Source organism: Oppia nitens, unplaced genomic scaffold (genome assembly GCF_028296485.1).
Source record: "Oppia nitens isolate AA-2021 unplaced genomic scaffold, nextdenovo-longstitch-racon4-pilon3 scaffold15_pilon_pilon_pilon, whole genome shotgun sequence".
NCBI classification, from domain to species: Eukaryota; Metazoa; Arthropoda; class Arachnida; order Sarcoptiformes; family Oppiidae; genus Oppia; species Oppia nitens.
This window is the reverse complement of record NW_026533194.1, coordinates 646,192-790,370: the sequence shown is the minus strand read 5'-3', so window position 1 is coordinate 790,370 and position 144,179 is coordinate 646,192. Positions and strand designations below refer to the sequence as shown.

General features: G+C 24.5%; 19 protein-coding genes and 2 pseudogenes across 19 annotated transcripts; 7 read left to right on the top strand and 14 right to left on the bottom strand.

Moving 5' to 3' along the window:
- Positions 1 to 34,017: 34,017 nt before the first annotated feature.
- Positions 34,018 to 35,751, bottom strand: LOC128964035 (zinc finger protein 208-like). Its single transcript, XM_054310597.1, has one exon. It carries the CDS (start codon positions 35,732 to 35,734, stop codon positions 34,058 to 34,060), a length of 1,677 nt encoding a protein of 558 aa, XP_054166572.1. The 5' UTR covers positions 35,735 to 35,751; the 3' UTR covers positions 34,018 to 34,057.
- A 1,611-nt stretch (positions 35,752 to 37,362) lies between these two features.
- Positions 37,363 to 40,492, bottom strand: LOC128964889 (cytochrome P450 3A21-like; annotated as a pseudogene).
- Positions 40,493 to 41,401: 909 nt separating this feature from the next.
- LOC128964879 (probable cytochrome P450 6a13) lies at positions 41,402 to 43,109 on the bottom strand. The gene is made up of 2 exons (XM_054311536.1): positions 42,998 to 43,109; positions 41,402 to 42,797 (listed from the first exon to the last, which is right to left on the bottom strand). Exons 1-2 carry the CDS (start codon positions 43,054 to 43,056, stop codon positions 41,402 to 41,404), a joined length of 1,455 nt encoding a protein of 484 aa, XP_054167511.1. The 5' UTR covers positions 43,057 to 43,109.
- Positions 43,110 to 56,951: 13,842 nt separating this feature from the next.
- Positions 56,952 to 61,830, top strand: LOC128964870 (glutamine synthetase-like; annotated as a pseudogene).
- Positions 61,831 to 62,947: 1,117 nt separating this feature from the next.
- LOC128964860 (oxygen-dependent choline dehydrogenase-like) lies at positions 62,948 to 65,044 on the bottom strand. Its single transcript, XM_054311514.1, has 3 exons — positions 64,114 to 65,044; positions 63,663 to 63,876; positions 62,948 to 63,512 (listed from the first exon to the last, which is right to left on the bottom strand). Exons 1-3 carry the CDS (start codon positions 65,042 to 65,044, stop codon positions 62,948 to 62,950), a joined length of 1,710 nt encoding a protein of 569 aa, XP_054167489.1.
- Positions 65,045 to 65,428: 384 nt separating this feature from the next.
- LOC128964850 (3-oxoacyl-[acyl-carrier-protein] reductase FabG-like) lies at positions 65,429 to 66,499 on the top strand. Its single transcript, XM_054311503.1, has 4 exons — positions 65,429 to 65,462; positions 65,594 to 66,015; positions 66,102 to 66,208; positions 66,301 to 66,499. The coding sequence occupies exons 1-4, from the start codon at positions 65,429 to 65,431 to the stop codon at positions 66,497 to 66,499; spliced, it is 762 nt and encodes a 253-aa protein (XP_054167478.1).
- A 6,875-nt stretch (positions 66,500 to 73,374) lies between these two features.
- On the bottom strand, positions 73,375 to 74,307 carry LOC128964842 (glucose 1-dehydrogenase 2-like). Its single transcript, XM_054311491.1, has 4 exons — positions 74,290 to 74,307; positions 73,859 to 74,248; positions 73,666 to 73,772; positions 73,375 to 73,573 (listed from the first exon to the last, which is right to left on the bottom strand). Exons 1-4 carry the CDS (start codon positions 74,305 to 74,307, stop codon positions 73,375 to 73,377), a joined length of 714 nt encoding a protein of 237 aa, XP_054167466.1.
- An 826-nt stretch (positions 74,308 to 75,133) lies between these two features.
- On the bottom strand, positions 75,134 to 78,071 carry LOC128964833 (TBC domain-containing protein kinase-like protein; the record flags this gene model as incomplete). Its single annotated transcript, XM_054311479.1, has 6 exons — positions 75,134 to 75,654; positions 75,740 to 75,949; positions 76,034 to 76,426; positions 76,498 to 77,256; positions 77,354 to 77,599; positions 77,846 to 78,071. Coding segments are annotated over 6 exons (2,355 nt in total), but the record flags the coding sequence as incomplete, so codon positions are not given.
- A 903-nt stretch (positions 78,072 to 78,974) lies between these two features.
- LOC128964248 (protein FAM32A-like) lies at positions 78,975 to 79,681 on the top strand. The gene has a single exon (XM_054310823.1). It carries the CDS (start codon positions 79,097 to 79,099, stop codon positions 79,514 to 79,516), a length of 420 nt encoding a protein of 139 aa, XP_054166798.1. The 5' UTR covers positions 78,975 to 79,096; the 3' UTR covers positions 79,517 to 79,681.
- A 4-nt stretch (positions 79,682 to 79,685) lies between these two features.
- On the bottom strand, positions 79,686 to 81,369 carry LOC128964067 (histone-lysine N-methyltransferase PRDM9-like). The gene has a single exon (XM_054310629.1). The coding sequence runs from the start codon at positions 81,367 to 81,369 to the stop codon at positions 79,783 to 79,785; it is 1,587 nt and encodes a 528-aa protein (XP_054166604.1). The 3' UTR covers positions 79,686 to 79,782.
- A 9,021-nt stretch (positions 81,370 to 90,390) lies between these two features.
- LOC128964823 (zinc finger protein 845-like) lies at positions 90,391 to 93,068 on the bottom strand. Its single transcript, XM_054311466.1, has 2 exons — positions 91,873 to 93,068; positions 90,391 to 91,596 (listed from the first exon to the last, which is right to left on the bottom strand). Exons 1-2 carry the CDS (start codon positions 93,055 to 93,057, stop codon positions 90,391 to 90,393), a joined length of 2,391 nt encoding a protein of 796 aa, XP_054167441.1. The 5' UTR covers positions 93,058 to 93,068.
- Positions 93,069 to 94,443: 1,375 nt separating this feature from the next.
- On the bottom strand, positions 94,444 to 96,373 carry LOC128964812 (zinc finger protein 26-like; the record flags this gene model as incomplete). The annotated part of the gene is made up of 2 exons (XM_054311454.1): positions 95,189 to 96,373; positions 94,444 to 94,497 (listed from the first exon to the last, which is right to left on the bottom strand). Coding segments are annotated over exons 1-2 (1,239 nt in total), but the record flags the coding sequence as incomplete, so codon positions are not given.
- A 235-nt stretch (positions 96,374 to 96,608) lies between these two features.
- On the bottom strand, positions 96,609 to 97,995 carry LOC128964802 (zinc finger protein 425-like). The gene has a single exon (XM_054311443.1). The coding sequence runs from the start codon at positions 97,956 to 97,958 to the stop codon at positions 96,609 to 96,611; it is 1,350 nt and encodes a 449-aa protein (XP_054167418.1). The 5' UTR covers positions 97,959 to 97,995.
- Positions 97,996 to 98,332: 337 nt separating this feature from the next.
- LOC128964791 (zinc finger protein 729-like) lies at positions 98,333 to 102,587 on the bottom strand. Its single transcript, XM_054311432.1, has 2 exons — positions 100,806 to 102,587; positions 98,333 to 100,160 (listed from the first exon to the last, which is right to left on the bottom strand). Exons 1-2 carry the CDS (start codon positions 102,535 to 102,537, stop codon positions 98,335 to 98,337), a joined length of 3,558 nt encoding a protein of 1,185 aa, XP_054167407.1. The 5' UTR covers positions 102,538 to 102,587; the 3' UTR covers positions 98,333 to 98,334.
- A 646-nt stretch (positions 102,588 to 103,233) lies between these two features.
- Positions 103,234 to 107,711, top strand: LOC128964780 (cytochrome P450 3A13-like). The gene is made up of 6 exons (XM_054311420.1): positions 103,234 to 103,259; positions 103,465 to 103,548; positions 103,678 to 103,833; positions 103,967 to 105,327; positions 107,365 to 107,538; positions 107,611 to 107,711. The coding sequence occupies exons 2-6, from the start codon at positions 103,481 to 103,483 to the stop codon at positions 107,709 to 107,711; spliced, it is 1,860 nt and encodes a 619-aa protein (XP_054167395.1). The 5' UTR covers positions 103,234 to 103,259; positions 103,465 to 103,480.
- A 615-nt stretch (positions 107,712 to 108,326) lies between these two features.
- On the top strand, positions 108,327 to 109,288 carry LOC128964769 (steroid 17-alpha-hydroxylase/17,20 lyase-like). Its single transcript, XM_054311409.1, has 2 exons — positions 108,327 to 108,837; positions 108,930 to 109,288. The coding sequence occupies exons 1-2, from the start codon at positions 108,327 to 108,329 to the stop codon at positions 109,286 to 109,288; spliced, it is 870 nt and encodes a 289-aa protein (XP_054167384.1).
- Positions 109,289 to 111,282: 1,994 nt separating this feature from the next.
- LOC128964758 (cytochrome P450 3A7-like) lies at positions 111,283 to 112,842 on the top strand. Its single transcript, XM_054311398.1, has 2 exons — positions 111,283 to 111,389; positions 111,555 to 112,842. The coding sequence occupies exon 2, from the start codon at positions 111,646 to 111,648 to the stop codon at positions 112,840 to 112,842; it is 1,197 nt and encodes a 398-aa protein (XP_054167373.1). The 5' UTR covers positions 111,283 to 111,389; positions 111,555 to 111,645.
- A 743-nt stretch (positions 112,843 to 113,585) lies between these two features.
- On the bottom strand, positions 113,586 to 115,418 carry LOC128964162 (cholesterol 7-desaturase nvd-like). The gene is made up of 5 exons (XM_054310725.1): positions 115,224 to 115,418; positions 114,922 to 115,132; positions 114,629 to 114,813; positions 113,921 to 114,367; positions 113,586 to 113,719 (listed from the first exon to the last, which is right to left on the bottom strand). The coding sequence occupies exons 1-5, from the start codon at positions 115,356 to 115,358 to the stop codon at positions 113,588 to 113,590; spliced, it is 1,110 nt and encodes a 369-aa protein (XP_054166700.1). The 5' UTR covers positions 115,359 to 115,418; the 3' UTR covers positions 113,586 to 113,587.
- Positions 115,419 to 117,266: 1,848 nt separating this feature from the next.
- On the bottom strand, positions 117,267 to 119,590 carry LOC128964112 (putative cytochrome P450 cyp-13B1). The gene is made up of 3 exons (XM_054310673.1): positions 119,449 to 119,590; positions 118,255 to 118,961; positions 117,267 to 118,035 (listed from the first exon to the last, which is right to left on the bottom strand). Exons 2-3 carry the CDS (start codon positions 118,844 to 118,846, stop codon positions 117,314 to 117,316), a joined length of 1,314 nt encoding a protein of 437 aa, XP_054166648.1. The 5' UTR covers positions 118,847 to 118,961; positions 119,449 to 119,590; the 3' UTR covers positions 117,267 to 117,313.
- A 3,112-nt stretch (positions 119,591 to 122,702) lies between these two features.
- LOC128964747 (cytochrome P450 2A9-like) lies at positions 122,703 to 125,088 on the bottom strand. Its single transcript, XM_054311387.1, has 7 exons — positions 125,064 to 125,088; positions 124,542 to 124,616; positions 124,257 to 124,430; positions 124,073 to 124,169; positions 123,783 to 123,947; positions 123,131 to 123,705; positions 122,703 to 123,070 (listed from the first exon to the last, which is right to left on the bottom strand). The coding sequence occupies exons 1-7, from the start codon at positions 125,086 to 125,088 to the stop codon at positions 122,703 to 122,705; spliced, it is 1,479 nt and encodes a 492-aa protein (XP_054167362.1).
- Positions 125,089 to 128,934: 3,846 nt separating this feature from the next.
- Positions 128,935 to 130,906, top strand: LOC128964736 (cytochrome P450 2C31-like). The gene is made up of 6 exons (XM_054311376.1): positions 128,935 to 129,064; positions 129,175 to 129,348; positions 129,439 to 129,535; positions 129,663 to 129,827; positions 129,905 to 130,479; positions 130,545 to 130,906. The coding sequence occupies exons 1-6, from the start codon at positions 128,935 to 128,937 to the stop codon at positions 130,904 to 130,906; spliced, it is 1,503 nt and encodes a 500-aa protein (XP_054167351.1).
- The last annotated feature ends 13,273 nt before the right edge of the window (positions 130,907 to 144,179 follow it).

The window sequence follows — 144,179 nt, the reverse complement described above, 5'->3', positions numbered from 1 at the left end:
TTATTATTATGTATTATTATGTGAATAATAAAATTTAGATATTTTTAAATGAAATGAAATATTTGTTTCAAATTATTATTAAATTAGTAGAATAATTCATTAATAATTTATGACATAAATTAATTTTTATTTATCTATTATTTAATTTAAGTAGGCTAAACATAATTCCCCAGTGTAAAACTTTAATAAATTATTTTTAACTGACATTTTACTATTTACATTTTGTCAATAAAGTTACCTACAAACAATTATTTGGGTTTTTTTTGTAAAAAATAATACAAAATTTAATTCAACAGTTATTCAAATTGTTATTCAATTGAAAAAAAGTAAATAAATTTATTATCAAACTTAGCAATTATAAATTGTATTAAAATTTATTGAATACACATTATAGTTGATTCTATAATGATAGAAAATTATATACATATATAAAATAATTAAATTAATTTAAAAAATTAATTTATTCAACAAAAGTTAACACATTAACACCTTGTATTTAATAATGCTATTTATTTATGTTAAATTTGTTTGTATATGTGTGGACTCAAAAATTTTATTTATCAATGAATGTATTACTGTATAGAAGTGTTGTATAGTATTATCATTTTTTATGTTTTGTTTGTTTAAAAAATACTGTATTTGTAAAATTAACAGAAATTGTTAAAATAAATATATATATATATATATATAAAACACTACATATACATAGTATTACATATACAAATTAAATATTTATATGAATAATGTACAATAATAATTATTATTTGTTTAGCCATCCTACAACTACTATTACTATAAAATATTTTAATATTTACATAATTATAATTTTTATTCAACAATAGTGATGAATATAATAATAATAATAATAATACTATATTATAATATAGATTTCTAGTTCAAGATTTTAGTATATTTATACAATACAATACTCACTAATACTGTATAGTATATAAAGTATTTACGTTATTAATTAACAAAATATTTTATTTTTTTGTGGTAATATTATAATATGTCTTGTAATTGCAATTAATGTTAATCAATATACAGATAACAAAAAATTGTTTGAGATTTTAATTATTATAATTATTTTTAACATATCATATCATAGTTATATATATCGTATACAATTAACTGTATATTTATAATTGCATATATATATAGTAGTATAAAATGTTGACAAAAATACTAATTATATGCAAATATATTGYTGTGTATATCACGTATAGTGAAATAATTATTAAGTTAATAATACTGTATATTCAGTATATATCTAACTTTTATAATATCTGGAATTAACATACAAATTACATTTATAATAATAATAATAAAAAAATATAATATATATATATATATATATATATATATATTAATCTTGTATGTGATATTAATTATTATGTTATTATGAATTTTAATAATTGTAATTATATCATTTAAGTTTTATTTAAAAATATGTGTATATAATTATAATAATAGTAAAAATAAATTTGATAAAAATAAATTCAATGTTATCTAATAAATGACAATTTATTTTTGTAAAAATCAATCATATTTTATCAAAACATAACTATTGATTGATTGTTAGAAAAATAAATCTTATATTTTTCTAATTAAATGGGTTTTTTTTATAAAAAACAAACAAAATTAGTCTAAAAATATTTTTTCATTAATAGTAATACTAATATAGTAAACAGTTTTTTTTATCAATAAAAATTTTGTTATAAAAATATTTTGTATTAATAAATAATTTAAATGACAAACTGTTTATTTGCTTACTGTCTAAATAATATATAAATTTGTTTATAAATGTTTTTACAGATCAAATCTTTTTGACATTTAGTGTAGACATAAAATCGGAAAATAATATTAACATAAATATCTTTTAAAAATAGTTTACAATTTATTTACAAAAAGTTTGTATTTCTAAATAGTTTTTTCAATTTTTAAAAATATTATATAAAAAAGTAAATTATGCTATTGAGTAGTTTAATTTATATTTTAATTGTGACACATACATACACATACATACACATACATACACATACACATACACATACACATACACATACAACATACACATACACATATATTACACATTAATTACATACAACAACAAGTGTCAGTTAAATTATTAACACACACACACACACACACACACACACAYACACAYACATACACATACATACACATACATACACATACATACACATACATACACATACATACACATACATACACATACATACACATACATACACATACACATACACATACACATACACATACATACACATACATACACATACATACACATACATACACATACATACACAMACATACACATACATACACATACACATACATACACATACATACACATACATACACATACACATACACATACACATACACATACACATACATACACATACACATACATACACATACATACACATACATACACATACATACACATACACATACACATACATACACATACATACACATACACATACACACTCACAACACGTGTCAATAATTATAGTTTTAGTTATAGTTATAAATATATGTTTAAACTCAAATGAAAATATTATTATTATTATAACTTAATTTTTTTCTTGTTATAAATTATACGATAAAATATAGTTTTAAAAAAAATATATACTAGACATTTATTTAAATAAAATTTTAAAAATATATTATTATTAATGTTTATTTTCGTATTTTTGTGTTTAAACTATGCACATTGAAAAAATATATTATTAGCTATTAATATTAATATTTTATTAATTGAAATATTTTTATAAAAATTTTGTTATCTAATATATATATATATATATATATTATATGTACAAATAATTCAAATAATCTTAATATTTTTATTAAATTAAAATTCCTAATTTTTTATATTATTTATATACTTGAATTTGTAATAGAAAATGATAAAAACATATTACTATTATTATTATTATTATTATTTAGTAGTCAAATATTTTTTCCTATTCAACTATACATGTGTTCTCATTAATAATAATACAAACATTTAGTCGAGAATTTTATTTTCGAAACTAACAAATAATAAAAAAAATTTCCGAAAATTTTAATGACACCAAATATAATGCGTGTATATATATATATATATATATATATATATACACACACAGAATATTCTGTTATTCATTTTATGTCTACATTTTCAATGACTAACAAGCATTTAAATTACAGTTTTTATGTGTATACTAAATGTCTTGTGACAGTCGTATTTAATTTATCAATCTATGTATAAAATTTTATTTTTTTAATGATTACCTTATTTGGTTAGCGACGACTGAATTGCATAATATATTAAATTGTATTATATATATATACTGTATATGACGTTGTATATATATATATATATATATAAATATAAATCTTTATATTCATTAAATGCTTGATGTCTATTTAAATGTCTGAATTTAGTACCAAATTATATGTAGGCTTAATATATATATATATATATATTATTTAAATCTTTAGTATTTACTAAATTTAAACTCGATAATTACAACTAATATTATTAAAACAAACACATTTTGATGTCGCTATAAATATTGATTACTTTTCCACTGATATACAGAGAGACAGAGAGAGAGAGAGAGASAGAGAGAGAGAGAGAGAGAGAGAGAGAGAGAGAGAGAGAGAGAGAGAGAGAGATTGTATACATTTGTCATTTATTTATGGTTACTGATAGATATACAGTATCTAAATAGTACAGCAAAAAAACATATCATATAATACTGTACTGTATATGATGTCAATTGCAAAAGTTATAATGCATTTGGTTTATAGTGTAACACTGTTTATATAATAAGTTTGTCGGTTACCCCTAAAGGCATATCAATCACTAAGCAATCATTCCTTAATATTATATGTTTTTCAATATTTGATTAATACTGTACTTTACTTTTATATATTGTATGGTATATACAGTATATTTTTATATATTATAAACTATACAATATTTTTTTAAATTTATAATTAAATCTGTATTAGTATACTACTTAACAATATCTATTTAATATAATCTCTCTCTCTCTCTCTCTCTCTCTCTCTCTCTCTCTCTCTCTCTCTCTCTCTCTCTCTCTCTCTCTCTCTCTCTCTCTCTCTCTCTCTCTCTCTCTCTCTCTCTCTCTCTCTCTCTCTCTCTCTCTCTYTCTSTCTAATGTTTCAATTAATTATTTTTTAAAAATTTAAAATACATTAATTAATGATATAGTATATTATTATACTATCTATCGTTTTACACTATATTTAGACAAATTTTTGATTAATTTAAAAATAAAAAAATAAAATATTTATCTAGAAATGTAATGATAAAATTTATATTATATTATAATTAATTAAATCTAATTGACTTATTTTTAATACAAAAATGTTTTACTAGTTTAAACAAAACTAACACTAAAATTTATTTTTAGATATATTTATTAATTTAAATGTAAACTTCAAAAGTTGTATAGATTTAACTATATTATTAATATTTTTTTTAAAAATACTATTCAAATTTTAATAATAAGTTAGTTGTATTTTATGTTAATATTAGCTTTTATTTAATACTATATTTTTATTCATAAATATATATATATATATATTCTTAATAATTATTTTTTAAAAGATTTATTATATAATTATCAATAAAGTTATCAATTATTATAATTTATACATACGTATGTTTGCTAATATGTGGGATTATTTATTTAGGCAATAATATAAAAATTGTTTGAATATATTAATCTATTAATAATATTAGACAAATATATATATATTTTTATTAAAAATAGATTTTTAAAAATATTAATAATAGAATAATTTATTTTTAATTTGCTTATTTCAATAATAATTTATATTCATTTTTTAAAATATAAATATGTAAATAAAATTTTTTTTATTTATTCTCAATTTTATTAAAATTTAAATTATAAATAATTGAAACTATATTTGATTTGTAGTTCATTATATCAAACAAATTTATTAAAAAATATTTCATATAAATTGATTTAAATAGATTTTTTCAAGGTTATATTTTTAAAAAAGTCAAACAAAAGTTTTAAAAATAATTTTTTTTGAAAAAAAACTTTTTCAAAACCACGTTATTGTAATCAAAAAAATCTATAATTTATTTAATGAATAATTTATTAAATAAATTATTGTTTTTCTCTAAATCAAAAAAAAACAAATAAAAAAATCTAAATATTTTTGATTTATAAATCATATAATATATTTTAAATCTAGATAACAATATTCATAACAATTTGTATCATGGTTATTGGAGCAAAAACATCAATACAATTTCCCCCCTCAACTTCCCCACAAATCTACTATTAATAATATTTATAGTATATTGATATAAATTACAAGTTTATCAAACTTACAGCAACAACAACAACAAAAATAAAATAAAAATTATTATTGTATTTTATAAAGTGTAAAATTATAAACAATATATATATATATATATATATATATCATATGTTTAATAAATATAACATGAAGGAAAACAATTAATTTTATTGACCGATAAACTGTTTTCCCCCCTATTATATACAGTTAGTATTAGAGTATCACTATTAGTAGTAGTAGTGATGATAGTATTGATGGCAATGTCTATGATATAAGTTATGGCTGACAGAGCACTGATCACTACTACCACCACTACTACTACTACTACTTCAGATTCAACCGCTTAGTGATTATATACTGTATATATATATATGTCGACACTAATGGACTGTCAATTTTTTTGTCATAGTTGTCATTGTTGTTGTTGATGTTGTCTCTCAGATTAATAGTTGTCAATATATATTTTTTATTATATTTACAAAAATAGACATGCTACTATATATATATATATATATATATATTTTTGGATAATTAAAGCATGGTTGATTTTTTTAAAATTTTTTTAAAAATAATTATTTGTATATCAGTTTGTTTACCGTATATATGTTAAGATTACAATATAAGCACACGTGCATTGATGTTAAGGACGACTACATAGAAAAAAAACAATATATCTAATCATAACATTATCATTCATATGATATTTATTACAGTCTAAATTAATTAGCAATTAGTTTTGATTAAAAAAAATCTGTATAATTCATATATTGAGTAATTTGACATTTGTATGGTTACCCCGGGTAAGTGGGGGGGGTGAACGGATAAGTAAAAACTAAATTGATAATATAAGTTTGGTCGTCCTTTTGTGATTATAACCAGATGGTAATAGTGATAGTACTGTAGATTAGAAATGTTTTAGAAAAAAGGACATTTGATTTTGGCATCCAATTACTGGTCATAAGTTGATAGAAAGTGAGTGAGTGAGTGAGTGAGTGAGTGAGTGAGTGAGTGAGTGAGAGAGAGAGAGAGAAAGAGAGAGTGAGATAGAGAGAGAAAAAGAGAGAATTTAGGGAATGACTTAAAAAAGATAAATGTGTTTATATTTATTTAAGTTGTTTGTGTGTGAGTGTGTGTGAGTGTGTGAGTGTGTGAGTGTGTGAGTGTGTGTTATATTTGTGTGTGTGAGTGAGTGTTGTGTGTGTGTGTGTTTGTAGTCCATTAAACTAAATACATGAAAATCGTCTCTAAAAAAATTTTATAAATATACTGTATATACTGTATTGATAGATAACTTTTATATAAAGACTTTTATTTTAGTCATTTCAACATATATTTCATTTATTTATTGATTAATTTTTTTTTTGATAAAATCAAAACAAAAATAGTTATTCTCAAACATTTAGATCACTATCTAATTGATTGATAAATAGTTAATCTATTGATATATAATAAATATGTCATTTACTGATTTGTTATTCATAAATATAGTTAAACAATAAAAAGAAATATAAGTATACTATTAATTGTATTGTAATAAATTGTATTGTTTTTATGATTGTATCTAAAAATTAGTTTTTTTTATTAGTATCCATAAATTTGATTTATGAATGTCTATACTATAGACTCTATAGTATTGTAAAGAAAATAATAATATTATTTTTTTGTGATAAATTATTACAACTTATTAATTAACTTAAGTTTGTAAAATAATATTTAATTAATTATTTTTTTACAAAATCAAAAATCTTAATTAATCAAAGTTTTAAACTTAAATTTTTATAAAAATTTATACAGTATATATACCGGTATATAATTTCTATAGTGAGAATAAAAAATATAATTATAATCTAATTTTATTAATTTAATTAGTTTAGCTATTGCTATAAATATTTTAACAACATTAAAAAATGATTGTTTTAAATATTTTACTAATTAAACTAATTAACTTTTTTTAAAAAATTTGTTTGTTTGTTTTATAATATTTTTTGATAAAAACAAAAAACCAAATTTACTTGAAAACAAATATTTATTGTTATACTGTATATATTTTACTGTTTATTTTACGACAAATAAATAATATTAGTAGCAATAAATAAGTGATTATTAGAGATTTAATTTAAAAGCTATTTATTATATTATTTATAAAGCAAATAAATACTAAATTATATACAATATATATATATATATATATAAAGATATTTGTTGAAAACAAGTTGTTTATTTTTAAAATTAATAATATATATTATAAAATAAATTATATAATTAAAGTGTTTGAATTTTTATTGATGCTATCTATTTTTTTGTTTAAAAATAAATTTATTTATATTAAATATTAATTTATAACAAATGTTTCTATAGTAAACATATAGAAAGACAATAAGTATTTTTTTGTAGAAAATATAAATATTATAWATATTATAATTATATGTTTTTTTTGTAATATATTTGTTGTATAAAATATTAAGCATATATACTAGAAACACCCCGAAATTAAATTTTAATACTTTTATAAATTATTAATATAAATTATTACATCATAAATTATGCACAATATTTAATAATATTACAAATTTATTTTATGTATAAAATAAAATATAAAGCATTAATATTTATGATGACTATTATATTACAATTGAATTACATTATCATAATATATTGCAGTGATTTTATATTTCTGATATATTAAACAACAAAAACATTTAAATATGTAGTAAAATAAAAATATATTATATAACTTATATAATATAAGAAATAAAATTCAATAAAATTAATAAAAATTATATACATATAGAAACAAAAAAAAATATATAATATTTTTTATCATTAAAAATAACAATAATGTTTCTCGTAATTTTATTATTATTATTATTATATTAATACATATACATTACAATAATTTATATACAATATTATATTTGTATTATTGCTTATTACAGGCAGAAAAAAGTTTTATTTTATATAATATATATGATATATTTATAGCAATATAACTACATTTTTTATAGTAAAATAGACGAAATATTTCATTTATAATATTGTAAAAAATCAATTATTTTTTACAATCTATCATTATTATTATTATCAAAAAAAAATCTATAATTTTAGTTTGTTGTTACTGTTATTTTATTTTGTTATAAAAATGTTAGCAAACTATAAAAACAATAAAAATATTATATATATATATAAAATGATTTTTGTGTGGTTTAATGTAGCCTTTAGGGAGTATGATATATAAATTTGGTTTTATGTATATTAAATAAAACATATTTAGCACTCAATCACTAACACACACACACACACACACACACACACACACACACACACACACACACACACACACACACACACACACACACACACACACACACACACACACACAGACACACACACACACACACACACACACACACACACACACACACACACACACACAGACACACACACACACACACACACACACACAATAAGTACTGGATATTTACAGACATAATATGGTATCACAAAAAAATTATATAAAAACATTTTTTTGGCTTATGTGTGGCCAAACACAATGTTAACTGTTATGATAGAGAGAGAGAGAGARAAAAAACTAATAAAATAAMAAACATTAAGTACCGCAAAATTGTTGCTAAATTAACTTTCACTTTTGCATTACTTAAAAAAAATCCAACATAATCCATGTAATAAAATAAATAACAAAACATATGTATATTATATATACATGTATAAATACTGCAGATATATACAGTATATGCTGTATATAAATTATCTATAAAAAATTGTTTATGTAAGTTATTTTTTTGCAAATAGTTTGTTGATATATATTTTTACTGAATTTATCATTTATATCTATTTAATAGTAAAAGAAWTTTTTTTATATATCATTATTTGTCTAAATTATAGATAAATCAATTTGAATATATTATATTTATTATTTATGATATAACTGTTTTAGTTTGTTTTGTATTTTATTATTGTTGAAAAATTATTAGTATAATTTATATATGTTATTATTAAAAATAATCTGTAAAACAACTGTTACTAATTTAATATTACAGTATAATGACTATTTTAGTTATATATATATATATATATATATATATATATTCCAGCCTATATAAAGGCCAATTGTTCCCATCTCTGGTCTCTCGCTCTCTGACTCTCTCAGTATTTTGTATTAGTTTTTAGTTGAGTCTCAGACTCTATATTCACTAATGTATTATTAGACTAGTTTTAGATAACCACTTGAATAAAACTTATAAATAGTTAATTCACTTTAAATTGTGTCAACTTAATCAACTACAACCGTACGCGTGCTAGCGGTAAAGCCCCGAAGGGCTCAACACAAAGGTGTCCGAAAACCAACTGGTCATCGGCGGTCGTTCCGCGAGTTGCTCTACGTTAATGATTGGTTGGAATCATGTATTCACGCGCGCGTATTATATTGTAATATGTATGCCATATATACTATATATATATTATTTGTACAGTACTTTAATTTATGCTAATGTGTATTAAATTTTGTTGTTTTTGTTGTTGTTAACATGATTTTAGTTAAATTATAATAAATTATAATTAATAATGTGTTTTTAATACGATAACACATTTGTGTGCATAATTTTGATATTTAAAAAAATAAATCAATATATTAATTTTTATATTTAAATATTCAATATGTAAATAATATAAATTACTATTTTATATTTAGTATAAATCACTTTTTAAAAAATATTTTTATATAAAACATATAAAATATGATTGTTATCTTTAATTATATTTTTTCAATTGAATAAGCATTTTATAAAATATTAATAGTTTATATATATAATTTAGTAAATCTATTTAATAAAATTTAAGTAAATTAATAATAAAATAAATGTTTAATTGTAAACATTCACATTTATAAATAAACTGAAACATAAATATTATTATATTATAAGATAAAACAAAGTGATTTTACTTTAAATTTTTCAGATATTAATAACAAATTACTATTGTAACCAAATATTACAGAAAAATATTTTTTTAATTATAGTTATAGTATTTTTTCAATCTTTCTTTTAAAAATTTTACAATAAATCATATTTTTATTTTTTTGTATATAACTCTTGTACAAGTGTACAAGTAATACAATATAATTTTTATTATATCATATAAATTGTTTTGTTTTATTGTTACATATAGGAGAGAGTGAGAGAGAGAGAGKTTTTTTTTAAAGTGTCATAATATTTTCTGTTCACAAATAAAAACATAAATTCAATTACATTTAATACACAGATAGATAAATAGATAGATAGATAAGTATGTAAAAAAGTAAGATAGAKAAAGAGAGAGAGAGAGAGTTAGAGAGAGAGAGAGAGAGAGAGAGAGAGAGAGAGAGAGAGAGAGAGAGAGAGAGAGATTTCAATCTTTTATCTTTTTTTAAAAAAATATAAATGTTATGTCAGACCTCTCAAGATTGATGTTATTTTGTTAACAACAATATATTTAAAAAAAAATATTATATATATATATATATATTTCAAATAATATATGTGAACGAAAAATAAGAGAGTGACATAAAATAAAACTTATTTATCTTATAAATAAAATATGTAAACAAACAACAAAAATAAATTTTTGAATATTTTTTTCATTGCTGTTGACAAATTATGATAGAAAACTATTTATAAAATGCAAATTATTTTTATAAAAATATATATAAAAAATTATTTTATAGATATTAGTTTTCTATTAGTTTTTTAAGTTTATGTGTCTAACATAACTAAATAATTAATAACTAATATGTTAACAATAAAATATATATCTTATTTTTCTACTAAATAAAATTTTTAAAAATAAATTAATATTTATATGTATATCATTAAAAAAATACTTAAATTGTAATTAATTAATAAACTTTCTAATTATTTTGTGTGAAAGTAATAAATTAGCATTGTTGTTGTTGCTTAAACTATTTATAATATGTATACTAATATTGAATAAATTTTACGGTAATATTATATTTATAATTTTTTTCAAGCATTGATTAATAGTTTTGTGGAAACATATACAGATATACAAAACAAAAAATTTATAAAATAACTTTTTTCTGACATTTAAATACATTTATATTTATATGTCTTTTCACTAAAAAAGATGTCTAATTCGTGACCAAATGTTTAAAGACTTGGATTTTAAAAATTATTGCATTGCTGTATATATATACACACAYACATACATAYACACACACACATACACACACACACATACACACACACACACAAATATGTAAATATACACACATACAAATACACACACAATACATATACATATCACTTATACACACACACATTATATATATATACACACACACACATACACACACAATATATATTATATATTACACACACACACACATACATACACAAATACATACAAATTTTATGTAAATATATGAAAATAAAAATAAGTTTTTTAAAATAAATATTACTATATYCTTATTTTMCAGAAATATCTATTATATATATATATTTATRCAAACAATATTTTATTACAAATATATATTATATATTACAATACTGTGTCCAAGTTTTTTTTAAAACCATTTTTATTAAACTAAAACAATTTTTTGTAAATAAATTTCCATAAATTTATTTTGCTACTGATTGTGGACATATTGTAAAAATATTATTATCTAAACGATTATATTTTATTGCTATGATATTCATATGAATATAAAATAAAATTTTTAGYATAATAATTTTTTTTATGTTATTTTTGCAAAAACTATAAATTATTATTATCATATTATGTTTATCTATCTATCTCTCTATTACAACAATACATTARTTTACACATTTTCACTTATATATACAGTATATATAATTGCTTGATTTTTTTTGTATCTCAATATAATTAATCAAATGATTAATTTGTAGTATTTTTATTATTATTATTATTTGTTGTTGATGTTATCGCATCATAACTGGTAATCATAACACATTTACAACTATCTTTGTGTGTGTATATATATATATATATATATATATATATATTATATACAGTGTTTTATAGTCATATTAATATATTATTATTATTATTAGATATGAACCATGAAAACATAGGTTACACACACTGTGTGTATATTAGATAGTAAAAGTGTATAGCATTTATTAATTCTATGTATTTCTATGTATGGAAAGGAACGGTATGTGAATGATATGTTAGGAATAAGAAATTAGTGACACAATTCCCAAATCTAATAAAAACATTTGTATTACTATTACTACTACTACTACTACTACTACTACTACTACTACTACTACTACTACTACTACTACTACTACTACTACTACTACTACTACTACTACTACTACTACTACTACTACTACTACTACTACTACTACTACTACTACTACTACTACTACTACTACTACTACTACTACTACTACTACTACTGCTGCTACTACTAATAACTACTACTAACTATACACTATTATACTACTACTATATAACTAGAAAATAATAAAAATAATAATAATAATACAAATCATATGACAYACACACACACACATACCGTGTGCGTGATATTGCCTACCGGTGCTTTATCAAGTTATATACAGATAGATGGACATAATAAATTTTTTTGGGGTACATTTTATATATATATATATAGACATACCAGTGCTTCAATTAATCAAATATAAAGTGATATTAATTCAAAATTTTTTTATTAATGCAATTTTATTAAATTTAAAAAAATAATAAAATACTAACAAGTGATCTATTGAGGTCGCAGTAATGTAATTATTTAATTGGATATAATATACTATAATATATATATATACTGTATATTATATAATTTTTCTAATTTATCAAATTGATAATAATCTATTATATTTATTGAATTACCTAGAACAGTATATTTATTAACAATAAATAATTGTTTAGTAAATAAAATTTTTTTATATACTAATAAAATTTCATGAATATACGTTATTTGATTATTTGCATTTTTATCGGAAAAATATTTCAATAGAAATATTTATCAATTGATAATAAACATGTTTACCATTATTTGCTAAATTAAAACCAATATAAATAATATTTATTATATAGTTATATATATATATATAAATATATATACAAGTTATATACCTTATTATATTTATACGATATTATTGTACCTTTTTATGTAATAAATTGTCACAAATGTGTGGGCAGTTATGTCAAGTGTTGATCAAATAACTTATATCTAAATAAATACAAATAGTGTATACAAATAGTGGTCTCACAATAAAATTAGTATATATATATAATGATAAATGTATACAAAGTTTTATCACTTAAATTTATTAGTTTTAGTATACACTTGAAGGTCTAGACACAATTTATATATATATATATATATATTATATATAAGCTATTTTATATAATAGAAATTTTATGTTATTGTCATACAGTACTATACAGTATTATTTGTATTAGATATGTGTTATAAATTTTAATGTAAATTATAATTATAATAATAATAATATTTTTTAATAACTAGAGGAAAAAAGCTTATTGACAACAAAAAATTATCATGAATTTATTTAGAGTACAATGAAATTTCATAATAATTTTTTTCAGCTAAAATCTTTTGTATACAAAATATAATTCATTGTAAATTATTATTGAATGATAAGAAAACTTAACATAAAATTTAGCGATAAATAGTTTATAATGTAATACTACTATACATTATATCTGATATACAGTATATATACTATATATATATATATATATATATATATATATTTAGACATAAGTAWCTAAACATATTTAAAGTGAATGTCATTAACCATTGTTGTTGTTGTTATGTTTATCTTTAAACTAATATAACATTTACTTAATTAATACTAACAGTATAGTTAGTATTGAGAAAAAAAAATTTGCTAAATATTATGCACAGGTTTCTTAGGGCACACATACACATACATACATGTGCTCTGATACGTGTGTATGCATGTGTTTGTCGGGTGTATACATAAATTTATATCAGTATATATATATATATATATATATATATAAACTTATATCTCATACATAAGCAAAGCAAACAATACTTGTGACATAAAAAAATTAATTAAAGACTAGTATTTTAACAAAAATATTAAATTAAATATTAATAAACTTTGTATATATATATATATTGACTGACATTTTTCTTTCAGAAAATTTATTTCATGTCAAAAATACTTTATATTTACAATATATTAAGTTTAATATACTGTATAAATAGTACAGCTATTGTTTTACTATAATAAAAACTATTAACATATTGTCGTATAAAATAATAAAGAGAGAGAGAGAGTGTAAAAAATGTCAATTTTTACATTTTGTCAAATTATTGATTTTTGCAACTAATTAAAAACGGTTTTTCTCTGATTTTTTAAAATAAAAATTTTACACCTAATGTATATATTTTTGTGTGATTTAAAATATTTTTGGTGAACAAAACATTATATATATATATATATAAATTATATTAATTTTTAGATTTTTATAATACATACGTTATATGTGTTTTGAATAATTAATTTGTATACAAAAAAATATTATTATTGTTACTGGAAATTATATAATTTTATRTAATATTCATTATATATATATATATAAATTAAGAGCAATTATTTGAGACAAATTTATTTAGTAATTTGTTTTTACATTCAATTCTCTTGATATGCGATTAAAATCATAAAAATAAATTAGTTTTAACGATAAGTAATTAAATAATAAAAAACAAATAAAAAATAAATTTTATTAGTATTATCATTAATGATTTAAATTAACTAAATATAGCAATATAGATAATTGACTATTACATAAAAAAAATTGTAAATTACAATATAATTTCATATATTTTATTAATTTATTTGTAACAAAATAAATGCAAAAATCAATAACAAATTTATTATTTAATAACAATATTATACAACTATTAATTATTTATAATATGATACTATGATATTTGATTTGTGTATAATAATAGTAATAGCATTAATAGAAATTTATTAAAGTTATATAATATTATATATTCAATACATTGTTATATCATTAATAAAACATGAAATAAAATAAAATAAAAATATTATTTTTATTATTTTCTATATAATTTAGAAAATTCTGATATTAAAATGCACTTATAAATTGGTTATGATGTAATATTTTGCTACAAAAATAATAAGTATTACAATATTTTAACATTTTATTGCTAGAAAATTAATGATTATTAAAATAAAAAATAAATATTAGTAATCTATTTTTAATATATTAAATAAAACATTTAAACAATTACTGTATTTATTGTAACGCATACAGTAGTACAGTATTATTGATATATTAATTCAAATTAAATAAATGCTATCAATGCTATAGATAATAATTATATATAAATAATATATATATATATATATATATAAAAAACGCATATAAAATTTTTTAAATATATATATATATATATATATATATTAAAATAATTTAAAAGTCATATATAACATTATATATATATATAATATAATAAAAGAGTATATATATAAATATATATATATATATATATATATATAATCAAATATAATTTATATATATATATATATATATATATACTATAATAGTAAGTTTTGTTTTTAATTGTTTTTACTTTTGTCATTTAATTAGTGTTTTATGTTAATTGATATCTTGCCAATGAAACAATATATTTCCTGTTATTATTATTATTTTACTTCAATTGAATTATTTAATTACATATTTTTTGTCATTTATTACTATTGTCTAACGTTTTTTTATAGAAAATTAATCTAATTTTTATTGTTGATATTATATTTCAGTGTAATTTAATATTGTAAAAATAATTCACAGAATATTCTGTATTTACTATATATATATATATATATATATATATATATATAAATAATTTAATATTATAATTTACAAATTATTTTTACGGTATTTTTAGTTGACTTTTGCAAAATAATAAATTTGTTTATACTAATGTATACAAAATAATAATACAATAATATAAAATATTTTATTTATATTTGTTAAAATATTATTTAAAATTTTTTTCGTTGCTATTATTGCATTAGTAATAAAGTTTTTATCATAAAAACAATAYAATTTTAAGTTTTAAGTATTTCACAACAATTGTAAGATATATTATATACTGTATTACTTTATATTATATATTTATTTTATACACTATGTWTTGTACTGTAAATATTAGTAAATATTTAAGTGAAAATCTTTTTGAACTTTTCARTTGAATATTTATGTGTCTATTTTTATAAGGGCTTTGTGTGTGATATGATATATACATATATACAGTAATTTTGTTTATAATAAATGTAATATACATTACTCAGGAATTCATTGTTCATATTATTATATATAAAACAATACTCTACAGTATATATATATATATATATATACACAGTATATAACTGTATATTAAATAATTTATTTGACATTTAACTTTAACATATCATATGATTCATATGATATTTATATATACAGTATATATATATACAGATAAAAATAATATTTACTACATTATAAACACTTAAAGGTTTTTATTATGTTTATTATTCATAATGTTTCTATCTATTTAAATATAAACTAAAATATATTGTAATTTTTGTAAAATTTTCAAACAAATGTAGACACAAACACACAAAAACAAACTATTAAAAACATGTGATTTAATTATAGTTAAAAAAATTAACAACAAAATAAAACTGTTTTTTAATTAGTAAAAAGTAAAAGTAGTTAAAAGTATTTTAATTTTAGTTTTATTATAATAAATTGAGATTTAATTGCTTTAAGTAACTTTTAATTAGTTTAAAAACATAATTTATCTTTGTGTGTGTGTTTTCATTATTTTAGCAAAAAAACATTAAATGTTTTATAACTTTTTTTATATATAAATTATATATAAAATTGTTACGATTTTTCTAAACATCTAACATTTCGTGTATACTTGTATTTAAGYTAAAAAAAATTGTTGTTAATTATACTATAAGAAAACGACATAATAAACATTTTTTGTTTGTTTATTACTACTAGTAGTAAATCTGTATATATTTACTATTAATAAATGTTTTAGTTTCTCTCTCTCTCTCTCTCTCTCTCTCTCTCTCTCTCTCTCTCTCTCTCTCTCTCTCTCTCTCTCTCTCTCTCTCTCTCTCTCTCTCTCTCTCTCTSTCTCTAAGTCTGAGATATGACCAATAATTACTGTAAACTTATTGCTAATATCGAGAGAGAGAGAGAGAGAGAGAGAGAGAGAGAGAGAGAGAGAGAGAGAGAGAGAGAGAGAGAGAGAGAGAGAGAGAAACTTAATATCGACAGTAAAAAAGACATTTGTTTTATATATATATATAGTTATATAATAAACAAATACAATATATTACAATAAAAAAAGTATAAACTGTATAATATTACTGTGAATATTGTATGCAACTGTCACTTATCAGTCAATAATGTATATTAAAAAAAACGTAATCTTTTATTTGTCTTTTATTTTATTTTACTATCTATTATTAAAATGTCTTACAAAACTCAATATATAATATTGTATAATAAATAAATGTATAGAAAAAATACTCTATTTTTGTGGCGTAAAAGTATAAGATTTTTTTTATTTCACTGACACTTTATATACCAAATAATAATAATAATAATAATAAAGAAAAAAAATCTCATAGTTTTTCACATAAAATATATAAATCAATCTTTTATWTTTTGTCAATTCAAGCATTGAGTACAAGGTTTTCAACTAATTTTTTGTTTCTTTTATCTATCTATATATATATATTATACCTTACATTTGGATAAACATTAAATATTATCGGATTTATATTATTATTATATGTATTAAAAAACTTATATATACTGTGTGTGTGTGTGTGTATATATATATATATATATATATAGACTGGTAATATAATAATAATAATAATACTAAAATAATATATATATATATATTATTAAGTTAAGTGAACACACCTTTATTTATTTATTTGTATGACTGACCCCAAAGTTAAGCGATGATTATGTTTAACATAGTTTTCTGAGTAAACACTTATGATAGTTGTTATTATTATTATTTGTTGTTGTTTTTTTAAAAAAATATATTAATTATAAAATTTTTATAAAATATTTTTACGCACTTTAAATCAAACATTAATTTATAAATTTCAAGTGTACTTATAAATTTTTTAAATTGATGTTATTATTTTTAAAAAAAATATATAATATAATAATGAATTTTATATTATACTTATACCTAAATTTATTCAAGTATTTTATTTTATTTTTTTGTAAAATTGTAAAATACAAGTAGTTTATTTTCTAAAATATTCATTATAAATATTTAGGGTATTACTATTTTAAAAAAAATAAAAATTGGTAAATATATTCAATATTTAAATTGAAAGTTTATTATTTATTCAAGTTATTAAAAATAAGAGTAATAATATTTAATAACATTATTAATAATTAATTGATTTAAAGATTTAAAATGTAAAAGTATAATAAAATAATAGATATATAGATATAAAATATTTATAAATTATRTGTATATTTTCAATTCAGAAATAAATTGATGTATTTATTTAATGTTAAATATTTTATAAGTTTTATATTATAAGATATACATTATTAAACAAAAAAATACTATATACAGTATTATACTATAAATAAATAAATAAAAACTAAAGTTTTTAAATTTGTTTCAGTTAAAGTTTAATTTATTAATTTTTTATTATATTTATAAATATAATTATAATATAATGATAATAATTTAAAGTATTATATTCAATATATAATATATTTTTAATAATGTTATACAATATTAAATAATTTAACATAAAATTTTAATTATTAATAAATACTAGTTTATGTTGACATTTATGCCAAGATATAGATTTGTGATTAATTATAAGTTAAAATATTATTTATATRTATAATGTTTTAATCTATATTTTTGTGTATTGTATCTAATGTATTATGTTTGTAATTATCTAACTAATTATGTAACATTAAAATTAAACCTCTATTTAATAAAAAAAACTGTTAGCATATATATATATATATATATATACTGTATATACTGTAAATTATAATAATAATAAATGTGTGACAAGGACAGGCAGATTTTATTTTTGTTGGTCTAACTGTGTATTTGTGAGTTAGTATGCAATGATTGCGTGTGTGTGTTTGGCTATGAAAATACAGTACATTTATAATATAATATWATAATATATATATGTGTGTGTTTGTATTGGATTGTCGGGCCTGTAATATATTTAAATGACAAGTAAATTGAGAGACTATTTATAAAGAAAAAACTTTATACTAAAATATAGTATAATATAACAGAATATTCTGTATGAGAGAGAGAGAGAGAGATACTAAGTGACTATAAATACATTTGTGTGTTTGTGTGATATGTTTTTAGCCGACAAATAATTTGTGTAATGTTTTCCAAACCATAGATACATTATATATATAAAAAAACAATATATAATATGTAAAAAAAATTATTAGATAAAAACCAAGTTGATTGATTGCATCTTTTAAGATATAACAAATTTAACATAATTTTTACATTACAGTATTTACTGTATATATTTAAATACGAGATGATAATATATAGCTTTTAAATATATTAGATAATAATAAATTCTAGTCTACAATATATATATGTTATTAGAAAAATGTATTTTTACAACAACAACAACAAAATAATAAAAATATTTTTTTTAAATAATATTTTTTGTTTGATTGAGCTATACTGTAAAATATGTATATATATATATATATATGTTTATGCGTGACATATTACTATTGTATGTAAACTATCATATTTATTAATTTATCACAAGTAGATTATAATATATTATTTTTTAAATGTAAATTTATTCAATATAATTTTATCCAAAATTAATTATTATGTTAGATATAGTATTTTAAATATCAAAAGTGCAATACAGTATTTATTGTTTTTTTGTTGGTATAAAATACTAATGTATTTTCAAGTATTATATCATAAAAATTTCATGTTTTTTCTTTATTTAATTAATAATACATACAAATAAAATGTAAATTAGAAATAAACATATTTTTAGAAAAAATAATCTTATATTTTAAAAAAATACTTATTAAAATATTGTTTAATAATAAAATAATAATAAGATAAAATAAAATTGCTAATAATTTTTTTTATTGCACTCTTATTTTTATATTATAATTATTATCTTATTTTATATATTGTTTGTCAAACCAGTATTGTTAGCCCACATATAATAAACACAATGAGATGAATACTTATTGTAATTTTAATATCTAAAAAAATATTTGAATCTTTATCTAAGTAATAGTATTAAAATCTTTATCTTATAAGTGTATACTATCCATAAATAACGTCATTTTATTTTTGACTATTTTATATAATGTTATGTCATAGGGTTTGGTTATAATTGGCGGTTATCTCTCTCTCTCTCTCTTTCTTTCTCTCTCTCTYTCTCTCTCTCTCTCTCTCTCTTTCTCTCTCTCTCTCTCTCTCTCTCTCTCTCTCTCTCTCTCTCTCTTTCTCTCTCCTATTCATAATCCAAACAAATAACTGGTAAATACCATAACACACACACAAACAACATATTGAGGAAATTATGTATTTATTAATAATATATATTAGTGATAAAACTTAACGCTTATATGTATATAAAGATTATTATCATTTTGTCATTCAGATTATTATTATTATTATTATTATTGTTTGTCATTACTTTTATATATATATATAATTTATATGATAAGTAATATTCCGTGAAATTATAATGAGTTAACTCATTATAATTAGATACCGGTTGTATTAATATCTAAATTTTATATATATTATATTATTTTATTGTGTGAAACTTATTATTATTATTATTATTACTAAATATAAATGTATTTATTGTAAATAACATTCACAGCAAGTGAAAGTTAACATAATTTTTTTGTTTATGTCAAAAAAACAATAAAATAAAAATTGACATATTAAAACACTGTAAACATATGTCAAATATTACATATTAAATAATATTTTATTTATCATAAATTATTATTTATATTATTAGAAAAATTTAATATATATATATTTCTGAATTAAATATTAGTTATTAATAATTTATTTCAATTACAATTTATTTATTCGATATACAATATCTCTCTATCTATAATATATTGGCATTAATTCAATGTTAATTATAATTTATTTTTTTTTATTATTATTTAGATAATGTATTTATTAATTAATTACATTTACAACAACAACAAATTATGTATTGTATAAATAAATAAATAAATAATAACCACAATGAGAGAGAGAGAGAAGTGAAATACAAGTTATTGATATATATATATATATATATATATATAAAATAAAACTAAAAGCAATAATAAAAATAGCAAAACTATTAATAAAGAATAAATGAAACGATTTCTACATATTTTATGTTATTTTATTTTATTTTACTGACCGTTAGGCTGTTATATATATTTATCAGTCATTTTAATGGATCCCTCGTTGATGTACTGTATGTGTACTGTATTTTCACACAAATATATATACATATATATGAAATCACTGATGAAATCGTTGTTTATTTAGAATATACAGTTAAACTGATGATGGTTTTCATATAAGGATGATAGTTGTCTATGTTTAGTCAATATAACGAATCGATGGTTACTGACTGACTGACTAACTGGGCTGAACTGACCTCCAGTTCCTCATACAGTAAACAAAACACTAAGCATATGGTAAACAACTGTAATAAATAGATAAATGAATGAATTAGTAATATATTCTATTATTTTTAAAAAACATTAATTTTAGAGAATATTCTRTATATATATATATWTATATATATATTTATTTATATACTGTAAATTGAAAATATATTTATTTATTTATTTATTATTATAAAATTATAGATAACATAGTTTGTATGTACAGTACTAAATTAAAAAATGCAATCTAAATTAACTGGTTAATTACTTTCAATTAATTATTAATAAATTAATTAATTGTTTTTATTTAGTTAATTATTTAGAAGTATGATAAATATGATTCTGTTAATATATATATAAATAGTTAACTACTTTTATAAACATTTGTTTACTAAATATTAAATGTATTTAATTTGAATTATTTATTATTTATTTGTTATTTAAGATAAGAGAATCAGACTAATCACATAATCTAATAATTTAATACTAAAAACAAACAAACAAAACAAAATAACATTTGTTTACTATTAAATTATAAACAAATTTTTTTTTAGTTTATTTGTGAGATATTTTAGGTGACATTTACACAAATTTTTTGTTATTATCTATGTTTAGTTGAAAACATACAGTATTTATTTTTTTATATTTATTTTATATTATCTGAAAATAAATTACTATATCTTAGTTTTATATTAACTATTTTAAGAATATATTAAAATATTTGTATTTTATTTTTGTTTGTATAAGTAATGAAAAAAACTAAAGAAAATTTTCGGAATATTCCTTTACTTATAAAAAAAATAAAATTACTAAACATATTGAGTTCATTCATGAGATATTTTTTCATATTATATATTGAAATATTTTTTTTTAGTTTACAAAAATTATTTATAAAATATACAGTATTGAATAAATCAATGATAACTTATTGTTGATGTATATACAATATATATATATATATTTATTATAAAAAAATGTCATATACAGTACATTAMATAATACTATATACAGTTTATTTGGCATACAGTGAACAAAATATAAGTATAAYTATTAGATCAAATCATAAGTTTATTACAATATTATATAAATATATTTATAATTATGTTTTTTTTGAAAAATAAAAAAATTGAATATGTTTTAAATTAGTTGATATAAAACAAAATTATACCAATTATTATTTATTATTATTATTATAAATATTAATCACAAAAAACGAGCACTGGTAGCTTATTAATATCACTGAATAACACACATTTTTAAGTTATTTATCGATAACATATTTATATATTTATATACCACGTATGATAATAATAATAATAATGCATTCAACTTAAACACAGTGACAGTCAAACAAAAAATACGGTAAAGGACATACCGTTTTTTTCAAGTGTATAATCAATGAATGGTTGAGACAGCATACAGAAAGTGTGTGTGAGTGTGTGTGTGTGTGTGTGAGAGAGAGAGAGAGAGATAAAATACATATTTACTATGTGCCAATGGCACCGGTAGATATAAAATAGCACATGCGTTTCCCCCTTTATATATTTATACTGTATATATATATATATATAGTTACCATATCTTACTGAATGGTATATAAAGTATATATATATATATATTTAATGTATATATTGTACAGTATATACAGTTTTTTATTGAGTGACATTAAACTACAGTATATAAACTACATAGTGATGTGCATATGATAGGTAACGGTTTGGTATTTTTTTTGTTACTAACTATATACAGTATATACTGTACTATACTTTATATACTGTATATAAATATCAAAATATTTGACAATAAATTGCTAATAAATAATATAAGTRAAATAAAATAAAATTAAAAAAAAAATAAACACATTTTCGTGTTWTCAATATTAKATTTTATATTGTATTATATATATATATATATATTATAAAATTTTTGAAAAAATATGTCATTGTGGAAATACACTTTTAAAAAATTATATATATATATATATATATTGATATACTGAGCATTTTTTAAATTTTTTATATATATTAATACATTATTTATTTGATTYACTATTAATAATAATTTTTTATATACCAATCAAAAGTAATTTTTTGTTGTTGAAAATAACTATTAAAAATTACAAGAATATTACATTAACTATGATTTATTTTAGAATAATAATAATAATAATAATAATAATCACATATTTTTACTATAAAATCTTTATTTGTTATAATATAATAATATTTTATAAATACAGTACATTACAATTATAATACAATATATAATTTATTATTATTATTATTACTCTCTATAATAATATGTATATTTTTTATTTATTTAAAAATCTAATCATAAACATAAAATAAAAATTTAAACTGCAATTTATTATTATTATTATTTGTTATAATTTATATTCAATACAATTCTTTAATAAAAGTATACAGTAATAGACTATCAAAACAAATAATATTTTTTAATTATAGTATGTCATAATATTATTGTGTTGTTGTTGTCATTACTTTATTTGTTTTTAGTTTTGTTTTTTAATTTATTATATATTTATTAATTTGTAAATATATATTGTGATTATTATGATTGCTATAACTGGTAAAACTTTGTAAATGTTTTGAWCTATGTATTRCAACTTATCTTGTTAATGTTATCTAATGTTTTATATATTTTATATATATAAATATATATATATAAACTATAATATTATTTTATATAAACAGTACATACGTATATTTATCAAATTAATATTTTTCATTACTATATATTACTTGACCAGTGATTTATATATCTAATATATTTTTTGTTTCACATAACAAATTAGGCATAATAATTTATACAGTATATTATTATTATTAATACTACTACTATTACTACTACTACTACTACTACTACTACTACTACTACTACTACTACTACTACTACTAATAATAATAATAATAATAATAATAATAATAATAATAATAATAATATGTCTTATCCAGGGTTGCTAAAGGTTTTCGATTTCAGGGGGGTATAGGGGGAGGTAAAATGGCAAAATTTTCGAAAAAGCTTGGGGGGGGGGGGGGGGGGGGGGGGGTGAACATTTTTTATTGCATTTTTAAACGACAATTTTTGCCAATTTTGAGTAAATTCCCATTAATTTCCCACTAAATTCCCACTAAATTCCCACTAAATTCCCACTAAATTCCCACTAAATTCCCACTAAATTCCCACTAAATTCCCATTAAATTCCCAATAAATTTCCACTAAATTTCCACTAAATTCCCAATAAATTCTCAATAAATTCTCAATAAATTCCCAATAAATTCTCAATAAATTCTCAATAAATTCCCAATAAATTCTCAATAAATTCCCAATAAATTAACTAATAAAAATATTCTCAGCTTAATTTCTCAATACTCAAAATGTTTTCTAAATATTAAGAATTGCATAAATATATATATAACTATTATAATTATAATTATTAAATAAAAATATTATTGTTTTTAAAAAATAGTTATTAATTAAAAAATTAATGATATAGTACTGTATTTATTATAACGTTTTAATAATAATAATAAAAATAAAATTGGCAGAAATAATTATTAATTAGTTCTAAATAATTAATTTAATTTAAGTATATATCTTTTTATAGTATTTAAATTGAACCATAACTAACAAATTTTAATATAAAGATTCTAAATTCCCACTAATTTCATATAAATTCCCACTACATTCTCATTAATTCCTTAAAAATTCTTAATAAATTTCCACTAAATTATCTATAAATTAACTAATAAAAATATTCCTAACTTAATTCTCAATACTCAAAATGTTATCTAAAATATTCATTTTTAAAAAAATATAAAAAATAAAGAAATGCATAATTATATAACTATAATTATGATAATTAATTAAAAATACAATTATTTAGTTATAAAATTGATTAAAAAATTAATGATATAGTACTTTATCTTAGTATTATAGTATTATAGTACTTAGTGATATAGTGTTTATTATAACGTCTTAATAATAATGTGAAAAATAATTATTAAATAACTAAATAATTAATTTAAGAATATTTTTTTAGATAGTACTTCATATTGAACCATAACTAACACACTTTAATAAAAAGTTTAAAAATATTAAAATATAATTATTTTAAAATTTATGCTAAAAATTTGTTTTCGACTTTTAATATGAAATAATATATATATATATATTCATTTATAAAGAGCTAAAAAATAAAATATATTTAATTATTTTTTTTGAAAATTGGTGGGAATTTATTAGGGAACTTTTTCCCTTGTGGAGTGCCCCTACTTTATTTATGTAATATTTATTTAATATCATAATWATTATTTTTAAAGCACATAACTAACACATTTTAATATAATGTTTAAAATATTAACATTAATTTTCTTGAAAATTGGTGGGAATTTATTTTTTCCCTTGTGGAGTGCCCCAACTAGTGTAAATAATGTTAAATTGCCAGGGCTTCATGCCAGGGGGGGGTAAAAGCCAAAATTTCTCCATCTCATAATCTTACCCCCCTACCCCCCCCTTTAGCAACCCTGGTCTTATCAAACATATAATTAAGGATATTAGGTATAATATTATTAGTAGTCTAAGTATAACATCCATGACATTAGTAGTCTATGACATAGATTTGCTTACTTACATAATATTTTTATAATATATATATATTATATTTAATTAATTTGATAATATTTATATATATATATATTTAAATCTATTCAAACTAAATAATTGATTATTTATAATAATAGAAAATTATGTTATACATATATTGTAGTATGTATGGTATTTATAATTTACATTTCAATTAGTACCCAGTTACTATTGATTAAATAAACAATTGTTATCTATAAACAATATCTAATATGTCATGGTTACAATTTTATTTGAATGTCAATCTTTTTAAATATAAATTTTATATATATATATATATATAGATAAAAGGTTATCTAATATCAATAAACTTACATAATTATACCTTTACATTGATTATCAAACTGTRTTTATCATATAATWATTATATACAATAGTTTTTATTATTAATTTCTTCAAAATAAAATATTAAACACAATTGTAATATTTATTGTATTTTATATAGTAGTAGATTGTTGTGTGTAAACTGTATAGTTTTATATACATAATTTGCTAAACTTAATTAAACTTAATTAATTTAAATAATTTGCAAATTATTAAGCAAAAAAAACAACAATATTTTTTAAAAAATTGTACCATATTAAATTGATCTAGTTAATTGTATAATAATTGTTTGATTTGACGTCACTGTATGTGGGGACACAAAAATAGATTATAATTTGATATCAAATAATATCATCATAAATATGTATATAAATTATTATACAATTTTTTTTATTATTATAGTTAGTTAAAATTAATTAAATAAAACAGTAACTAAGCTCTAGTAGAATTTATTTTTGTTGTTATTTTTTATAGTATTTTGTATATAATAATAATATATTGCAAATTGACCAAGGAGATTTTATAGAGATTATATCTACTATGATTACAAATATTAATTTAGATTTAATTTATTTAAAGATTATTTAATATAACTAATACTATGTATATAGTATTGTCATAAATGATAGTATTATAAAAATAAAATACTATATCAATAAATTATTTATAATATTAGATTTATATCTTTTTTTTTTGTTTTTTTCAAAATTAAAATCAAAATTAAAATAATTTGATTAATATTAAATAATAATAATTTTATTTAGAGACCAATAATATAGTTAATAATTAAATATAAGAATTTTTTTAAATAAAAAAATTAAGTAATAATTTTGTTTATATTCAATTTGTTTTACTTGAAACAAAATTTATAAGAAAATGCAATAATAAATCATATATTATCAAATAATAAATAAACTAGCTAATTTATATAAATTTTAAAATAATATGAAAGAAAATAAATTAAATTTAGAAATTAAAGATTATGTTTTTTAAAAATATTTAAATAAATCCTATTTCACAATAATTATTGTAATCTCATTTTTTTGACATAAACTTTTATTTTTCAACAACAAAAACTGTTATTAATGACATTTTTAATACATATATATATATACTTTAATGTGATTTTTTTAATATAAAAAACTATATTATTAACTACTTGAACAACAAAACAATGTATTTATATATTTTTCAATATGAATTAAGTACTAAAACACAATATCCTATTATAAAAGTTTTCGCAAAGTTTTTTTTATAAAAAAAAATTTAACACAAAAAATACCTAAAATAATAAAATAAATAACAATTTTCTTAGAAGTAGTAGTAGTAGTAGTAGTAGTCTTAACAGTTTAAAGTCTAATATAATAAGTAAATACAAAATCCTTTTTTAGTTTTTTGTTTGATAAAACTGTAATAATAATAATAAACTTAAATCTTTAAATTAAAGTCTTGAGATTAAATGCAATCTATAAAAAATAACTTAATGTAAAAAACAAATTATATTTATTTTTGAAAGAGTTAATAATTCAATGTTAAATATTTTTGTTGTTGTTRTATTTATCATAAAAAACATAAAACATTATAAATATACATGTTAATAATTAATTAATAATTGTTTTTTATATAAATGTTTCTTAAAAGATAACAAAATAAGTAAATTTTATTGTAATTTATATATTAATTAAATGTTAGTAATTTTTGTTTTAATTTATTAAATTTTGTTTCAAATAAAATTTTGATCAATTTAAATGTTTGACAAATTATAAAAATTATTAAATGTTACAAAAATTTTATTTAAATGTATATATATATATATATATATGTGTAATTAGTTATATTAATAATTTATAGTAAATTGTGTATATGTAATGTTTTACACACTWAAAATTTAATTTAGTATTTATAAAATTCATAAAATTTAATAAATGTTTTTTTTCATAAAAGTAGTAAAGTTTWTAAAAATAAATGAAAACACAATTTAATATTATTCAATACAATACAAATATATACAATACAGTAATGCAATAACAAATTTAATAATGTAATATTTTATATCATTTAAATAAAGTAATTGCAAATAAAAACTAATTTTTTTGGCTAAAACAATAACCATTAAAACAAAATTGTACTTAATTTAAAATGTTTAATTTAATTAAAAATATAATATTAGTAATAATAAATGTACAATATTTAATTATGTTTTACATATATTTTATACATATAAAATTATTACAAGTATTATATACACTATTATATTTATAAAAATCACAGCAAAAGCAATATATTTAGTTTGWAATCTTAATTAAAATAATGATTTATATGTAATCATTAGATGACATGGATTTATATATATATATATATAAATTATATAAATACTATATTTTTCTGTTAAAAAACGAGTCATAAAAAAAGTCAATTTATTTAATGCCAAACTATTATATCCTATGCTTAAAAATGTTATACAATTTTAGTTTTTAAAAAATAAAATAATAGACACAAAAAAARAGTTATAATTTATATGTAGTCTTAGCAACAATTCAACAACAATAAGAAAAAATAAATAAATAAGTGTTGAAAAACTAGTAAATAAATTAAATTTTTTTTCATAAAACAAAATATAGACTCAAAATATATATTATATATGAGCTCTCATATCATATTAAATGCCAGAATATTTTCTTTTTTAAATATTTTTATATTTAATCTTAAGCTTTATTTTTATATTATACTAATACTAGTAAGTTATATAATACACACATATATATATAGACATAGATTTCCGATAAATAATAGGTCTATCTTATATACCGTATATAAAGTTATGTGTGTGTAAAGACCTAAATATTATATAATATAATGCCATATCTAAGATGTTATCAATGAGACATAATACACACACACACTCATTTTATTATATCATAGTTTAATATAATTAAATAAATAAATTTTTTACACACACACACACACACACACACACACACACACTACACACACACACACACTCACTCACACATACACACACACATACACACACTCACTCACTCACACATACACACACAAACTGACTAAAGACACAATAAATTATATCTTTCATTCAATAGATTTTTTATTATATATGCGCTTATTTTTCATTCATGAGTTGCCTATTCAAATGGATATTATAATTTTGAGACTCATATCTAAATACATTTATTATTAATATTCAGGCTTTCGGAGAAAGAGAGAGAAATGTGTTTATATCCTAAATAAAATCATATATAAAAATGTACAGAATATCAGAATATTCCTATATATTTAATATATACGTCTAATGGATGGGCAGATACTGTACAGGAATTTGAGTGATCGATGAAATTCATTCATTTAGCAGTAACTCTCTCTCTCTCTCTCTCTCTCTCTCTCTCTCTCTCTCTCTCTCTCTCTCTCTCTCTCTCTCTCTCTTGTTATAAAAAAAGATTTGACATTCAATTTTTAGGTCAGTAATTATCATTATTTTAATATTATTATGAATACACAAATATTATACTATTATATAATGTATATATTCTGTAAATATACAATATATACACTAAACCCTAATATATCATGTGTTGTTGTTGTTGTATAATATATATCAGAATATATTACTATAATATAATATTGTTCAGTCAAAAACATCATTTTAATAAATATAATGTTTATATTATATTTAATAGATATACTTTTTATTTATATAGAAAATTTTCAATTAATAAACATTATATTGTTATCTTTGTTGTTGTTGTTGTTGTTGTTGTTGTTGCAGTTATTGTTATTTTTAAAAGACATTAAATGGATTTTTAAGTTATTAATAATTGCGAGTCATTTAACWTTATGAATATATATATATATATATRTWTTTAATATATYATAATTGTTATACATTATTCATACTTAAAAGTTACGTTCAATTGAAATATAAATGTATGAAAATAATAATTTATATATTATTATTATWATTATTTGATATTATGATATCTAAAAATTTATTCATTAAATCAAATAAAAAAATTGTATAATATAATGTACAGTAAATATACAATTTGATGTATTGTAAACAATTTGATTGCATATTAATGTATTTCTTTGATAAATTGCTGCATTTATTAAGTATATTGAATACAAAATAATTTATTTTAATTTGTCACAATTGCCGATATATATATATATACTCTATATATAAATAGATTATATGTATAAATAAATATTAATTTATGCTTCATGTAGTATAATTTTAATAATAATAATAATATGATAACTTATAAATATATAATTATCTATAGTTGTATAGAAATAATGATAAATATTAGAAAATTTTCAACATCAACAACAACAATATTTTATTTAAATTTAATTAAAAATTATTTGAATAAATTTCAATGGCTAAACAATATTTTATATTATTTAATAGTATTTTTTAATTAGTATTTTTCATTTAAATAGATTAATAAATTTTATAATTATATATTTTTAAATAAGTAATTATTATTGAAGTATAAATAAGTGTTAATTTAGATTTACAATCAATCAAAATAATATTTATAACTAATTTTCACTTACTTTAAATAATAAGTTAATCCAATTTATTGTTTAACAATATAATAATGTAGTAATATTTTTAACAACAACAAAAACAAACAAACATTAATGTATTTAAATATTTTACATTTAAATTAAACAAATAAAATATTTTTTAAAAAATTGATAAAATAATATTTGATAATTTTAAAAATTCATTGTAACAAAACAATGCGATTAAAATATAAGATACTAWTGWTATTTTATTATTATTATTATTACTATTATTAGAAAATACAAAACTCTTTTGAAAATAATCATATATTTTTAATGTAGTTAAACATATAAAAATAATAGTAAAAAAATTGTTATATATATACAATAACATTATTTTCAGGTATTGGAATTAGCTCCGGGATATAATTTTTTGTTTGTTGAGGAAATTGTTGATACAATTTTTTAATATATTTATTACTGCCTCTAACTAYTGTAGTAGTTTGTATTATAAATTATAAACTATGTGTAGGAATTGATAAATATACAATTAATATTTATTAAATTTTGTTTAAATATTTATATTGATAACCTTAACATTAATAGTATATTTAATAACWACATAAATAAAACTAAAGTAAGTTAGTAATTAATATATATATATATATATAGTTTATTATTTAAAAATTTATTTCTACAGTATTTAATTTTAGACAAGGACAACTTTTTTTATTGTATAAAAAATCCAAAAATTTATTATTATAAAAAAATTGTAATATAAATTAATTTTACTAATAATTAAAATTAATTTTTGTTGTTATTTATTTCATAGACTATAACTTAGATTTTAATTTATAATAATATACAATAATTAAAAGTAAATATTAAATAAAAATAATAATTTTTTTTATATATAAATTATCATTTTTTATTTTAAAAAAATTAAAGTTTTGTGGCTATAATTAGCCGCCAAACGGATTGATTGTTTTGATTTGCAGTTCAGATAGTTTTGGCCTTATTAGTAGTTATGGATTAAATAAAATAATAAMAATAAAAATACTTTTATTATTATTATAAATAAAAAATTATTTTAATTAAATTATCTGACACACACACACACATACATACACACACATACATGCACACACACACACATACATACTCACACATACATGCACACACACACACATACATACCTTATAATTTGTTTGCACACAAATCGGTTATAAATTAAACCAATAGCATAGATAAGGGCTATAATGTTGATGATTATGATAATGGGTCGGAAAAGTGACATTAAATCAGTTGTCTTATTGACCATTGATTTCATGGTATCGCCTGAAGAGGAATCGGCAGGTAATTCGCGCGGCAATAGTAATAGTATTACTGTTAGCACTGTTAGCAGTACTAGTGATGTAAAGCCAAATGTCCTAATAATTGTAACAAAAAATATTTATTTATTTTAATAAATTAATATATATATATAATTAGTATAGAAATTTTAGATTTTAATAATTTTTTAGCATAGTTATATTTGTTTGTTTGTTGATTATTACGTTATGGGTGGTCTAGCCTTGCGGCTGATTATGTAGAATATCAATGTGGTTGGCCAGAGGACGGCCATTAGGAATAGGCCGATACCGATGCCAAACACCCTGACCATAGTTTTTTTGTTGTTATAAAAAATATTATTAAATACAGTTTATCAATTTTATGTGTTATTTTTTTGAGAGTGTTTTATGTTTATTAGAAAAACTTATTGGTTTCTATGGCAAACATTTTTTTTTATTGGAATTGTTTTGAATTTTTTTTTGATGATAACAAAAATTATAATTATAAAAAAAAATTTAGCAATTATTTATTTTTTAGATAATTTTAATGTATAGTAATAATAATAATAATACAAAATTTAAGTACATTCTAAAAATCAGTACAGTTTATAATAAATTATTTTTAAAGCTTTTTATAAACAAAAAAAATAATTTTAAATTAGGTTGAATAACTTATTATCAAATTTATTATATAACATCATTTATGTATAGGAAAAATTTGTGTTAATTTACTTTATACATATATTTATATATATATATTACCGGGGTACGATATACAATTAAATAATTTAACAATTATTATAAGTTGATTACAAATTAAATTATAGTAACTAATTATTTAATAAATTAATGTTTGTTTTTATTTTTTGTTAAAAATAAATATTAATAATTATTTGTTGTCTATATATTATATTATATATATATATATATATATTTCGCACAATTTTTTGTTTGTTTGAAGGAAAGTTATGACACCACTGCCGTTAACCCCCCCCCCATGCATATTGTAATAGATATGAGAGGTCATATTAAGGTCAATGAGCATTTTGAAACAGTTGAGACAAATGAGCTATAGTTGCAGCTGTTGTTGTCGTTGTTGATCCCTCTTGTGGTAGATCACCACCGATAATACCGCCGCCACCACCACCACCACTATCAGCACCTGTACTGTCAGTTCCTGTAACAATCACATGGCTTTTCACCAGTTTTTTCGGCGACAATTTTTTCGCCGACGACAACAACTGTGACTTATTAGCGGTCTTCGCCCGCGACGGCCTTATACGCGGTTTTGTCGGATATTTATCCTTTTCGTGTGTCCTCTTATGGGTGTATAGATTGCCTTTACTGTTGCTCCGGTAGTCACAACCGGGCCAATCGCAGACAAACGGCTTATGATTTCTATGTATATCGTAATGAGTGCGATAGATCTTATAGGTACGAAATCGTTTGCCACAATCTGGCCACTGGCACTCGTACGGTCGTTCGCCAGTATGGCGGCGCATATGCTCTTTGACCAGTGTATCCGATGTAGTAGTAAACTCGCATCCCGGCCACTGGCAGGCCACACGTTCACCGGTATGTTTACGCATATGTGTCTTCAATTTGGTACAATGATCGGTACGATACTCGCATCCCGGCCACTGACATTCGCGTACAATACGCTTATCCGGTGCGTACTTAACGTTATGGACTTTCTTTCGGTGACGGGTTCGCTGATAGGGAAAGTGAAACATTTCTTCGCAGTCATCGATACCGCATTTGATTGTTTTCTCACCCGAATGCTTATAAATCATATGTTTGTTCAAATATTTTTCACTCAAACAAACCATTTCGCAATCGGGGCACTGATAGGTCTGACGATTTTCTTGGTGTACCTTCTGATGGGATTTCCATTCGGCTTTTGTTCGGTAGGCGTTCGTACACTCCGGATGTTGACAGACATACGGTTTGACATCCGAATGGATCTTCTGGTGAACGTCGAGCAAGACTTTTGTTTTGTATACTTTTGAACAGTCAGGATAATCGCACCGCCACTCACCCCGTATGTAATGTTGGCTATAGAAATGGGCGTACAGTTGTCGGGATGACGGAAATCCTAGTTCGCAGTCCGGATTCGGACACATATATTGGCCACTAGTTTCGTCAAAGTTGTTACGTTTCATTAGCAACAATGAATTCGGATCTGATTCCGGTTCGGGCAGACGTATCTGTGGCCTAACGTGCGCTTCGAGATGTCTGTCCAGATACTGGCGATTGGCGTACGTTTTGTCGCAGTCCGGGTAGAAGCAAATACACGGTCGCTCTACTTTGTGTACAATATGCAGGTGTCGGTAGATTTGTTTTTCACGATCCAATCGCCGATCACACTGTGGACACACATATTTGTTTAAGTCTTTATCAAAATATTTACATTGTTTCGGATCCATCGGATTTTCAGTAGTAGTAACAGTGGTGGCGGTTGTGTCCGCGTTATCCGTATAGCTATTACTATCGGAGTAGTAGTTGTTGTTGTCGTTGTTAACATAGTCGTCGTCGTCGTCATCCGACATCTCCTTATATTTAGGTCTAACCCATCGTTTCTGGCGTTTAATTGGTTTGTGTTGTTTGGATACTGTTTGTCGGTTGTCGTCGTTGTCGACAACATCTGTAGACAACGACAACACATCCGTAGGTTTATTATTAGTGATAGTAGTAGTAGTAGTTATGGACATCACTTCTTGATGCTTGTTATTGTTGATGGCATTACCAGACAGACGAGACAGACTACCGCACAGACTGCCGTTCGGTCGTCTTTTGCGGGGTTTTTTGGCACATTTGTCTCTTCAGTCTTCTTCTTCTCCTTCTTCGTGTTGTTGTTGTCAGCGGTGGCGGTAGTAGTAGTAGTAGTAATGGGTGTCTTAATAACCGTTAGTTTCTGTTTCAATGATTGCCATTCATCGCGATGTCGACTATCAATGAATGTCCAATAGGTGTCGTGCAATAGCGACAAATGTGTCTTCAGTTGACCAATCAATTGGCAAACATAGGCCAACTCATCCGTCAAGCGTTTGTTTTCAGCGACCACTTCGCCAAAKATATCGTTGATATGAATAGCAACAGCAGATCCAGTGGTAGTGTTTGYTGTTGTTGTTGTTGTTGTCTTCAACTTCATCAGCAATAATGACGGATCAGCTGTTGTTGTTGTYTTCACACTCTTCCTAACCATTGTTGTTGTTGTTGTGGTTAAAGTCAGTCATCGATCAATTGATTGTCAATGTCTTCAATGGCAGCAAAAAAAATGTTTAATAATAATAATAATAATAATATGTGATAAATGTTTTCAATTGTATTTTTGTTTTGTTTTTATACAAACATTTCATTGCTTTTTACTGTATATACACTGTATTGCTGTGTATATAATAAATGGCAATATTTTTTGTGGGGGACTTTTGSTATATTGCAATCAAACATWAATGTGAATTTTATTTATAAAAAAAATAATAATATTACTTATACATAATTTTAAATATACTAGATAATAAATTTTTTTAAATATATCAATAAACAATAATAATATAATAATAAAAAGTTATTAAAAAAATTTTTTTAAATAAATGTTTTACTTTTTATATATCTTAAAATAAATCTTAAAAGTTATTTAAAATATGAGTAAAATACTTATAAATTTTTATATCATAATTATTATTGTTTGACATATTTATTTTGATTGTCCGATTTTTTTTTAGTTTTATTAGTTAATTATTTTGAAATAAAAAATGTAGTTACTAACTATTAAAGAAAATAGTTATATATATATATATTTAAATAATATATTTTTCATTATAACTATTGAAAACTATGTGTTTTTTTAAAATAAATCTATAAATGCCATAAAATACAAAAACTAAATTATTAATTTTAGTGAAACATTTAATAGGTTACTATAATATGTATTTTGAGTTTTATTAGATTAAAAATTTTTGAAATAATATTATAATTTAAGTTTAAACTTTTTAAAATAAAACAATTAATTAAAATAGTTACATAATTTAAATATTTCTATTCTAATTAGTTTTTAATTTATTGAATATATTATAAAACCAGTTGAGAATATTTCAAAAGCATTTCCAGTACGAACTCCTTATCTAAATTAAATATTAAATTATAATTTACTTAAATAACTTTATAAGATCAAAATAAACTCAACATTAATCATGTAGGGTATCAAATGATTCAGTACAACAAAATAAACTAAACTTTTTTTTCTATATATTTTTTTAATATTGTATATWAACAAGTTTTTGTGTCCATTAATTTTGTAATAATTGCAAAATTAAAATTTATACTGTATTTAAAAAAATCAATTTATATTTGAAACTTTAATAATWATRGGTTCAGTAGTTATGGCTTCGGGATGCGGTCGAAACACTAGCGGTACAGTTGTGCTCTGGACACGTGTCAATTGAAATCGTTGCAACAGTCGTGCAATAACCAGTTTTGACTGTAACTGTGCAAACCTTAGACCAATACAATGTCTGGGGCCGACACCAAACGGCAGGTATGTATAGGCATTGATTTTTGACCTGTTTTCCGGCATAAACCGATCGGGTATATACTCATACGGTTGCGGATAATATTTCTCATCATAATGTATACCATGAGCCGGTATTTCGACTATTGTACCCTTTTTGATGATCAGATTCTGATTGTCGATACCGTAGTCGAGCCGTATGTCGGCCATTGCTTGCCGTGCAATACCTGTTGGCGGATATTTACGCAAAGTTTCCGACACACARGCRTCGAGATAGGGCTGTCTGATTAGATTTTCGTAGTCAACCGAACCGGTAGTTTCATCAAACACTTGWCTCTGTCGACATTCTTGTCTCAAGCGATCTTGAATTGACGGYTTCAGTGCCAACTCATASAAAACAAAAGCCAAATGTGAACCAACTTCTTCGATATTTGTGGAAAAAAACAGAAAACATTGCGAAAGTATTTCATCGTCGGTAATGATACTAACGTTATCGTTGGTATCGATTGWCTCATTATTATCATCCATGAAATTGGTGTCTAATTTTAAATCCAATAAAATCTGTAACAAATCATTTCGTCGCCTATTATTATCACCATAATCTTTGTTTGATAACTCTTTTCAAAAAGTTATAAAAGTATTGATCGGGTGATTCATCYGTAGTAKTAGTAGTAGTAGTCGTCGTGTTAGTAGAGAAACGGCTCATCAATTTGTATACAACTGATGACARTTTGGGCGCAACTGTCATCAAAAACATCTGTAACCGCGAAAACTCTGTAAAACGTTTGCTTTGATTGAGAAACTGTWGKGAATCGCCGGCCSCTGATTGGCCATAGATATCAACTTGTGTACCAAACACTGTATTGGTAACCATATCGATGGCCAACGATTTCATCAAATCCTTGATGTCTACTTCGGGTGTCTTATTGATGATCATCTGGAGATGTTCGGCAAATCGCTGACAACAACTGTCCAATAGTTCGACCATTTGTTTTAGTTTACTAGTAGTGAACACTGGATTCAGTAGACTTCTCATACGTTTCCATTCGTCGTCTCTCATATTGACCAGCATTTTGCCGAATCGGCTGTTTATGCGRCGYTTGACTGGCCGTCGATTGCGAAATACGTGAAACTTGGTCACCAATACCTGTTTGATGAGCTCCGGGTCCGYAATATGGAGTTCCGGTGTYTTCAGCCGATAGATACTAAATTGAAACAAAGTTAACAAAAATATTAATTAATTAAAMATTAGTTTTAGTTTTATTTATGYTTTACTAACCCATATATTGGACCATATTTGCGATACCAGTCAATAATTAGATTAACATTGGGTTTTATAAAAAAATTCAATAGATTACCATAAATGGGTAACGGTTTGGGTCCGGGTATGCCACAGCTAGTCCAATATTGATAATCWTTTAGCCAAATACTATTCAAAAATACAAAACAAAAATAAATTATTTTAATTAAAATAACCATAAAATCAGCAATTTATTATACTTACTAAACTAAGTAGAATAAAAGTAATAATAAAATTGTTATAATTACTATAGATATCATTACTACAGTTTTATATCATAAAAGTATATTACATACAAAAAATAAATAATAATTAATAAAACAATATTGTATTGTATATTAATAATATTAATTTAATATCATTATTTTAAATAATGTAGTTGTTTAAAGTACTAATATTATTTTTTTTTAAATTATTAACAAATTTACAAAGTCATTGTCTAACATTTTCTAATAGTTAATATTATTGAATTTCATACAAAATAATAATATAACGTGTGTTTAGGGCTAAACGCTACCTTAAATTTATGAAAGTCAATATACAGTATAATACACATAAATAATGTCGAAACTAACATAATAATGTAGTACCCTTTTAATAAAAATATATATATATACTACTATATAATTTGGAAATGTTTGTCATATTTATATCACGCAAACAATTACTTTTAATGTTTCGGCGAATAAAAAATTAATAAATAAAATATAATGTTTAAATAAAATTTATTTGATAACTTTAGGTACAGCAGTGCCTTTATGCTTCAAACAATAATGTACTCTAGGCATAAAGTCGTATATAACATTTTTAATTAAATTAATATCATTTTTTAAGATATCAAAAGCATAAATTATTCGCTGTTTTAATTGTGATAAATTAGTTGGTTTGTTATTAGTATTCCAAACAATTGTCTTAAGATGATTCCATAGAAAATAATCACATGGATTCAAGTCACTTGAATTACTGGGCCAAACAAATGAAGTTTTCAAACTTATGATTTTTTCTCCAAAAGTGTTTTTTAAAAACTCTAACGTATCTTTAGCTATAAGATAAAAAATAAAGTTTTATTATATGTTTCAATGAATATATTATTAAAATCTATGATTTGTTATGCATTTTGTTTTTGTTTAACTGGTTTTCTATTCATTATAATGACGGCCGCATCGGTTAACTCCTGTACTAATAAATACTATAAACTATTATATAATTACCCGTATGACTTGATGCCCCATCCTGTTGGAAAATTTGATTTTTGAAATTATTTCCAGTTAATAATTTCAGATCATCAACAAATTTGTTTATTACAGTTTGGTAATTGTCTTGATTAACTGTAACTCTTTTTCCTTGAATATCTTCAAAAAAATAGGGTCCAATTAGGCCTTTACTGGATATTGCGGTCCAAACAGAAATATATCCAGGATGTGATACTTTTTCAATAAAAGTAGACTTGGGTTTTCCTTTTTCTTTATTACTCCATTTTCTGTCATTTTGTTTATTAATAAATTGTTCCAATAAAAAATGACTTTCATCCGAAAACCTATAAATATAATAAACTTTTTTATTTAAAACTTACAATTGAAGACAGTTTTCCATGATAATATGTCATACTTACCAAATATCATCTAATACTTGAGGGTTATTTTTAATAAAATTAATCATTTTTTTACAAAATTCAATTCTCATTTTTTTAGATTTAATAGTTAGTCGTTGAATAAATGTATATTTATACGGATGCATATTTAATTGTTTTTTTATTATTTTATGTACTGATGTTATACTAATTAAATTATTATTATTATTACTTTTACTTTTACTATTTATTATTATCACTATTATTACTATTATTATTATTACTATTATTATTATTTAATTTATTAGTTATTTTTCTCACTGATTTATTTTTTAGTAGTTTTCTAACTTTTTCAATATTTTCTTTATTTATTACAATTTTTGGATTTCCACGTTTTAAATTTTTTACAGTATTATATTTATTAAACTTTTTAACTAATCTTAATATAGTAGTTTTATGTGGAGCACTTTTGTTAAAAACACTATTAAATTGATTTTGAATGTAATTAATTTTATTTTTACATTCATTATTTGGTTTAAATTTATAATAACAATTTATTATATAATTTCTTTCAATTTCACTATAACTTTCTTTTTTATTAGACATTTTATTAATTAATTATAACTACAATTAAAAATATTTTTTAAAAGTAAATAAAAACTAAATATATTTAACTAAAAGTTAATTATAAACAAAACACGTGTTTTGTAGTTTTACAAACTTATACTAACTTAAATATTTTTCATACTCTACTCCCCTATATTTCTTATCAAACATTATTAATGTTGTTTATTACTGATAATATTAAGCCTTAGACCGAGGTAGCGTTTAGCCCTAAACACACGTTATTACAATAAATAACAAAATACAAAAAAAACATTTTTAGAAAATATGAAATTATAATAAAATAAATCAGATATATCTCAGTAAACTTAAAATACCTAAATATTAAACGAAAAATCTAATAATTAGTAAAAAAAATTACATAAATATTGGGCTTAATTTCTAACTTTAAAACTAATAGTAATATCGTCGGGTAGCGCCAGTTCAGGTACTCGGAGATAGTTAGGCGGACAGGGAGTCAACCGATGTCTGGACAATTCAAATGCCTGAACAATATAAAACATGGCTATTTTGAGGGCTAATTTGCCGAATACCGGTGCCGCACACTGTCTATTGCCGCGACCAAACGGTAGATATGTATACGGCTTAATGGCAGTAGTAGTAGTAGTAGTAGTAGTAGTAGTAGTAGTAGTAGTAGTAGTAGTAGTAGTAGTAGTAGTAGAGGACGGCATAAATCGGTCCGGATTGAAGCGATGCGGTTCGGCAAAGTTGTCCGGATCGTGATGCAGAGCATGGAGTCCAATTTCGGCRCACATACCGGCCGGCACACTGATATCGGTGCCATTGGCCGACAATAACTTGGTATCGCTGACTGTYTTACGGCTGATAATAATATCGCTGTGTTTGCGCAATGTTTCCGAGATTACAGCGTTCAGAAACGGCATCTTTTTGTTGAACGTATCGTAACTTATAGGCCGGTGCTGTCCATTATCAATAGTAGTAGGTGTTGTTGTTTTTGTTGTCATTGTCGCAGCGCTTATCTCTTTGTACAGTCTGTCCTGTATATCACGATTGGTGGCCAACTCGTGGCAACACATCATCAGTTTGAGTGTCAGCGCCTCATACGATGCAAAATACATGACATAAAACTGGTTAATAATCTGATTGTCCGTCAATTGTTGAATGTCTGGCCTATTGTTGTCGGTATAATCCATAAAATATTGTAGAAAATCGTTGTGTTGTCGGTCCGGATAATGTTGTCTACACGACCGTCTTTCGTCAATCAAACGCCGTATAGTGTCCACAAAATACTGGCCCTTTTGCTGGCGAAACAGTTTAACACAAGCTATCAGTACGGGATCTAATACGGGAAACAATAGCGATGTCAATAATATAGCTCTGTTGGCACCGATTTGCGGTGTGTTTGCTCGAAACCGGTCGCAATCGATGGCCAACTTGTCGAGATCGGCGCCAAACGAGCACCTGACCAATATCTCGCTGGCCAATCGGCTCATTGATCGGTTCAACTCGACAGCATCGCAACCGCCAGTTTTGGCTAACTGTGCACTCAATTTGCCGACAAATTTGTGGCAAACATTGTCCAGTTGGTCGGCAACAACCGCTATGTTTAACGACTTGAACAGTTGCGGCAACAAATAGATCCATGTCTTGACCGATGTATCGGTAATACTGGTCCGGACTTCGCGAAAGCAGATGTGATCGAATAGACGGGAATCGCGAACACCGCTGAATGCCTGGTCTTTGACCAAAATCTGACGGATAAGCGTCGGCTCTGTGATCAACAGTTCGGGTGTTCCGAATCGGTGTGTCCTATAAAAAAATAATTACATATAAATAAATTGTTATTTTAACTAAACAATAATTAAATATTATGTAAAAACTACTAAATACTTAACAATAATAAAATGAAAATATTTTTAATTATTTAAATACAAAGTTTTTTCTATTCAAAAAAAATCATTTAAATTAAATACAATAAATAGTTGTATTTTTTGCATAATTTTAATTACCCGACAATTTTTCCGTACGCTTTGCACCAATTTTCAACACATTTACGATTATTGAGCATGATAATATGTAGAAAATTACCAAATATGGGTATTGGAAATGGTCCTGGTACATTTTGTTGGATCCAATAACTATTTTGCTTATAGAGTTTACATAAGCTAAATGATTTTTTAAAAAAACAATTAAATAATAATAATTTATTTATTTAATTTGATACTTTATTTCATACCAATAAATTAAATATGTACCCAAACTTATGATAACAATGTCAATATTATATAAAATTAATTTTAATATTGTCATTTTATAATAATAATATAATAATTTTTCTATAAAATGTAATTAAAATCTAGCTAGTTTTAAAGTAAATATAAAATATTTAAAAAAATAATATTTTTATTTCAATACTTTAACAAATTTTAATTATAACAGTACATTTGTATAGTAAAGATAAAGTTAAATATTATTATATTTGAATGATTTGAAATAATAAAAATGTTTCAATGAATAAATATTAAAAATCACTTTAAGTATTGTTACTAGTTACATTACTTTCTAATGTTTAAAAGTACAATAAAATACTAGTAACCAGTTGAGAATGCTAGAAAGCATTTTCATACGAACTCCTTATCCAGATTAAATAGTAAATTATAGTTTACTTGCAGTTTCAAAATATGTGGTATTACAAAATAAACTCAAAATTAGTCATGTAGGGTATTTATATGCTTCAGTTTGACAAAATAATCAACTAGTCATGTTTCATTATTTAAGTTATTTGAATGTAATATTACAAAATAAACAATTGCCATTTTTACATACAGTATACATATAAAAATTAAAACATTTTTCTTCATTTAAACTCTGTGTAAAAAATGTAAAAATGTAACATGTTTATGTAGTATTATAATTATATGAATTTATAAAAATTGTATGTATATTTATATCAATATTAAGCACAGTTTTCGATTCTAGGGGGGGGGGAATAATGATTTTTTTTAATTTGGACGTACAAAATGGGGTATGAACTTTCTCTGCATTTTTTAAATAAAAATTAAATAATGTCTAAATCTATAAATACTGTATGTCGCTAGCTAATTTAATGATAATAAATGTTCAAAATTTATATAACTGAAAATATGTATTATAAATTATAATTATTTTAAAATTATATTAGTCCTCTGTATTGATAATTTATATATGAATTGTGATATTTTATATTAATTTAAAACTCTGATGTCTTCTAGGGCTAGGCATTAGTCCGCGGCCAACCATACTCGACAAACAGTCAAATCACACACACATTTCAAAACTTTTAATAAAAAATATTTACTATTTTATATATATATGCTAACTCATTACATAAATATATTTTTTTATATTAATTAAATATAAGACAGTTTATAAACATGTATAAACTATATACTGTACATGAATATGCTATTTTTTATAAAACTTATAAATAGTAGTAATATTTTAAGTTGAAGTTAAAGTTATAAAATAGTTAATAATTTTTTATTTTAAAAATTATGTCTCTAACTAATACCATCATTAATGAGTTATACAATAATATTGTTAAAATTATATTTGTAATTATTTGTGCAACTCTAACTTACATAGCTATGTTTGTATATTTACATATAATATTTAATTAAATTTTTGTGAAAATATAATTACAATTAAAAAAATATACTAACTAATTTTTATAATCTTTATTTTTTTATATATATAAAAGTCAATATATAGTTTATTTTAATTATTGGAAATTGCGTGGAATCTCTGGTCCCAAACCCATACCAATATATGGCAACTATTTGCACACTGTTTTGGGACATCATTCACAACAATTGCTATTATGGTTCAACAAATTTGGCAATGTTATCGGGTACAATTTTTATAACGTGTGTTTAGGGCTAAACGCTACCTCGGTCTAAGGCTTAATATTATCAGTAATAAACAACATTAATAATGTTTGATAAGAAATATAGGGGAGTAGAGTATGAAAAATATTTAAGTTAGTATAAGTTTGTAAAACTACAAAACACGTGTTTTGTTTATAATTAACTTTTAGTTAAATATATTTAGTTTTTATTTACTTTTAAAAAATATTTTTAATTGTAGTTATAATTAATTAATAAAATGTCTAATAAAAAAGAAAGTTATAGTGAAATTGAAAGAAATTATATAATAAATTGTTATTATAAATTTAAACCAAATAATGAATGTAAAAATAAAATTAATTACATTCAAAATCAATTTAATAGTGTTTTTAACAAAAGTGCTCCACATAAAACTACTATATTAAGATTAGTTAAAAAGTTTAATAAATATAATACTGTAAAAAATTTAAAACGTGGAAATCCAAAAATTGTAATAAATAAAGAAAATATTGAAAAAGTTAGAAAACTACTAAAAAAATTTAAATCAGTGAGAAAAATAACTAATAAATTAAATAATAATAATAGTAATAATAATAATAGTAATAATAGTGATAATAATAATAGTAAAAGTAAAAGTAATAATAATAATAATTTAATTAGTATAACATCAGTACATAAAATAATAAAAAAACAATTAAATATGCATCCGTATAAATATACATTTATTCAACGACTAACTATTAAATCTAAAAAAATGAGAATTGAATTTTGTAAAAAAATGATTAATTTTATTAAAAATAACCCTCAAGTATTAGATGATATTTGGTAAGTATGACATATTATCATGGAAAACTGTCTTCAATTGTAAGTTTTAAATAAAAAAGTTTATTATATTTATAGGTTTTCGGATGAAAGTCATTTTTTATTGGAACAATTTATTAATAAACAAAATGACAGAAAATGGAGTAATAAAGAAAAAGGAAAACCCAAGTCTACTTTTATTGAAAAAGTATCACATCCTGGATATATTTCTGTTTGGACCGCAATATCCAGTAAAGGCCTAATTGGACCCTATTTTTTTGAAGATATTCAAGGAAAAAGAGTTACAGTTAATCAAGACAATTACCAAACTGTAATAAACAAATTTGTTGATGATCTGAAATTATTAACTGGAAATAATTTCAAAAATCAAATTTTCCAACAGGATGGGGCATCAAGTCATACGGGTAATTATATAATAGTTTATAGTATTTATTAGTACAGGAGTTAACCGATGCGGCCGTCATTATAATGAATAGAAAACCAGTTAAACAAAAACAAAATGCATAACAAATCATAGATTTTAATAATATATTCATTGAAACATATAATAAAACTTTATTTTTTATCTTATAGCTAAAGATACGTTAGAGTTTTTAAAAAACACTTTTGGAGAAAAAATCATAAGTTTGAAAACTTCATTTGTTTGGCCCAGTAATTCAAGTGACTTGAATCCATGTGATTATTTTCTATGGAATCATCTTAAGACAATTGTTTGGAATACTAATAACAAACCAACTAATTTATCACAATTAAAACAGCGAATAATTTATGCTTTTGATATCTTAAAAAATGATATTAATTTAATTAAAAATGTTATATACGACTTTATGCCTAGAGTACATTATTGTTTGAAGCATAAAGGCACTGCTGTACCTAAAGTTATCAAATAAATTTTATTTAAACATTATATTTTATTTATTAATTTTTTATTCGCCGAAACATTAAAAGTAATTGTTTGCGTGATATAAATATGACAAACATTTCCAAATTATATAGTAGTATATATATATATTTTTATTAAAAGGGTACTACATTATTATGTTAGTTTCGACATTATTTATGTGTATTATACTGTATATTGACTTTCATAAATTTAAGGTAGCGTTTAGCCCTAAACACACGTTAGAAATAAAAAAATTATATTAATAATTATTAACATTTTAAACATTATATTATAAATTAAAAATAATATATTTATAAAATTAGTTTAAATTTATTTTATAATTATTTTATACTTATATATATAGCACATACCGTTTCTCGCGGCCCGAACTGATCATATCGGAGCCAAACAGTATTTACCAGATATTGAGTACCGATGCCAACAAATTTCCGCGAATGAGAGACTCGTATGTTATCAAACATATGACCGATTATCGGCTCTATATGTCTGTACACAACAAGTATAGTATGGTTGTGTTGGCCCAACTGTTTAAACCGGAAAACATGAAACTCATTGAAAAGAAAACCGAAACTGTTTGCCAACAATATATAGACTATTTTATTGACCGAAAGTTGCCGCCATTCGGTAAAGTAGACGCACGACACGTTATGCAAGAGTTGGTTATGGAAATAATGATTTACTGCTCGTTTCCGACCAGTTTTACCGAACTTAAGCTATCGATTGACCAGTTTATCGAAAGCGCGCCACAAATTGACAAAAATCGACGGCTATTGTTGACCTCAATGTTAATCCCTCGGCTAACCGAATACATGATCGCTGCGTACGGGAAATTGTTTGGCGAAAAACAACAATATTTTGTCGACAGTGTCACCAAAATAGTCGGTCATAGACGCCGACAAATGATGGCCGCCGGCAATAGTGGTGAGGATAAACCAAACGACTTTTTACAACTTTTTCTTGACTACCGACACAACAAAACAGCCGATAAAGAGCTAACCGACTATGAGATCGTAAGCTTGTTTTATGTGTGCTATTTGTCCAGTTATGAGCCCATGTGTCTGATGCTAATGATGGCAGTCTATGAGTTATCAATGAATCAGTCGATTCAATGCAGACTGTATGACGAATTATTTGCCGCCAATTTGTCGAACAACCTAAACATTTTGGAGCTACCGTTTCTCAATGCAGTACTGATGGAGATATTACGCAAATATCCGCTACCGTTGACCAATAGACGGGCCAAAGAGGATGTCTATTTGCCTGATGTCGACGTAACAGTGCCCAAAGGTACTGATGTCGAGCTATCGTTTATATCGCTTTATCACAACTCCCGTTACTTTGCTGATCCGTATGCCTTCAATCCGGATCGCTTTATGGCGCCGGCGGTCGACAATCAAACACAACACTCGTTCATACCATTTGGTTGCGGACAAGTGGTCTACTGTGTCGGCGAACGGTTTGCTAAAGTGGTGCTCAAACATGCTTTGGCTAAACTGGTCGCAAAGTTTCGGTTTACATTCACCGACTGTACGGAAGCTCCGTTTACATTCAACCGGTGTCCCGACATTTTGCTACCAAAATCACTGAATTTAGGATTTCATTTAAGAGAGAATAATTTGCTTTGAAAAATAACTAACAGTTATTTTATTCAGATTATAGTATATTATTAGTTATATGTATGTTATAAACAAATACTGTAAAATCATTTTATATAACAGATTATATATATTTTTTAAAAAATCAATAAATTCATAGATTATTAAGACTATAGTAATTATAATGAATATTAAATAAATAAGTTTTATGTTTTTATTTTTAAATGATTAATAATAAATGTTTACTATTACTACAGTATATACTGTAATGTAAATTTTAAAATTAAAATCTTAATAATAATTTTTAATATTTATATTTGTTATCTATTTTTATATTTAATATTATTTATAATATTATGATTTAGAAATTCTGAATTCTTTCTCAAATAATCTTTATAACTTTGTAATAATTTTGAAAAAAATAAATAAAAATATAATTTCTAATACTAATAGTATAGATATAATTTTTTACATGTTTAATATTATTTTTAATTTTGTAAATGTGCAAAGAAATTCTGATAAGAATTTTTTTATAGGCCTCGATTTTGACAAAACATAAATTTAACATAAATTAACTTTTTTTATGATAAAACAAAAAATTTAGAAAATCTACAAATCATGATAAAAGAAAATATAAATTAATTAAATATAAAGATTTAATAAAAATTTTAAACTTAATTCAATTTAAGACACATTTTTAAATATCTTATTTTTTACACACTTACAAATTTTTAAAAAATTATTAAGATCAATAGTTAATTGATATTATATTGTTAATTTTTTAAAATACATTTTAAAAATTATATTGAAAAATATTTAACATATTTTTAATTAATTATCATAAATTCGATATTATTAATCTTGCTTATCATTGCAATTGTGTTGAAAGTTATTTAATTATTTATATACTAAATCTGTTAACAAATATAAAAAATATAAAATATTTCTATTATATTTTTAATATCTTATATTAATATTCTAATATAAAGATTAGTAAATGTGTTAAAAAGTTTTTCATTATTTAATAAAAATATTTTTTTTAAATAATTATTTTTAGAATTTTAATATATAGTCAATCTATAAAATTAAATATTTAGAAAACTATATTTTAAAGTTAATTATGTTTAGTCCATCGAATTTTGAGCGAGATAATATTGACAATACTACTACTACTACTAATAATAATAATAATAATACCTGGAACAATTTTATTGATAATGTATACAATCTATTAGATGATGGTAACTATTTGGGTGATATTTTGGACATTAATAATGAACGACAACTATTTAATTCATTGGAGGATTCATCTTTAGAGACGTCTGGCAACTCAATTACAACACAGTCAGACACCTCTACTATAGAGACATCTGGCAATTCAATTACAACACATTCAGACACCTCTACTATAGAGACATCTGGCAATTCAATTACAACACATTCAGACACCTCTACTATAGAGACATCTGGCAATTCAATTACAACACATTCAGACACCTCTACTATAGAGACATCTGGCAACTCAATTACAACACAGTCAGACACCTCTACTATAGAGACATCTGGCAATTCAATTACAACACATTCAGACACCTCTACTATAGAGACATCTGGCAACTCAATTACAACACAGTCAGACACCTCTACTATAGAGACATCTGGCAACTCAATTACAACACAATCAGACACCTCTACTATAGAGACATCTGGCAACTCAATTACAACACAATCAGACGCCTCTACTATACACTTCTCTACTGTCACCACATGTGTGCACTCAAACATTCTTAATATGGAAATATCTGTCAACACTGATGGCAACGATATAATGAAATTATCGACTAAAAGAATAAGTAATAATTTTTTTAATTAAATATATTATTGTTTTTTAAAGAAATATAAAATATAAAAATTCAGATAGATTTTAACAATTTTTTATAAAATATGATGGTAAAAAAATATGAATTAGTTCTTAAATTTTCTATAGAAATTTCAAAATAGTTTTCCTAAATAAAATATTTAAATTTTAGTTATATATTAGTTATTCATTTGAAATAATAATAAAAAATAGTTTTGCAAAAATCTTTTAATGTTTTACTAATGTAATATTAAAAATATTAAAATTAAAAAATAATTTAACATTAAATAGTATATCATATAATAATATTTGTTTCTTAAAAGAAAATTATATACTGTTTTAATATATTATAATTAATTGAAAAACGCTTAATAACGTATAAAATTTATGTCAATAATATTTTATTTAGTACAAATAATATTAAAATATAAAATAAAGATATTATATATTGTATATAAATAATTATATGCAAAATAGTTAATATTTTTATACTTATTAGTAATTTAATAAAATACCTATTTTTTGTCCTAATTATAATTGACATATAATTTTGACATCAATTCAATGCATAATAAATTACTTTTACACTTGAAATATATTATAATATTTTAAAACAAATAATATTTAATATAATAACTTCAAAAACTTAAAATATATAAACTTATATATAACTTATATATAAACTTAAAATAAATAATTTTTCAGAAATATACTGCTTTATGATTAATTAATAATGAAAAATTTAAAGAATTTCAGATAAGAATATTTATTGTCCTCTATTTTAATCAAATTTAAACCATAAATTAAGAATAAATAATAATTATTAAAAAAAAGATTTATTTAAAAATTCTGATTACATTGTGAAGGAAGTTATTTTAATTAATGTTAACTTATTTGAATTAATGATAACTTTTTAATTACAAATAATAATAAAAATATTTTTTTAAAACTATAAATAACTGCGAAAACCAAGAGTTATTACACTGAAATCTAAGATTAAACAAAATAAACTTTTGAGAATAAATATTAAATGAGCTATTTTAAACATTATTTAAATTGTTTTATGTAATTAAAAATTTATATTTAACTATAGTCATTATTATTTTTTAAATAAAAAAAATGTAACTTCAGCTAACTTTATTTATATGCAAAAGTTAAATTATAAGAATAAATTTTTTTATTACATAAAATGCTTAAAATAATTTTTTCTATTTATTTTTAATTAAAAAAAAATGTTAATAGAAAATTGGAAAGATTATAATATTTCTAAAAAGCTATCATCAAAATCAATACCCAAATGGAACTACGCTTATCTATTTGAAACAAAAATCAATAAACAATTGTACATTGATTATAATAGTAAACAATTTGTTGAAGAATCAATGTCAACCACTTTGACGACTAGACAACAATTGTTGGAACAAATTAAAAGACATAATCGAGACATTAGTTCATTGCCGAAGCCTAAGGTTATTGACAGAAAAAAATATTATTTTGTCGATTCTATTGTATCGAAACTATGGATTTTGGATAATAAAATTGATAACATAGACGACCCAAACAATTGTTATTATGAGGTCAGATGGTTGGGATACCCGGATAGGTTTGTTTTAATAGTATATAATATATTTATTAATATTTATTATATATTTAAAATCTATAAATATATTATAAAATAATTTATACAACTAATGATATTTTTGTTTATTTTTTTATAATATTAAAATAAATAATAAAATATTTATATATTAAATTAAAGTGAAAATACAGTCGAACCTATTGACAATATGAAACACACGAGAGCTTACATAATGTTTATTAATCCGTCAAAATGTTACTCGACATGTGGTGGCAATGATTATTCATTAAGAAGTAGATATCAACAAATACAACAACAATCAATACAACAACAAAAACATGAAAATTTTAATATAATAACTAATAATGAACTTGAACAAATTTTAGCAGCAAACAATTTGCTAACACCATATCATGGGTTAGTTATTAAATCATATTATTATTATAGATACTATATAATTTGGAAATGTTTATATCAAGTATCTGTAACGCAAACTATTACTTTTAATGTGTCGCGCGATTATTAATAATTTTAATTTATTAAATAAAATATACTTTTTATAATACACTGTATATTATATAGCGCGTGAAAGTATTGTTTTGTAAAGAGAAAGATTGAGAGAGAGAGAGAGAGAGAGAGAGAGAGAGAGAGAGAGAGAGAGAGAGAGAGAGAGAGAGAGAGAGAGAGAGAGAGAGAGAGTATTGTTACACGTTTTAACTATTGATAGACATTTTATTACGTGGAGCTAACTAGTTATTATAGATATACTAATTAATTATTTAAAATAAGATAACAATATGTATAATATTAAACTAATAACTTGTTTATATATTTTTTTTTATTTATAAAAATAATATATATATTTAATTTTAGTGACAACTATTTTGATACACATTTACAAGAAATCCATGCAATAGATACAGTAGTAGAGTATCTAAACAAACAGTGTGCACAACAACAACAACAACAACGTATAAAAATATTTAACAATTTTATAGGATCGCCATTTGCCACTAATCATAGATCATATATCAACCAACACTATCATATGCGTCAACGATATATAATGAATAGTGAAATATTGCGTAAACTAATTAGCGCTGAACTAAACACTACATGCGATGTCTTAATATTTTTGGTTTACAATAATCTTGATTTTGCCTTAAAATCAATGGAATCGAAAACACTACGAATGCATTTAACATTGTTTGCTATAACTGGCCATGATCAATTAGATAGAATTTGTAATTATTTATTATTTTTTAATTATTCATATTATTATTTTTTAATTATTCATATTATTATTTTTTAATTATTCATATTATTATTTTTTAATTATTCAGTTTATTATTTTTTAATTATTCAGTTTATTATTTTTTAATTATTCAGTTTATTATTTTTTAATTATTCATATTATTATTTTTTAATTATTCATATTATTATTTTTTAATTATTCATATTATTATTTTTTAATTATTCAGATTATTATTTTTTAATTATTCATATTATTATTTTTTAATTATTCATATTATTATTTTTTAATTATTCATATTATTATTTTTTAATTATTCATATTATTATTTTTTAATTATTCATATTATTATTTTTTAATTATTCATATTATTATTTTTTAATTATTCATATTATTATTTTTTAATTATTCATATTATTATTTTTTAATTATTCATATTATTATTTTTTAATTATTCATATTATTATTTTTTAATTATTCAGTTTATTATTTTTTAATTATTCATATTATTATTTTTTAATTATTCATATTATTATTTTTTAATTATTCATATTATTATTTTTTAATTATTCATATTATTATTTTTTAATTATTCATATTATTATTTTTTAATTATTCATATTATTATTTTTTAATTATTCATATTATTATTTTTTAATTATTCAGTTTATTATTTTTTAATTATTCAGTTTATTATTTTTTAATTATTCATATTATTATTTTTTAATTATTCATATTATTATTTTTTAATTATTCATATTATTATTTTTTAATTATTCATATTATTATTTTTTAATTATTCATATTATTATTTTTTAATTATTCATATTATTATTTTTTAATTATTCATATTATTATTTTTTAATTATTCATATTATTATTTTTTAATTATTCATATTATTATTTTTTAATTATTCATATTATTATTTTTTAATTATTCATATTATTATTTTTTAATTATTCATTTATTATTTTTTAATTATTCATATTATTATTTTTTAATTATTCATATTATTATTTTTTAATTATTCATTTATTATTTTTTAATTATTCAGTTTATTATTTTTTAATTATTCATATTATTATTTTTTAATTATTCATATTATTATTTTTTAATTATTCATATTATTATTTTTTAATTATTCATATTATTATTTTTTAATTATTCATATTATTATTTTTTAATTATTCATATTATTATTTTTTAATTATTCATATTATTATTTTTTAATTATTCTTATTATTATTTTTTAATTATTCATATTATTATTTTTTAATTATTCATATTATTATTTTTTAATTATTCATATTATTATTTTTTAATTATTCATATTATTATTTTTTAATTATTCATATTATTATTTTTTAATTATTCATATTATTATTTTTTAATTATTCATATTATTATTTTTTAATTATTCATATTATTATTTTTTAATTATTCATATTATTATTTTTTAATTATTCATATTATTATTTTTTAATTATTCAGTTTATTATTTTTTAATTATTCATATTATTATTTTTTAATTATTCATATTATTATTTTTTAATTATTCATATTATTATTTTTTAATTATTCATATTATTATTTTTTAATTATTCATATTATTATTTTTTAATTATTCATATTATTATTTTTTAATTATTCATATTATTATTTTTTAATTATTCATATTATTATTTTTTAATTATTCATATTATTATTTTTTAATTATTCATATTATTATTTTTTAATTATTCATATTATTATTTTTTAATTATTCTTATTATTATTTTTTAATTATTCATATTATTATTTTTTAATTATTCATATTATTATTTTTTAATTATTCATATTATTATTTTTTAATTATTCATATTATTATTTTTTAATTATTCATATTATTATTTTTTAATTATTCATATTATTATTTTTTAATTATTCATATTATTATTTTTTAATTATTCATATTATTATTTTTTAATTATTCATATTATTATTTTTTAATTATTCAGTTTATTATTTTTTAATTATTCATATTATTATTTTTTAATTATTCATATTATTATTTTTTAATTATTCATATTATTATTTTTTAATTATTCATATTATTATTTTTTAATTATTCATATTATTATTTTTTAATTATTCATATTATTATTTTTTAATTATTCATATTATTATTTTTTAATTATTCATATTATTATTTTTTAATTATTCATATTATTATTTTTTAATTATTCATATTATTATTTTTTAATTATTCAGTTTATTATTTTTTAATTATTCAGTTTATTATTTTTTAATTATTCAGTTTATTATTTTTTAATTATTCATATTATTATTTTTTAATTATTCATATTATTATTTTTTAATTATTCATATTATTATTTTTTAATTATTCATATAATAATTTTTTAATTATTCATATTAATATTTTTACATTAAATAAATTGATTATCTAGATTATTACCATGATCCATTTGTTCAAGAGTTTGCATCAAAAACTCCTAATAAAATTCTAATACAAACACAACTTGCGTTCACTAATGATATTCGTATGTCTTTTGGCCAACAAATCAATTCAGCCGATTGTGTGTCACGTGTTTTCAGACATTTGTCTGCAATTATTAGAGACACAACTATTTTGAAAACCAATTATTCGATTATTTATAATAATAAACATAGAAAAAGTAAAAAACAAAGATATTAATAAATATATAATACAGTATATTAGATAAATGTCTAAAAAGTAAATTATAGTTTAATATTTTAAGTTTTTTTATTAAATATAATAATTATAAAAACTGTTAAAAGCACTATTTGTGCTAAACATTTGAAATAATTTGTAATTAATGAGAAAATACTGTAATTTTAATATTAGATTTCAAATTTAATTAAGTCTATCATGATGAATAATGAAATTACAATTGTTTCCGATTCTTTAAATTTTTTAAACTAATAAAAATAATTTATTTATATAATATTTATTTTTGTTTAATTATCTATGTTTTAAATTAATTAATTAATTTTTATTTTCTTACTTAGTTTAATGATACTATAATAAACAAAGAATTCAATCTGGTTTTTATTTATTGATTTTGATTAACATTTACATTATTTTGTGTCCATGGATTGCCATAGATTTCCAGTTCTAAGTAATACAAGGTATTTATCGGATCGATTGGCGCTAATTGTCTCCAACGATGGTCTACTTTGTGTGACACAAGTGTACAAAATGAAAAATAATCCAAAAACGTTTAGTACATCACTTCTTAAAGAAGACACATTTTATTGTTGCGAAGGTATTATGAGATGTCGGTCCACTTATAGCAATATTAAAACATCTGTCGGCAAATGGACTGTTGGTCTGCCATACAAACAACTAATTATTATCGTTGGCGAAGGATTACATACACTGTCTATCAATAGTAGTGATTGTCCGGAATTACTTGAATTATGGAAATATTTTTATGTAATTTACTGTATAAGAAACACTTTAGAAGAACTGATAGAAATTGATTGGATTCAATTGGCCAAAGATTTAACCCAAACCCAAACTACTCAACGGTATTCAATTGAACCGGTAATGCGTTTGTATGACATCTCGGACGCCTATATCTATGAATATCGACACAACAACTCAACGATAGGTTACTTAGTATTCTGTAGTATGTAGTATGTTATAGGGACTGCTATCAGTCCCTATTGTGATATTTTCCGGTTATTTTTTTTTGTTAAATATTTCCCTCTCTTCTCTTTTGTTAACTCCCTGTGAACCACTCTATTGTTATTTTCTCTTTATAGTTTATATATGTTATATATTTTGTTATTTTATATATATTATATTTTGTTGTATTTTATATGTATATATATATATTAAAAAAAATATTAATATAATTTTATTCTATTATAATATTATCATAAACTGTATGAAAGTTAGATTATATTTATTAATTGGATTTATATTTTATTTAAAAAAAAATGTTTATTGAATTCAATTGATAATAATATCATTTGGTTGACACACACACATGACATATGGTTAGGACAGTAGTAATGGACAGATCAGCTGATCCGACAAAAATGTTTGCCGTCATTGTCGACGACAATGTCATCGGCATTGAAATCAATGATTGTTTTGATGAAATGTTGGCCGAAAACTGCAGACTTGTCGACGAGTTGTTGTCAGCAAAGAATTGTTTATCACAAATGACTGAACACATGGCATGGATTCACAATATTATTACAGTAATAAAATTAATTAAATACATAATAAATATTTATATAATAGAGTCATACAAAACATTAATTCACAATTTATTTAATTTATATATAATTAAATTTATTTTTATATTTATGCATAAGTAATTAAAATTAATGAGATTTATTACTAAGTTCACGATTGAGTCAATACACTGAATGTTTAGATTTGAGTTCAAAAATTAATAATCAATTGTATAGTAAATTTAATAGTAAAAATTGTTCAAACATAAACACATACATTTACTATATATAATAAACTCCAGAAAATGTTTGTCAAAAATGGTCAATTATGTCTATATTGAAACGTATGATATACAGTATAGTGTATAGAATTTATATAATTTATAGAAATTATAGAATTTATATAATTTATAGAATTTATAGAATTTATAGAATTTATAGAATTTATAGAATTTATAGAATTTATAGAATTTATAGAATTTATAGAATTTATAGAATTATTATATTAATATAAATATATAATATATAGTAAAATAGTAATTGTATACACTTTATATCATTAATATTGAAATGATCAATTTATGGCAAAATTATCAATATTTTATTAATAATTAATAAGTTATAAAATACATACATATTATTTTTAATGTATTTTAATATATTATAGGATGTTTTCTACATATATGGTTATCCCATATATATTTACTAAACTAACTTATTTTATTATATATATATCAGAATTATTTATTATAAAAATTATTCAGGTTTTGGGTCAATAACAATTAACTGATAGTAATAGCTATTAATAGCTATTACATATTATATATTTATGAATTGTATTAATCATATAACTACTAATTAATACTAATAAATAATTATTATGAATAAATAAATAATTATATCCAATGTGCTATGATAGTACTATATCAATTTAGATATAAAAATATAATAATTGTGTCTAAATTAATATAGTACTAGTATAGCACATTGGATATAATTGTAATAATAATAGTAAGTTAACTTTATAATGTGACGGATCTTAAGTTGATCGATCCGTTTAGAAGCCAATATGTAGAGTTGACTCCGAGTGAATAGTGATGTTAGGCCGTCTAACAATACGATGAAATAATAACACACAATGTATAGTAATAAATATTTTATTATTCTTATATGGGAATATGACACGTCAACAGTAAATAGGATAGACTGTCTAGTGATACAGTATATTGTGTACTATTGCTACCTCTGTGAACATTACATATTAATAATATACTATGTGTTTCTCGTGAGGGGCAGTACTACATACTATATTGGCATACTGAGCCTATGGGGAGCTAAAGGGTGGAGTGACTTCAGCCGGTAGCAGACTCACTACCTAACTAGGTTCTTAATTCCTAGCTGAAGCCCGAAACTCATCTGAAGATTACCACTGACGGTATGCTACTTATATAATAATAAAGGAGTCAACTATTTAGATAGGTTTTCGGGTATAATTTTTCTGATGGGCTATTTCGGTGGGGGTCGGAATCAATCGCGGTGTCAAATAAAATATATACTGTTTTATACTATAATTTTTGAAAGATAATTAACTTTTTCCCTATTTTCTATGTTATGAGCCAATAGAAAAGTAATAGTATGAGAATTGGAAAGTGATTACTCTATAAACTTTAGACCATTAAGAGAAGAAATAGTCAATAAATGTAAAAAGTTATGAAACACTAATAGCTTCTTAATTAGTTGAGCTATTTAGCTAAGCTACAAAAGTATTAAAGATGACATTTTAAAAGACTAAAAATAATTTGTTTCATATTTACTAATTTATTTAAAATTCTAAACTAGTGATACGCGAACTCGGGTATTACTCTTCACTATGTGAAACGCAAACCACTACGCCAGTGAAGTAATGTTAATAGATAGTTGAATAAATACTGTTTTGCTTTTTTTTGTATTTACTATGTGATACTCTGGATGAGTTGCTATGAGTAACGGGAAGACTAGTGCTTTGCTATATAGTTATAAGCAATGCTATATAGAGAGTCATCATTTACATTGAATATTGATTATATATAAATACATTGAATATAATATTTAAAGAGATAAATATGTTATATTATAAATAAATATTAATTAATGGTATTAATTAGTGATTCATCACAATAATATTGTTGTAAAATGTAACAAGAGTCCGGTGACACATCACCGGCCCGGCATATTTGTGATGCCCGGCGCTTCTGAATCGTCCACACACATCGATTAGAATTGATAACTATGCTATAGGTCAGCTATAGGTCAAGATACAACTGATAAATTTATTATGACAGGCGTATTTTGTAGTCAAGAAATAATAGTTTAATGTAAAAAAAGAATCATCAAATTCGGATTGTTAATTTTATTTTTATGACTTGTTAAGTTTGTCATAAATCATACTATATAATATCATTTGACATTGTTTGTCCTGTAGCATAGTGTCTTTCGTTGGTCCCAATATTTTGTATATCTGGTCATCCTAGTTTTGCGAGTTGGTGTATATTAAGTGTGGTCGATATGATATTCTTAAATGTATTTTACAGAATTAAATTATCTCTAACCGTTTAAAGGTTATTCAAAAATTACGTGGCGCAAGATCATTTGACTGGCTCTTTAGTTTAAAATAAAAATGATGTTATTTATGAATATTATATACTTATTAGATGAACATTTCAATTATATTATTAATTCTAAAAACGAAATTTTAATATGTACTAGTTTTCGAAATATATAAACCACACTATTGTAATTTTTATATTATAATTTATAGTGATATTCGATTATTTTGAAAACTTGTCAACATATTAAAAAAAGTTTATTTAATAAGTTTATAGAATCGGTGAATTCAATGAACACAGTAGAAAATCTTTTTATTATATTTTTGTTATTCAATATACAGTATTTTGTTAATTGAAAATATTTTTATACATATACTTTTACTTTTATCACACAAATTATACTTAAATTCAATATTTTAATAACTATATAAACTATTTTGCAAAATCATATTTTTATAAATTAACATTTTTTTGAAATCATTGATGACGAAGGTCGATTACAAAAAATATTCATGACGATAACTGAAATGACCATGTTTAGTTAATTGTTAATAAATTTTTAATTAAAATTAATTAATTAAAAATTTAATAAATATAGAAGTAAATTAATTATAAATATCTTAATATTTATAATAATTAGTTTAGTAACAAATAATAATTTTATTACAGAAATAATTAATGGTATGATTAATATTTTTTAAATAGTTAATAAATTTTATTAACGTAAATTATTACTGATCACATTCTACTAAATTAATATTTATTCTCAATATAAATATAAATTATAAGTGATATATAAATCACTGTTTAAAAAGACATATGTTTTTAAAAGTATATAAATTCGTAAAAAACTAAACACAACATTTTATCGATTAGTTTAATATTTATTTTCCTGAAAAATAAAATCTAATTTTATTAAAATTCATTAATTAGTTTAATAGTATGAGTATAAGTGTTTCGACATCATTGAAGTCAAATCAGGCATATTTGGCAAAATACCTGTCCCTCGAACAGCCCAAAGATGCCGTTCAGATAACATACGTCTACCAACATCCGGGTGTTCCCGATAGCAATGGTAACTATCAAAGCCATTTGTGCGGCAAAATAAAAAGTAGTAGACTTTGTGCCCCGGGATGCGTCTGAACTGCCCATTTGGAACTGTGGTGTATCCGATATGTCTACCTCTGAAATCTATTTAAAACCCGTACAACTGTATAACTACCCGTTCAGACGTGGAAACAATAAACTTGTTTTATGCGAAACATATACGGATGAAATGAAACAATTAATAATTAATTTTAGGTATAGTTGTAAGGAAGCCATGGATGAAGCCATGGATGAGCATCCGTGGTTTGGAATCGAACAAGAATTTTATCTATTGGACGGTACAGATGGTCGACTATTGGGTTGGCCTAAAACCGGTTATCCAAAAGATATAGAAAACCACAAAGCATTTTATAATTCAGCAATCGGTGCAAACAATGTTTACGGTCGCGATGTCATTGAGGCTCACTTCAGGGCTTGTCTTTACGCGGGTATTAAAATCAGCGGTGAAAATGCCGAATCAATGCCCTCTCAATGGGAATATCAGGTTTACAAATGAAATTTTCATTTGATTTTACAATTAATAGCACTATTTATAACTATAGATCGGTCCGTGTGAAGGCATACGTATCGGTGATGACTTAATGATGTCTCGATTCATACTCTATAGAGTGGCTGAAGATCTTCACATTGGCGTAACATTTGATCCAAAACCAGTGCCCAGTTGGTTAGGTGCCGGCGCTCATACCAACTTCAGTACGGCCGCTATGCGGGCCGAAGGTGGCATCAAAGAGATCGAGCGGGCGTTAGAAAAACTGAGTAAAACTCACGCCAAACATATGACTAAGTATGACCCGCACGGAGGCGCTGATAATAAGCGACGATTTATCGGTGACTTTATGCCAAAGTTAGATGAGTTCCGATACGGTGTGGCCGATCGGTCAGCCAGTGCTCGAATACCTAAACAAGTGGCTCAAGACGGGTGCGGCTATTTCGAGGATCGGCGACCCGCATCTAACTGCGATCCCTATCAAGTGACCGAAGCATTGGTCCGAACTGTTTGTCTCAACGGCAAAGAATGGGAGGGAAAACTTTATCGATATGTTTAGTATTTTATTATTTTAATATATAGTTATTATTATAATATTACTATAAATAATATAAAATTTATGATAAAATTTTTAATAATTGTTAATCTTAAATAGAGAAATTGTAGATAAATAAAAATATACTCAAAAATATAATTATCAACAAATAAGTTATTAGTATATTAAGTATAAATATATAATACAATCATTATATTGTCTTTTAAATCATAACCACTAAATATTTGGGAAACTATTGTTGTTTTAGAGATTGAAAACATGGATTTGTGTCAATGGCACACAATTTTACAAAATTAATTTATAACTATAATTATATCATACATTATCACATTGAGATCAATATTTAATAGTGAGACCAATGAGTATTAAACTAAAAAATATCGATTTTACGATTATAATGACTGTCCTGAAATAGTTCCGGTGACTGATATTCTAGTATATCCGGTCAACTATTTCAACCGATTTAGCTAGTTTTAATTTTTTAAAATTACGTCCTAACAATTCTATTTTTTTCAGCTATCTAGTGCATGAATATAATAAAATTTGCTCAACTACAAAACTAAAATTTTAACAATATTCTTAAGAGATTTAAATTTTATGTTTGGGTGTCTTTAAAACCGTCTTTATTATTGAATACTCTTATATTCTATAATGAAATTTGTTAGTGTAAATAATAGACTGATAATTAAGCTAGTAAAAATTGTGTAGTTTGAATTTTTAATAATTTGATAGAATAATAAAAAATAATGTTAAACTTGGATTTTCTAATACGAAAAAACCATTTTAACTTTGCCAATATATATCACACATTTATTTTACTAATGTTGCAAACAATGCTTAGGACTATTGTTTTTCTACCATAAAGATCTGAATATCAGTCACATCCAATAATTATTGTCTTTAGTAGTCGATAGTCAATATAAAGTCAATATATTATTTAAATTGATATTAATTTTAATACTTAGTTTAATGATATAAAATAAACAAATAATGTAATCTTGTTTTTTTAATGAATTTAACTAACATTTTTGATTAACTAAAACATAGACTTTACAATATTTTATGTTATTTTTTTTAAAAAAATCCATATATAAATATTAAAGTTATACATTTTTTGTAATTATAAATCATCATGGTAATATAATGATTGATTATGTTGTTCATTGTTTGTGGTGTTGTTGTTGATGTTGTTGTTGTCATTAATAATCATTTGTGCGCCCATTTCGCCCACCAATATAGCGGTCGCCATTGTGTTGGCGTCGATAACATTAGGAAATACGGACGCATCGACTACACGAAGTCTGGACACGCCTTTCACTTTTAATCTGTTGTCTACTACAGTGTCCGACCGATTGATTGAACCCATACGACTAGTACCGATCGGATGTCCCGCATAGGCCGACACAGTTAGCAAACATTTGTGATACTCGGAACAGTCTGCCAGAGGGCGACCGTCTGAACACTGTTGGCAATTGTCGTCCATTTCCAGTGGTATTGGATCGATATAGTTGTCAATACTGGTAGTCTCTAAAAATCTAAACATATAGGCCGTGGCCCACATAAGTGGACTGTTATCACGTATAATATAGGGATAATAGGCAACCGGCGGTTCCCATATATCAGTCGATACAATAGTTATGTTACCCTTAGTTTCCTCCATAATGTCGGACAATGTTATGTATAAACTTTTATTTAGTCCAATATAATTAGATAATATAAATTCAATTTGTATAATATTTTCAATTTTATTATTATTATTATTAGTGAAATTTGACGGCACTTTTAATCGCAATATCAGTGCATCTGATTGTGTCAATGGACCGATACGTTCATACAGAGCCCGATATAAATCGGCGACACTTATTGTATCGATTAATGACTGTGTTTTCAATCTGAACTCAAATGATGCGGACACGTGACACAATAGGTTATGGCCTACGGGTATGTCCGACCAAATTTTAGTCGGTTTGACGCCATCTACAACTGTCGACAATTTGCTGGCCTCACCGATACCCGATAATTGTAACAACTTTGGTGTGTTCAGAGTACCTGGATGAATAAAACAATATAATTTAAATAAGTTAATACTATATATATTATATAATTATAATTAAATATATACTATTTAAAAAAATATTAAAATATATTAATGAGTGTATCTATCATATAAATCTATAATTAATTAAGTATATGATGTAATGTATTTTATTAAATACTTTAATTTAACATAATGTTAATATTATATTAATATTTATTTGAAATTTTTTTAATAAAAACATTTCATACCCGACGATAATATTATTTCGTTGTTAGAATAGACACTATATGTAAAATTATTTGTTAAATGAATAAACTCAATGCCATACGCTTGTGGCTGTCCATTGTCTTCCGATTGTTGTTTGATTAACACCTTACTGGCCATCGTATCGGTAATTATCGATAGTTGAGGACACAGACCGTTGTTGTTGTTGTTGTCGTTCAAAATATAAGCCATAGCTGTTGATAGCCGATGACCGTTGCGTATAGTTCTGTATAGTCTGGCTATACCTACATCACTGTCAACAGTATAGTCGACCACTTTGTTGCCCCAGTTTTTAAGTTGGCTTTCGATGGCCACAAACATTTCGGTGGCGTAGGTCTGTATGGATACGCCTAATGGCGAACTCGTAGTTTGATTATTGTTTCGATCAGATTTACTATCATTTTCTGTACGTATAAAATATGGCCTAACATCTGAATAAGACCATCCACGGGCACCGGTATTTTCATAGATACTATCAAACGATTTAGGACTACCTTTTATATAGAACATACCGTTTATGGCATGACTGCCGCCAAATAATTTGCCACTTTTGATATACTGATTACCGTTTGATCTATTAGTTGTGTAATCGTTTCGTACCGTCCAATACAGTGTCGGTCGCATCATATTTAGTTGCATTAGACCCGGTAAACGGGTCGACAACAAGTGTTGAGCATTGCCCGCTTCGACCAATAAAACACGATGTTTTGTGGCCGCCAGACGACAGGCCACTATTGAACCGGCAGTACCGGCGCCCACAACAATATAATCGTATTGAGTGTTATTTAATTGGTTGACACCGACTGAAGCCGTATTCAGTTTTAAACTGATTTGACGATTGTGTCTATCGATTAGCGCTAATGTTGTCAATAGCATCCAAACGCCGTATAATTTTGATTGTGGTATTAAAAACATTGTTTATTTATTTATTAAATATCTTTATTATATAGTTATTTACACTTATTAAAAAATTAATATTTTTTTATTATTATTATCAAAGTTAACATGGTAAAATTATTAGAAATAAGTATTACCTGTATTTACATTTACATTTGTTACAAGGCTTAAACTAGAAAATGTTTTTAAAAATATTTTACAAAATCATTATGAAAATGATAATTATTATTTATTAAATTTTGTATAGTATTGTATTGAAACAGATTTTATTAAAAAATTAAATTAATATTTTATTTTTTTTGTTAAAAAATCTAGTTTATTAAAAATATTTTTATATTTAAAATCAGTAAAAATTTTTAGGTATTCAATAATTATTGTCATTATTCAATAGTCAAAATAATTATGTCCTTAAAAGATAAAGTTGCCCTAATAACTGGTATTTATAAACTGCTATTAAAATTCACTATTATTAAAAAATTAATTTATCATAATTTTGGTTAATAACCTAATATAAACATATTTTTTGTTTGTTTTATTTTTTGAAAATTAATTGATTAATCAAATTAGGCTCCACTTCTGGCATTGGAAAAGCCATAGCATTGAAACTGTCATCAATGGGAGCATCGGTTGTCATCACTGGTAGAGATGAACAGCGAATCGACGAAGTGGTCGACGAATGCAGACAACTGACAGCTGGCGGTGACGGACAACAAACAACAGCTATCGGTGTTTGTGCCGACATATTGCTCGACGAAGATATCAATAAACTGTCGGACACTGTGCTGTCAGTGTACGGCAAATGCGATATATTGGTCAACAACGCCGGTGTCTATCGGTTAGCTGGCTTTGGTTCGGCCAACTATATGGACACCTATGACGAGGAGATGAAATTTTTACGATCCGCTCAACTGTTGACAAAATTGTTGACCCAATCGCTTATCGACAGTAAGGGTAGTATTGTTAACATATCGTCATATTATGATAATCCGGTTCGTTGTTGATGTTGTTGTTGTGTTTATACAATAGATAATAATTTTTATTAAAACTAAAATATTTTTATATTTAAAAATATCAGTTTCCGCTTGCATTGGCTAATAATATTAACAAAGTTTGTACAGATATGCTAACTAAATGTCTGGCACTGGAGTTAAAACCTAACGGTGTTTGCGTTAATAGTATCAGGTGTTTATAGTTAGCTAATAATAATAATAATAATATTATTAATTATTTTATTAATATTAATAGATTATCATTAATATTGTCATTACTATTAGTCCCGGTCTTATATCGACGCCATTAGTAACTAATAACCCAATGCTAAGCAAATGGGTTTTATCGCCAGATTTTATTGAGAAAATTGCTTTAAGACGAGTCGGTAGACCCGATGATGTGGCCAATGCCGTGGCTTTTCTAGTCGACGACAAGTCGGCTATAATTACAGGATTAAAACTTGCTGTAGACGGCGGTCATTAATTATAACTTATAATTTATAAGTAATATTTTATAAATAAGTAAATAAATAAGTAATGATATATATATACAGTATATATATTGTATGTAATACTAGTACAGTACTATGTATAGTGAAATAAAATTATATTTAATAATTTTATAATAAAAACTAATTTAAAATTAAACAAATTCCATTACTATAATCAATATGTTTTTTAAAAAAGTTAATTATCTGTTTTGTGTTGTTAAATAATAAACTACTAATAAATAATACTATAAATTAATATTTAAAAAAATAAATTGAATTATTGTTAACTACTGTAATTAATATTTAATAATTTTCAAAACTATATTGAATTTATTAATTTTGTATCTCAAAAAATTACACAACTATAATGTATAATTAGTTGAATAGGTTAGAAATGTTTTTATTTAATTAATTAATTAATTAATTAAAATTCCATTTGAATCTTGTATGGTTTGGGTCCATACATTTTTAAATTGTTAGGATCGCCATCAATACCATTGTTATCGGCCAATACTAAACGTTTGGTCGATTGTACTAATCGTACGATCATCAGGAATAAGCATGAAATGGCCAACTTTTCGCCCATACATTGACGCAAACCGATGCCAAACGGTATGTATTGTGGAAAACGGTTGGTCATAAAACAACCGGTTTCCGAATCAATAAAACGTTCCGGTTTAAATTCATCGCTATTTTCACAATCGTTATGGTTACGCAAAATATAGCCATTATATAAAATTACTATTGTGTCTTTAGGTATGTGTATTATATATTTGTCTAATAATAAATATATATATATATACTGTTAGATATTAATATATATATATTTATTTATTTATAATAATATTATTTAAAAACATTTAATAATTTAATTATTATAAATATTATACTAAACTTATTAAATTATTATTATTTATTGATAGATTCAAAATACCTATAGTACTTGTTTCCATTGATTTGTGAAACTAAAAATTCCGGGATTCCTGAATCGTAACGATTCGGCAATGAATGCCATCACATAATGACAACGATTGATGTCATCGGGTCGGAGCAATCGGCGGCCAATATTTTTGTCGATATCCGTACGAAACAATTGCTGTACACTGGGATAGTTGGTAATTAGCAGTATTAGCCATTGCATTGTACCCTCTAAAGTATCGGTACCCGTATCAAATAGATTTGATATAATTAGCGATAAATTTTTAACAGTCATATACTGGGATACATCGGCGCCGCTACGGTTGTCCATATGCTTAACATTGGCTAACAGAGTGTCACACAAGTCGTCTTCATCCATGCCCTCGTCCTCGTCATTATCATCATATTCAGTGCCAAATTTATTAACACTCTTATTATTATAATCTTTATTACTATTATAGTGTAACATAAACCATATCAGTGAATCCATTGACAGTTGACTGTATTTTTCGGGCCATAGCCGGGAATATCCAACTGAAAACAGGTGAGACGTTTAGTAGTATACGTCGGACACCCGATTCTTGCGGCAAATCGCGTAAATGTAATTTAGTTAACAAAAATTCGTCATCAGTTAACGCATTTCTATTATTTTAATTTTTTTTCATCAAAAAAAATTAATTATTTATTAGAAATATCAATACAAATATCAGAGAGAATCTTAAACAGCGGCGGCGGCGATGATAGCGGCGATGCTATTAATTACAATTATCTGGTCAACAATACGTTGAATTAAAATGTGTCCAAGGGCAATGTTGTAGATAATTTTATACTAGCTAAAATTGTAATTTGTCATTTTTTAATTAATTGTATGATTTGCCAGATAATTGTAGTCGACTATCATTTATAAATTTCAAAATTTAAAAATCAGGCATATAATACAATTAATTAAAAAATGACCAATTACAATTTTATCTATAGTTAAATTATCTACAACATTGCCCTTGGTCACTTTTTAATTCAACGTATTGTTGACCAGATAATTGTAATTAATAGCATCGCCGCTATCATCGCCGCCGCCGCTGTTTAAGACTCTCTGCTAATATCAGAGTCGATAGATAAAAGTTTAGTTAATAAAAATATAACACAAATATACATACGATTTACCAAACAGACTATTGTTCATAATATTCATTGATATTTTGAATAAATATTTTTTAAAATAAAACGGAATTTTCGATTCTGTTTTGCTAATTGTTTGTAGTGTTGAGTCCACACAATCGCATATTATTTTAGCTAATCGTTTGCTTGAAGAATAATTTCTATATAACAGTATATATAAGATTATATATATATATATTAGAAATATTATTATTTAAATAATAAAAAACAATAAATATATATTTATTCTAAATAAATTTATAATTTAATTATTTTACAATAATAATAAAAAATTATAATCATTCTAATTAAAAATATATATTGTATATCAATATACTCCTATATATCAGGGTTGCGAAATGGTAGGGTAGGCTAATTATGATTAGGTATTATCAACCCTTGGCCTAAAGCTAAAGTTAAGGGGCCCCGTAAAAAATTTTCCAACTTACCAATTTATTTAAAATTTACTGGGAATATTGGGAAAATTTGGAAAAATTTGTCGTTTAAAAATGCAATAAAAATTGTTAATCCCACCCTATACCACCAAGCTTTTTTTGAGATTTTTGCCATTTTACCCCACCCTATACCCCCCTCTAAAATCGAAAACATTTCGCAATTCTGATATAAATTCAATATATATTTTTAAAAATATTGTTTAATAATTTTTTTAATAGAGAATATTTAAGTAATACATAAAACTTGTTTTATTTGTTTGTTTAAACAATTAAATTTTATATTTAAAAAAATAATATTATTTTAATATTTACACAGTAGTCTTGTGTCCGATACTTTTTAAAGCTACAAATCGTTTATCATAATCTGATAGTGATATATCGGTAAATTGTTTATTTGATAAGAATTGAGCTAGATTGTTTTAAATTTTGTTTAAATAAATAAAAGAAAACAAACAAATCATTATTTTCAATAAATTAAAAAATCTTTAAAACGCATTATTATACGCATATAAACAATAAACGCATATTAATTTGTTTTTTAAAAAGTATATATCACTGATAATAAAAATTAAATGTTAGCAAATGATAATACAGTACATAAATAATTTAATAATAATTTTCAAAATTTATATCAAACAATGAGTAAGATAAAAAACAATATGTACTAGATTATTTATACAATATAGTTTTATAAAGTTTAATATTGATTAATTATACTATTAGAATAATAAGTAATTAAATTTGAGTTTAACATTATATTATAAATATTAAATTAAATTATTGTTTTGTTTTCAAAATATAATTCTAATATGTTTTTCATATTACAAGTCATAACTAAGAATGAAATCAATGTAAAAGTACTTTTGAGACAACATTTTATTAAATAAAACTTTAGTTACTTTTAATTAAGTATTTCGAAAAAGCTGCAAAAATTTACAAATTAAGATATTTTATAATACAATCAAAATATTTATATATCAGTCAATTGATATTTGCATTAAAATTTTACTTTCATTTGTATAGTCAAAAATTAATGAGATTAACTGAATTGAATTGTAATTATTATAACTAATAATAAAAAATAGATAACTAAAATAAAAATAATATTTACACTTGGATTGAATGAATGATAAATTAAGTTTAATATATAAATATTTAGTTAGTATAAGACCGTGAATGTTGTCACTGAGGCCTGAATTGGCAAATAAGTTATAATAATAACTAAATTATTGTTTTGACTTAATGAGCTTTTAATTTTCATTTATACTTTAAAATATTTAAAAAAAATCATATTACAGTACAATCAACAACAACAACAAAAATATTAATTTAAACTTATAGTATACTTGTGTACAAAACGGGTCGTCCACTAAAATTTCGTACTCACTCACTCACTAAAAATAACTCAAACTTTACTTTTCAATCAATCAATAAATTATTATTAATTTCCGCTCCTCTCGGTGTCCTCTCATTACCATCGCTGGCTATCATCGGTACACTCACGCTAAGCACATAGCGACCACTACCTTCAACCGCTATAATATTATGTTAGCAAATTAATATTTAGTTGGTTTAGTCAAATGACCTAGTATGACAAAATAAACTGAACTATAGTCATGTAGGGTATCAAATGATTCAGTATGACAAAATACAAAACTACTCATGTGTGGTATTAAATAATTTAGTATAACAAAATAAACAGCTAAAATCATACTTTTGCCGCCATTTTTTGAAAAAATAAAATAATTTTGATCTATTATATCTTATTTTTGATGCTTTATACAATTCTTAACGTTAAAATTTTTACCTAAATTTTTTTACTTTGGTCGCCATTATCTCTATGTTCCCGAAGATATCAAAATTTTCAATACATTATTAGTAGTCCTCTAACCGAATCTGAAGTCAGAATTTCAAAATTCGCAAAAAAATATGCTACAGACACACAGACAGACAGACTGAAAAAGGCATTATAGATTTCAGTAAAAAAAACTTTTCAATTTTTTTTGAATATATTTTATTACTTTAATAAATATTTTATTCTTTTAAAAAATATAAATATAATATAAAAAATTATAACTAAATACAAGCTAAATTTATGGCCAGCGATTTGCTTGCTGTAAATATTTTTAATAAACTAGATTTTTTTTAACAAAAAAAAATATTAATTAATTTTTTTAATAAAGTCTGTTTCAATACTATACTATACAGAATTTAAGGAATAATAATTATTATTTTCATAATGATTTTGTAAATTTTTTAAAAAAGATTTTCTATTTTATGTAAATTTAAAAGCAATGGTGAATGAATTGCCCACTGACAACTTTAACATAACTTTAATGAAATATAAAATATTTTTTTAATAGAATATAAAATACTTTTTTAATTAATTAATTTAATTAAAAATTATATTATAAGTTATATTTTATAAATATTTAGTAAATAGAAAATATTTTATATTTTATTGAATTTTTGTTAAAGTTATTGAATTTTACAAATGTTGTCAACCATACATTTTGTTACGGGAGTAAAAAACCAAGTCATGATTTTAAAGTATAAATGATAATTAAAAGCTCATTAAATCAAGACAATAATTTAATTATCATTTATTATAGTTATTATTATAACTTATTTGAAAATTAAGGCCTCAGTGACAACATTCACGGTCTTATACTAACTAAATATTTATATATTAAACTTAATTTATCATTCATTCAATCCAAGTGTAAATATTATTTTTATTTTAGTTATCTATTTTTTATTATTAGTTATAATAATTACAATTCAATTCAGTTAATCTCATTAATTTTTGACTATACAAATGAAAGTAAAATTTTAATGCAAATATCAATTGACTGATATATTTTTATCGTATTATAAAATATCTTAATTTGTAAATTTTTGCAGCTTTTTCGAAATACTTAATTAAAAGTAACTAAAGTTATATTTAATAAAATGTTGTCTCAAAAGTACTTTTAAATTGATTTCATTCCTAGTTATGACTTGTAATATGAAAAACATATTAGAATTATATTTAAAAAACAAAACAATAATTTAATTTAATATTTATAAAATAATGTTAAACTCAAATTTAATTACTTATTATTCTAATAGTATAATTAATCAATATTAAACGTTATAAAACTATATTGTATAAATAATCTAGTACATATTGTTATTTTATATTACTCATTGTTTGATATAAATTTTGAAAATTATTATTAAATAATTTATGTTATATTTGTTATGTTATGTGTTTTATCATTTGCTAACATTTAATTTTTATTAAGTAACGGTAAACAAATTTTACTTATTATAAATTACATGATTTTAGTTTTATTTATTTATTTAAACTTATTTTATTGAAAACTTTTATAGAAAAAAATAAGATAAATAATTTTTAAAAACATTTTGCTTATAGTAATGAAATTTGTTTAATTGTGTTGTGGGCGGTTTGGTTTAACCTATGGATCAGTTGTCTAGCGTGGGTCGGTATGAGACCAACAACCGATAGTTTCCCTCAATTCCCACAACGGTATCAATTGTTCGGTCAAAGACTTCACAATTGATTTAGTGATCACTTGAAAGGCACTTTATGTGTCCATCAAAATGATGTACAGATCTGCAGTAGTGGTGACCGGAGTGTAGGCCAAGGATCGATCCGTTAGTACTATTGATAACTTCGATAACTTGTATGGATGGCCAGCGAAATGGTAGACTTGAAGTGGTAATCGATCAGACAATGTTTGAGATGGATGATAGTGTGGATGTGATGATCGATCCAGTGATTAGGTGAAGACAATAACTTAGACACAGTTTAGTTACAATACTTTATTATACTTAAGACAGTTAAAATAGTAGTTAAAACAATGGTATAAAAATGGTATAATTTAAGAGCACGCGAATGAATGCAATGGTGTATACACTATAGTAACTGATAGTAATGGTGTTTAGGATTGCACTGACTGTCTGGTGTGTCAGTACTGGTATTTATAAGAGAATAATGTTTAGGTATTTGGTGTACGGCTATTGGTTTGTTTGAATATAAGGACAGTTGCATTGATCGATCACTTGGCGCCAGTTATTGGTGTCATTGATCGATCATTCATAGGAAAAGGTAGGTATAGAGCGATCAAAATAATTAATGGATTCAAAATAAGGGATTAAATGCACAAAAATAGGTATCAATAAAATAATACAAAAATTAAACATTAAAATTAAGGCTAAATAATATATGAAATATGAGTTTCTCAACAATTGTATATTAGTTTTTATAAAATTATTAAATATAATTTTATTTCACTATAAATACATTATATAACTAATAATAGTACATATAATCAATGACCGCCGTCTACAGCAAGTTTTAATGCTGTAATTATAGCCGACTTGTCGTCGACTAGAAAAGCCACGGCATTGGCCACATCATCGGGTCTACCGACTCGTCTTAAAGCAATTTTCTCAATAAAATCTGGCGATAAAACCCATTTGCTTAGCATTGGGTTATTAGTTACTAATGGCGTCGATATAAGACCGGGACTAATAGTAATGACAATATTAATGATAATCTATTAATATTAATAAAATAATTAATAATATTATTATTATTATTATTAGCTAACTATAAACACCTGATACTATTAACGCAAACACCGTTAGGTTTTAACTCCAGTGCCAGACATTTAGTTAGCATATCTGTACAAACTTTGTTAATATTATTAGCCAATGCAAGCGGAAACTGATATTTTTAAATATAAAAATATTTTAGTTTTAATAAAAATTATTATCTATTGTATAAACACAACAACAACATCAACAACGAACCGGATTATCATAATATGACGATATGTTAACAATACTACCCTTACTGTCGATAAGCGATTGGGTCAACAATTTTGTCAACAGTTGAGCGGATCGTAAAAATTTCATCTCCTCGTCATAGGTGTCCATATAGTTGGCCGAACCAAAGCCAGCTAACCGATAGACACCGGCGTTGTTGACCAATATATCGCATTTGCCGTACACTGACAGCACAGTGTCCGACAGTTTATTGATATCTTCGTCGAGCAATATGTCGGCACAAACACCGATAGCTGTTGTTTGTTGTCCGTCACCGATTGGGTCAACAATTTTGTCAACATTTGGGCGTATCGTAAAAATTTCATTTCCACATAAGTGGATATATAGTTGTTCATATAGTGTTTTAAATATAATCTACATGGTCATTATTAATACAGTTTATTAATACCGGTAACTTTATCTTTTAAGGACATAATTATTTTGAGTATTGAATAATGAAAATAATTATTGATTCAATAGCATTGCTAACTAAATGTCTGGCACTGGAGTTAAAATCTAACGGTATTGGCGTTAATAGTATCAGGTGTTTATAGTTAGCTAATAATAATAATATTATAAAATATTTAATATATTATCATTATTATTGTCATTACTATTAGTCCCGGTCTTATATCGACGCCATTGGTAACTAATAACCCAATGCTAAGCAAATGGGTTTTATCGCCAGATTTTATTGAGAAAATTACATTAAGACGAGTCGGTAGACCCGATGATGTGGCCAATGCCGTGGCTTTTCTAGTCGACGACAAGACTTCTTTTCCCCCTGAAATCGAGAATTTTTGGATCTAACCCCCCCCTCCTGACCTGAAGCCAAAATGTTAGCGGGGGGGCCTACCATTTTTAGCCGTCTATGAAGTCTATATATTAACTTATTAATTTTTAATATAATAATATCTTTTTTTTTTGTAAATACATTGCACTTTTTAATAATTTTAATACAATACATTTAATCGTAAGTCATCATTATCAATAATTAAAAATATATTATTATTTTATTTTACAAAATAAATTTTATAATTGTAAATTCTAGTTTTATTATTTTTAATTTATAAATATACTAAATAATAATTAACATTAACAAAATATACGGTATATGAGTATATTATATAATTTATAATAAATAAATATATAAATATAAAGATTATAAATAAAATATCAATAGTTTTATAATATTGTAAATATCTATAATTTTAGATATTCTTAATATAAATTTAGATTTAAAAAAATATATATTTATATTTATTGGTCTAATAGTTCATTGGGAATATCACCAGTCAATTGCATGAGACACACCCTAACAGTATTGTTGGCAATTAATTGCACACATTTGTCGACATCGTTGACCACAACAGTGATGTGATAACTATTGTTACGATTGGACGAAACAGATTCAGTATTATAATCGGCGGCCATAACTGCGTCCCGGATTCGGCCGAATAGTTGAATGTCTTCATCAGATCTACAATCAATTATTAGAACTTTTACCGATTTATCGCTTTTGACAAACGATATGACATCTGTAACGTCAATAAGCGGACAGTTGTCTTGTTTGAGCTGTTCCAGTGGCCACAGTCCCCGTTGGACAGTGCTCTTGGGTGTGGCGCAAAACTGTCGGACCGCGTGTTTAACACATTTATTGATATCGATTTGCGGCAAATCGGAGAACACAAGTATACAGTCGTTGAATGTAAAGGTCAACAATTGGTCTCTCAATTGATTCAGTATTGATAAGCCTATGAACAGTGGAAACGATTCGTTACCTAAAAAAAAGTTTAAGATAATAGACAAAGATTGTCAATATAGAAATAAATCTTAATTATTATTATTATTATTTTCAGGTAATACCTAATAACAGTGTATCCCATAAGTGCATAATTTGATGCAACGGTAGTACGTGTGTAAACATTGTGAGAAACCAGGGAATGGCATAGAGATCGGCCATAAACTGTAGGCCATTCAAGTGATTGGCCAGCACTGGGTCCTGAAATTTGATTAATATTGAAAACAGTGCCAAATATTCTTGTATTACGCGACTGTTATCTCTCTGAAAGAAACCTATAAAGTATTTTTATAAAATAAAAATTTATAGATAAATGAAAACAGTTAGCTAACAGTCAGTAGTAGTAGTACTCTACTGACCCTTCAAATACTTGTGCGTAAAGGCATTAAAACAGGCAAACGCTTGCGGCTCGTTGTTAAAGTTCAATATAACAAACGGTGCGGCCAACGAGTCCAACCCTTGCCAATAGACATCGCCTTTGGCTTCGTTATGCCGAAGCCAGGCCTTCAGCACACGGGTCAGCTTTCGGTGACCTTGCGGTGAGGCCAACAGATCGTTGTACTGATGACATCGGGGAATGTCGACACTAATCTGCCGATCGGTTTGTGTTGCCGTCAATTTGTCAATCTGTTCGTATAGTAGTAGGTCTGACCATTTGACGTTAAGAATATGGGCCCAAGTGTGGCACCTGTACAGAGGCGGTATGTCTACTTTGGCCGACGATATCAGTTGGGTTCGGGTGAATGGCGAGCCTAACAAACATAAGTTTCAAACAAACAAACAAATTAATTAATCAAATTTATTGGCCAAACATCGGACTTACCATCGATGAGTCGCTTGAATATCATAATACGCTCGCACTGGTAGCTGAAGTCGTTCTCACGAATCCCGATCGGCAAACTCTGTAGACTCCAAACGGCATTGAATCCGGGCGTCAGTATTAGAGGACAGAAAGTTTCCGGCGGTAACTGATTAAGTCGTTCGACAAGACTGTCGATTGGTAGCAGTTTTAGCTGTCGATTGGCCGATATTTTAACGAAATTCTTTCGGTGAACAGTTTTGCCTGATTGACACTTGTCCTCCCGGAGCACAAGTGTCGGTAGTGTAAGAATCGGTGGCTTTTTCTGATTATTTTTCTCTTGTGATGACTGATCTCTGTTCGATGGAAACGCCAGACAATACAAATGATAAAACTCGTAAATAGAGATCGACTCGTTGGCCGTAAACTTGTTGTCCAATTTCGGATAGCGAACCAACTCGTCCAGTTGGTCGCACACTGGTTCGGGCACCGGTATGTTCAATATTTTCATTAGCTGCTTAACTGTCGCCCGATTGGCCGGTTTCGGATCGAGTGCCGACAGCATAAACTGTTGCCATTCGGTGGAGAGTGATGTCAGATTGGCGTCCAATTTGATCAGTACTTCGCGTGAGCTGAGACATTGAAACAGTTCGCTAGGATTGTCCGGTAGTTTTAGGTTTTTGTCCATCAATGACAACAATGTAAGCGCCAGTGACCAGACATCCGACGGGCGAACAGTTGCTATACCGTTGAGCTGTTCGTAGGGCAAGAAACGGATGTCATCTGAAAAAATAATAATAAAAAAGAGGGAACAGTAGGTTAATGTACTGTACATTTAAACTTTATACAAAATACCGGTGCATTCAAAAAAATTATTTACTTGGTATAAGCATATGGGCGTCACAGTGACGGCCAGATTCGGTAATAGCATTTAGGGCCCAATGTGTCAGTTTGACTGCCGATCGATGGCTATCGTATACGAGTGCGTCGGGTGTTATGAGTCCGTGAACACAGCCCATCTCGTAGTGCATGTGATACAGTGCTAACAGTGCACTGGTGGCCACCGCTAGCATATCGTGCACCGGTAGGTCATTGTTATAGTGTTCGAAGATTATAGTTATCCGTTCTAATCAACAACAAAAAATATATATAAATATAAAATTAAAAATCGAACATGTTAAGTTTTTAAAAATATTTATAAAGGACCTAGAAACATTTATAATGCTAATTGAACTAGAATAAATTATAACTAATTTATATTTACTATAAATATAATTATTAATTTACTAACTATAGTAATTTAAAATATTAAATTTAGCTAGGTTCTAAATTGAATATTTTTTTAAAAAAACCAAACAAAACAAAATAATACCTTTTTTATTTCGAATACAATCGAGATATCGGGTCATATATTTGTCGGCCAACCCGGTGTCGCGGGTCAGCCGATTGTTACCGTCGACCAGTGACCGAAAGTTGCCAATCATTGCTATCGATGCCGGCGTTACCGGCAGTCCATTGGCGCCGCACTGTTCCGACTCGTGAACGGCACTCTGGACGACCAGTGAACCGAATCGATAGTTGACCTGGATCATCATTATTATTGTTGACCAATTGTATCAATTAATAAATAATTTATAATTATAATCTAGCTAATAAAAAATAAAATTTAACTTCAAAAAAATGTATCATGTGTCAAAATGTTTTTGTTAGAGTATTAATACAGTAGGTGTATAAAAATTAAAAAATTAAAAAATATTACTGTACTAATATACTATACATAATTTAATTGTCATTGCTCATTTACTATATGCAACTTGTTGGCAATAGAAAATTTACTAAAAATATATATAAACATAAATTATGTCTATTTATACATTGTTCCCTATATATATATATATATTTGTGTGTATTCAAATCTGCTAGATTAATTAATTTAAAATATATTTTATATCTATTTAGACAATGTTATTTATGGAATAGTTATTTACATTTACATTGACAACATTAGATGTGTATAAAATAATAATTATTTACTGTATTTAAAAAACAGGTTAACTGACACATTAGTAAACGCTTATTATATTTAGATATTATTTTTATTGATTACAATGTTCATCAAATTATGTGCAGTTATCTGGTTTTTGTTTGTCAATACAGTATTATACTGTACATAAAAAAACTGTCTTACTTTGTGCTAAACCAAAACAATAGCAGACGCACCACAAGTACATAGATTATCATAGATTGCACTTAATATATATATACATACAATATTGCTTAGTGTGTAAAATAACTATGCCGTTTATAGACTCCGCCCCCCCTAAGCATTAGACTTAACAATTTTGGGCTCATTTATATACTACTGTATTGTTATATTGAAATTAATGTTTTGGTTTAGCACAAAGTGAGTTAATTTTTTTATATAAACACAATATGTTATTATTGTGTTTAAAATATAAACAAAAACTATAAACAAAATTATTAATTAATTAATTGATTCATTGATTTTCATCTGATTTTTGTTTGTATCTTCACATCAAAAGATATCATCAATTTTTTTGTGAATCAATAACTTTAACAATAAGTTTCAATCAATCAATAAATTATAATTGTTTAGCACATCATGTCTTCAGACGAGTACGAGTTTGTGGCCAAAAGTGCATTGAAGTTGAAGTCAGCCGACGGTATGATCACTAAGAAGTCGAAGAAGAAAAAGAAGAAGAAAGATATGTCTAAACTAACAGAACAAGAGAAAGGTTTATATAAGCAAATGATCGACAAAACTATGGCCGACAACAGCAACAACAACAACGTGTCTTCAGCTGCTTCTTCATCGTCGGCATCAGTTAGCGGTGGCAGTAGTGGTGGCCATTGGAGGACAGCCGCCGAACGCAAGTTTCTCGATCAGCAATATAAACGACAGACCGAACGGATTATGGAAAAGGCGAGCAAAAGTCATAAACAACGGGTCGAAGAGTTTAACGACCATTTGGAGAGTCTTACCGAACACTACGATATACCGAAAGTCAGTTGGACTAAGTAGTGGATCAACCGATTGATTGATTGGCGATAACGGCAATAGTTATCATCATATCATTGATGGTCGTAATGATTGTACATATTTATTATCGTAACATTAATAACTTCATTGCCGTATTAGGGGTTGACTTTGATCTCCCGATAGAGATAGAGAGAGAGAGAGAGAGAGAGACCCGATATTTGTATCAATAAATTATATTAAATCTATGTTTTATTTATATACAGTATATATCATATAATTATTGATATAACTGGCAGTTATAATACAAATTATTGTTGTCTTAGATGTATTTTTTTATGTGCATAATAATTGCCACTACTATTGCCCCGGTATTCACAACCGGGCCAATGGCAGACAAATGGCTTCAAATTTTTGTGACAAATTTCATGTTTAGTTAAGACTAGTTTAAGTCGAAACCGTTTGCCACACTCAGGCCATTGACACACATACGGAAGCTCACCGGTATGCAGACGGGTGTGTTCGTTGAGTTTATAGCTACTGGAGTTACGGTATTCACATCCAGGCCATTGACAGACAAATTTTGATTCAGGCTTCAGATTTTGATGACTTCGCTTCTCATGATATCTCAGTCTAAACTTTGTTTTGTATCGTTTGTCACACTGTGGCCACTGGCAAACAAACGGACGCTCACCGGTATGCTTACGAATATGATTTTCCATATTATCATTGCTTGAGCACCTGTAGTCACAGTCGGGCCATTGACACTCCCTAAGTTTAGGCGATAATAGTCTCGTTTTCGCCAAATACTTAATATTATGGACAAACTGTCGATGATGTCGGCGTTTATCTAAATTTTCAAATATTTCATTACAGCCATCGATATCACATTTGTAAGTATTTTTGACTGTCGAGTGTTTGGTCAATACATGTTCAGAGCACTGGTATGTCTTCTGTTTGTCCAAGTCGTGTACAATCATATGTTTTTCAAGCAAATAGTTTCGTTTGTATGACTGTCCGCATACCTGACAAACATAGGGTCTATCATCGGGTCTAAAGTGGTGTTGAAGAAAGTGAACTTTGAGATCCTTTTTGTGTACATATTTGCGATCACAACCAGTAAATGGACACAAATATCGTTGTTGTTTATCATCGAAATTGTTTTGCTCTAACATTAATAGTAAACTTTCATTTGATTGGTGATCATCATCATCAACATCACCAACAACATCATCATCAACATCAACATCGCTGCCATCATCTGTACTATCCGTCAATTTTTCGCAATTGGTGTCGTCGTGGTGTGTCTTCAGATGTGCCGTCAATTCGCAATTATCACTGAATGTCTTGCGAGACGTGTGAGACCTTTCTGGCGATAACTGATCTGTCGATTCTTGTTGTGTTAAAACATTTCTGTTGTTTAACTGTTTGTCACAATCTTTGTCTGGACGGCCTAAGGGTCTAACTCTTTGGACGTTCGCCGTCGGTATACTTGACTGAAGTAATCGCAAAATCTCTGAATTAGCGATCGGTTGCGGAACAGCTGTTGAACAACTCGTAAAACTTGTTTTTACCGATGTCTGCAATCTCTGACCACTATTTGACTCTTGATTTACTTGACTTTTCAGTCTATTGTATTCATCGACAGTTGTGTCGACTGATTGTTGTAATGTTTGCCATTGTTTGACGTCTTCCTCAGCAATCATTGTCTTGTATTTCGCGTGAATTATCTGTAAATAACTTTTCAATTCATTCAATAAATTCAAACAATTGTTTGCAAACAACAACTCATTGACGAGTCGTTTGTTTTCAGACATCAAATCATCAAAAATATCGTTGACTTCTACACAAACAATTGGATCCGTTTTGGTGATACTTTTTGCAGTGATCGATAACATTGTGTTTTTTATTATTATAATTATAATTATAATCAGTTTATTGTAAATATGATTGAAATATATATCAAAATTTTGTTTTTAATTAACTTAACAGTAATGTAAATAAACACTAGATTTTTTGGGGGATCTTTAATATATTGAAAATAAATTTATATTATAATTTATTAAATATATAAAAAGTTTATACAAAGTTTTTTTAATAAAAAAAATATGTTAAATACATATTTATTGATATTTTTATTTATTTTTAAAATTTTAAACAACTAATACATGATTAATTAAATAAATTATTTACTATTAATTATTAATTAATTTAATAACCAAAATAATCGCTCATTAGGTTTGCTGTTATTAAAAATTTTACAATAATTCCGATTGAAAACTATTATATGAATTTTTATTGATAAACAAAAATAATTATTAAGTATACAAATAATTACTATTAATATATATTAATATTAATAATATATATTTTTTTTTAAATATTAGTATAATTATCACTTACGGTAACAAATTGTAGACTCGTTAGTGCAAACAAATTTAGACAATACATACCAATTGTTGGACCCGATAGGCGATCAATAAAACACAATAGCTTTGTATAGTAGTAGTAGTAGTAGTAGTAGTAGTAGTAGTAGTAGTAGTAGTAGTAGTAGTAGTAGTAGTAAAGTCACCAAAAAAATATATAAAGTTTAATTAATTAAATAATATAAATTTTTTTAAAAAAAACTTAATTAATTTTTATCATATATGATTTTACCTTATTTTTTAATGACATTGGTAATTTATTGACACCGATTACTGAATGTATATACGGATATAATATGTGTGCCTCGTATGATAGGGATGCACTGGTACGGGTAACCAAATAGACTAGACATGTGCCGATTAGGCCAACCATTAGATAGGCTAAACGGAAATATATGTTACCGTTACCATACAAATAGGTATAATACAAGACTACTATTAGACACGAAGCGATAAAGTGATTGTAAAATAATAGATATTTTAGAAATTTATTGCATTCATATACTTCTACAGTCAAATAATTATGTTTACGTATAAAATCGATAATAATTGTTATATTGTTTAAATAATGTACTAATTGTTTAAATTTAGATCGCAATTGTTTGAATTGTAATTTCATATAATAGACAATGAAAAATATGATACCATAGCTAAACACTATAACTGATGTTATATGTATTGACCAATTGATTAATATGACAAACCATACAATTAATATAATAGACGAATAATTGTAATCATTATTTAAATAGGCTATTATACAGTATAGTCCATAAACTAATGCAAATATTATCGGACAACTAATGTTAATCACTTTGAATACAAAATATTTGATAACAAATGATATAAGTTTTAATCGCTTAATGTTTTTACTATCCAAACGATGACCAATACTATTATTATCAACATTTAGTTTAATTATGCTAAATATGATATCTAATTTTGATAATTTATCTCCTAAAAAAATACAACATTTAAAAAATAGATATTTATTTTCAAATAAAGTTATATATATATATATATATATATATAGTATATTAAAATTATAATAATTATTAACCAATTATAAATGCCGTCCTAAATATTGATCCAAAAACTGATATTAAACAAAATATAAAATTTGATAAAATACGATCACCTGAACAATACATTGGATCACCAATTAGTGTCCAAACATATGTATTAGTATTGTTGACAACAAATATCCAGCGAATAGTACATAACCAACAAAATAGGCAAACATATAGTGATTTCGATGATTTTGTATAACTGGGTATTATATGATTATTGGATATAAATTCAATAAAATTACAAAAATACATTTATTTAATTTTTTAATTAAACTTAAAATTGGGGACAAAAAAACTTATAAATATCTATATAAACAAAAAAAAATAATAAATATGTAACTATAACAAATTATTATTTTATATTTAAAAATATTTAATACAAATATTTGCATTTGATAATTTAATAGAAAAAATTGTAAAAGATAATATATATTATATTTATATTTCAAAATAAAAGTCTATTTATAATATTGTGATATCAATTAATTTAATTTATTACATGATATCACAATAATATATAAGATCTTTAATAATCTTTTAAATTATAAAAATAAAATTTGATAATTAACATATAATATTACGTGTTTGTGTATAATAAATTAAACATATTATTTAATTGATAATATAAATTACTGTCAAATATTTATATAACTATTTCAAATATATATATATCTCAAATATATTAAAGTAATATTGTAAAAATATTGAATAAATAAGTACAGTAACGTATATTTAGTTTTACATGTTAATGTTGAAAAAAAAACTAATAATATTAAAGCATAATAGAAAATTGTAGAGCACTTACTTGGCAGCGATATCATAAAAAACTATTAAATATAGTTATACTTACCAAATGTACCTCGTGTGCCGGACATACCTTATATTTGCCAAACGCCCACTCGTGAGCCGTTAACTTATTAAAAGCACATAATTTATTTATAATTAACACACTTTTATTTAATAAGATTTATATAAGGTATACATAAAATAATAGTCAAAAGTCTGGTAAAACCTAACAAATATACATAACTATTGACTCTCCATTCTCTCTCTTACTATCTCTGAGTCCCAAAACAAGGGACCTCCGAGAGAGCCAGAGCGAGAGCGAGAGTCCGTGACACCAATTCCTCTCTAGCACTTCAAGTGCTAGCGTTTTATATAGCCTATTATAAACACGCCTTAAAGTGGGAGAAGTTAACACAGTTCAACAGATTATACATAAAATACTGTTATATTATATAAAATATTACGTTATACTGTACTCCCCCAACCTTAAGAAAAAAGTCCATCCTTTTGATTAAAATTATAAAATTACTTAATTAAGAAAGTTTTTTTTGATCTTATATAAAATTTTAACATTTTTTTGTATTTTATAATAAAATTTTAACATTTTTTTGTATTTTATAACATTTTAACATTTTTTTTGTATTTTACGATAATTTTACATTTTTGTTAGTTTTAATAGATATATAATTAGAATATTATGTAATTACAAAAACTATTAAATTATGAAATATATAAATGTCTTTTATATATATTTATATAAATCTAAACTAATCTTATTTCTGTGAATACAATATTAACTTTAAAAAATTTGTTTATAAAATAATAATTAATATTACTATGACACACACAATGACAATAGTAGTAATACCAAGTGATTACAAAATTTAATTTTTAAATTATTTTTTTTTGGCTCTAACAATGCGCAAAAGTTTATTCATCATCTTTTATTTAACAATTCAATTCATCATTATATTTATCGCGTCGTTCGTAACATTGTTTTCTTCATAACAATCAGATTTTCAAATTCAAACTTCTCTTCTGTTTTTTCAAATAATTATTTCAATCAAAATTTTTTTTTAATTTTTCAAATAATTACTATTTCTTTAGTTATTGTATTTAATTTAATATGTTTTTACAACTTTGTATTATAAGATTTATTTTAATATTTATATTTTAATAATATTAATTATAACTTTATTTTTCTATTTTGTTCTTATTGTATTCAAATAATTAACTTTGCGATTTTTTTCTTAATAGATTCATATATTGAACTTATCTTTATTTTAATATAAATATATATTAGACAAATAATAGTTTTTGTAAAAATTAAAATTATTATTTATATGGTATATATTTTCATAGTTTATATATTTTTATAATTTGTGTATATATTTTTATAGGTTGTGTATATATTTTTATAGGTTGTGTATATATTTTTATAGGTTGTGTATATATTTTTATAATTAGAATACATATTTTAATATTTTGTTTATACTTTTAAAAAATTGTGTATAATTTTCATATTCATTGTATGTGTATTTATATTTATGGTATGTGTACTCATATTCATGGTATGTGTACTCATATTTATGGTAAGTGTATATATTTTTACAATTTTTGTGTTCACTACATATTTTCATGGTTTTTTTATATTTTCATTGTTTTACTATATATTTTCATGGTTTTTACTATATTTTTTCATGGGTTCACTATATATTTTAATGGGTTTTCTACATATTTTCATAATTTTACTATATATTTTCATGGGTTATCTATATACTTTCATGGTTTTACTATATATTTTCATGGTTTTTCTATATATTTTCATAGATTTTCTATATATTTTCATGGGTTCTCTATATATTTTCATGGGTTCTCTATATATTTTAATGGGTTCTTTACATATTTTCTGATTTTACTATATATTTTCATGATTTTATTTACGGTATACCTATATATATTTTCGTGGTTTATCAATATATTTTCGTGGTTTATCAATACATTTTTGTGGTATGTTTATTCTATCTACGGTATATCTATATATATTTTTGTGGTTTATCAATATATTTTCGTGGTTTATCAATATATTCTCGTGGTTTTATCAATACATTTTCGTGGTATGTCTATTCTATCTACGGTATAACAATATATATTTTCGTGGTATGTCTATTCTATCTACAGGTATACTTATATATAATTTCGTGGTTTATCAATACATTTTCGTGGTTAATCAATACATTTTCGTGGTATGTCTATTCTATCTACGGGTATACTTATATATATTTTCGTGGTTTATCAATACATTTTCGTGGTTTATCAATACATTTTCTTGGTATGTCTATTCTATCTACGGGTATACTTATATATAATTTCGTGGTTTATCAATACATTTTCGTGGTTTATCAATATATTTTCGTGGTTTATCAATACATTTTTATGGTATGTCTATTCTATCTCAGGGTATACCTATATATATTTTAATATCTTATTAATACACTTTTAGGGTATCTCTATTCATTTTCAAGGTATAGCTATTTATTTTAATGGTAAATTTTTAAATAATAATCTATTCTCTTAAATGGTTTTATCTATTTATATTTTATTATCAAATCTTTTCTATTTCATCCAAAACATTTATTTATCAAATCATTTTTATTTATTATCAAATCATTTCTATTTATTATTAAATCATTTTTATTTATTATCAAATCATTTCTATTTATTATCAAATCATTTCTATTTCATTCAAATCATTTGTATTTTATTCAAACATCTATTTTATTATCAAATTATTTCTATTTCTTTCAAACATCTATTTATTTTCAAATCAGTTCTATTTATTACCAAATCATTTCTATTTCATTCAAAACATCTATTTATTATCAAATTATTTCTATTTCTTTCAAAGATCTATTTTTTTTAAATCAGTTCTATTTATTACCAAATCATTTCTATTTTATTCAAAACATTTATTTATTATCAAATTATTTCTATTTCTTTCAAATATCTATTTTTTAAATCAGTTCTACTTTTTACCAAATAATTTCTATTTCATTCAAAACATCTATTTATTATCAAATTATTTCTATTTCTTACAAATATCTATTTTTTTAAATCAGTTCTATTTATTACCAAATCTTTTCTATTTCATTCAAAACATTTATTTATTATCAAATTATTTCTATTTCTTTCAAATATCTATTTTTTTAAATCAGTTCTATTTATTACCAAATCATTTCTATTTCATTCTAATTATTTCTATTTCTTTCAAATATCTATTTATTATCTAATCATTTCTATTTATTTTAAAATCATTATCAATTTTTTTTGCTATACATTTTTGCATTATTTTTCTAACTATTGTATAATATAAAAATATTAAGTATTATTTAATTAGTTTTTATTATTTAATATCAATTACTCTTAATTAAAGCATTACTTTTCCCATTTTTTAAAAACTGTATAAATACGCGGCTATTTAAACAACATAAAAGATTTTAATAAAAACCCATCTATAATTATTTTCATTATTTTGTTACACACAACATTTGATATATTATCATTTTTATTTTATTCGTACATTTTTAGGCAATTAATTTTTTATTTGATATCATTGAGAGTTTCTATAAATATATATTTTCCTAACAAATCACTACAATATAATGGTTGTAGTATTAACACTATTTTAAGTGCTTCTGATTGTAATCACCTTAATATGTGTCATTTTATCGCAATAATCTATTTTGTGTTTAATTTATTACATTAATTTCGTAATAATATATAGTTATATGTTCATTGACTCCATAATGTCTAACTGTTAAAGTTATGTCTAAAACAGCCCTAAAACCGTGAAATATTTCAGTAATGCAAAACATCTGTTTTAAAATGATGGTAGGATTATCATTCAGTTGCAAAAAATTTCTATACCATGATTAAGCAGTGCTTTTGGAATATATGTGTCTTACTTGCATAACTTCTCTCCAATTATTACATTTTGAAATATAAACAAAATTCTATCTACAGTCATTTACATTCTTTAGTCCCATCGTATTTATGAGACGGGTCGGAACCCACAGTGATTAACTACTTATATTTAGTACCATTTTTCAGATTCCCTATCCTTATTTATGAGATTACTTTGATTTTACATTAGAACATTAACATAAGACCATTAACACAAAACATTAGAAATTTTAATGGGCTTTGTAACTCGATCTGCGCTAAGATCTGAGTTTTAACTTAATTTATTGCTAGCGTGGTCTTCATTATTACCACTAACTGTAATAAGAGTTCTGTTCTCTTTAGAGATTATTTTAAATATTTAAAGATTACAATTATTAGAAGTTAAATTTTGAAACTAACTTATATAAACGCTATAATTATTTTTTGTAAAAATATTTTGAGGATTATATAACAATTTTTTCATGAAAGAAAACTTTTTTGAAAGAAGAATTTCAATTTATTTATGATTTTTAAAAACAATAAAATAAAATTTATGTTTAGTTGATTTTTATGCGAACATCTGGTTATAATTTTTCTTTACTATATATGTAATTTAAATATGCAATAAGTGATATTAGCTAATATATGAATATTAATTACTATCTGTAGTGGTATATTTAATTAAGTATAACTACTAAAATGTTTTATATAATAGAACTATATAATATTAGAGAATTATATAAGAGAATATAAAGAAAAGATATATTTTACTAATTTATTATTTATATAGTATATAGTATATATATTCATATTATTAAATCCTATTAGATTTTAATCATCATTACTACACAGGAGCATTATTATAATAAAAAAATTTTAAAGAATATATTACTATTCTACTATAACAATTAAATTATTCTTATTAATAAAATTTTTACATTAGAGATACAAAGATCTTACAGGAAGCATGTGTTCCTACCCTCGGAGCCTCCACCATATAAAGCATAATAGAAAATTGTAGAGCACTTACTTGGCAGCGATATCATAAAAAACTATTAAATATAGTTATACTTACCAAATGTACCTCGTGTGCCGGACATACCTTATATTTGCCAAACGCCCACTCGTGAGCCGTTAACTTATTAAAAGCACATAATTTATTTATAATTAACACACTTTTATTTAATAAGATTTATATAAGGTATACATAAAATAATAGTCAAAAGTCTGGTAAAACCTAACAAATATACATAACTATTGACTCTCCATTCTCTCTCTTACTATCTCTGAGTCCCAAAACAAGGGACCTCCGAGAGAGCCAGAGCGAGAGCGAGAGTCCGTGACACCAATTCCTCTCTAGCACTTCAAGTGCTAGCGTTTTATATAGCCTATTATAAACACGCCTTAAAGTGGGAGAAGTTAACACAGTTCAACAGATTATACATAAAATACTGTTATATTATATAAAATATTACGTTATACTGTAATATATATCTATATTTGAAATTATATCTACAGTATATACAGAATATACAGTACAATTTATATACTAAAATAAATTTTATACAAACTATATATAATATACAATTTATGTATGTAAAAAATAAAATAATCTATAAATCTAACTTTTAAAAACATTTATATTATATAATATTATTATAAAAATAGTCGATAATCACTGTCACCAGTGGATCTATCAATTGATCCAATCATCTACTTATGGTTTGGAAAGTGGGTCTAATCCTAACTATTAATACAATATGTTTATGTTATTGAAATTATTGTATAATTTATTTATTTTTTATTTTCAAACAATGCATTTTTTTGTTTTACCGTAAGTAGGGTTAGATTGAGATTCCCAGGGAGGGAAGTTCCCAAATAAAATCCCTCCAATTTTCCCGGAAAATATATTATATTCCCTCCCTTGATCGTTAGAAAGGGAAAATATAATTAGCCATACATTAAAAAGTACTTAATCTCAATGACTATGTGTTTCAATTGGGACCAGTATGTTAGTAATAACTCAATTAAAATGTAATTCAAATAATATTAAACATTTAGTAAAAACATTAAATACATTTTGTAGACATTTACTATACAAACGTGTTTTTAATAAAACATTATGTAATGTGAGTTAGGGTACGATAGGTGGTATCACAAGGAAATGTCTTCCCAAAGAATTCCCAGGGAACAAGGAATATAAGGAACTTATGGAATATAAGACGAGGGAGGGAATCTAATCTAACCCTAACCGTAAGTAATATCTATCTAATGTATTAGTTAGTACATTAATTTAATAATATAATTTTAATATGTTTTATAACGTTAAAAAATGTATGTTAATTATCATAAGCTAATATAATTTTATTACAAAAAAAAAACAATTAAGGTCTGATTTTTTTTATTAAAGCGTAATTTAATTTTCTATATAAACAATTTTGATATTTAATGATAAATACATTATTGATTATTATTTACTAAATTTATTAGTATCGGTATAATAGATAAGTTAATGTTTTAATGAAAATTAATAGTTAATAAAAAATTTATATTAAAATTAAATAAACATAACATTTAAAGATTTATTTTTTTATATTATACTTTATTATTTAGTGTATTACAGTACTGTTATTAACATTTACATTACATTACATTACATACAATAAATTAATTTTTTAATAACTAACGGTAATTATTATTGTGGTTGTCTTTGATGTATCTTTTTGTGTGCGCAATAATTGCCTCTACTATTGCCCCGATAGTCACATCCGGGCCATTGACAGACATAGGGCTTCAGATTTTTATGACAAATGTCATGTTGTCTTAGATGATGTTTACGTCGGAACCGTTTGTCACACTCTGGCCACTGACACACAAACGGACGCTCACCGGTGTGTAAACGTGTGTGGTTTTCCAGACGATCTTTTCCAGAGCACTGATAGTCACAACCGGGCCATTGACATGAATAACTGTTTTTGACTTTCTTCGTCGAATACTTGGACAGTTGATGGACAGTTAGTCGATGAAGATTTCGCTGATATATTGATTGAAATTTGTCTTCACAGCCATCGATACCACATTTAAATGACTTTTCCGTCGAGTGTTTAGACAACATGTGTTGCTTAAGTGAAAATCTTTTGTAAAACGATTTATCACATTCAGAGCACTGGTATGTCTTCTGCCGGTTCACATCGTGTATATGAATGTGTTCTTCGAGAATAAATTTTCGTTTGAATCCCTGTCCGCACAGTTCACATACAAATGGTTTATAATCGGGTTTATAGTGAATCAGATGGAAGTGATGTTTCAGACCATTATTCGAAGAATATTTGCGATCACATCCAGTAAATGGACACAAATATAGTTGTTGTTTATCATCGAAATTGTTTTGATTTAACAATTGTAGTAAACTATCATCCGATTGGTGACCATCATTACCGTAACCATGATCTGTATTGTCTATCAATTTTAATTGTAATCGTCGACTAATATCTTCTATATTCTGTTTCTGTGGATCAGCTGTTGTGACAGTTATTGTTGTTATTTGATTTGTAATACATTTTGTTTTTGATGTCTTTAATCGTCGTCCAGTACTTCTTGAATTTGGATTTACATTACTTTTCATTGCAGTACTCAGTATTTGTTTGTTTTGATTGTATTCCTCAACAGTTGTGTCCACTGATTGTTGTTGTTGTTGTAATGTCTGCCACTTATTGATGTCTTCGGCAAATATAAACGATTCGTATTTCTTGTGAACCAAATTCATGTGATCTTTCATTTCAGTCAAACATTTGTTTGCAAACAACAACTCATTGACGAGTCGTTTGTTTTCAACAATCAATTCATCGAACAGATCATTGATTTCTATGTAAACCATTGGATCCGTTTCGGTGATAGTTATTGTTTTCATTTTCATTGTTATTATCGTTTAATATTTAATATTATTATAATAATAATAATCATAACATTATTACAGTATTTTTAATACTAAATGTAAATAATGTAATTAGATATTTGGGGATCTTTTATATATTGAATAATTGTTCAAAAAATGTCAAATTATTTTTTTATTATATAAAATAAAAATTTTTTGTTTCAAACAAATTAATAAAATCAAAAAATAAATATTAATATCATATATAGATTATTATTGTCTTTGATGTATCTTTTTATGTACCCACAGATTGGCACTAGTATTGCCCCTATAGTCACATCCGGGCCATTGACATACAAACGGTTTCTGATTTTGATGACAAATCACATGTTTTTTTAGATCATTTTTTGTTGTAAATCGTTTGTCACACTCTGGCCACTGACACACAAACGGACGCTCACCGGTGTGTACTCGTGTATGATCTTCCAGACGCTCCTTTCCAGCGCACCGATAGTCACAACCGGGCCATTGACATGAATACCTGTCTTTGACTTTCTTCACCGAATACTTCATTTGATGGACAGATTGTCGATGAAGAGTTCGCTGATATACTGATTGAAATTTGTCTTCACAACCATTAATACCACATTTAAATGACTTTTCCGTCGAGTGTTTAGACAACATGTGTTCCTTAAGTGCATGGCTTTTGTAAAACGATTTATCACATTCAGAGCACTGGTATGTCTTCTGCCGGTTCACATCGTGTATATGAATATGTTTTTCGAGAATAAATTTTCGTTTGAATCCCTGTCCGCACAGTTCACAGATAAATGGTTTATAATCGGGTTTATAGTGAATCAGATGAAAGTGATGATTCAGACCATTATTCGAAGAATATTTGCGATCACATCCATTAAATGGACACAAATATAGTTGTTGTTTATCATCGAAATTGTTTTGATTTAACAATTGTAGTAAACTATTAACCGATTGATCCGATTGGTGATCATCATTACCGTAACCATCATCTGTATTGTCTATCAATTTTAATTGCAATCGTCGACTAATATTTTCTATAGACTTATTCTGTTGTTGTGATGGATCAGCTGTTGTGACTGTTGTTGTTGTTATTTGATTTGTAATACATTTTGTTTTTGATGTCTTTAATCGTCGACCAGTACTTCTTGAATCTTGATTTGCATTACTTTTCATTGCATTACTCAGTAATTGTTTGTTTTGATTGTATTCCTCAACAGTTATGTCCATTGATTGTTGTAATGTCTGCCACTTATTGATGTCTTCGGCGAATATAAACGGTTCGTATTTCTTGTGAACCAAATTCATGTGATCTTTCATTTCAGTCAAACATTTGTTTGCAAACAACAACTCATTGACGAGTCGTTTGTTTTCAACAATCAATTCATCGAACAGATCATTGATTTCTATGTAAACCATTGGATCCGTTTCGGTGATAGTTTTTGTTTTCATTTTGTTGTTAACTATTGTGTATAATATTTAATTAAAATTATAATATAATAATAATAATAATCATAACATTTATTACAGTATTTTTAATACTTGTAAATAAACACCAGATATTTGGGGATCTTTTATATATTGAATAATTGTTCAAAAAATGTCAAATTATTTTTTTATTATATAAAATAAAATTTTTTGTTTCAAACAATTTAATAAAATCAAAAAATAAATATTAATATATAGATTATTGTTGTCTTTGATGTATCTTTTTATGTACCACAGATTGCCACACTATTGCCCCGATAGTCACATCCTGGGCCATTGACACACAAATTGTTTCTGATTTTGATAACAAATCATCATGTTTTTTAAGATCCTGTTAAGTAGTAAATCGTTTGTCACACTCTGGCCACTGACATACAAATAAATATTTAAATTATTTATTAAATTATTAGTTTGAATTATTTCATGTATTAGTTTAAAAGTTAAAAATTATTTTAATTTCGCGTTCAATGATATAATTAATAATTCTAATAAACATAATAATTTTTAATTGTTTAACGCGCAAAAAGTTAATTATAATTTATGAAATATAATATGTATCATTAAAACTATCATTAAAAATATCAGGTTAAAATTAAAAAATTAACGAGTACACTATTCAATTTAATTTATATTATAAACTTCAATAAAAATTATTTTTAAAGTTTATAAATTAAAAAAACTGGTATGGCCGGTTCACGTCTTTACATTTTTGTTCTTTAAGCATATAATTTCGTTTGAATCCCCATTTAAGTCCCCCGCTTCACATACAAATGACCATAAACGAGTTTAAGTGATTTTCATAAAAATGATTTTTCATTGCGGATTCTTTACGGATATCCGGATCACCCTACGGGACGGACATTAAACCGTCCTTGACCAGTCGAAATTGTTTTGTTTTAACAATTTTCGGCAAAGTCTGTAGCCCAACGCAGCATAAAATTATATATATAAAAACTAATCACTATTACTATTATCACTATTACTATTATCACTATTACTATTATCACTATTACTATTATCACTATTACTATTATCACTATTACTATTATCACTATTACTATTATCACTATTACTATTATCACTATTACTATTATCACTAATATTATTATAATTATTACTATTATAATAAATTTACCGATATTTAGTTTTACTATTATCACTATTATTATCACTATTACTATTATCACTATTATTATTATCACTATTATTGTCACTATTACTATTATCACTATTATTATTATCACTATTATTATCACTAAATATATTATCACTATTATTATTATCACTATTATTATCACTATTACTATTATCACTATTATTATCACTATTACTATTATCACTATTACTATTATCACTATTACTATTATCACTATTACTATTATCACTATTATTATTATCACTATTATTATCACTAAATATATTATCACTATTATTATTATCACTATTATTATCACTATTACTATTATCACTATTATTATCACTATTACTATTATCACTATTAACAAAAAAAAACAATAATACATGAGGTGTGTTTTTTTTGTCACACATAAGTAACGTGTGAAAATGTCATTTAATTTAATTTTAATTATTTTAATAATAATTAGAGTTAAAAAATAGGTTGAAATTATGTATGATATATATAGCTATTGACGGGCCCCAATAGATTCATTTGAGCCAAATTCATGTGATCTTTCATTTCAGTCAAACATTTGTTTGCAAACAACAACTCATTGACGAGTCGTTTGTTTTCAACAATCAATTCATCGAACAGATCATTGATTTCTATGTAAACCATTGGATCCGTTTCGGTGATAGTTTTTGTTTTCATTTTCATTGTTATTATCGTTTAATATTTAATATTATTATAATCATAATAATCATAACATTATTACAGTATTTTTAATACTAAATGTAAATAAACATTAGATATTTGGGGATCTTTTATATATTGAATAATTGTTGAAAAATGTCAAATTGAATTATCTTTTTTTATTAAATAAAATAATAATTTTTTTAAACAAATTAATAAAATCAAAAAATAAATATTAATATCATATATAGATTATTATTGTCTTTGATGTATCTTTTTATGTACCCACAGATTGGCACTAGTATTGCCCCGATAGTCACATCCGGGCCATTGACACACAAATGGTTTCTGATTTTGATGACAAATCACATGTTTTTTTAGATCCTTTTTAGTAGTAAATCGTTTGTCACACTCTGGCCACTGACACACAAACGGACGCTCACCGGTGTGTACTCGTGTATGATCTGCCAGACGCTCCCTTCCAGCGCACCGATAGTCACAACCGGGCCATTGACACGAATACCTGTCTTTGACTTTCTTCATCGAATACTTCATTTGATGGACAGATTGTCGATGAAGAGTTCGCAGATAAACTGATTGAAATTTGTCTTCACAGCCATTGATACCACATTTAAATGACTTTTCCGTCGAGTGTTTAGACAACATGTGTTCCTTAAGTGCATGGCTTTTGTAAAACGATTTATCACATTCAGAGCACTGGTATGTCTTCTGCCGGTTCACATCGTGTATATGAATATGTTTTTCGAGAATAAATTTTCGTTTGAATCCCTGTCCGCACAGTTCACAGATAAATGGTTTATAATCGGGTTTATAGTGAATCAGATGAAAGTGATGTTTTAGACCATTTTTCAAAGAATATTTGCGATCACATCCAGTAAATGGACACAAATATAGTTGTTGTTTATCATCGAAATTGTTTTGATTTAACAATTGTAGTAAAATATTATCCGATTGATCCGATTGGTGATCATCATTATCGTTACCATCATCTGTTTTGTCTATCAATTTTAATTGCAATCGTCGACTAATATTTTCTATAGACGTATTCTGTTGTTGTGATGGATCAGCTGTTGTGACAGTTGTTGTTGTTATTTGATTTGTAATACATTTTGATTTTGATGTCTTTAATCGTCGTCCAGTACTTCTTGAATCTTGATTTACATCACTTTTCATTGCAGTACTCAGTAGTTGTTTGTTTTGATTGTATTCCTCAACAGTTATGTCCACTGATTGTTGTAATGTCTGCCACTTATTGATGTCTTCTGCGAATATAAACGGTTCGTATTTCTTGTGAACCAAATTCATGTGATCTTTCATTTCAGTCAAACATTTGTTTGCAAACAACAACTCATTGACGAGTCGTTTGTTTTCGACAATCAATTCATCGAACAGATCATTGATTTCTATGTAAACCAYTGGATCCGTTTCGGTGATASTTTTTGTTTTCATTTTGTTGTTAACTATTGTGTATAATATTTAATTAAAATTATAATATAATAATAATAATAATCATAACATTTATTACAGTATTTTTAATACTTGTAAATAAACACCAGATATTTGGGGATCTTTTATATATTGAATAATTGTTCAAAAAATGTCAAATTATTTTTTTATTATATAAAATAAAATTTTTTGTTTCAAACAATTTAATAAAATCAAAAAATAAATATTAATATATAGATTATTGTTGTCTTTGATGTATCTTTTTATGTACCGACAGATTGCCACTACTATTGCCCCGATAGTCACATCCGGGCCATTGACACACAAATGGTTTCTGATTTTGATGACAAATCACATGTTTTTTAAGATCCTTTTTAGTAGTAAATCGTTTGTCACACTCTGGCCACTGACACACAAACGGACGCTCACCGGTGTGTACACGTGTATGATCTGCCAGACGATCCCTTCCAGCGCACCGATAGTCACAACCGGGCCATTGACACGAATACCTGTCTTTGATTTTCTTCATCGAATACTTGATTTGATGGACAGATAGTCGATGAAGATTTCGCTGATATACTGATTGAAATTTGTCTTCACAGCTATTGATACCACATTTAAATGACTTTTCCGTCGAGTGTTTAGACAACATGTGTTCCTTAAGCGCATAGCTTTTGTAAAACGATTTATCACATTCAGAGCACTGGTATGTCTTCTGCCGGTTCACGTCGTGTACATTCATATGTTCTTTAAGCATATAATTTCGTTTGAATCCTTGTCCGCACAGTTCACATACAAATGGTCTATAGTCTGGTTTGTAGTGATTTTCATAAAAATGATTTTTCATTGCAATCTTTACCGAATATTTATGATCACATCCGGGAAATGGACACAAATATCGTTGTTGTTTATCATCGAAATTGTTTTGTTTTAACAATTTTAGTAAAGATTGATCCAATTGTTGGTCATCATTGCCATCATCTGAAATAAACAAATATTTTTTCCTGTTGTGTGTCTTCATATGTCTTCTCAAAAGATTATTAAATTTGAATTTCTTGTGACAGATGTGACACGTGTTCGGCCACTTGTGTTGCGAATGAACTGACATATGCTCTTGAAATCTATTTCTGGTTTTAAACTCTTTACCACAATATTTATATCGGCAAACATATAGTCCGTTTGACGCAATACTTGTCAGAGGATCCATATTGTCAATAGTGATTGGTTTCGGATCAACTGCTGTGACAGTTGTTGAACACGAAAGACTTGTTTCTGATGTCTGTAATCGTTGACCACTACTTGACTCTTGATTTATATCGCTATCTTTTTCTGTCTTCTTCTTCTTCTGTATTTGTTTGCATCGATTATATTCATCGACAGTTGTGTCCACTGATTCTTGTAATGTTTGCCACTTTTTGACGTCTTCTTCAGCAATCATTGTCTTGTATTTCGCGTAAATTATTTGTAAATAACTTTTCAATTCATTCAATAAATTCAAACAATTGTTTGCAAACAACAACTCATTGACGAGTCGTTTGTTTTCAGTCATCATTTCATCCAACAAATCGTTAACTTCTATGCAAACCATTGGATCCGTTTCAGTGATACTTTTCAATTGATTTAGAAATTCTATTAATTTGTTAATTAATTTATATTATTATAAACTTATTTCTATAGACATAATAATGTAAATAAACACTAGATTTTTGGGGATCTTTTATATATTGCAATATATTTTCTTTTATATCTTATATATTTTTATATATACAATGTATTATTTATTTATTTAATAAATTAAAAAACAATTAAAATTAAATTTCTAAAAATTAATACCATTATAACATAATAATAATGAATATTAATATAAACAAAAAACAAAAAAAAATAATTTATAAAAATCTATAAATAAAACTTTAATAATTAGTCAAAGGATTTTGATTATATATGTGATTATAAGTATTGCACTAAATTGTATTAACTATTTGTTGTTGTTGTGGTAGTTGTTGTCGTTTATGTATTTTTTGATGAACATAATAATTGTTGACACTATTGCCCCGATAGTCACATCCGGGCCATTGGCACACAAATGGTTTCAGATTTTGATGACAAATCTCATGTTTTTTTATATCGGCTTTACGTCGGAACCGTTTGTCACACTGTGGCCACTGGCAAGCGTACGGACGCTCACCGGTATGTATAAGAGTGTGATCTTTCATCTGAGTAGCCGAACCGCACCGGTAGTCACAGCCGGGCCATTGACAACGGTGTTTATCCGGCTGTCGTTTCAGTGCATACTTCATCTGATGGACTGACTGTCGATGAAGTTTTCGCTGATATACAGATGAAAATCTATCTTCACAGCCATTGATACCACATTTAAATGCATTCTCTTCTGAATGTTTGGTCCGTACGTGTTGTTTGAGTAGAAACTCTTTGAAAAAGGCTTTATCACAATCAGAGCACTGGTATGTCTTCTGTCGGTTCCTATCGTGTGTATACATATGCTCTTTTAGCATACAGTTTCGTTTGAATCCTTGTCCGCACACCTGACAAACAAATGGTTTAGAATCGGGTTTATAGTGAGACATTTGAAAATGATATTTCAGTGCAAAATTGTCAACATATTTGCGGACACATCCGGGAAATGGACACAAATATCGTTGCTGTTTGTCATCGAAATTGTTTTGTTTCAACAATAGCAGCAAATTTTGATTCGGCTGGCAATCATCGACATCATCGTTGCCGCCGACGGTAACAGAATTGTCGAAACCAGTATTATTTTGATACCAATCGTCAGCACAATTTTGTTGCGGCGGATGAGTTGCCAACATATGCTTATAGACTGTCCACAACTTGGCGTACGGTTTGCCGCAACCGCGATACGGACAATAGTATAACTGTGTTTTCTGGTCGTAATGAGATTGTATAAACTTTGCGGTCTCAGGATCCGGTTCTACTGAATCGGGAACCTCGTCGGGTGTGTCATCATTCGGTACAATCAGATGAACTGTTCGCTGATGTATTCGCAGATAGCGTTTAGTGGACAACGATTTTCCGCATTCAGAGCACCGGTATTTCGTACGTCGGACATAGTGTGTCTTCAGATGATTGTTGAGCAGTGTCTTTGTGTTGAACGTCTTGTGGCAGACATCGCAACTCATGTTGTTGTTGGTGTCTTCTGTTGATTGGTTAGTCATCGAGTGATAGGTCGATGAATGAAGAGATAAATGACTTTTCAGTTTAAACCGTTTGCTGCAACCCTTGTATCGGCACATATATAGCCGACGCTGGCATTGATGAACATCCGATTTACTTGAGTTCATATGACTAGTATTGAGGTTTTTCGGGATTGTTGTTGTTGTAGTTGTTGTTGGACAGGTAGACGGCAGTGAGGGCGCCAACAATCGGCTATTGTCTTCCCGGACACAATCATCATTAGTTTTACTGAATTGTTGGCAATCTTTTGGCTCCTCCTCCTTCTCCTCCCGACTTTTCACATCTGTTTTCATTGAATTGATGTCACTAATAGTCGTTACCACAGATTTTCTCAGTGTTTGCCATTTAGCACAATCTTCAGCCGATATAATTGCTTCGTATGTCTTGTGAATCCATGCCATGTGATCAGTCATTTGTGATAAACAATTCTTTGCTGACAACAACTCGTCGACAAGTCTGTTGTTTTCGGCCAACAGTTCATCAAAACAATCATTGATTTCAATGCCGATGTCGTTGTCCTCGTCGACAATGACGCCAAACATTTTTGTCGGATCAGCTGATCTGTCCATTACTACTCTGTCCTAACCATATGTCATGTGTGTGTGTCTACCAAATGATTATCAATTGAATTCAATAAACATTTTTTTAAAACAAAATATAAATACAATTAATAAATATAATACAACTTTCATACAGTTTATGATAAAATATAAACAAAATATTTTTATTTATTTATTTTTGAATAAATAATAACAAACACATAATGTAAACAAATATTCACTAAATTTTTTTTAAAGGGATCTTTAATATAATGAAATTAACATATTTTTTAATAGTTTTTCACTTTTTTTAACACAACAAATCTATTATTATTGCAAAATATATTATTATTGTAATTTTAATTAATTTATAGCTAGAAAATTATAATTATATAAAAAAATTATATATTAATATATATCGTAAAAAGATTACGATTTACAGAAAAAATTGAAATACATTATATAACTTAAAAACTTTTGTTTTTTTTGTAATCAAAATTTTTTTAAAAAATATATAAATACAAAACATTTAGATATTACAAAATATATAATACAACTATTAATTAATGAATTTAATATCAATAAATTCATTGCTTTTTCTTAAAAAAATACCGTATAATACAGTATACAATATAATGTGTACTTTTAAATGTTTTTATTATTATTTTTATTATTATTACGTCTATTACCCACTTGTTTAGGCCGATTGTGTATCTTTTTATGGGCCGACAAATTGCCACTACTGTTACCCCTGTACTCACATCCGGGCCATTGACAGACATAGGGTTTCAAATTTTCGTGACATATCTCGTGTTGTCTGAACTCGCCTTTAGTACGAAACCGTTTGCCGCACTGTGGCCACTGGCATTCGTACGGCCGTTCGTCAGTATGTATGCGCTGATGATTACGCAAATTACCCGATGATCCGCACCGATAGTCACATCCAGGCCACTGGCAAACATACTTATCCGGTCGATAGCGTATCGCGTACTTTACATTATGGATACTTCGGCGATGATCTTCCCGTAGACGACGAGCACCGAATACTTGGCGACAGTCGTTGAAACCGCACTTATAGATCATTACTTGCAAGTGCTTGGACTGGACGTGTTGGTTGAGAAGATACTCTTTGTAAAATGATTTGTCACAATCAGAGCACTGGTAGCCACGCTGTCGGTCAGTGTCGTGTGTGACCATATGCTCTTTGAGCAGTGAATTACGCGTAAAACCTTTGCCACAGTCGGGATGTCGACAAACAAACGGCCGATAGTTGTGTTTGTAGTGATTAACGTGAAAGTGAAGCTTCAGATTGCGAGCCGTTGCGTACGTGCGGTCACAGTCGGGAAATGGACACCGATATCGTCTGGTTTCGGCGTCAAAGTTGTTTTGTTTCAATAGTAACAGTAGTTTTGGATCAGAATCGCCATAGATTTCATCGTTTTCGACAAAAGTTTGATCGTCGGCTACGTCTTCGATGTCGTGAATGTCCTTAAAATGCTTAAACAATGTCTTTGCACTGCTATACGGCAGTTCGCATCCGGCGTCTGGACATATGTATTGACCGGTTTTCGGATCAAAATTGTTTCGGCCAAATATCACCAGTTCATTATCAACAGCAATGTTATTGTCGACAGCGGCGGTGGCGACGGCTACAAACTTATCGGTAGTTGTTGTTGTTTGGTGGCCAGTATTGGTGGCTAACACTAACTGATGTAAACTTTTGCAATGTTTGTCAAGAGTACGGCTGCCTTTGAACGACTTTCCGCACTCCGGGCACTGATATTTGTTGGTCACCGGTGTCGTAGTCGTCGACGACGAGTCATGTATTTTCATGTGTGCGCGAAAAACGCGTACAATTTTGAATGATTTGTGACAAACGCGACACGTGTTTGACAATAGGTTCGGATGATATCGCGAACAATGAACAGTTAGACTGGATTTCGTTTTAAACCGTTTGCCACAATCGGTGTGTGGACACCGATGCGGGTTTACGACCGGTTGTTTTCTGACCACTTGTTTGTTAATGTCTTCATCGTTGTCGACCTCGTGAACAGTATTATTATTATTATCCGATTGTTTGCTGACATCATTTGATTCCGGATTAACAATCATTTCATTTGTTTCAACTCTTGTTTTACTTCGATTGCATTCCTCGACAGTTGTGTCCACCGATTGTTTCAGTATCAGCCACTTATTGATGTCTTCCTCGGCAATCATTGTCTCGTATTTTGTATGAATTGTTTGCATAAAACTTTTCAATTGGTTCAACACATCGACAAGTTTTTGTTTATCGGCGACCAACTCATCGATGATAATATCAATGTTACCGAAGTCATGGCCATCGCCGCCGCCGCCGCCGCTGTCCTCAATTGGTGGACCACTTTTGGTGATACTTTTTCTAGTCTTAACCATTGTTTTCAATAATCAAATTCAATACAAAATTAATTAATTAATTATTTTTTTTTTTTTGGATAAATAGTCAAAACATTTTCAATACTAAATGTTTTGAAATCATTGATAAAAATATTACAGTTTTTGAGGGGATCTTTAATATATTGCAAATTAAAAAGTGTAAAAAAGTGTTGTGTAATTATAACTTAAATTACAAATGATTTTATAAAAAAAATACTGTAAAATTAATAAATATTATATTTTAAAAAATAATTAAATAATGAATTAGTTAAGTTATTTATTTATAAATTAGAAATAATTTGATTATAAATATTTAATTAGTTAAAGTTTATCATAACTAATAAAATAGTATACAGTTTTTATAGTTTTTTTAATACAATAGTTAAATAGTTTTTTTAATTAAACTTTAACTAAAATCTAATATATTTTTATTATTTAATCAGTTTAATCTTAATATAATCAAACTTTATAACTAAATTTATTTTATTTAATATTTTGGATAACTATCTTTTTCTATTATTCAATAAGTCTATTAATAAAAATTATTTTTGTTTATTTTACTTGTATCTTAAAAATTATTATTTTCATTATTACAATATTAATATTAAATTTTTAAAAATCTATTTAATTTTGTCATTGAGTCATTATATAGCAAAAAAAATTTATATATATTTTCAAAGTAAAAATATTAGTAAAAGTAAAATATTTTTCTCTTATATATTGTATGTATAAATTATACAGACTTTTATTTGCTAAAAATATTTTTTTTAAAAAACTATTTAGTTGTTAATTTTCTAAATAACTTAATATTTTTATTTTCTATAAACTTTTTACTTATTAGTAAATTATAAATATATTTATAGATTAAAGTAATTAAGTAATAAAATAGATTTAAATTTAATAGATTTTTAAAATTTTAATTAATAGGATTACAACAACAAAAATGTTGATGATATTAATTGCTACTATTATTGTGTTAGCAATTGTACTAAATTTTATTAATCGATATACGTATGTATTAATATATATATATTATTTCATTTATTTTATAAAAACAAATATATTAAACTAGCAAATTTAATATAATAATATTTTTATATTATTATTATTATTATAAAATATTAAATATTATAACTGTAGAAATCTATTTGCTGATGATCGCTTAAAATTTTGGATCAAACATAACATAACGGGTCCCAAACCAATAGCATTTTATGGCAATCTATTTCCAACATTTTACCGACCATTTAATCAACTGTCCATTGAATGGTATAAAAAATATGGCACTATTTTCGGGTATATTACAGACTTTTTCATTTTATTAATTATTTATTTAACAAAAATAGATATGTTGTTCAGTAATAATAAATATTTTTATTTTAAATTAATAAAAAAAATACAATTTTGATATAATCTTTCGATTTGATAGTATATATCGTTTCTATGGACCGGAGCTTGTGATCAGCGATCCGATACATATACGTCAGGTATTGGTTACCGAGTCGACGGACGTACGCTTCAAACCGAACCGTTTGGACGACCGAAATGCCGAAAATGTTTACAATATAAATCCGCGTCGGGACGAGTGGCACGAAATGCGCCGATCGTTGACACCAATGTTTACTACCAGACAATTGAAACGGTGGACAACATCGGCATTGAAGCCGTGTGTCGACCGATTCAGCCGACATTTAACTGATAAGTCCTTATATAACGGTAACAAAATAGCACTGAGTGATTGTGTCAAAGATCTTATACTAGACATCATATTGGTTGCCGTATTCGGTGTCGACGATACCGATATGGCTGTCGATGGCCACCGAAGAGCCGAAATTGTCCGACATATCAATTGTCTGACACACATGTCGTGGCTGATGTTTGTGGTTAGCAATGCTCTGCCGCCACCGATAGTCAATTTGTGGACACGACTAACAAAATGGTTGGGCGTCCAAAACGAGCCGCACGACGAAGTGTTTGCCGCTTTTATACGAAATATTATCAAAAAACGAAGGAACAGGATCTCTAATGCCAACACTGCCAATGCTTCTCCAGCCAACAGATCCGACCGTTTTATTGATATACTGATTGAATTCAGTGCACAGAGTGAACAACACGACAAATCTAGCGGAACATATAGAGCTAATCTTAAGCAAAACACAGATACCATTGATGACCAAATAGTTGACTTATGTCTAGTATTACTGTTTGCCGGCTATCATACAGTGTCTACAAAGTTGACACTAATTATCTACGAGTTGGCACTGAATCCTCAAATACAGGACAATCTCAGAGATGAGATTAACGAACACTTTGTCAATACTAACGGTACGGACGAAGTGGAGAATATCAACTATGAGACCGTTAAAAAGCTACCGTTTCTCGATGCGTGTGTTTGCGAAGGTTTACGTAAATATCCGGCATTTTTGTTGCAACGGGAGGTAATGGACGACATTGTACTGGAAGGTACCGATACACTAGTTCCTAGAGGAACGGTAGTCAATGTGCCGACCTATGCTCTGCATTACGATAGTAAATATTTTGACGATCCTGAAGTCTATAGGCCCGACCGGTTTATCGGTACTAACCGAGACACTATCCAACCGTATACTTACCTGCCCTTTGGCGACGGTCCGCGCAATTGTATTGGCAAACGTTTGGCATTATTGGAGCTAAAAGTGATTTTAGCCGAAACTATTCGTCGATTTCGATTCTATAGATTACCCGAAACACCAGTTCCCGTCAAATTTAAGCCACATTTTGAACACTATGTCTACGATGACATTCCTATTGGTGTCCAATCGATAGCTTAAAATATTTTAATAATTAATAATATTGATAAATATTTAATTATTTTTTTATTATCAATTTTTATTAATAAGTTAGATTTTTAATAATAATAATAATACTGAATTAATATTAATTTTAGTTTTAGATAATTTGTAATTTGAAAACAACAAACATTGGATTTTAAAAAAACAAATAAAATATTATACAGTTTTATAGTTTTTTTTAATACAATAGTTAAATAGTTTTTTAATTAAACTTTAAATAAAATCTGATATATTTTTATTATTTAATCAGTTTTATCTTAATATAATCAAACTTTATAACTAAATTTATTTTATTTAATATTTTGGATAACTATCTCTTTCTATAATATTATTCAATAAGTCTATTAATTAAAATTATTAAGATTCTTAAAAATTATTATTATTATTATTATTATTACAATATTAATGCTAAATTTTAAAACTTTTTTATTTTGTCATTGAGTCATTATATAGCAAAAATATATATTCAAGTAAAATATTTTTCTCTGATATATTATATGTAATTTTAAAAAAATAATACTAAATTAATATTATTATTATTTTTAGATAATTTATAATTTGAATACAACAAACATTGTATTTAAAAAATTTAGTTTATCCAAGATTTTAATTAAAATAAATTTATATATAAAGTTTAATTATAATAAGGATAATACTTATTAAATAATAAAAATATGTTAGATTTAAACTATTTAAACTGAATATTATAATTATTGTTATAAAGAAAACATTTTTTAAAAATAAAAAATAAAGTATATATTAAATAGAATAATGAATTAAATTAATATAAATATTTTTATCTCTGTATAACAATACAACATATAAAAAATGGAAATATTGTTAATAATAATTATTAATATGATATCAACTAAAACAGTATTAACTATATTTAATTAAAAAAACTAATACTTAATAAGAATTATTTACAATAGTATATGTGATAATTTTTTTCTATTTTATAGATAACTTTTAAAAAAAAAATATTCAATTATTATTGTTACAAATTTATTCTTTGTTATCAACATTAGAAATATATAATTTTTTTTAAAAAATAATAACAAAATTTTAAATAATAAAATTCAAAAAGCAGGCTAAAATTTCCAACAAAAATATTTTATATATATTTTCATAGTTACTATAATAAAACAGATATTTTTTTAATGTATTATATAATGATATATCAAATATTTTTTATCTTAACTAGCTGTTACCGTATTTATCAATTTCTATATTTTATTTTAAATATACTATATCTTTCTATTGATATATTCATATACAATAGTATATCAGATACATTATACAGATATATTATATACTAGTGTTTTATTAATTTTATAATTAATTTTTTAAAAAAAAATATTTTGTTAACAAAAAAGTTGTAGTTAAAAAAAGTGCACATTCACACACACACACAGTGTGTATTACATACATACACACTCATAGTGTGTATTACATACATACTCATACTCAAATTTTATTTGTCATTTTGTTTAATTACAATTTTAATATTTTTACAATAGTTTTAGATTTATAAAATAAGTATTTAAAGTTTATTTAAAATGGAAAATTAGTTTTCTAACTTATGTTAATTTTTTTAACCATTTATTTGTTTTTATTTAAAATATTATTATAAAATATGCATTTTTCAATGTTATTCGTTAATCTGATTACTGAATATTATTTTAAAACACTATTAATTTTATTAATTTTGTTTATAACATATAATATTGTTAACTTATATTACCGATATTACTGTTTACCTCCCGGTCCATTTCCATTACCTATTTTGGGTAATGTTTTATGTAAGTAAAAATCAAATAATAACTCATTTTTTATAAAGACAAATTATAGTATTGTACAAAACAATGAAATAATAAACAATATTAAATAAATATAAATTTATGTTTATAATATTCTTATCAATATACAGTAAGTGTTAATTAATATATTTAATGTATTTTTATATTTATTTTTATACATATATAAAAAAATAAAGTGTTTAAATCAAAACAACATTTTGAATATGTAATCAATGAGTTGTCCCAGAAGTATGGCCCCGTATTTACCGTATTTTTTGGTCACAAACCGCATATTTTTGTTACCGATTTGGATGTCGCGCGCAAAACGCTTAAGAAAGTCGAGTTTTCCGGTCGACCCAAATCATACATAGGTTTACTAAATATAACATTAATATAGTATTTATAAATTATTATTTTTTAAAAATTATTTTTAACTTTAATAGGAAACCATCTCTCAAACGATAGCTATACAGACATAACATTTGGCAATTATAGTCCAACACTTGAAACGCTAAGACAGTTAGCGCACACAACATTGCAGTAATTTAAAAAAAATATTTAATAATTTATTGTTTAATTTATGATATTATTTATGTTAAATAATTAATTGATTTTAATCATGTTGTTGTTGATTACTAGAAAATATGCGACAAATGAAACTTTTGTAAACAAAATCATTGATTGTGTGGATAAAACTTTTCAAAAAATATTGAATACTGAGGGACCAAATCATGCATTTATGCCATTAGATTACATGTATTTGATGTGTTTAAACATATTTAGTAACTTTGGATTTGGAGATAAGTAAGTTATTAGGATATATTGAATAAATTATATTTAAATAAATGAAAATATTTTTAAAAATATTAAATATATATGTTTTGTAAAATACAATGTTACAAATAAAATATACAAATATTACAGTAATTTATTAATGTATTATTAGTTAACAAGCAGTTTTACTATATGTTAAAATGCTAACATAGATTATGATAGATTTAAAAAAAATATATAGTTTAATTACAATTACAGTTAAATACAATTAACTAATTTATTATAATAATAAGTTTTATTTTTATATTGATTAATAAATAGTTATGAAATTGATGATGGTGAATTACATCGAATCAAATATATTGTACGCGATTTTTTCAATGAAATGGGATCCTATTATATATTATGGGATTATTCACCGATATTTCGATGGCTGGACTATAAAATGGTTAATAAATTTAATAAAGTAACCGAAGAATTATGTAATCTATTAATGAAAAAATTTCAAAAACATTACATCGATTTCAAACCGACAATTGAACGAGACTTTTGCGATACAATGATTTCGGCAAAATTGTGGGCAAAACAACAAAATAGTATAAAATATGAACACATGACTGACCAGAATCTGGCGATGACTGTCTACAACCTGTCCTATGACGGCGCCGACGCTTTTTACAATTCATTTCAATGGCTGCTATTGTTTGTCGCTTATTATCCGTCAATACAGACAAAATTAAGGCAAGAAATTTCAAAAGAAATTGGCGATCAATTGCCCGGTTTTGATGACAGACATCGTTGCCATTATGTGATGGCATTTATTACGGAAAGTCTACGCTTTCGTAATCCCAATCCATTTGGTGCTATTCACGAAACAATGGCTAATTGTAACATTGGTACTAGATCATTTTAACTATTATTATTATTAATAGTTTTAAATATATTTAAATTTTTATTTTTTATTTTAAAAAAATAAATCGTTTTCCAGGAAACTATAACATCCCAAGTGGTACACGTGTTTCGGTGGCACTCGGATTGATATCATGCGATCCAATCCATTGGTCAGACAGTGGCCATGATTTTTGTCCGCAACGTTTTCTCGATGCTGACGGCCATTATGTAACTACTGTTTCGTCGGCAACGTTCATACCGTTTGGTTTCGGTCGACGCAAATGTGTTGCCATTAGTCTATCGTTAAACGTATTATTTATTTTATTGGTCCGATTGTTGCAATCGACTAAAAATTTTGATATTGTTTTGAACACTAATACGGATCTGAGTCCTGATCCCAGCATTACATTTACGTTGAGTCCAAAAGAGTTTAAAATTTCATTAATACCTAAATAAATACTAATAATTAATAATCTATAATAGTAATAATGATAATAATCTATAATTATAATAATAATAATAATATATAAATCATATAAACTTTTAATATACTGTATTTAATACAGTACTTATTTAAAAATAAAAATTTATCTAGTATAAAAGCAATTATTATTGAACACAATTTTTAGTAGTTAAGATTGTTTGTATAGTATTGATTGATTGTTAAGTAGTTTAATAGTATTTTTAATTAATTTCAATATTAATAATAAGTTTTTATATTTTAGACAATTAAAATTCATTGATAATGAGATTAAGTTTAAATTTACTTATTAATTTGTTAGTATAAATATTATTAAAATTTTAATTTGGCAAACTATTTAAGTATTATTATTATTATTAAGTTAGAAAAATAGTAGTAAAATAAACTCGAAATAATTACAAATATTACAGTATATCTGTTTAAAATTAAAAGTTAATAATATATATTTATAAAAAAATATATAAAACACATACTAAAACTTAATGTTAAATGTTAATTTACTATAATAATTTAATTAAAAATAAATTAGATTAACTAAGTAGTAATGATAATTATTAAATTGTTATACAGTATTTCTCAGTAAATTGTAATGTATTAATACATTATGATATCTATTAAATAAAATTAAAGATTATTTAAATTTATTTAAAAAAATTTCACTAAGTAATTCAATCAATTATGGCAATTTAATCTAGTACATTAGTATATTAAAAACTATTAATATTAATAAATATTATATTATAATTTAAAAAAATATTTTTTTTGTATTTACTGTATTATATAATTTATATATAGCTAGTATATATTGTGACATTAAATAAAAATTAATATAATTATTATATCAAATTTATGTGTATTTAATTATAAATTTAGAGAGAAAAAAAATTAAAACAATGATCAATTAATTAATTGCAATTATCAATTGTGTTAAATTTTAACAATTAATACACTTTTATTATAGGTTTGTTTAAAAGTTAAATTAAAATCAATTATAAGTCAAATAAATCAAATATATTGCGAATCTTGAAATTCTAAGTAGATTTTTATTTTTTATCATAAATAATGAATAACATATAGCTTTAACTACTATAAAATTTTTATAATTCAGATTTATCTCTACTTAAAAATTTATTAATTTTCATTGTTTTTTTAATTAATAATTAATTAAACAATTTTTGTATAAATATGATAATAGAATACTGAAAAATAAATTGAAAATAAAACAAAATAAAAATAATTTAATTTTTGTTTTAAAAATATTAATAATTTTTTTACTTTCTATGTATTTAAAAATTATTTGTGAAGATTTATAATAAAATGTAAATAAATTAGATTATTTATAAAAATTATTATTGATTTTTTAAAACTAAACTTTTTTACTTAAGTAAATCAAAACATAACTTTTTAGTCATTTTTTAGTTGTACTGTCATTCCGTTTAATGTTATTTTTCATAAAAAGTTTATAAAAATGCTTTTTAATGATTCAAAAATTTATTAGAATTAAATAAATATATACTATATATTGTTTGCAAAATTAATAGATGAATTCAAATTTATATTTTTAAAAACTTTCTTAAAACATTGTTTAGTTTATAATAAAATATTTTTATATTATCAATAAAAAAAATTTATATTTTATTTAATAATAATTAGTTTTCTTCATATTTATTAATATTTTTTCTATCGACAATATAATGGCAATTATTAATAACGCTATTAGTCTGTTATACAATAATATTGATAAATTATTTTTTATAATTATTACTATTTTGTTAACTTATATAATATTGTTAGTATTGGATTTTAATTTACACAAAATTGATAATATTTAATTACTAATTTTTAATGTTTTATCAATAGTCTTATTCTCATTATAATCATTATTAATATTATTAATTTTTATAAATTTAAATTTTAAAATTACAGTCAATACATATTATATTTTAATTATTGGAAATTGCGTGGAATCGCTGGTCCCAAACCCATACCAATATATGGCAACTATTTGCACACTGTTTTAGGACATCATTCACAACAATTGTTATCATGGTTTAACAAGTTTGGCAATGTTATCGGGTACAATTTTAGTTATTTTATAAAAATTAATTCATGATTATTTTATACTCATATAATTTATATTAATTATGTTTTATGATACTATTATTAAGTTAAAAAAATTGTTTTTAAAAGTATTATTTATTATAATACTTATTAATATATTATTTCTATATTAATTAATAGCACATATCGTTTCTCGCGGCCCGAACTGATCATATCTGAGCCAAACAGTATTTACCAGATATTGAGTACCGATGCCAACAAATTTCCGCGAATGAGAGACTCGTATGTTATCAAACATATGACCGATTATCGGCTCTATATGTCTGTACATAACAAGTACAGTATGGTTGTGTTGGCCCAACTGTTTAGACCGGAAAACATGAAACTCATCGAAAAGAGTACCGAAACTGTTTGCCGACAATTTATGGCCAATTATGTTGACCACCATTTGCCAGCAGACGGTATTGTAAACGTAAGGCATGTCATGCAAGAGTTGGTTATGAAGATCATGATTCAGTGCTCGTTTCCGACCAGTTTTTCCGAACTAAACCTATCGATTGACCAGTTTATCGAAAGCGCGCCACAAATTGACAAAAATCGACGGCTATTGTTGACCTCAGTGTTAATCCCTCGGCTAACCGAATACATGATCGCTGCGTACGGGAAAGTGTTTGGCAAAAAACAACAATATTTTATAGACAGTATCACCAAAATGGTTGGTCATAGACGCAGACAATTGATTGACAACAACGGTTTTGCCGATAAATCTAAAGATTTTTTACAACTTTTTCTTGACTACCGACACAACAAAGCAGCCGATAAAGAGCTGACCGACTATGAGATCGTAAGCCTATTCTATGTGTGCTATTTGTCCAGTTATGAGCCCATGTGTCTGATGCTAATGATGGCAGTCTATGAGTTGGCAATGAAACCGTTAGTTCAGAGCAGACTGTATGACGAACTGATAGCCGCTGATATGTTGGTCACAAACGACGACTCAAGCATTTTGGAGCTACCGTTTCTCAATGCAGTACTGATGGAGATATTGCGCAAATACCCGCTGCCGTTGACCAATAGACGGGCTAAAGAGGACGTCTTTTTGCCCGATGCCGGCGTAACGGTGCCCAAAGGTGTTGACGTCGAGCTATCGTTTATATCGCTTTATCACAACTCACGTTACTTTACCGATCCGTATGACTTCAATCCGGACCGCTTTATGGCGCCGGCGGTCGACAATCAAACACAGCACTCGTTCATACCATTTGGTTGCGGACAAGTGGTCTACTGTGTCGGCGAACGGTTTGCTAAAGTTGTGCTCAAACATGCTTTGGCTAAACTGATCAAAACATTTGAGTTCAAAGTTGCCGACAGTACGGAAATCCCGTTTATATTCAATCGATGTCCCGATATTTTGCTACCAAAATCACTGAATTTAGGATTTAAATTAAGAGAAAATATTAAATTTTAAACTACTATACTATAAAAATTTTCAAAATGAATTATCAATGATTATAATTTTAGTTTTTATTGCATAATTTTATTAAAGCAATTTTATTATTAAAATTTATAATATGATTTTAAGATAATAAGTTTTTTTTGATGTAAAAACATTAATAAAAAAATTGTAATGTATAATAATAAAAAGTTATAGAAAAATAGTAATTTTACTTTATACAAATTAATTATTCATCAATATTATACACGTTTAAACAATTTGAAATAATTATTAGTAATTTTTTTAAAAAACTTTAAAAAATTTTACATTGTAAATGTTTTATTTTACTCAATTTAGTTAACAACTTAATATTTACAACTTAATGAACTATTTAATTATAATTACTAATAACTATTAATTAAATACTAACTATTAATTTAATAATAAAAACTAAAATATTTATAAAAATTTGCATCCAGTAAAATCAATAAATTAATTTTTAATATTAAATTACAACAATTATTATGTATATAAAAATTTTATATCACTAAAAAACATATTTATTTTAATATAAATTGTTTACTACAGACTTTAATTAATTTAGATTGTTAAAAATAATTATTAAAATATTAAAAATTTACAACAAAAAAATTAACAAATAAAATCAAATAATAATTATACTAGATACAATTATAATTAATTAAAATTATTAATTAAATTGTCTTATATTGTCTTAAATTTCAAAATGCATATAGATAATATATCTATAATAATATATTTAATCATCATGATCATTAATTAGAAATTGTTTATACCATCGTCTAAATTTGACCAAGCTGTTCTCATTTTTCGTAAACAATGGTTTTCGTAAGTATTTTTTGTCGTTCCAAATCAGTACGTCACGTGACAACTAGTATTTTTAAAAAAAAAATATTTTAAGTTTTATCATTTTAATATTATCATTGATTCATTAATCAATTAATTCAGATGTACATAAAAATCAAATTATATTAAAAAAATAAATTGTAATATATTTTTTTAAATATAATACAACTCTCTAGTATTAATTAATTAATTATTCAAAAAAAAAAATTATTATTCAGTTCTATACCATAATGTCAACAGTTTTGATAAATATTTTTGCGAAAACACGTCTCAAAAATCCCGGTTTCATATAAAGTCTGTGACAGAAACTGTTACGATAGGGTCCTAATGGGGTAACAGTGGTCACCAGTATTGTTGTAAAATCCATACCAAACAGTGTGTATTTGGTGGTCACGTGAGCCAAAGCCGGTCCTATTTGTAACATATCGATAGTAAATTCGGCAAATATCCGGCCAAATGCATGATAGGTAGCACTAGTAATCTGGATAGACATGTGTCCATTGGGTGACGGATAGACATCATAGCTAAGTGGTGTCCATTTATAATAGACATGTTTGGTAATCCAGTCCCACAGTTTGGCGCCCATACCTTTCCATTTGACAATACCGAGTACTTCAGTAGGCAAATGTACCGTGTTGAAATGGGCAAAATCGGCAGCATTTTCGGGAAACTCCTATAATTTTTTATTGTTTATATAAACTACTATATTATTTTAAATATAAAATACTGTAATTTTTATATATTGATAGTTTAGTTACTAAACTTTAGTATTTAAAAAAAAATTTTTTTGAATAATTATTTTTCCTAACATTAAGTGAAATATAAAAACTAAAATTAATAAATTCATTAGAATAAATAAATAATCTATCTAACTTTTTTTGTATATATAGTATATATCTGTAAATTAATTATTTAAAAAAAAATTGTATTATACCTGGATACAACAATTGGCAATTAGATTGCATTTTCCTCTATATTCAAATGTGTTGTCAACCATTAACTTCATGGGAAACGGTAGCCAATCTGGCTTCTGGTTATTCGGATGATACCAAACCATAATCAGATTATCCATTTCCATGGACTGCCAAACACGGGTCTCTATGTCTGGTATTGAGTTTGCTATTGTTATTAAAAAAAATAAAATAATTAACATGGTCAAGTTTAATTATATAACAAAATAATCTAATTTTATGTGTATGTGTGTGTTAATTGTTTAAATGTTTGTACAATTTTCACATATTTCCAGCACGTGCACCAAACCGGACATATTTCTGTATACAATCAACTGGTGTTCAAACAACGATACAGGTTTGGCCTCATTTGGTTTCAATGTCCACGAGTCAAACACTGCAAACCAACCGAATGGTTGGGGTAGCGGTAGTTCATCCTCTGAATACCTGTCCAATTGTCGTGGATTCCATTGTTTTGAACTCATATCCTATTATATGTATAGTATTAAAACAGACTTAGTATTAAAAAAAACTAAATTAATTTTGTTAAAAAAAATCTAGTTTATTAAAAATATTTACAGCAAGCAAATCGCTGGGCATATATAGCTTATATGTCAAATAAGCAATTAGTATGACAACAGTTGTCGATATGGAACCAGTTATATAAACTGTACGATCGATAGTACAGATTAGGTCATAGAGATCGGCCAACATTTTTGTGTAAAATAATAATAATAATAATAGTAACTAATTAACTAAATAAGTGTTTTTAGTTCAGTGGGCATACAGTGTACTCAACAACAAAAATAGCTAAATAATTAAAATATATTTTTTAAAAAAATTGTATTAAAATTTTTATGGAAAAAAATATTTAGTTATTTACTGTATATAATAATTTTTATGGAAAAAAATATTTAGTTATTTACTGTATATAATAATTTTTATGGAAAAAAATATTTAGTTATTTACTGTATATAATAATTTTTATGGAAAAAAATATTTAGTTATTTACTGTATATAATAATTTTTATGGAAAAAAATATTTAGTTATTTACTGTATATGATAATTTTTTAGTAAAAAATTTCTCTTAATTTTTATCTGAATCATTAACTAATTCATTAACTCATTCAATCACTTGGTTTTTATTGGTACAGACAATAAAAAATTAGCTTTTGTAATGTCATTAAATTACTGAATACATTAATTGTTAGAAACAGGTAGATATTGTATATAAAATTATAAAATATTAAACCTTTTTAATAATGTCATTAAATTACTGAATACAGGGGAGAGAAGGGGGGGTTAATTGTTAGAAACAGGTAGATATTGTATATAAAATTATAAAATATTAAACCCCCCCTTTTTTAATATAATAAACCGAACTCTACAATTATTATAACGTTTAAATATAATAATTTATTAACTAAATAAATATTTTAAATTCATAATAATTTATAATATATAAAAAATAAATAAATAATAATATAATAATAATAAATATATACTAAATATAATAGTATAAATAACTATTATTTTATATATTAGATAATCTTAACGACAACAAATTATTTCATATACGACCCCTAATATGAATAAACATGTTACTTTTAGTTATTGTATTTTTTATTAAAAATAAATTGAAAATAATTCTAGCAAAATATTAAAAATTTTACTTTATTAAAACTTAGAAATTTTATTTGGAAACTTTACTTACAATTTAATTATTTGTAAGTTTTAGCAAGTTATTATTATTATTATTATTATTATTATTATTATTATTATTATTATTATTATTATTATTATTATTATTATTATTATTATTATTATTATTATTATTATTATTATTATTATTATTATTATTATTATTATTATTATTATTATTATTATTATTATTATTATTATTATTATTATTATTATTATTATTATTTTATATCTAACCAGCGGTACAAACAACCTGATGTGTCCTCCGGCGTAACAATTAGGCCCTAAAAATAAGGTATAAATTGTGCCGCAGTTTGTGGCCGACTGTCGTAAATGATTGACCGTTTTGGCCAACAAACAAAAATAGAGGAATAATTGTAATAATTAGTTAAAAAWWTTTTATAATTATTTATTGATTTTGAGATTAAAAATAATACTAAACTAATATAACTAATACAGTATATTAAATAATATAAATATATAGATTTAATTATTATAAGTTATAATTTATAATAAACAGCTATATATCAATAAAAAAAAATAAAAAATATATATTAATATAGTTTCGTGAATTAAATATTTAAAATTATTACATAAAAATAAACTATTAAATTTTTAAAAAATTAGAAAATGTTTAACAATGTAATTTGTTAGTACATTATTTAATAAGTTAATTAAATAAATTCTAATTTAACAAATAAAATTAAAATAAAAACTAATAATTACAATCTAACTAATAATAATAATAATAATTAATACTGGATTATATTAATATATGATAATAGTATATAACATATGTATTATACTATATATACTGTATATAAAATATAATATTGATATAAAATTTATATATTGTTTATTAATATATTACAAATATCATTACATTACACTTTAAGACCTCACCCCCACCTTTTCCCACCCACCCCTTTATTTTACCCTATTTTCAACCCATATTTTTTCTATTGAATTATTTTTGAATTCTATGTTGAATACAGCATTTCAATTGATAGATATTGATGGGTATGTCGTGTGCTTCACACAATTTTGGCCGATAAAGATCATCGATTTGCGGCAAACAAAACTKATAATTGTAGATCATATGCGACAAAAATGATTTGACCACCAAAATTGCCAGCCGATTGCCGCAACACATTTGCGGTCCCAGGCCAAAAGACAACAGTGCATTGGCGTCCAAATTAGACCAGCGATTAATATTGTCGGGATCCAAAAATCGGTCGGGATAAAATTCGTACGGATCGGGAAATAGTTCGTCGGACATATGTATGGCCGATACGGAAATATCAATACGATCACCCTGTTGCAATTGGTAACCGGGAAATACTTTTGCGGCTTCGCTGTCCGGACTGCCGGCAAATACCCGACGCAATCGTACGGCATTGGGATTTATACGGAACGACTCTTTAATTACGGCTTCCATGTATGGCAAGTGTGTCAGCGCATCGTACGATATTTTCCGTCGACTATCCTCTCCGTCCTCTCCATCCAAGTACTCCCCGTTMTCTAATGCCTCCACTATTTCGGCGTATAGTCTTTGTTGGACACTGGGATAACGGGCCAAATGCATGACTATTTCGCACAGTGCGTCGCTAGTACTGCCAAATAAGGCTATAAACTGGACAATCAAATAGTAGGACATCACTTGAATAGCCAACGGATCCGATACACTAACTGTACATATAATTAAATAAAATATTTAATAATAATAATAATAATTAATTTTTAACTAATTTAACTAATATAAAATTAAAATTATTTTAATTTATTTATCGATAAATATTTAAAAAATAAAAAGTTTATAATAATTAACTTAACTAATTAATTAATTAAAAGTTATCAATTAGAAAATAATAAGATAATTAAAATAAAATAAAACAAAAACTTAATTACCTTTTCCATCAATTAATTTCAAATAAATACCGACAATATCTAGATTTTCGTTACCACTATATTTATCATTGTTGTAGTCGCCATCGTCATCATCATTAGTGTCGGCGCTACCGTTTTGGCCGTTTTCTAATCTCTGGACAACATAGCCGCTGATCAGTCGTTCTAATTCACCGAACGATTTGTCCAAATCGACACCCGTAGCCCAGTTGGCCAACTTTTGGACAAACCAAGGCATACGGACAATCAGTTCTCTCCATTTCAGTTCATCGTCCAGTCGTACACCGGCCGCCATCATTGACCAATACTGCCGGTTCTGTTCAGTATCAGTATAGTTACCCATATGACTGGCCTGTGATAGGGCGTAGCCAAGGAAAATGTCTAAAGTTAAGCGTTCAGTTTCAGCTTTGACAGCAAACGGTTTGCCGTAACCGATATTTTTATCGAAATGTTTGACCAAATTTGCAGAACACTTATCGATAACATTGTCGTAGAATACACGCATCCGACGGCTGGTAAACAATACTGCTGTTTCTATGCGTATACGTTTCCAACGGGTAGAATCGGTATTAACAAAACTGCCCACTTTTACCATAGCTTCGGGATAATCAAAATCAAGTCTAGTAAATGTTTCAAAATGTTTCACTAGGACATGGTGGGCATTTCGAAAATCGCATACAGTAAGCACCGGTGTGTCAAATTCAAATAGACTGTCCATTATATATATATATATATATATATATATATGAAACAACAATATAAATAATTAGTTAATTTATATATAAATATATATATAATCAATGATAAAAAAAATGTTTTTCTATAATTAAAACTATAGTTAAAAAAATTACTAGATTAATATTAGTATTGAAAGACAATACAATGGGACAGGACTGGACAAGACTCAACTTGCACCACTAGTATATACAGATAATGCCATTTAAAGRTTTAAATTTGAGTAATATGGTGTTCAGTTAACTTTACGGTAAGCAAGGTAACTTAGTATACAGTTACAGTTATATTAGGTAAGTTATATACAGTACCCGGGCTAAATCATTACATAATATTATTTAAATTTAAACTTTTTAAGTGGTATAAACTGTATTATACAATAACTATGTTTATAATATAAACTTTAAAATTACCTTTTATAATATTTTAATAATTTACATATAAATATATATAATAATAATTTACCCATAGAAACCAGATTTGCCATATTGTTTAGACCAGGGTATATCATATTTTGCTTTCAAAATTGCAACAATATTTCCTATTATAGGCACTGGTTTAGGTCCTTGAATACCAAATTGACTCCAATGGTTGATATTTTTAAAATGATTTTTAAATACTATATATTTTATATTAACATTAATCAAGAAAAATTAAAAAAATTCATTAATTAAACTTAGTTGAAATTATATATATATTTTTTAATACTATACCAATTAAAACAATTATAGATATTATAATTGCAATTAATAAAATAGCAAACATTGTTAAAAAAATTATTAAAATTTTAATAATTATTTTAAACTTATTAAAAATTGTGTTTTTTAAAAAAATTAGTTAACTAACTATACAGCACTGTATCTAAAGCTATACTGAAAAATATCAACTTATAAACTAATATAAAAATATTTATTTATTTATTTAATAGTTTATATATTATTTTACTAATATTTAGTATTTCAATTTACATTTGTAAAATAAATTAGAATATTAATGTTATTGTTTTTTCAAATTTTAAATTCCTTAATGATTTTGCTTATTCTAAAAATTTATTCAAAGTTTTTTTTCTATAATTTAAAAATGTAAAAAAAGTTTATATAAAGTTTAATTTTTGTTTGTATGTTTAAAATCTCAGACTAAAACTTTTCTATAACTGCCATAATATTTAAAGTTTACTGAATTGTATTTTTTATAAATTAATTAATTATAATATACATGTATATCATATATATATATATATAAAGCATAAATATAATTTTAAGTATACAAAAATTTGATTTATAGTAAAACTAAAAAAATATAATTTATTATAATATACAGTACTGTATTAATCATTATATAAATCATTACTGAAAGCTAACAATTTATTTACTAAGTTATTAATTATTTTTAATAATATTTTATTATTATTTCTAAGTACATGATGTTAATTAAATATTTACAAAACATTTTTATTTCATTTTTTCAAATTACTTAATATTTTCATTAATCAGCAATTTTCTAAACATTTTGTTTGTTATATGAATTATAGTATAAGTGTTTGTGTTTAAAATGTTTAAATAAAAATTTTGTAAATTATTAGTAATTAGCTTATTTAAGAATATTTTTGAATATTTTAATAAAAAGTTATATTTAAATAAATAAATAATAAATAATAAAGTGATTGACTTAATTGATTTAATTAAATAAATTAAAGCATTTATTAAGATTATAATAAATGCTTTAATTTTTTTATTTAATATATGCCACATTATACTTAAATAAATAAAATAAAAATTTTTGTTAACTCACCTATATATTAAAAAATATATGTTATAAATGTTCCCCATCTACTAATACTGCTATAATTTTTCTTAATGATTTATATTTGTATTTTTTAAATGTTAGTTTTATAGTCATAGTAAATGAAACAGAAAATTTCTAAATTATAGATATTATACATTGCATTAATGTTTTAGTTAAAATTTATATTATGATTAATCTACAAATACTGCTTAGATTTAATTAAAATTAGTTTCAATAAATTTAATGTGTTATATATGAATATAAACTATAATGTATAACATTGGTTTACATTGCTATGAACTGTTTTGTTATTACTGATAGTTATTAACAGCTAATACACTGAATACATGTATAGCGAGAGAGAGAGAGAGAGAGAGAGAGAGAGAGAGAGAGAGAGAGAGAGAGAGAGAGAGAGAGAGAGAGAGAGAGAGAGAGAGAGAGAGAGAGAGAGAGAGAGAGAGAGAGAGAGAGAGAGAGAYAGACAGAGAGAGAGAGAGAGAGAGAGAGAGAGAGAGAGAGAGGTTTTGGACAGTTAGATATAATTTGGTAAAACTTGTGAAAGTTAATTAATATTTAATAAATCTGAACTGAATTGATATTAAAATATATATATATATTAATCTATACATTATTTTAGTCCTATAGACTATTATTGACCCAAAAACCCCTTTATAGTATTAAAAGCAATTTTTATTTTATTTATTATATTTTGGAATGAATATTATATTTTTATTAAAAAAATTGAAAACAATATTTTTTTGAAATAATAAAAACATACTGATTGGCAAAATAATTATAATACAGTATTTAGAAAATAAAAAACAATTTATAAAATTTTGTATAGTCAGCAAAGTTGAGATTTACTTTTACAATAAATATATATTTATATAAATAATTGATAGCTATACAATACAACTACTGTACAATATATAATATCGCAATAGACACTGAAATTAATAGTATAAATTAATAATTATATTTAGTATGTTAAACGATTAAAATAACATTAGAAACATATGGACACAGTATGTTAAAACTACTACCCTATCTACAGGTGCTCAACTAGCATATACGGTATGTCAAATATACATATATGTATAAAGTAATATATATATGAAATGTATATAAAGTAAATTATATTAAAAATAATATTTTGTTTTTGTTGTTAAAATCTAAAATGTACTAAAGTTTCATAATAATCGTAAYTTATTAAATTATTAAATAGAAATAAAGTTATATAATAATTCTATATTATATAATATAAATATGTATAAAAATGGGGACAGTCTGAAAAAATCAAGTTTTTTTCAAAAAAAACAATTTTTTCAGTAATATATATAATTTTAATCAAATATTTTATATTTAATAATTAAATTAATAATTAAAATATATTTAATAATTATATATTTTTTATCTAAGATAACTTGGGTTTATATTGACCACTTTTGACCACTGGTCAGTTATGATAAAAATCATTTGAAAATAATTATAAAGCATTTATATTATATAATTATTGATTTATAATTAAATTTAGTTATATTGACCACTTGACCACTGGTCAAGTTTAGTCAATATTAACAGAAAATAGTTTTTATCAAGATATTATAATTATTAAATAATATAAATAATTGACTACTTTTAATAAATATTGACCAGTGGTCAAAAGTGGTCAATATAATTAAATTTAATGATAAAATCTTATAATTAAATAATATAAATGCTTTATAATCATTTTTAAATAATTTATATCATAAATGACCAGGGGTCAAGTGGTCTTGTAAAAAATTGTAATTAATAAATATATTTTTGATATTTGATTAAAATTATATATTCGTGAAAAAACCAATTTTTGGTATTTTTCAGACTTTCAAAAAAACCAAAAATTGGTTTTTTTTGAAAAAACTGGTTTTTTCAGACTGTCCCATAAAAATGTTTTATAAATAAATTTTAGATTTCAAAATAATAGTGTAATCATTAGGTCTGCAACTAATCAAATCATTTGGATTGGGATCCAAATCGCTATAAGTATCTAAAACAATGTCATAGTTTTGTGTCGATTGTAGAAATCGGACCAAAATAAGGAAAAGGTTAGCGATGGCCAACTTATCGCCTAAACATACACGACGTCCCAAAGCAAAGGGTATGAATGCCGGCGAATGAGTAGTCATATAATGGCCGTCACTGTCGAGGAAGCGCTCGGGTATGAAATCAAAGCCATTTGTCCAATACTTGTTGTCATTGTTTCTCAATATAATTGCCTGAAATGTCAATACAGAAGTATCTTTCGGTATCATATGATTGCCTGAAAACAAAAAAAAATTAATAAAATTAGTTAATTAATTAATTACTAATAATTAAATACCAATTTTACTGTTGACCATTGCTTTATGCAATAGACCGGATGGAAAGACATTTCTGAATCGCAATGTTTCGGCTATAAAAGCCATCACATAATGACATCGTTGTCTATCTTCATGTCGGGCCAATCGGTCACCAATTTTTGATTCAATCTCTTGTCGTAACTTTGTTTGCATCAGAGGATAGTAACTCATTAATAGTAGTATCCATTGAAAGGTATTCTGTGAGGTATCAGTGCCCGCATAAAACAGATCTATAAGAGTCATAACTAGATTGTCATCCGTTAGATGAGGTGCCGACTCTTTTGCCTCCCGGAGCGCATCATTTTTGGCAGTAATGAGTGCATCGCAAATGTCTCTTTCAATACTGGGTTCGTAATCAATATAGTGTTGTCTAAACTTATTAATCATTAGTAGCCGTAAGTCGTCAAACAGTTTCCTGTGTTTGTCGACCAACTTATAGTCAAACAATCGTATGAGTGGTGAGAACTCCCATAACACCCATCGGTATTCAATTTCTTTATCAAAGTCCAGTAAAACATATTTCAAATAATTAAACTCAGAATCAGTGATTGAATAACTGTTATAATAAAAACATATGATTTAATTAATAAATAAATAATAAAAAAATGTTTTTTATTATAAAATATATATTACTTTTCACCAAAAGTACTGTTGGCCAGAATGTTAAGAAACATGAGATATATGTAATCAAATGGTTTAATAGGTTTATCCGGTCCTTCCTTTTCTAACATAGTTTTTAATGTATTGTCCACTGAATCGACGATTACATCCAATAGATGATCATTAGTTGAGTATTTTCTTTAATCAATTTATTTTTTTGTATTATTAAATTAATAAATCAATATATAACTAATATATATATATATATATATATACTAAATTATATAATATTATATATATAATTTCAATAATACAGTACTTACTGTACGGCCGCGTGACTGACACGTCTCAGGGCTTCCCATGTTTGGCCGTAATCTGCAAATCCAATGYCAGTATATTTGTCTGTCTTAAATAAACTGCCTATAATTGAATATAAAAATATATGTATTTATTTCATACTAATTAATGCAATTTGTTTTTTTCATATAATTTAAATCAAATGATTACCGAAATAACTTTCAGGTCTTCCAGAAAATTCATTTTTATTAAACGCTTCTCTAGCGATGTCGGCGTCAGTGATGACAACTATAGGTGTGTTATACATATGTAATGTAAACACCGATCCATACTTTTGAGACAATTGACGGTAAACTTCAATCCAATGTTCTTTTGATTTAAATGCTATAATAATTAGTATAATAGTTATAATAATATTAACAATAATAGAGTGKTTAATTACATTAATGTAATTAAAGTTTTTTATTAATAAATTTTAATTTTTTAAAAAATTACACAATATATTGCCTAATATAGGTATTGGAAATGGACCGGGAGGTAAACTATAATATCTTTGATAAAACTTTGTAACTTTATAGACAATGTAAAATAAAATTATTGCGATTAATATATCCGAATAAATCATTATTAATATATATATATATATATTTTTTATTTAAAAAAATACTTTAAGGGTTATAACATAAAATATACAACAATATATATAGTTTTTATAATAATACTATTATTTAAAAAAAATAAATTTATCGCATAATTATTTATTAATTTTCTTATCATGACTAACAAAATGTAAATTAGCAATTATCTATTTAACACTTTATATATTTTTTTTAACAATTTATTTATCTAAACCTAATATTGCAATGAAATATTAAAACATTAATATTTAAATATTTTAAACTTTTTAAATAAAAATAAATTTTATGTAATTTATTTTTAACCAGTTAAGAATGCTCAGAAAGTTTTTTATCAGTGAAAAAAAACTTTGACGTTATATAAAATATGATCACAAATTACCGTTGTTGCGCACACGCCTTTCCATGGCAGATAATGCGATAAGTGGCAGCTTTTGTGGTAATTGGTTCCCCTGGAATTTGTTAGATTTAGGGGCACAAAATCCCAGCCATGTTACAAGTTTTTATTATGTATCAAATTCATGCCACTCATAATTTTTTCTCATTATTTAATTAATGCCACCCTTTAGTACTGTAATGTATGATCGATCCATACATAGTGTTTTTGATCAAATATTTAAAACTATTTAAACTGTAATACAATGTAAAATAAAGTTTTGAAGTTATATAAAAAATGTGTTTTTTAAAGCTTTAATATTAAACAACAATTTCTTTGTTTTATTACCGATGATTGAGTAATAAATTTTATAAAATGTGTGATCAAATTAGCGTTGAATATTTAAATGATTTACCTCTTGATCTCACAATAAAAAAGAGATCAAATCAAGAAAGTAATAATAAACCTATTGATAATACCAAAAGTTTAAAACGATTAATAACTACTATCACTCCAATACCATATGACGGTTTTCTATGATTCAAAGAAAGTCATCTCTAACACACCTATTAGCCAATCTATCAATGATATGGTAATGAAAGCTAACTCCGTACTGATCGATCAATCCGTGGTAATGACAGATAACTCAGAAGAATTGATCGATCAATCCGTGGTAATGACGGATAACTCCGAAGTACTGATCGATCTACCGATTCTTGATATTAAATTAAACTCTTGAATGATCAATTGAGTCATTCGCTTAACAATCAGTTCACGAGTTTGAAAGACAATCACCCTTTGGAACAGACTGTCAATACCGGTAATCTAGAGAGCGATCAAACCATGGATCGATCTGATCGATCAAATTACTGGACAATGTCATCGATAAGTAAGATATTGGACCCGATTTTTGTTGGCGTAACCAACGATGAGATATGTCTTATATCTCATACTTTGTTTGGCATTAAAAATAGTAAAACACTATTTTTTGATGGATATAGTGATTCACGTCGGTATCGATTACCTAACAATATGTTTATAGATATCCAGAGGAGACAATTGTAACAATCGGATGACATTCAATAAATTTGCCGCATATGTGGGTCAACGGAATCTGGAACTATTTAAAGGCGGATCTGGCAATGCTATTATACCGTATTTATACAGCAATATTATAATGACCACAAAAGCACCCAATTATTGGCCATATCTTATGCATTACGGCATAGTTTGCGTTCACCGAAGCCAACGATAACATGAAGAGATCGATCTATTTAGCCATCTCTGCAATGGACTTATGTCTTATCAGTTTCAAGAATAATCGTTTGGCAAATAAGACTGCGTTTCGCACCGCAGAGGATATTATCAGTGCCGGTGTTGTCCGACCTATTTATAAGGATTTAGTGAAGACTGCGGGACCCGATGTATACACCTTCTATGAGGCAGACAAAGCTACCATCGATTTGAAAACTTCTTGTATTTTATTTAACTTTACTGATCCTAACTATTAATTATAATTATATTTCCATTTCTTAAATTGTTTATTTTGATATTTATTTCATTATAAATGTATTAAAGATTTTTCGGGTAAATAAAAATAAATTTATTAATTATTTGATTATTTTACATTAGATTTACATTAAATTAGTATTGATCGATCATTTATTAATTATAGATCGATCTTAGGATATGAAATTATTTATTTATTTATTGATTGATCATTTATTTAATTAATTATAACTAAATTTAGATATTTAAAACACTTATAATAGTGTAGATACCATTTATCACATTTACTGCCATTCGATTATTTTAGTTATCGCATTATCTGCCAGGGTATGGCAGGTTTAGTGATAATTAGTTCGATACCTTTTTGATACTTTTAAATAATTTTTAAAATTGATATGTCTAATTAAGTGGTTAAAAACGGTAATTGTCATTTATATTAAAAATAAACGGATTTTTTAAATTTATTTTATATAAAACAATAGATGGCAGTACAAGGAAACATGAAAATTTGTTTTAAAATGTATTGTAAAATATAATGGATTAATAATTTTTGAAAATATTTATTATTAACTCTAATTTAATTTATTATTAGATACTAAAAATAAAAAGTTTTTATTATGTAGTATTATTATACTAATTATATTACATTTTATTCAATTTTAATTTTATTTATTTAATAAACGACAAAATCAATAAAGTGCTAAAAAATATTTGTTTTATTTCATATATTTTGTTAAATATTTTAGTCAAGAAAATTCAGTTAATAATTTAATTATTTAATTTTAATAGATATTTAAGCAATTTTAAAATAGTTTTGTGAAATATTTTATTAAATACATTTTAAAACTAGTATTATAGTTTGCTTTTCTAATAAAATTTTTTTAATTTAGTATTAATAAGATTATATCATTAAATAAATATTATTAAACATAAAATACTAATGTTATTTTTTTATTTCAAAAATTAATTAGTTTGAGTTTGATGTAAACTTATTAATTTTATAAATGTTTTTATTATAAGTAAAAATAAATATAAATTATGAAATTAATTATTCAAATAAATATTTTAATATATTAAATAAATTATATAAAAAAATAATTTTCTTTATTTATGATATACTAAATAAAACTTTCAGTGATATTATTTAAAATATATTTAATTTTATAAATAAAATTAATAATTATTATATATAATACTAAATAAAATAAAATAATTAAATATTTGCTTAAACTATATCAACTAAAGAGAAAATAGAGAGATTAATGACTATTATTTTTATTTAATGTTTAATTAAGAAAATTGCAAATGTACATGATACATTTTGTTAGTCATTATAAATAAATTTAATAAATCATTATGAAGTAAATTCTATAAAACTAGTTGAGAGTGCTAGAAAGCATTATCATAAAAAAACTTGAATAGCATAAATATTTTGATAACCATTAGTTTTAAGTAATAACGGCTATATAATAAAAATTATTCTGAAAATGAAAGAAACTCATATGTCACAATATCTATGATACTTAAAAAAAGATAAAATTAATTCAATAATAGTTGTTTAAAAACATTTCGATCATTAATGAAAATTTTGTAGTTATGATAAGTGAAACTCAAAATATCAATAACTTCAATAACTTATGTTTGGCACCTTAAAAGTCAGCTTTAGGTAAAATGTCACCCAGTAGTATTTGATACATTAATATCTCTTATAACTCAAACATGTAAAAATGTTGATTTGTTTACTATTTACTTTTTACAATTTTTATAAATCGGTTTACAAAATCTGGTCACTTTCAGTTAAAGAATCAGATCGGATAGATATAATTATTAATTGTTGTATACTATATGCTCAGCTAATATAAACTTTTTAAATCTGTTTTTGGTTGAATTAGATTTTTTTCAATTTTTTGGTTTATTAAAAATAGCTTTATACGATATTTACCTTATTTTACAATAAGGGTCAGRGTTGTCATTATTATATTTTGTACTCTATATTAGTATATACATTATAAGATTGATTCTATATTTGTATATAAAACAGAAAAAATAATTATTTTTTTTGGAAATTTTTCAGTAATCCGCCATTTTGAACATGTTCCTGAAGAGATAAATTATTTTTAATGAAAATTTTCAATACGTTATTAGTAGTTATCTAACTGAATCTGTATTTCAAAATTTGCAACAAAAAATGCTACGCACAGACACAGACACAAAAAAGGCTCGTATAGATTTCAGTAAACAAAACATTTTTTTGTTTGTAAATATCACTATAAAAATAAAACTAAACTATATATATATTGTCCGTTTGTAAATTATATGTTATAACTCTCAAAGTATTATTATATATATATATATATATATATTAATAATGATTTATTCGGATATWTTAATCTCAATAATTTTATTTTATATTGTCTATAAAGTGGCAAAGTTTTATCAAAGATATTATAGTTTACCTCCCGGTCCATTTCCAATACCTATATTAGGCAATATATTGTGTAAGTATTTAAAAAATTGAAATTTTTAATAAAATACTTTAATTAACTTAATGTAATTAAACACTCTATTATTGTTAATATTATTATTTCTATTATAATAATTATTATAGCATTTAAATCAAAACTTCATTGGATTGAAGTTTACCGTCAATTGTCTCAAAAGTATGGATCGGTGTTTACATTACATATGTATAACACACCTATAGTTGTCATCACTGACGCCGACATCGCTAGAGAAGCGTTTAATAAAAATGAATTTTCTGGAAGACCTGAAAGTTATTTCGGTAATCATTTGATTTAAATTATTAAATTAAAAAAAAAATAGCATTAATTAGTATGAAATATATATATATATTATTTGTATTCAATTATAGGCAGTTTATTTAAGACAGACAAATATACTGACATTGGATTTGCCGATTACGGCCAAACATGGGAAGCACTGAGACGTGTCAGTCACGCGGCCGTACAGTAAGTACTGTATTATTGAAATTATATATATAATATTATATAATTTAGTATATATATATATATATATATATTTTAGTAATCTATTGATTTATTAATTAAATAATACAAAAAATAAATTAATTTAAAGAAAATACTCAACTAATGATCATCTATTGGATGTAATCGTCGATTCAGTGGACAATACATTAAAAACTATGTTAGAAAAGGAAGGACCGGATAAACCTATTAAACCATTTGATTACATATATCTCATGTTTCTTAACATTCTGGCCAACAGTACTTTTGGTGAAAAGTAATATATATTTTATAATAAAAAACATTTTTTTATTATTTATTTATTAATTAAATCATATGTTTTTATTATAACAGTTATTCAATCACTGATTCTGAGTTTAATTATTTTAAATATGTTTTACTGGACTTTGATAAAGAAATTGAATACCGATGGGTGTTATGGGAGTTCTCACCACTCATACGATTGTTTGACTATAAGTTGGTCGACAAACATAGGAAACTGTTTGACGACTTACGGCTACTAATGATTAATAAGTTTAGACAACACTATATTGATTACGAACCCAGTATTGAAAGAGACATTTGCGATGCACTCATTACTGCCAAAAATGATGCGCTCCGGGAGGCAAAAGAGTCGGCACCTCATCTAACGGATGACAATCTAGTTATGACTCTCATAGATCTGTTTTATGCGGGCACTGATACCTCACAGAATACCTTTCAATGGATACTACTATTAATGAGTTACTATCCTCTGATGCAAACAAAGTTACGACAAGAGATTGAATCAAAAATTGGTGACCGATTGGCCCGACATGAAGATAGACAACGATGTCATTATGTGATGGCATTTATTGCCGAAACTTTGCGATTCAGAAATGTCTTTCCATCCGGTCTTATGCATAAAGCAGTGGTCGACAGTAAAATTGGTATTTAATTATTAGTAAGTAATTAATTAACTAATTTTATTAATATATTTTTCTATTATTTTCAGGCAATCATATGATACCGAAAGATACTTCTGTATTGACATTTCAGGCAATTATATTAAGAAACAATGACAACAAGTATTGGACAAATGGTCTCGATTTCATACCCGAGCGCTTCCTCGACAGTGACGGCCATTATATGACTACTCATTCGCCGGCATTCATACCCTTTGGTGTGGGACGTCGTGTATGTTTAGGCGAGAAGTTGGCCATCGCTGACCTGTTTCTAGTTTTGGTCCGATTTCTACAATCGACACAAAACTATGACATTGTTTTAGATACTTATAGCGATTTGGATCCCAATCCAAATGATTTGATTAGTTGCAGACCTAATGATTACACTATTATTTTGAAATCTAAAATCTAATTATAAAACATTTTTTATTCATATATAATATAGAGTTATTTTCTATTATACATATTATATATAGTGTTTCTATTTAACAATTTAATAAGCTATTATTATTATTATGAAACTAAAAATTTAGCACATTTTAGATTTTAAAAACAAAGCCATAATACTATTTTTATTATATTAAAATTTATATATCTGTTTGATATATAAATAATAATCTACAGTTTATTATTAAAATTAAAATACTAATGTTATTTTTATGTAAGCTTATTAATTTTATAGCTGTTTTTATTATAAGTAAAAATATATATATAATTAAGAAGTTAATTATTTAAAAAAAAAATATTTGAATATATTATATAAATTATTGTCATTAAGTTATTAGAAAATAGTAAAAAATAATTTTCTTTATGTAAGTTATACTAAACAAAACTTTCAGTGATAATGTTTAAAATATATTTAATATTATATATTAAATTAATAATAATTATATATAATACTAAATAAAATAAAATTATTAAATATTTTAAGACTAATATTATAAAATTAATAATTAATATTTGATTATTAACTGATCATTATAAAAGAATAAAGATCATTATAATTTACAATAATATTATAAACTATTTCAATTAAAGATAAATTAAATTTTTGCCAATGATTTGCAGTTATATGAAAAACAATTTTCTTAAATATAAAATTTTTAATTTAGTAAAAAAAATTATCTATAATACAAAAATGTTAATAAATGTTTTATCTAACAGTATAACATATAATAAAAATTTTACTTATAAAAGATAAATTATTAAACTATTAAGTTTTTAAAAATGTAATTTTTTTGTTTCTATTTTACTTTTATTAGTATTGTTGGATAGTTTACTATTTTTAATTTAATTAAACAAAACAAAATTACAAATGTTTTTAATCTTTTTTTTATCTTTTTAATCTTGAATTACAAATGGTTTATCTATAATATATTGTATATATTAACTAAATATAATAATTTTAAATAATAAACCAGTTATTACTGCAATTTTATTAGCAAAATTCATACTAAAAATTTAATTTAATAATTTATGATGGTATAGATTAGAGAGCGAAAAGTTTCGGACCCGTACCTGATCTGATACCTAAAATCTCGGACTCGGACCTGACCTGATCTGACTATGTAGGTCCGAAAATAATTTTATCAAAAAACAATTTTATTCATACTATACCCGCAACAAATTTGTCTAAATTAACTTTAATTACTCGGGATTAACGTTAACTGATCGTAGATCTAACTTAGATACTAATAAAGTTAATATGCCATTATTTATTAGATCAAACTATGATATTTTGTAATATTTTATGTTTTATTTATACAAATATTTCATAAATAATAATTTAATAAATTTTGTGTTTGATTTTGATATTTTGTAATAATTGTAATTTAAATAGTGAATAAAAACTTTTCGGACCTGACCTGACCAAAAAAATTTGGTGTTCGGACCCGTACCTGACCTGACCTTAGCCCTAACTTTTACCTGACCTGACCTGACCTGAAAAATCAGGTCAGTTTTCAGTCTCTAGTATAAATAAGTCAATAATAAATATTTTAATAAATAAAGAAAACCTATAGAAAAACAATGATTTATCTAAAAAATGCTAATAATTATTTGTCCAATCATTTAGGTTGCTTAAATTTTATGTCATCTAATATTAGGTAGTAGTACTACTAATAATAATGTAACTAAAAATTTATTACTTAAATTTTATTTAAAAATTATTATAATAATTATTAACAAACTAAAAGCCATTAGGTATTAGATGCGATTCTCAATAGTAAAATAATAGTTTACAAAAAAAATAAAAATTAAAAAATAAGTTGGACAAAACTTTAATRTTAAATGTATTATTACAAGTACACACAAATAAATAAAATAATAATAAAAATTATTTATATTCATTGTATAAAACTAAAAAAATGTGTATAATTTAATTAATATTCAAGTTTAACATATGGTTAATAATAATTATATATTAAGTTAATAAAACATATATTCTCATTAGTTTATAAAAAAGCTATTTATATAAATAAATAACTAGATTAAATAGCCTATAATGCTTTGTATATTTRTATATTTTGATTGTTTTTTATGTACAATATTTTAGTAATTTAGTTAATCAAAAAAAAATTAAAAAAAATAAAAATTGGACAAAACAATGTTAAATGTGCAAATCCCTACCTATTTACCGACAATACAATTAATACCATTCCTGCCTAAACCTATATAATTATAACTGCGCTTTCACTTAAAAATAATTCTATATACTGTACAATTATTAAAAAAAAAACATTAAAAGCAATTATACTATTATACTGTATAAATCAGTCAMCCAATATTTAACACTATACACGGCCTAATTCAAAGTTTACTTTATACCGATAGTGCCGTACAGTATATACCTATTATATATCAATAGCAGTTCATAACATATATTTGCCGTAAACTCAAATAGTAATTACACGTTGATGTAATTAACCGTAGCCTACATATATAAACTTAATGTACAAATTATTACAAACAATATAACTTAAATGCTACGCAAATATTACTGATAATATTAAACTTATTTTAAAAAAATAACTAAACTATAACTACAGTACATTTAATGTACTAATTCAATACTCGGCGCACATATTACCGAAACAATAGCCGCTGAATAAATACTACTTATTAGGGCTCACATAAAAATCTGATCTACGTAGCCTGAACGAGCGGTGGACGATCAGTACACTATTGCGCGAATCACAGCCGTGCCAATCGTAAGCCGCGTAAACCTTAGTTGCGCTGATAGTAAGCCACGCGATACCGTAAGCCGCAAATAAACATAAACACATTTAGCCCTCACAAACGCAGCGTAAACATTTAACACAAGCGCCTATAATACTCAAACACATACTGTAGTTAACAATCAAATATTACAATTTAATTCTCGTACACAAGTACTAGTAGCCGATAACTGGTTACTCATTCCTACATATATACTACTGCATATACTACTGCATATTTTATTGTACAGTATAGACAACAGTTAACGTCAGTTTATTTTRAACTTAATTATACGTAAATAACTTGTATAGTCTATCATACAATAAAGCAATACAATTATAACAATTTAATACTAATAGCTATTTAAAAAAAACAATTTATTACAATTTAAACTAAACTAAAACTAAATATACATTTATAAAGTCAACTTATTTAAAACTTACTAACGACACTTATTTAAAAATAATTTAATATACTATAATAACAGACATATACCAGACATACTAGATATAAAATATAATTACTCATAAATACAAACAAAATATATTTAAAATATTTCTAATCATTTAATTACTAAATCATTTAATACAAACTATAATAAAACATTTAATTACTGTAACAATTATTATTGAAATTTAATCAATACATTTATAATTTCTATAAAATATATTATTTAAAAACTTTTATTACAAATTTATTATTAAACAATTAAGTCACACATATACTTAATTGTTCACATCATTTATTATTTAGAGTTATTAAACTTAATTATTATTTCTATTATTATAAAATATATTTAAACAAATATTATAAAWAAATAACTACAGTATATCTAAAGTCACTTTAGACTTGAATACAATTAATAACACTTAATACATTTGTGACATAATACAATATATATATTTTTAAAAATCTAATTATAAACACTTATTATAACAATAGCATAGTAACCATTTGTTAAGGTTACTCATTTGAATTCTAAACATTCAATTCTTTATAAATTATTATAAAACATTTATAACACTGTAACCAATTGTTAAAGGTTACTATTTATCACTATTTATAGTATTTAAATTTAAAATTACATATAATACTTAATCAATATAAAATATAATTTATTATAAAAACAATTTAAAAATTTAATAATTATGACTATCACTAAATATTCCGGTTATAATACCGATATTAAATTTGAAACATGGCTCAAACTATACAAGCTAAATACACAACAAATGTCGGGTACAGAGCGCGTCCATCAGTTAATGTACAACCTGAAATCAAAAGCTCTTCAATGGTACGCCGATGAAATAATGGACAACTATACGCAATGGGACATCGTAAAGTCTATAATGCAAACACAGTTCGGTACAGCCGATGTCCGACCAACTAACCTATCAAAGTCTGTACAACGCAAAAACAGGTATACCAGCCAAGCGTATACCAATACAAAACCATGTTTACCTTCACCTGTTGCCAATACTCGTAACTACAATTATTCACGGATACAATACAATGACTACTCACGCAAACAACCATACGGCATTAATGCACCGCGAAAACGCAATACAGATATCTTAAATACATATCAGGTGCAAACATCAAATACAATACAAACACGCGGTAAACAACATAATAAAGACAATCGCGGCAAACAAAATCCATTAATAATGAATAAACAAAAAGAGTCACATAATATACTTAAAGCCGACAAAACCAAAATCACTCACACCGTCACTCACACAAATGACACCGAGCGAAGTCGTGACACCTCTCACAATGCACTTAAGTCTTCGGTTGTCGAAACACTTAGCGCCGGATGCTTCTCAAAGATAAGCCACGGACAGATGTCGTGCTCCTCCGGTAGCCTCTCACAAATAAAGACTAAAACAAAAGTCTCCGACGGTGACAACAAGCCTCTGCTAATATTGTCTGTACGGCTGGACATCAGAATAAGTGGTAGTCAATCCTACGACACCGTTATACTTAAATTTCCTGAGCGATCCACATGCACTCAAAGGCTAGTCATGCTTATCTTTCATAAATCTTACATCATCGGCATTTCTACTCACACTCAATTATATTTCAACACAGACTTTGGTAAACGCTGTGATCAAATCTCCGACACAAATACGCGTATACTACCCGTTAGTTCTACGGTTGACAATATTTCTTCATTGACTACAGAAAAACAACCGACGCTGCAACAAATACTTATTAACCGCTCACATATTATCAATGCCGTCAACATTATTAATATTTATTATCTACTCACTCTAATCATGTCATTTCTGGACAATACATCAATGCATCGCAAATATAGCGATCAATATCTTACAACACACATGTCCACACACATACAACAAACTGACATGATTAAATATGACATATTTATAATACTACCGATTCACTACCGACACATACGATTTAAAAAAATTATTTTCAAAGTAACTTTGAACAACAACAAGGAATTAACATCGCGCTTCGACATCAATACTCAATGTCTCATCACTACATAGAATTTTCTCCTATGTCGAAAATTCTTTTTCAACCGTATAAGAATGTGATGGTCTATACATCACTTAAGCGGTTCCAGTGTCACCAATCAATATACAAAGTTACTTTGTAATGTATAATTATACTAAACTGTATATATTTATGTATCTCTATTATAAGTTAAAATATATTTTAACTAAACATAGTTATTTAATTATAACTAATTATATTTGATATTATTTCTACTTTTGAATTCATTTACTATTACTTAATATTATGTTTATTTGTTTAAATTGATTTATGCTTTATTATTAATTGTGTATCTCATCATTGACTATCTCATTATATTTATCAATAAAGTTAAKCTCAGGCTAGCAATAGCTAGTCTAGGAGGGGCTTCAAGGCTCATAAAAAGTTGTACCATTTATTTGAATAGTAAATGCAAGCCTTAGGTGTAACAGAGTTGAGCTATAATTCCGTCATTTTACGGACGAGTCCTTCCGAGTTCCGATACAAGGCTTCCGATACTAAATACCGATATATAGCGCAGTTACCAATGACCAGAGCCTCGAATGGGCCATTCATATACACTGTGACGTGATTAATAAGCCATACAAATATACCGTAACTCATAAATAGTCTTCTAATAGCATCCCGTTCAGTAATTACGTCACAGTTTCCTATCAAATATACCCCGCATTGCATATTGCTTCGTAAAGTGATCTTTACGGGCTATTGACGGGTAAACACTCATATATGCCCGTCACATTTGGCGCAGTCGGTAGGATTGCAAATCCCTACCTATTTACCGACAATACAATTAATACAATTCCTGCCTAAACCTAWATAATTATAWCTGCGCTTTCACTTAAAAATAATTCTATATACTGTACAATTATTAAAAAAAAAAAACATTAAAAGCAATTATACTATTATACTGTATAAATCAGTCACCCAATATTTAACACTATACACGGCCTAATTCAAAGTTTACTTTATACCGATAGTGCCGTACAGTATATACCTATTATATATCAATAGCAGTTCAAAACATATTAAAATAGCAGTTTATTTTAAAATAAATAAACTATTTTAAGATTATAATTTTAGCAAAGTTGTTATGCACACAGTACTGATTAAAACATAACATACCATTCCTAAAATGGTATCGGTATGTGTTTTAGTAGTCAAAACCCCACCCAAGCGTACTGACCAACAAAACTGTTGTGCTGTGAGGTCCCGGAGCGAGTCGAGTACTAACAGTGTATCAGTAAAGATCAGAAAAATTGTTTCAATCAGAATAAATGTTTTGAAAACAAAATATGTGTTTTTATTATTAGTTTTATTTAACGTTAAGTGAAAATTCATTGAGACTCCATAAAGAAGATACGATAGCTTATATCAACACAAGAGATAACAACGAGTGAAGATACGATAGTGATCATATATCAACACAAGAGATAACAACGAGTGAAGATACGATAACCAGTTCCAGAGAATTGATTGTGAAGTCATATATCAACACAAGAATAACAACGAGTGAAGATACGATAGATATCACCGAACCAGTTCCAGAGAATTGATTGTGAAGTCATATATCAACACAAGAGATAACAACGAGTGAAGATACGATAGCTATCACCGAACCAGTTCCAGAGAATTGATTGTGAAGTCATATATCAACACAAGAGATAACAACGAGTGAAGATACGATAGCTATCACCGAACCAGTTCCAGAGAATTGATTGTGAAGTCATATATCAACACAAGAGATAACAACGAGTGAAGATACGATAGCTATCACCGAACCAGTTCCATATATCAACACAAGAGAATTGATTGTGAAGTCATATATCAACACAAGAGATAACAACGAGTGAAGATACGATAGCTATCAACACAAGAGACAACAGTTCCAGAACCAGTTCCAAATTGATTGTGAAGTCATATATCAACACAAGAGATAACAACGAGTGAAGATACGATAGCTATCACCGAACCAGTTCCAGAGAATTGATTGTGAAGTCATATATCAACACAAGAGGTAACAACGAGTGAAGATACGATAGCTATCACCGAACCAGTTCCAGAGAAATTGATTGTAAAGTCATATACCAATACAAGAGATAACAAGTGAAGATACGATAACTGTCACCGAATTGATCCCAACCGGAACCACAGTCGACATAATTAGTAAGAAAAAGATAATAAAACCGGAACGAAAATCTATTTCTACTGAAGAAGTGATTACACCTCAAGAGATAACGACATTTGAGGACATCATAACTACCGCTGAACCAGTCCAACAACAAACTTCGGGAACTATTCGATCGGTTGATAGACCAGATATCGGGTCAATAGAGAGTCGACCAGTAATTACCGTCGGTAAAAGTGAGTTGACCATTCAATAAGTAGTATACACTGGGCTATCAATGATAATAATTTTATCTAAGTAGTATACACTGGGCTATATACTGATAAATAATTTTATCTAAGTAGTATACACTGGGCTATCAATGATAATAATTTTATCTAAGTAGTATACACTGGGCTATCAATGATAATAATTTTATCTAAGTAGTATACACTGGGCTATATACTGATAAATAATTTTATCTAAGTAGTATACACTGGGCTATAAACTGATAAATAATTTTATCTAAGTAGTATACACTGGGCTATCATTGATAAATAATTTTACCTAAGTAGTATACACTGGGATATATACTGATAAATAATTTTATCTAAGTAGTATACACTGGGCTATCAATGATAATAATTTTATCTAAGTAGTATACACTGGGCTATATACTGATAAATAATTTTATCTAAGTAGTATACACTAGGCTATCAATGATAATAATTTTATCTAAGTAGTATACACTGGGCTATATACTGATAAATAATTTTATCTAAGTAGTATACACTGGACTATAAACTGATAAATAATTTTATCTAAGTAGTATACATGGGTTGTGACACCTAATGAACAGGTGCCAATACTAGACCGTTACAATATATTTGCCGTAAACTCAAATAGTAATTACACGTTGATGTAATTAACCGTAGCCTACTTTTTCTTTATTTTTTTTGATCAACTAATTAAAATTATTTTTTTATTGGTTTAATATTGATGTATAAATTAATTGAAGTCTAATATTATCAATGAAAAACATGATTTACTTAATAAAAATTGCTTAAATACTAAAATATCTATTTTTTAAATCAAAGAAAATGACTTTAATTTTATTTAAATGTGCCWAAATCAATTGTTAAATTATTATTTATTACTTTTATTTATTGTCTACAAAATGCATATTATAGTAACTTTGTAATATTACGGGGTAACCTAAGAGCAATCTTTTTGTATCTAGTGTTATTACATTAAAACAACGCTATATAATTTTTAAAAAATAGGCAAGTAAATTTCCCACATCTAATTTAAAACATAATTTTTGTTTTATTAAAATATCTTGTTAGTTTTGAAGTTATAAGCAAATATCTTCATTTGTACAATAAAAACAGCCCTGTATATTAAATATTTTAATACAATATGAATAAAATAAAAGTTCACACCTATAGATGATAAATCCTTTTACTGGTTTCGGTTCACAAAATTTAGGTTCAGGTTTAAAAACTATATTATTATTATTATTATAAAAATTTGTTACTAATACTACATTAATTTATACATATTCTAATTATTCGACTGAATATCTTAATATGAAAATTAAAATATTAAATAAAGATATTTTTAAAACTATGAAAACGATGAAAAAAATTTGAAACGGTTTGGTTCCCTTAAATATTACCCGCTTTCGACATCTACTATGACTTACACGCAATCGCAATGATTGCATTAATTCTATTTTAATGTATAAATATAACTATTTGATTGCCGATTAAGTTTTATTTGATAGCTTATGTAGTTTTTGATGTAGTTTTTTGATATATTTTATTTAAAACAAAAAAAATAGTAACATTTTGCGACTAATTTAATTAATACTACTACTAATAATAATAATAACGATAATTATGTTTGAACTAATAGATGATATTATTTTTGATTACATGAATATTAAATTTATTGCAATTATATCAATGTTTATATGTAATTTATAGGTAATAATTATTATTAAAATATTTTTTTAATTGTAAAATTTAATTATTATAAATATTTATTTTTTAATTTTATTTTTTAGATATTATTTGTGGACAAATAACAACTATAATAATTGTTGGGAACGACAGGGATTACCAGTTTCTCGGATAAGTTGGTGGAAACGTTATACCAAGCAATGTATTCAAACGGAACAAAGTTTATATCGAAAATATATGAAAGTTTTCGGTATTTACGAAATGGGAAAACCTGTACTCTATTTGTCTGATCCGGATCTGATTCAAGATGTTTTGGTCAAAAATTTCAATGTTTTCAATAATAGACGAGTAATTAATAATTTTTATTCAAAAAATAGTAAAAATATTAGTAGTAAAAAAATTCAAAAAAAATATTAATTAAGTTAACTATAATTAACYAAAAAAAATTAACATCATTAATGATATTTTCACAAACTCCTGAAAGTAGTACATATATTCATTCTATAAGTCTGTCTGTCTGTCTGTCTGTCCCACGAAGACATAGGTTCAAATTCACGTTCTGCTTCAACATTTTTTTTGATTTTTTTTCTTTTTTAAGTTAAGGAATTCGTATGGAAATGCTTTTGAAGCATTCTCAACTGGTTATTTTATATAATTAAATATTATAATAATATTTTATTAATAATAATTATTATTATTATCAAAAAAAGGATACGAGAACTGGTATCGATTCAATTGTCGATAATATGATGGACTTACTCCGTGACGATCGTTGGAAATATATCCGATCAAAGATGACTCGTCAAACATTTACGACTTGTAAAATGAGAAAAATGATTCCATCGATTAGCAGTTGTCTAAAGAATTTAGATGAAAATATGGTTGAAATTGTTAACAACAATAGTCACAAATTTACTACTGACATGAAAAAATTGTTTAGTCACTATACTTTCCAATTATTGATGAAGGTTAGATATATTTATATTTATATATATATATAGATTTATTTTTTAGTAAAATGTTTTAACCAACTAATGTAATATTTATAGTTTACAATATTTTATTAATATAACAAAATCTATTAATTATTAGATGGGTTTTGGTACTAATGTAGACTGTTATATACTTGGACGCAGTTATATCTGAAACTTTGCGTTTGTATCCGGTAGCACCGTTTATTGAACGTACGGCTAATCGTGACTAGGACTAGGACTAGGAATAGGAGGTGGCAATGGTAGTAGTAATACTAGTAATGATGCGATATCGGGAAAACCAATAACTGTTCCCAAAGATACAATAGTACACATACCTATTTGGTCGATACACCATGATCCAACACTATTCAATGATCCCGAACAGTTCAAACCGGACCGTTTTTTGGACGTACATCATAATCCATATGTTTATTTACCGTTTGGCCATGGACAACGTAATTGTCCCGGTATGCTTTATGCACTTTTGGTTATTAAGATAGCAGTACTACAATCAGTCTACAAATACAAGTTTCACCCGTCAAATGTATGTATAGTACTTTATATATATATATATATCGATATATATATTTATATATATAAAGTAGTAGAGTAGAACAGCAGCTGAGGCATCAATGTTATTAAATTAAATTATTTGTTTAAAAATACGTTGAATTTGATAAGCAAATAATGGCAAAGTAACAGATAATTTATAAATTAATAAAATTGTAGTTGATCAAAAATTTTATGATTGGCCAGATAATTGCATTTGATTATTATTTGTATTTTTTTTTGCATTTTGACTGGTTTCTGATCAATCATACAAATACTTAATAATTAAAAAATTAATTGTATTTTTTTTATTTTTTTGCCATTTGTCACTTTAAAATCCAATTTATTGCTAACTAAATAATAATAATTAATAATATATCGCTGACTTTATATACTGTATATACTGTAAATAGTATATACTGTATATATATTTCATAAATATTATATATATTTTATTCATTTATTTATCACATTTTCAATTCATATTATAAACATTAAATAACTACAGTATTAAATAAATCATATACAGTATAACGCTTAATAATTGTAATTAATAAGTAAATATAAATATTTAACATTAATAAGTTATAAAATTAATTATTATACTAAATTATTATATAGAATAATGAATAAAATTAAATAATTAAATATATTAAAATTATTATTATAAAATTTATAATTATTATTTGCTTATTAATTGATTATTTAAAATTTAAATTCAACTAAAATGACAAATAAAATATTTCTTATATTTTTTTAAATATTTTATTGCAATGTTTGTTTGGATAAACCATTTTTATAGAAAATAATATAGTTTTTAAACAGGTAAAAATTTGATATACAAAAGATAAATTACTAAACTTTTAAGTTTTTAAAAATGTATTTTTTTTGTTTTTATTTTAATTTTATTAATATTGTTGGGTAGTTTAATATTTTTTATTTAATTAAACAAAACAAAATTACAAATGTTTTTAATCTTATTCTGTTTATCTATAATATACTGTATATATTAACTAAATATAATAATTTTAAATAATAAACCTTTTATTAATGCAATTTTATTAGCAATATTCATAATAATATTTTAATTTAATGATTTATGTGATGGTATAGATTATTAATTAATAATTTTAATAAATAAATAAAACCTATGAATAAAAACAATAATTTAACTTAAAAATGATTATAATTTTCTGTCCAATCATTTAGATTGCTTAAATTTTATGTTAGTTTTACTTTAGCTTAAATTTACTTATACTAGTATTAGGTTAATAAAATAATAAAAGATTTATTTTTATTTATTATTTATTATAATATTCACAAAACTAAAAAATATCTTTATAATTTACTTTAACCTATAAAAACAATGATTTAACTTAAAAATGCTAATAATTTTCTGTCCAATTATTTAGATTGCTTAAATTTTATGTCAGCTAATATTAGGTAGTAGTACTACTAATAATAATGTAACTAAAAATTTATTACTTAAATTTTATTTAAAAATTATTATAATAATTATTAACAAACTAAAAACCACTTGGTATTAGCTGCGATTCTCAATAGTAAAATAATAGTTTACAAAAAACTAAAAATTAAAAAATAAGTTGGACAAAACTGTAATGTTAAATGTATTATTACAAGTACACACAAATAAATAAAATAATAATAAAAATTATTTATATTTATTATATAAAACTAAAAAAATTGTGTATAATTTAATTAATATTTAAGTTTAACATATGGTTAATAATAATTATATATTAAGTTAATAAAACATATATTTCTTATTAGTTTATAAAAAAACTATTTATATAAATAAATAACTAAATTACTAAGTTAAAACTGTTTACAAAAAAATAATTACTGACTAATTCAAAAATTGTTTGGCCCCTATTCTTTCGAAATATTGATAAAGGTAAGTTATATATATATATAGTTTTATTTTAATAAAATGTTATGTTTATTTGCTTATTATAGTTTATATTTTTTATAAATTATATATATAAATTAAAGTACAATTTCATTTATAGTAAATTAAAAGTTATTTATGTATGATATTTAGTTTAATATAGTCTACTGGCGGAAGTGAACAATTTTAAATTAACTTTTGTTACTTAATTAGCTTATTAATAAATTTTATAAATTCAATATGCATTTAATTGAAGTATTTAAAAAAATAAGTTTTAAGAATTTTGCTAATATAAAATCTAAAGATAATATAAACTAATTAATTTCATATAACTGATTTTTATCTGATATAACTGGTTTTAAACAGTAAAACATTGGAGAGACAAATAAAAAGATATTCTCGACAAATGATTTCAAACAATTATGTATCGTTGGGTACAGGACTGG

Coding starts and splice junctions, on each gene's coding strand:
- LOC128964035 (XM_054310597.1), bottom strand. CDS start 35,734: ATGTCCATAACTACTACTACTACTATCACTAATAATAAACCTACGGAT.
- LOC128964860 (XM_054311514.1), bottom strand. CDS start 65,044: ATGTTTTTAATACCACAATCAAAATTATACGGCGTTTGGATGCTATTG. Junction 63,877..64,113: donor CGAAATAATATTATCGTCGG/GTATGAAATGTT, acceptor TTATTCATCCAG/GTACTCTGAACACACCAAAG. Junction 63,513..63,662: donor GCCGATTTATATCGGGCTCT/GTATGAACGTAT, acceptor ACTAAATAAAAG/TTTATACATAACATTGTCCG.
- LOC128964850 (XM_054311503.1), top strand. CDS start 65,429: ATGTCCTTAAAAGATAAAGTTGCCCTAATAACTG. Junction 65,463..65,593: donor TAAAGTTGCCCTAATAACTG/GTATTTATAAAC, acceptor TAATCAAATTAG/GCTCCACTTCTGGCATTGGA. Junction 66,209..66,300: donor GTTTGCGTTAATAGTATCAG/GTGTTTATAGTT, acceptor CATTACTATTAG/TCCCGGTCTTATATCGACGC.
- LOC128964842 (XM_054311491.1), bottom strand. Junction 73,773..73,858: donor CGTCATATTATGATAATCCG/GTTCGTTGTTGA, acceptor TAAAAATATCAG/TTTCCGCTTGCATTGGCTAA. Junction 73,574..73,665: donor GTTTGCGTTAATAGTATCAG/GTGTTTATAGTT, acceptor CATTACTATTAG/TCCCGGTCTTATATCGACGC.
- LOC128964248 (XM_054310823.1), top strand. CDS start 79,097: ATGTCTTCAGACGAGTACGAGTTTGTGGCCAAAAGTGCATTGAAGTTG.
- LOC128964067 (XM_054310629.1), bottom strand. CDS start 81,369: ATGTTATCGATCACTGCAAAAAGTATCACCAAAACGGATCCAATTGTT.
- LOC128964823 (XM_054311466.1), bottom strand. CDS start 93,057: ATGAAAACAAAAACTATCACCGAAACGGATCCAATGGTTTACATAGAA. Junction 91,597..91,872: donor ATACTAGTGCCAATCTGTGG/GTACATAAAAAG, acceptor AAAATGAAAACA/ATAACTATCACCGAAACGGA.
- LOC128964802 (XM_054311443.1), bottom strand. CDS start 97,958: ATGGTTTGCATAGAAGTTAACGATTTGTTGGATGAAATGATGACTGAA.
- LOC128964791 (XM_054311432.1), bottom strand. CDS start 102,537: ATGGTTAAGACTAGAAAAAGTATCACCAAAAGTGGTCCACCAATTGAG. Junction 100,161..100,805: donor TAAACAAGTGGGTAATAGAC/GTAATAATAATA, acceptor GTTAGGACAGAG/TAGTAATGGACAGATCAGCT.
- LOC128964780 (XM_054311420.1), top strand. CDS start 103,481: ATGTTGATGATATTAATTGCTACTATTATTGTGTTAGCAATTGTACTA. Junction 103,549..103,677: donor AATTTTATTAATCGATATAC/GTATGTATTAAT, acceptor TTATAACTGTAG/AAATCTATTTGCTGATGATC. Junction 105,328..107,364: donor CTACGATGACATTCCTATTG/GTGTCCAATCGA, acceptor AAAAAAATAAAG/TGTTTAAATCAAAACAACAT.
- LOC128964769 (XM_054311409.1), top strand. CDS start 108,327: ATGGGATCCTATTATATATTATGGGATTATTCACCGATATTTCGATGG. Junction 108,838..108,929: donor AATGGCTAATTGTAACATTG/GTACTAGATCAT, acceptor ATCGTTTTCCAG/GAAACTATAACATCCCAAGT.
- LOC128964758 (XM_054311398.1), top strand. CDS start 111,646: ATGAGAGACTCGTATGTTATCAAACATATGACCGATTATCGGCTCTAT.
- LOC128964162 (XM_054310725.1), bottom strand. CDS start 115,358: ATGTTGGCCGATCTCTATGACCTAATCTGTACTATCGATCGTACAGTT. Junction 114,814..114,921: donor GCTGGAAATATGTGAAAATT/GTACAAACATTT, acceptor TAATAACAATAG/CAAACTCAATACCAGACATA. Junction 113,720..113,920: donor TCAAAACTGTTGACATTATG/GTATAGAACTGA, acceptor TAAAAATACTAG/TTGTCACGTGACGTACTGAT.